This window comes from Hemitrygon akajei, chromosome 20 (assembly GCF_048418815.1).
Source record: "Hemitrygon akajei chromosome 20, sHemAka1.3, whole genome shotgun sequence".
Lineage (NCBI taxonomy): Eukaryota > Metazoa > Chordata > Chondrichthyes > Myliobatiformes > Dasyatidae > Hemitrygon > Hemitrygon akajei.
Window position 1 is genome coordinate 16,891,152 of NC_133143.1, and position 121,797 is coordinate 17,012,948.

At 41.2% G+C, this 121,797-nt stretch overlaps 1 protein-coding gene across 3 annotated transcripts; it reads right to left on the bottom strand.

Moving 5' to 3' along the window:
• Nucleotides 1–1,969: 1,969 nt before the first annotated feature.
• On the bottom strand, nt 1,970–90,816 carry ranbp9 (RAN binding protein 9). 3 transcript variants are annotated; one of them, XM_073023920.1, is made up of 15 exons: nt 90,408–90,816; nt 80,034–80,145; nt 75,988–76,040; nt 54,375–54,542; nt 38,092–38,114; nt 35,221–35,405; nt 33,861–33,973; nt 27,571–27,679; nt 26,261–26,457; nt 25,850–25,888; nt 18,241–18,394; nt 13,536–13,657; nt 8,217–8,368; nt 7,048–7,159; nt 1,970–3,953 (listed from the first exon to the last, which is right to left on the bottom strand). In XM_073023920.1, exons 1-15 carry the CDS (start codon nt 90,601–90,603, stop codon nt 3,823–3,825), a joined length of 1,866 nt encoding a protein of 621 aa, XP_072880021.1. In that variant the 5' UTR covers nt 90,604–90,816; the 3' UTR covers nt 1,970–3,822. The 3 variants fall into 3 exon arrangements, with proteins under 3 accessions (XP_072880021.1, XP_072880022.1, XP_072880024.1); XM_073023921.1 differs by lacking the exon at nt 25,850–25,888; XM_073023923.1 differs by lacking the exons at nt 1,970–3,953; nt 7,048–7,159 and having other exon boundaries at nt 8,268–8,368; nt 13,476–13,657.
• Nucleotides 90,817–121,797: the final 30,981 nt, after the last annotated feature.

The following is a 121,797-nucleotide window of genomic DNA, read 5'->3' on the forward strand; positions in this document are numbered from 1 at the left end:
TGGATGTGAAAATCTGGCATTCCAAGTTGCAGTTCATTGACCTCCTTTGTGTGATCAAGCCTCCGAAATTACAGTCTTGAACCAATAATATTGACTTAAGTTGCTTTTTAGGGCTAAGCAGTTATAAAAATATTGGTACCTTTGAGTACTTTTTCAGTGTTTAATGAAATGACATCGTCAGTGCCAGTTTTTATCTTGAATCTAAAAATTGCCTTTTCAAAAATAGTTTTGTTGGCCTATTTAAATATTAAATTAGAATAGGAATGAGCCATACATGATCTTTGTCTCAACTAATTTTCCTGTCTGGTTTTCATAACCCACCACTTCCTCTCATCTAAATTGAGAAGAATGTAATCAATAAAACTGCCTATTCAATTTAGAGAATCCACAAAAACATGTATGATCAACTGTCAAGATTCAAAACTGACCAAGCTTAGAGAAATAGCAAATTAGGATACAATGGTCACCTATTAATATTGTTTTCCAAATATCTCAAACTACAGAAGCAGTATCCATTTGTGTAGTGTTTCAGTGAAATAGGAAAGATTATCAACAGTAAACACAGATAATCTTCATGCATGAGTTTAAGCCATTTACACTAAAACCAACATTAAACCAGGAGCATAGTCCCATGCCCAACTGTGTGGCAGCAGTACCATTAAAGAACCTGAACAAAACAAACTTGTGACCAAATATGGCTAATAAATGATACCCATTAAAGATTTACCAAAGGCAGACATTTGAGGTAGGATAGGTGGATCATATACTTAACTGCCAGTGCAAAAGTTTGTCTACAGATGCAAGGAAGGGGAAGTGACAGCTCAGATATAAAACTGGTCAGAAATATAATGGTGAACAGTTATTTTCAGACTAAAAGCAACAGTACAACCAGTGCTGTATGAAGGCATCATTTCAGTGTAACTTTTGTAAAGGTCACCAAGGGATTTTTAACTTCATAAATATATAATGCTGAGTTAATCCTATATCTGGACACCATAGTGAGACAAGAGAAACTAAGATTCTTGGTGTGTTGATAATGGTTCACAATTAATAAGGGATTAGATTTGGAGAAATGGGTTATAATTAAAATCGATTAACCTATTACTAATGTTTCTCCACAGCTGCTGCCTGATCTGACACACAGCCATTTGCAACAAGAAATTATAGCTACTTCAATGCAGATCGTTATTAATTGGAAATTGCCAATACTAATAGAAACAAATAAAACATTAAGGAATTATTATATAACCAAGAAAGGAAACATGCAAAAGTACAGGGAAGATGGTAGCGAATAATTACAATTCTTTGAAAGGCATTACAGATTGAATTGTTTCCTTGTGTTATAGGGGTCATTACCTTTTTAAAAAGATGAGTAATGATTATGAATTGTTCAAGTCAATTTAATTTTACTTCAAATATTTTTCTAAAATGAAGAGATAAGCATCAAAGTTTTTTCAATTAAACAGTATTGTATCATGACAGCATACACTAGGGATTGAACCTTATTGCAACCAAACTGATATTGTAAAGTATGACTGAATATGAGATCTGCCTTCAATAAACTGGAATTAAATTTAGAATACTGATCCTCAAATATTGAGGCTGTTATCTTGAAATACTACATCAGGAAGGTCAGATTTCATTTTTCCAATTCAGCAAAGTTTTTAAATTACATAGGAAATTTAATCTAATGGTAAACACTTCATAGCAAGGGAGCTGTAAAAGTGCTTGGCTCCTGAACCTCACAAGAAAGAACCCAGTTAGTTATTTTGCCCAGAAGCCAGCATTGCCGTTTGGTGCCCTACACTCCAGTACCTTTATGTATAGGATTCTTCTTTCCATGAAGTATCAATGCCAGAACATAATTAATATAAAATCTATTTGTCAATCTGTATAATCCAGCTTTGTTACATGAACTGTAGAGTTCCAAGACCATCCTGTGTGTACTTCAACCCAACATCCAAATTGCTTTAATCATTTAAATAGTTTATTCATTATTCTCACTATTGTCAAATTGAATGTACAAAATTGTAGTACCCCAAATATTGTCAAGCAAAACATGCACACATAATTGTCCTGCCACCAATTGACTGAATAATCATCCTTTGAAACGTGTTGCTTGTTTTCATCTTTCCAAAGCACAATTGCAAAAAGCCATTAAGGAGCAGTATGATATTGCTCTTGTACTGATACTTTGCATAATCTCTTGACCTCCTAAAGCACATTATTAGGCAATTAAATAGTTTTATATGAAGCTAGTTATCTGAACAGGCAACCCAAAATTTGCACACACAAGGTCACACCTTAAAAATGTTTCTCAATCAATAGATATTGGTCAATGTTAAAATCAGAATTCTTTACTCAGTATAAGAAACATCAAAATTTAATGCTTGATTAGCAAGGTCAAAAATAAATGGAATTTTCTCAGATTAAGTTAACTGTACAGTGTTCACTACAGGCACCATAATTTATTCACTTGGTCTCAATTGTCATAGCTATAAACAAGATGACTTAAAATATACAAGAACAAGGTTGTGCATTATTTTAAATATTGGCTGTAGAGCTGTTGGGACATCACTACTTTGTAAACCTAACCATATTAAGGGTATAAATCAAGCAGTGAATGAAAAATTTAATCAACTGAAGATAAATATGGTAAACCATTTCAAAAACTTGCCCATTTTTGTTTGCAAATAATGCAAAGGCTAGCAAAGAACCACTACTCGATTCAATAGATTTAAATCTTTAATAGCTGATTAATTATGGTTTACACATTTTATTGCAGTAAAGTACTCACTCAAGCACTGCTTAAAATGCAGAGTGTATGAAATTTAAATTAAGACATTGCAGATTTTGACAAAGTATTTGGTTTAATATAAATAAAGTCATTACCACACAATGTCTTGACAAGTACTTAAGTTATTTTACAATGGTTAAAATGATGGATGTGGAATGGATTTCTCTGCATTTGAACAGTGTTCTGGGGGAAATGGAGAAGAAAACATATGATTGGGAGCATATGCAGACAAAGACAACCTGGAGGAAAAATAGACCAGCAGACTACAGCCAGCCATTCACTTGTTGACACTGCCTTTCAGCTCCTGAGGAATGGAAATTTACAATACTTAGAAGTGGAAAGTCTTCATTTCCCCTCCATACATTATACTTAAAAAGATCCACCAGATTACTCAAGCATGTAATTTTTGATGTGGATTGATGTAAAATGTTGTTTTAATCCATTTTGCATTAGACATGCTCACTGTTGAAGATCCACTCACACAACAGCATTTGCAAATTTTGGTTTATCACAAAAAGTTACATCTCAATAAAGTACAAAAAAAACTTATTTTGGTTTTAATCTGTACCTAAATATTTTATTTAGACATTCTCACTTCAATTAAAGCACTTTTTTGACATTTTAGCCAATTAATTCATCTTCCAAATATTTATGAATGAGCAACATTGTCCTGAATGGACCTTGATTTCATCCAGAGCTTGAATCCGCCCACGCAAGATGAAAATGTTTTGACATGTTTGAGGATTAAAAAGGAAGCATAGTAATGTTCCACTGAAACATACATACTACACTGTTACAATTCCTCCAGACATTGATATAAAAATGCAAAAACATGTCAATGAACTGTGCATATTAGAAAACAGCTGGACCATGCTGTAAAGTAGGAAGCAGAAGTAGAGTGACGTGTAGGATCTGTCCCAAAAGATCACTGGAAATTAAAAGTCAGTTTCCCTTCAGCAGACATGGTGCTGCGTAAGGTCACTAAATGTTAAGGTAGCTCTAGGATGAGCTGTACAAACACATAGCTAGTGCAAATATTCTTCCACAGTGGCAAATGCACACGAACCAATACCCAAATGGGCCATCAACTCTAGACATTTTGAAGCCTGACCAATAGCGAGAGCCAGTGGCGGCTGCTTTGGCAGATTGTGAGATTCTGTAAGAGCAAAACGAAACAATAAATTAGTTGCAAGTTCAGAGTCAATGGAAATTACCAAATAATCTGCAAATTAACATAACAGCACCAGTAATGAGGTATAGAGAAGTCTCAATTTGCCATCTTAACAGCTAAAGAGATGTTGTGTTAATTAAAAATCAATAGAAAATACTAGACTATGGTTACAATACTACATCAAGTTGTCATGGTGATGCTCAGATAATTCCAGTCAATTTGGTAAGCTCCTGCTGTAAGCAAAAGATAAATTTTACGCACATCTATAATAATTCTGCTCTTATTAAATTCTTTAGTATGTAATAGACAGCTTACTTTGATGAATGTACTGTACATTCTTTAAACAGATCTGTACTCAAATGAAAACCTGAAGTCTGGTGGTAAGTTCAAAGTTTCAAATTCAAAGCAAGGGATTTCAAATAAACCAACTTTCAGTCAAAAATTTGATCCTAGAAATTCAAAATAAAAACACAAGTTCTACACTCTACAGGACAGGCAGCATCAGTGGAAGGAGAAATAGAAGAATTGAGAAAAATCAAACTGGCAAAGGATGCACAACCTAAAATACTAACTTTCTCTTTGAACATAGGATTTCTAAACTGCTGATTGTTTCCAGCATCATTTTAAGCTATGTTAAATTAAGACGACAATACAAACTGTAAAACCTAGAGAGAGAATTAACACTTATCTCTTGCAGAGAATTCTTACTGAAATACTTAAAAGGAATAAAAACAGTATAACTAGTCAAACCTTTGAACATCCAAAGCCTGTACTGTCGATGTATACTTCATATTTGGCCTGGTTAAACTCCATCTGCCATTCCTTCACCCATATCTGCAACTGATCTATATCCCAGTACATCCTTTAGCAATCTTCGTTGCTACCCACAGGACCACCAATCTTTACATCATCTGCAAACTTACTAACTCATCTACATTTACACATCTATGCCAGTAACAGCAATGCTATTACCATAAAACACTACAGCACAGAAAACAGGCCATTCAGCCCTTCTAATCTGTGCCGAAACATTCCGCTAATCCCATTGGCCTGCACCCAGTCCATAACCCTCCAGACCTCTCCCATTCATGTGTCTACCCAATTTATTCTTAAAACTTAAGAGTGAGCCCGCATTTACCATGTCAGATGGCAGGTCATTCCACACTCCCACCACTCTGAGTGAAGAAGTTCCCCCTAAACCTTTCCCCTTTCACCCTAAAACCATGTCCTCTCGTATTTATCTCCTACTCTAAGTGGAAAGAGTCTACTTGCATTTACTCTGTCTATACCCCTCAATTTTGTAAACCTCTATCAAATCTCCCCTCATTCTTCTACGCTCCAAGGAATAAAGTCCTAACCTGTTCAATCTTTCCCTGTAACTCAACTCCTGAAGACGGATGGGAGATAAAGCAAGATGCTTAATATTATTTTAGTTATATACTCATTAAATATTTTGAAAGGTTAATTTGGCCCAGATTGAAATGAACCATTAAGAATCCTACGAACACATTATAGCAATCACAACAGATTGCATATTAATGAAGCTTCTATGCTGATCTGACAATTCCTTGTGGGGATTGAGTCTCTGAGGGAGGTTCAAGTTATGCAGGGTAATTGTAGTATGCACAGGGCCTGACCTGCAGTGACTGCCTTTCAGATATATTAACAGCTAAAAACAGAAGTAAGAACTTTAACTTTTGTATTCTTCCTTAATATCTCCCTTGAGTCAGTCAGGAGTTGCAATATAGAAGAGATGGATGCAATGAACCTTACAGATCCAGAACACTAAATGTGAATTGCAGATTTAAAAATTTGTTTCTATATCAAAAGATGCAACTTGCAGCTCAATAACAGCTGCATCTTACAGAGCTGCTTTCTCAGTTCCAGAGATGCAGATTCAGTCCTGTCCTCCAGTGATGTCTATGCAGAGTCTGCACATTCTCTGTTTTAGTTTCCTTCCACACAAAGATTTACAGATTAGTAAGTTAACTGCAAAATCTAAAATTTCTCCCACAATAGATGGCTGGTGGTACTGACGGGAATGTGAAAAGAATTGATTACAGGTAAAATTAGTGAAGGAAATTGCATTGCTTTGTAAACCAGCATGGGCTGAATAAATTTCTTAAGGGTGAGCAGTGGCAGTAAAGCTCCACTGACCTCTGGCGATGTCTGTATGAAGTTTCACATTCTGTGACTACATGGGTTTCATATAGGTACTCTTAGCATGTACACGTAGTAGATACTGGGGGAGTTGATGGGAATGTGGGGGGAATGAAAGGTGGTTGGGAAGGTGGGTCCTTCATAGTCAGTATGTACTCAGTGCGCTGAGGACCAGTAAGACTAACCTCCAGTTGGTCAAGGTAGGAAGAGAAGACAAAATTCAAAAATTCAAAAGAAAAATTAAGTTAGAATTTCAAAGCAGCACTCAAAATACTGGAGGAACTCAACTATTCAGATGCCTGAATTAAATGGTGGGGGGGAGGGGGAAGAGGCTGGCTGGAAGGTGATAGGTGAAACCAGGTGGGTGGGAAAGGTCAAGGGATGAAGAAGGAAGAATCTGATAGGAGAGGAGAGTGGACCACAGGAGAAAGGGAAAGAGGAGGGGGAGCCGGGGGAAGTAATAGGCAGGTGAAAAGTAGTAAAAGATCAGAATGGGGGGTGGGGAGAATTTGTTGCTCAGTAAAAAATTAGAGAAATGATAAGTTAGTGTTGGATGCTAAAAAGGGAACTGAAAATTCAGTTTAATCTAGTCATCTGTACAAAGAGACAGCCAGAAAAAGGGGCCATGGCACTAGGACTGGGCCTTTGGAGGTTGATGGACGTGATCAAGTACTATTGTGTTCAACAGTTAAGGTAGGGTTACATACCGAGTCTAGTACCATCAACTTCAATGAATTACAAATTTTGTCCAGACGTAACCTTGACAGGGAATATACAAGTAATGTTTGAGTATTCAAGGCCTGGAGGATATGTTATTGAATTAAACAATCTCCCACTGTAGAGTCAGATTAAAAATACATTCTTAGATTTATTAGTCACATTGAACAACGACTTTAACAAGTGACTACAACATACTCACCTAATATAGCACTATTTAATGCTGAACACACAGGCTCTCTTTGCACCACATCAAGCTGATATCCTACTGGGCTGTTCCATGGATCAGAATAAGCAAGCAAACTAAATGCATCCTGAATGGGGTAAAGAAATCACAAATGTAATCAGTGTGTGTGTGTGTGGGGGGGGGGGGAAGGGGGAGAAACAGCCATCTACAACACTTAAATGAAAACACAAAATGCTGGCAGAACTCAGCAGGCCAGACAGCATCAATGGGAGGAGGTAGTGACAACGTTTCGAAACCCCATAGATGGTGTCTGGCCTGCCGAGTTCTGCCAGCATTTTGTGTTGTTATTTATTTCCAGCACTTAAATGATCATGTACACTTAAATGAAAGTTGTTTGATTATACCTTTGAAACAATATCAGTTGAAGCTGTGTCTCAATTTCAATACCTTGATAATCATATTTTTGAGAACCATAACAAAACTGTACTTAGCTTTGCATTCTATGTTGAAGTCCCTTACACAAAAGTTATGGAAGGGGATAGGGGACGTGAATGCAAGAAGAAGACGTAAGTGGAAATCAAAGTAACAGCGGATGGTAAAATCTGAAAACAGAAAAGCTGGAAACACTCAACTGATGAGGCAGCATCTGTGGAATGAGAAACAGAGCTAACATTTCATTCTTTCCACAGGTTCTGGCTCACCCACAGAAAATGCTGGATGAATTTAGTTTATATTTCGGATTTCAAACATCTGCAATTACTTAGGATTTCATTTCAAGTTCTGATGAAGGGTCTCTGATCTGACAGTATTAACTTTCTCTTTTCACATATTCTCTCTGACCTAATGAAGAGTTACAGCACTGTTTATATTAAGGAAGGTTTTGATGAGAAGTCACAGCTCCGAAACATTAATGTTGCTTGTCTCCACACATATCAGCAGACATGCTGATCTCATTCCCATTGAGGCTACGACATTCTCATCAACACAATGTGTTTTAAATGCACAATTTACATGATGCCTTCGATCACTCGCTCAACCCTGAGGTCAAGGAGACAGATCCACCAATGGAGGCAAGCCATTAAAAAATTCTTCCTCCCTAAAGTTAAAGTCCCTAAATTGTTAATTGATCATTTCCAGGAAACATACTAGTTCCAAATCATACACAAACTTCACAACTTTAGTACCTGAAGCATTTTCTTATTAGCTGTATTTTTGCCACATTCTCTTCTCAGCTGCTCACTCACTGTTTGCAGTTCCCGCCCAAAATGAATCATGCGTTCAATCGCTGCCTGGCTGCCTCCACAAAGTTGGCGTCGTGACTGAGTCAAGTCTATTTCTGTTGAAAATCCACGAGAAAACAAAACCAAACTAAGTTCTCCATTACATAAGACGGTCAGATTTTAAACAAAATACAGAAGTAGACAGCGACTCTAAGTAACATATTTAGCAGGGTCAGCACTTCAGAATCACTGGCTGAAAATACAATACAAATTAAAATTTGACCCAAAATCTTACAGGAAAGATCGGAATGAATTGTTCAGAATAAAGACTAAAATCTTAGTCCATTTAAAGTATACAAAGAAAACACTAAAACACCTGACCCCTTAAGCCTGCCCAATCATTCAGTCCCAGGTCTCACTTCTTCTGTGACCTTGAGAAAATTTAAATGATAATTGAAAGTGTTATCTATAACACCCAAAATCATACCTATCAACCATTCAAATAACTTGCAGTTAATTAATTACAAACTGATTTTTCACACTCATACTTACAAACTTTGTTTAGTCTTCAGAGCATCATCTGTTTACATCTTGAACACCACATAGGTAAGTGTACGGTGCCAGGTTTTGCACAATGGACACTACCTTGGTACATCACAGGAAAGCACTTGCTTTGAGTCTGAGCATCTTTTCTTGTAACCAAACTACTTTTAACCTGACCAATTAAAAATTATTGCACAAAAACTGATTTACTTGAGTTTCTTTTAATACAAAACCTATTGCTATGTATTTAACATTCCAGTAATGTTTGGGAAACATTATTTGTTGTTTAAATAATTTGTTTAAATTATTCATTACAGGTAATAGGTAAAAGTCTGAATGGCATACATGGTGCCCTATTATACATGCACATCTTGCTAAAGTAAAACAAAAATAAGACATGCATCCCCAGCTCAGTGTTTCCTTTCAATTAGTTTTGTTTCAGAGCTACAAAACATAACAGTGGTGACGAGGAGGTTTTAAGCAAATCCAAGACGACTACTTACCTGTTCAAGTGCAGTGAGATGATCATTTATAAAAAGACTGCAGCACATGTTCTTGAAGAGAAAGATGGTAGAGCTTTTTTTTTAAAAAAGCAGAAATGGACGAATTCATGGGTCCATAAACAGTGACCACCAGGTGATAATCATAAATTAAAGCATAAATGGCTAGCTACAACATAAAGATAGAAGTGTTCGATTGCACAAGAGAAAACTGGATATTGTATACATAGCAAATTGAGCAGTATTTTGAAGCATATGAAAAGCAAGTGCCACTTTTGTTGAGTGCATTGCATTTAAGGCATATAGTTTGTTTAGAAGTTTGACTGCTCCAACCAAACCAGCTGAAATGAGTTTTGCTGATATCATGAAGGTAATGCAGGAACATTTAGAACTAAGCCATTGTTGATTGCAGAGCACTTTATGTTTCATAAGTAGAATCAAAAGGAAGAGGAGTACATTTCAACATACGTGGCTGAACTGAAGAGACTGTCTAAACTTTGTCAGTTCAGTGATGGGCTTAATGATGCACTGAAAAATTATTTCGTTAGTGGAATCTTACAAGAAAACATTAAAAAATGGCTCCTAACTGAAGCAAAACTCTCTTTTAAAAGAACATTTGAAACTGCTATATTAATGGAAACAGCAGACAGAGCTGCAATGAAGTTGCAGTCAGGAATTGAAATGTACAAAGTTGCAATGTCTAAACAGACACCTGCCTGGCCGAACAAATTATGTTACCATTGTGGAAAAGACTGACCAATGCAGGTTTAAAGGCAAAACTTGCAGGAAAAAACGACAAAGGAGGACACAATCAAAGAGCATGTTGGGCAGACAAAAATAAATGGACTCCACTGTGAAGAAAAAAAAAAGTGAAGTTGCTGTTTCAAAAAAGCACCAACTTGAATGCTGTTGATAAAAATCTGATAATGCTAAGAGCGATACAGCAATGGATATCCTTGAGAGATTTACAATCTGAAAAGAAACAATAGACAAACAATATGGATTACACTAGAAGTGAACGGCAAATTAATTAAAATGGAATTGGGCACTGGCTCAGCTGTTACAGTCATTCCCCAAAATGAGTTTGTGGCATTTCACAGGTACTGAACTGAAGCCCGCAGATATCCAACTAAGAACTAATACTGGAGGAAAGATCATTCCTGTGGGAAAGCCCCACACTGGGCTTGTATGTTATAAAAACAGGAAGACCAGCACTGTTGGGCTGTGATTGGCTGAGACAACTACAAGTTGATTGGAGATTCATCCACTATTTACATGTCACATCTCCTGCAATAGAGTCAATTGAAAGCAAATTAAGAAAGATGCCAAATTAAAAATAATAAGATGATGCTACAGCAGTGTTTAAGGATGGCATTGGAAACTCAAACATATCAAGAGTAAAACAGTGTTAAATTAAAATGCCAGACCCAAGTTTTACAAAGCCCACTGAGTTCCTTATATCATCCGTAATAAAGTAGCCAGTAAGATAGATCACATGGAGGCTGAGGGAATTATTTCCAAGGTTGATTGGAGCCCATGGGAAACTCCAGTGGTCCCAGTAACCCAGAAGAATGGGTCTGTCAGGATTGTGGTGATTTTAAGGTCACCATCAACCCAGTATTGAAAGCAGATCAATATCCTTTCTGCCCAGGACAAAGGATATCTTTGCAAACCTTTCTGAAGAAAAACATTTCAGCAAAGTTGACTTCGTTGAGGCCTACCATAGATGGAAATGGAAGAAGAGTCTGAAGTGTTTCTCACCATAAACACTCAAAGGGCTTTTAACACTACACTATCGTTATTTTTGATGTAGCGTCTAGACCTGCACTCCGGCAGAAAGCTATGGACCATGTTACCTGGATGACATATTGTTACCAGTAAGGATGACAAGGAACATCTCCAAAATCTCACGACAGTGTTAAAAAGATTAGAAGATTATGGGCTCAGAGTGCAATCCATCAAGTGTGAATTCTTTAACTCAAGAATCACTTACTGTGGTTACACCACTGCCGCACAAGAATTACACAAGTGTGCTGAGAAAATTCAAGCAGTGGTGGATGCTCCAAGGCCAAAGGATATGTCACAGCTGCTGTCCTTTTTAGTGTTTGTCAAATACTATAACACGTTCCTGCCAAACTTGGCTACTGTATACCACACCTCTTGAATTCAAAAGAAAATTAAGATCGGGAAGAAATGGCAATGGACAAAGTGAGAGATGACTTTCCAAAAGGCAAAGGAAATGGTGACGTCACTGTACTCACACATTATGATCCATGTCATCCAGTGAAGCTTGCCTGTCACACCTCGCCTTATGGTTAGGTGCAGTCATGTCACATGTTTTGAGTGACGGAAGTGAATTCCCCATAGCCTTTGCATCATGTTCCCTTATCGCTGCAGAGAAAAATCATGCATAGATTGACAGAGAAGCCTTGAGCCTGGCTTGGGGTATAAAACCTTTCAACCAACATTTGTCTGGGAGAGAGTTTATCCTCTTTACTGACCATCAACCACTAGTGTCCATTTTTAATCTACAGAAGGGTGCTCCACTAACAGCAGCAGCACAAATGTAGAGATGGACTCTGTTTCTTGAAGACACAATTACAAGATCAATTCGTAGAAACACAGAAAACCTACAGCACTATACAGGCCCTTCGGCCCACAATACTGTACCAAACATGTACTTACTTTAGAAATTACCTAGGGTTACCCATAACCCTCTGTTTTTCTCAGCTCCATGTACCTGTACAGGAGTCTCTTAAAAGACCCTATTGTATCCGCCTCTACCACCGTCACCGGCAGCCCATTCCACGCACTCACCACACTCTGCGTAAAAAGCGTGCCCTTGGCAGGTGTTGCCGTGTGTGGGGATTGAGAGTGGTTGTACCATTAAAGCTGAAAGCTCAAGTATTGGAGGAACTACATGTCAGTCATCTTGTTGTTCCTTTTCGCACCTTTTCGCCACTCAGGTGGCATTTTTGCTGTTCCTGTAAAATTTTAACTTTTTTTTTATATAAGGCTGAGTTGCTATCTCAAGGCTCAATCCAGCACAGATGGAAAGTAAGCAAGGAGCTGGCTAGATTCGAACTCTGGACCATTCGCCTCAAAGTCCGGTGCTGATGCCACTACACCACTGGCTGGCTATGCCAGTCGTCTAGGCGTGGTCAAAATGAAAGCATTGGCTTGAAACTTCGTCTGGTGGCCTGGGATAGATCAGCAGATCAAGCAACTTGCCATGCACTGTTTGGGACACCAACACGTCCGGAAGAAAGGTGGCAAGAGCTGTCAGAAACACTTCTTGTTGTCCCAGGGCCAACTCCTACAACCACCACAAAGGAGGCCCCAGAAACTGAGATTGTTTCACAACACAAGTCTCACCTGCCAAGCAGAGTGACCCACCCCCCTTTCAGCAAATACATTGTCCCAAAAGAGTAAATCTTCCATAGCGATTAAATCATAGTGATTGGGACTATTTAAAATTTACTATGCTGTGGACATCTATATAGTAATTGCATTATATAGTATTTTTTAAATTTATATAAATATAAAATAGAGAGCAATACATTACATATGCAAATTAAGATGTATTCTACATTGAGTTGGAGTTCATAGCTAAGCAGGAAGGTGTGTTGTGTATTTAATACTTTGAGCAATATTGTAAATATTGATAGCGGAGTCAAGGGATATGGGGAGAAGGCAGGAACAGGGTATTGATTGTGGATGATCAGCCATAATCACACTGAATGGTGGTGCTGGCTCGAAGGGCTGAATGGCCTACTCCTGCACCTATTATCTATAAATATACAATTATATATGATTAAACATTTGTTCATTTAAATAATTCATTACAGGTTATATGTAAAAGTATGTGAATGGCATACATCATCACGCCACATCACCTGTGTGCATCTCACTAAATTAAAAGCAAAACTAAGATGCTCATTTCCAGCTCTGTGCTTCCTTTCAATTTGTTTTAAGTAATGCAGTTATAAAACAAATCCAATGCTCACTTTTATCCTCATAAGCACACAAATATTTAGTAAAAGTTTAATGTTAAAACAGCTCATTAATGTCATAAAAAGTGAAAGCCCACACTGAAACAAAAGATGCTGAAATCTGGTGGATTTATGTAAATCAGTTAATCTTAAAAAGGAGAAAAATAAAAAATATTTTGAGCACTGACCTTTATCAGAACAAATTTCTCACTGCCCGCCTTTACCCAGTAAAACTTAGATGTTCATACCCATTTCTGCATCATTTTCATCCATATCATGATCAAGTTTTGAACTGCCATTAAGGAAACCATTTGATGAAGACTCTGCCACCCCATTGCTGTAGTGTTCAGTCTCCATATCTATATCATTACTGGAGAATAAAAAGCATGCACATATTTTAAAAATATGCACCACTGCCTTTAAAAATCTAATACATTTGAAGAAATAACAATAAGACCAAATTCAGTTACTTTTCATCGTTCTACCATCTTGCCCATTGCTTGCAGACAACTGACTACATTTCCACTTATATTAATGTAATCTGATTATGCTAGAACAACTAGTTTAAAGTTCCTTAATCAGGTGCTCCACAGACAGGAGACACCGCCAGGCCTGATGACTCAATAGCAGATTATGAAAAGTTGAACAACCCCATTTCCAACAAAGAGGCCTAGGGAAAATGAAAGGGGGAGGGAGTACCAGAGGGAGATGGAGAACAGGCGGAGTGATGGGCAGAAAGAGAGAAAAACTAAATATATCAGGAAAGGGGTAAGAAGGGGAGAAGGGACATTAACGGAAGTTAGAGAAGTCAATGTTCATGCCATCAGGTTGGAGGCTACCCAGCCGGTATATAAGGTGTTGTTCCTCCAACCTGAGTGTGGCTTCATCTTGATAGTAGAGGAAGCCATGGATAGACATATCAGAATGGGAATGGGACATAGAATTAAAATGTGTGGCCACTGGGAGATCCTGCTTTCTCTGGCAGACCGAGCGTAGGTGTTCAGCGAAACGGTCTCCCAGTCTGCGTCAGGTCTCACCAATATATAAAAGACCACACCAGGAGCACCGGACGCAGTATACACTAGTCGACTCACAGGTGAAGTGTCGCCTCACCTGGAAGAACTGTCTGGGGCCCTGAATGGTGGTGAGGGAGGAAGTGTAATGGCAGGCGTAGCATTTGTTCCGCTTACAAGGATAAGTGCCAGGAGGGAGATCGGTGGGAAGGGATGGGGGAGATGAGTGGACAAGGGAGTTGCGTAGGGAGTGATCCCTGCGGAAAGGAGAAAGAGGGGGGAGGGAAAGATGTGTTTGGTAGTGGGATCCCGTTGGAGGTGGCGGAGGTTACGGAGAATTATACGTTGGACCTGGAGGCTGATGGGGTGGTAGGTGAGGACAAGGGGAACCCTATCTCGAGTGGCGTGGCGGGTGGATGGGATGAGGACAGATGTACGAGAAATGGGAGAGATGCATTTGAGAGCAGAGTTGATGGTGGAAGAAAGGAAACCCCTTTGTTTAAAAAAAGACAGACATCTCCTTCGTCCTGGAATGAAAAGCCTCATCCTGAGAGCAGATGTGGCGGAGACGGAGGAATTGTGAGAAGGGGATATCATTTTTGCAAGAGAAAGGGTGGGAGGAGGAATAGTCCAGGTAGCTGTGAGAGTCTGTAGGTTTATAGTAGATATCAGTAGATAAGCCGTCTCCAGAGATGGAAACAGAAAGATCAAGAAAGGGGAGGGAGGTGTCAGAAATGGACCAGGTATAATGAAATACATAGTTGTATTCCACTTGAAAAAATTACGTATAATCTAAGAAATGAATATGATATATTTTTGAAAATTTGGTCCTCATACTTACAAAAGATAGGATTAGATACATAGGTCCTTTGAAGATAAAATTATAGTAACTGGGGAAAGTGAAAATAAATATCAAAATTATTTTGAACTCCATGGAGCATGTGGGGATCCTCTGATATCCAGGCAATCTTTCTTTTCTTTCTTTTTTTTTCTTTCTTTAGGTTAACCTTAAGGGTTAAGGGGGGGGAGAGTTAAGGGGAGGGGGGGGGAAAATAAAAAAAAAAATGGACCAGGTAAATTTTGAGGGCAGGGTGAAAGCTGGAGGCAAAGTTAATGAAGTCAACGAGCTGAGCATGCGTGCAAGAGGCAGCGCCAATGCAGTTGTCGATGTAGCGAAGGAAAAGAGGGGGACGGATACCCGTATAGACTTGGAACATGGACTGTTCCACAAAGCCAACAAAAATGCAGGCATAACTGGGACCCATGCAGGTGCCCATGGCTACACCCTTGGTTTGGAGGAAGTGGGAGGAGCCAAAGGAGAAATTATTGAGAGTAAGAACTAATTCCGCTAGACAGAGGAGAGTGGTGGTAGAGGGGAATTGGTTAGGTCTGGAATCCAAAAAGAAGTGAAGAGCTTCGAGACCGTCCGGGTGGGGGATGGAGGTATATAGGGACTGGACGTCCATGGTGAAAATAAGGCGGTGGAGGCCAGGGAACTTAAAAGCATTGAAAAAATTCAAAGCATGAGAAGTGTCACGAACATAGGTGGGAAGAGATTGAACAAGGGGGGATAAAACAGTGTCCAGGTATGCAGAAATGAGTTCGGTGGGGCAGGAGCAAGCTGAGACAATAGGTTTACCTGGACAGGCAGGTTTGTGGATCTTGGGTAGGAGGTAGAAACGGGAAGTGCAGGGTATGGGAACTATGAGGTTGGTGGCAGTGGATGGGAGATCTCCAGAGCTGATAAAGTTGGTGATGGTATAGGAAACAATGGCCTGGTGCTCCTTAGTGGGGTCATGATCAAGGGGTAAATAAGAGGTGGTATCAGAGAGTTGTCGCTGTGCCTTGGCCAGGTAGAGGTCAGTACGCCAGACAACAACAGCTCCCTCCTTATCAGCAGGTTTTATAGTGAGGTTGGGATTGGTGCGGAGGGAGCGGAGAGCAGAGCGTTTGGAAGGAGTGAGGTTGGAATTGGAACAGGGTGTGGTGAAGTCAAGACGGTTGATGTCCCATCGGCAATTAGCAATAAAGAGATCCAGAGCAGGCAGAAGACCAGAGCGGGGTGTCCATGAAGAGGAGGAGGGTTGAAGATGGGGGGGAAGGGGTCATCGGTGGGGGTAGGAGAGTCCTTGCCAAAGAAATAAGCTCGGAGACGGAACCGGCGGAAGAAGAGTTCAGCATCATGGCGTACGCGGAACTCGCTGAGGTGTGGGCGAAGGGGGACAAAGCTGAGGCCTTTACTGAGGACAGAGCGCTCTGCCTCAGAGAGTTGAAGGTCGGAGGGAATGGTAAAGGCCCGGCACAGATAAGAGTTGGGATCAGAGGGGGGAGGCAGGCTGGTAGTGTCAGTGGAGAGGGAAGGGTTGGGGTGAGAGGAAGATGGAGCCTCTGAGGGCCCAGGAGCTGATGATGGGATCTGAGGGAGAGGGGATGGCAGAGTGGTGGTGGGGGAAGGGGAGACGGGAGTCACAATCGCAGCATGTGAAGACCCGGCCTGGAGTTCAAGGCTGGAGTCGCAGTCGGTGGCTGCGCCAGGGCCAATCCATGGCCGTTGGAACATGTGGTGATGGTGCTGGAGTCCGGGTTTTCAATATGCCCTGGGTTGCTGTTGATGGTGCTGTAGTCCGGGTTTTGAATATGCCCAGGGTTGCCGGGGCAGCTGAAATCGACGGCCGGGGCCAATCCATGGTCGTTGGAACCCGCGTTGATAGTGCTGGAGTCTGGATTTTCAATATGCCCAGCGTTGCTGGGGCAGCTGAGATCGACGGCCAGGCACGGGGCCGCGATATGAAGTCCATGCTTTGGGGTCTGCTGATGGAAGATCTTGCGATCCTTGCAGGACGTGATAAAGTCAAAGAAACCGCGATTGCACGCATGGATCCGACGAAGGATGAAATAATGGACAAGTCCATTGCAAACTGAGAAAAAGGTGTCCCGGAGTCGTGGAAGGGATTGTGAAAGGGACGCCAGGTACCTTCTCATGGCGGAGAGCATCGCCCTCAGAGCTCAACGGGAGACAGAGTCAATTAAATGTGAGTACCTGGGATCCACAGAAGGTCCAAATTGAGAAGCTCGAAAACGGATCCTGAAACCAACTGGAGTCAGTTGGCGGCGGAGACACGTTCCAAGGAAGTATATATGGCTGTAATAGTGGGTCTGGGTCAAAATATGATCGAAAAGTTGAAGGGCCAAGGGAATTATATATGGGGAGCAGCGAGAGAGGGTTTCACTGAACTCCCATCGAAGAGAAGATTTAAACTTCTTCAGTGTAGGCTGAAAAAAAGATGAAACTGGTTCTTTTTTGTTTGAGTCATTCAGTACATTTGTCTATTTGGGCGTTTAGTAGTGTTTTTCTCCTGTTGGTATAGTATAGTAGCTGCCCCACTGCAGTGACCCAGGTTCAATCCTGAAGCACCTCCCTCCACTGTCCCAGTGATGTTTGTGTGGAGTCGGCATGTTCTCTTCTGTGCTCCTATTGATTTCCCTTAGGTGCTCTAGTTTCTTCCCACATCCCAACGTGTGATGACTGGTCAAGTAAACTGGCTACTCGGGGTAAGAAAATCAGTGCGGGAGAAAGTCATTTGACCTACTAAGAGAGAATATGCGACGGGGATATGAGGGGATGGCATGGGATGGAATGAAACCGAAGGGATTGTCCCAAGAACTAATGATTTGATGGTCTAAATGGTTTCTTACAGCACAAAATAAACAAATGGGAAAATCTCTAGTTCACAATTCTCAAAACCTTCAGTAAATTACATTTGTAGTTAAATTCACAATTTGACAAATGTTACTGTAAGTTAGGAAATAGGTTGCACTGATTCCGCCCTTGAATTGGTCTAATAATTGTAGTACATTAACCAGGAGAAAAATGTTTGAAGTAATCTCCAAATCAGTAATCACTTTAAAAACAGAACTAAAATTAAACTAAAACACTTACTTGTCTCTGATACAACTGTTTGATTGCTGAGATCTTGCAGCATTTATGCTGTTTAATTCTGAAGTATTTAAACATGAGGTTGGATGCTTATTGTGACTACTGGATTGATGGCCTTTATTGGATATTATACCATTGCTACAATTATTTTCATAACCTATCAAAAGATAGAACACAAAATTATTATACTTTCTCTACCAATTACTTCAACACAGACTGTGCACAGTTTGTAAGAGAGATTAAGTAGAACTACAAGGAAAGTATGATTGAAAACAATGATCTCATAGGAAAACCATCAATGCAGATTTTATCAAATTGGATAGGATCACAAATCACACCATTATCAATCTTCACTCAATCTTCAAGGTTTTTGTGCAGTATAATTTTCAGTTAAAGGTAGACACTAAACCGAGTGAAAGCGAGGAACATGGTAGATAAAAAGTAAAAGTGCCAACCTTTCACCTAATAAAAATGTAGGATAAAAACATTAATACTGATTGCTAGGTGAAAGCTTGAAGTTAAAAACTGAAAATACAGAACAAATTACTTCAACGATCTTTAATGAACCAAACTGTAACCAGGTAAGGCAGTTGCCGTGCACTTGTAGCAAGGCTTTTTCCCTGTAATTCAGTATGGGGAAGAACATTAGAGGTTCTTTGGTCACATGTGAGTTAAAAATCAATGTTGTCATATATACAACAGTTTAAACTACAATTTACTGGTAGGTCAGAACAGGAATACCTAATGTTCGTGTGACAATGGTATTTGAAGGACTAAGTTTAAATACAATCTCTCATTAATTTCAAATTTTCTCATGTTACTGGACAGATGATGGATTGAGCTTTAGTGTTGGTGCACATGTTGGATCCCCAGAAGGATTGAAACAGGTATGTCACAGCCATGCCAGTAAAGAAAATTATCACTTGAACAGAAGGAGCTATCCCTCCTACCTACCAGACCAATCTGCCCAAAGGAACTAGATGCCTATTGTAATTAAACAGCACAGTAATATTAAGTAACCAGGCAAGACTTGCTTAATAATACAGCACAATTTATCAAATGCAACCAAGCCTGGAGATGTTTGCCCCTGCAGAACAAGTGAAATAAGATCAAATCAGTCAAATGCAATGTAAATCCAAATATCAGCTATCCTCTGGGTTCAAAGGATCATTGACACAATTAATCAATTTGTTGCCTGCACAACTGTTTTTACTGTTAGCTCCAATTACTTTGTAAGTGGGAGTTTCTACAATTTATGGGAGTAAGAACAATGGATGGAACTAGATGAAGAGCTTGATGAATGGTGGTGGGGTTAAGAATGGATGAAAACCATGCCTTTCAACTGAGATTTTAGGCAAAAAGTAGTATTTCCCATAAGGAGCAAGTTCATTAGGGGAACATTGCAGACAACTGAACTACTGTAAGGTTGTGAACTCAAGTTTGTAAAGAGAAAGAGCCTATGAGAGATGGACATGGATAACACACCAATTCACAGGATATGACCAGCATAAATGGACACACTCAAATACTTCAAAATCACAAGAAATGACATTAACTACTGGGTTCAAAGTCTGTTCCATCTTTCAAGACCTTGCTTAATTTCCTATCTTAAAACCATTTTCTTACCCTGTCCCCATATCGAACAATTTCTTAAATATTGAGAATTCATCTACCCCGGCTCGGAACACAAACAATTCCTGTGCCTCCAACTACCCTCTGGGGTGGAGAATAATAAAGATTCACCAACCTCCAAAGAAAATCTCATCAGTCTATAGTCTATACCTCTTACTTTGAGATTGTGATCCCTAGTAAACAACTCCTCAGCCAAGAGAAATAACTTGCCTAAATCAAACCTGTTCCACCCTTTAAAATTCAATCCCGAGTCTATCATTGTACAACAAATCCAACAAATGAAGAAACTAGTCTGGTGAATGCTTACTGCACTTCCTCTATGGCAAGAATGGTCTTGCAGCACAGTTATTCATTGAAATACATTTTGAATCTTTGGGATAGGATCCACACAACAACTCTAATCACAGGCTGCCAACCTAAGGACTTGTTTTTTCCTCTATCTTGTTTTGAATCCATTAAACAATTCTCACCTATATTCACCAAATAAACTAATGTCAAACCCATGAAAAATCCCAGGGGAATCTTGCCAAGATCTGACATATGGCAGAGACATTGCTTTCAGCATGGAATTTGTAAAGTGGGTCATTTGAATAAAAGTCTGAATCAAACGTAATCAAGATTGCTTTCAAACTGCAATACAGCTAATCATGTCATTTTTCAGATGAGTTGGATCAAAACCTCAACATCAGTAACAAGAGAAAATCTGCAGATGTTGAAAATCAAAGTAATACCTACAAAATGCTGAGGGAGCTCAGCAGACCAAGCAGCATCTATGGTAAAGAGTAAACAGCTGACGTTTCGGGCGTTTTGTGTATCATCTCATGATCAGTCCTCAGCAAGCATGAAAAATCGCATGACATGAACAGACATGTTGCAGTGGCATTAATATGACAGTAAAAATATGGAAATTATAATTGTTATACATCTACATAATATTTCTAACATTAGAACTGCATCATTACCCCGCGACTCTTAACAACACTACACCAATTACTTCATTAATAAAACATTTGATTTCCAGAAGAAAGAAAATACTCTGGAAAGGGATGAGAACCTTGCCTCTACTTGTTGAGCTGTTGGGAAATCATGTTTGAAATTCTTGCAGGGAAAGAATACTAATTTCTTCTCACAGGAGTGGTAGCAAGCAATAAAGATCTTTCCAGGTAACTAAAAGGTGGTGGTGGGGGGGGGGGGGGGGGGGGGGGGAGTTGGCACATCCTGGATCTGCTGTGCTTGTGTCTGGACGTGTCAACATTCAGGAGTAACTATTAGACACCATCACTATGGATTAATCTCAATTACAATCTCCAAAATTGTCAAAATCCTTCAGGATATTGTCTGGGCAATATCTGAACCAGATGAAATCTACAAGGATGATTTTAACTTGCCCAGTATTTATAAGTATAATCACTACCTCAGTATAATAGTAACACTATGGTCACTTTGATCAATTTGCATTACATTGGACTTTTTTTGTTCTAATTGCATTCTTTATTAAATTAACATAAATTACACAAAATAATGTTTTGCTTGTGAATGCTGTGTCCAGTGGTATGTACCTGGAATACTGCAGCAAGTTTTTCATTTCACCTTCTGCATGTGACAATAAACTTGACTTTTGTATGCTTCATGTGCTGCTGCTGTCTTAGGATATACATCTGGAGATCACACGAGTACCAGCCTTAACCTTGGGAACTCTCAAACTAGTTTCATTGGACAATCTTACTACAGGTAACATTAATGTATCTGCAATATTTGTGAGAAAAAATATTTGGAATAAAAGAGAACTTTCTTAAATTTATATTTTATTTATTTAGATAGTGCAGAAATTGCCCTTCCAGCCATTTGAGCTGTGCCGCCCAGCAACCCATTGATTTAACCCCGGCGTAATCACTGGAGAATTTACAACCTACATTGTACATTGTATGTTTGATTGTGGGATCAAAAAAGTGCACCCAGAGGAAACCCACACATTCCAAAGGGAGGACATAAAACCTCCTCAGAGGACACCAGGACTGATCTCGAAACTCTGACACCCTGAGCTTTACTAACATTATGCTAACTGCTATCATACCATGGTACCCAAACCAACCTAGATGCAAAGCTAAGAATTGCTCCAAAAAAATAAGAAAACACCTATTCGAGGAGGTAGCAAACTTTATGAACTGTTCGGAGAACAATTCATGAACAGTTCACAGAGTGAACCAAAGGGTTCACTCGAAAGGTAGAACAGAGAAGCTTAGTTGATAAAATGGCAAAGGGTCTGTTTGGTCCCCGACAGTAACAGAGTTCACAATTGTTATTATTTGGTTGAGAGAGAAATAAGTAGTCTCATCTGTGTATACAGCTGCATTGCAATCACGATTGTGCATGCACTTGGTGATTAACAGCATTGGAGCCTGTTCAGTAAACTCCTCTTTGTATTTGGTTCAAATGTACTTTCGTCTCTCCCCTGGAAAGCACAGCCATTTCATTAGCCATGTGGTTTGAAAATCAGAATGAGTATCTAACAACATGTGGGACAAAGTTCAAAGTAAATTACAGAAGTACATAAATGTTACCAGATACTACCCTGGAGATTCATTCTTTTGCAGATATTTACAGGAAAACAATAAAATTTACAAAATACACAGACTGAAACAATCAATGTGGAAAAGAAATTGCACAAATAATACTGAGAACATGACTTGTAAAGATTCCTTGAAAGTGAATCTGTAGGTTGTAGAAACAGTTCAAAACTTAAGAGTGAAGTTATCCCTGCCAGCTCATGATCCTGACACTTGTAGGGTAATAACTGTTCCTGAATCTGGTGCCATGGGTCCTATAACCCCTGTCTGATGGTAGTGGCGAGAAGAGTGCATGGCCTGGATGGTAGGGGTCCTTGATAATGGATGCTGATTTTTGTGACAATGCTCCATGTAAATACACAGTAGTGGGGAGGGTTTTGCCCAAGATGGTATCCACCACTTTTTGTCTTTTCCATTCTTAGACATTAGTGTTTCTATACTAGGCTGTGATGCAACCAGTTAGGATACTCTCCTCTGTGAACCTGTAAGCTTGTCAACAGTTTTGGTGACATGTTGAATCTACGCAAACTTATAACAAAGTAGAGACACTGCCGTGCTTTTTTCGCTTTGGCGCTTTAAGTGCTGTCCAAGGACAGATCCTCTGATATGGTAACAAGAAGGAATTTTAAGCTGCTGGTCCTGTCCACCTTCCAATCCCTTAATGAGGACTGTTTCATGGAGCTCCAGCTTCTTCCTCCTGTAGTCAGGTCTCATGAGTGAAAGGCTTCAGTTGGGGCACCATTCAATCAGATTTTCAATCTCCCTCCTATATGTCCATTAGTTACCACAACTGATTTGGCCAACAACAGTGTTGTTGTCAGCAAATTTAAATACAACATAAATACACAATCATAGGTATGAGAGAACAGGAGACAAAGCACACAGCCTGGTAGTGCACCTGTGCTGATGGTGAGTGTGCAGACGTTGCCAATCATAATACTGGGTTCTGCCAGTGACGAAATAGAGGATCTAGTTGCACAGATAGGCAGGGCCCAGGTCTTGGAGCTAGTGATGAATTGAGGGGATGATAGTGTTGAATGCAGAGCTGTAGTCAATGAAGAGGTATGCATACATCTTTATTGTCCAGATGTTCCAGAGTTGAATGAAGGACCTATGAAATGGCATCTACTGTTGACCTGTTGAGATGATGGGCAAATCGGAGTGGATTCAAGTCACTTCTCAGTCAGGAGTTATGTTTTATCACCACTCCATCAAAGCATTCCATCACAGTGGATCAAAGCACCACTGGATGATAGTTATTGAGGTACGTTACCACATCATTCTTGGGTACCGGTATGATTGAAGCCCGTTTGAAGCAAGTGGGTACCTCAGACTGCCGAAAGAGAAAGATTGAAGATGTCTACAATCACTCCAGCCAGCCGATTAGCATAGGTCTTCAGTACTTGGCAGGCACACCACCTGGGCCAGATGCACTCCATGGATTCACCCTCCTGAAAGATGCTCTCATGTCAGTCTCAGACAGGGTAGCCGGGGTTAACAGGGTTCGTGAGGGGGCCTCTACGTCAGTCAGAGCATAAAAGGTATTCAGCTTATCTGGGAGCAAAACCTTGTTGTCACTTATGTTGCTTGGGTTTTGCTTTGCAGGAGGTGATGACATTCAAGCCCTGCCAGGGTTGTCAAGCATCCTTCAGTGGTTCAAATTTAGTCTAGAAATGCCACTTTGCATGTGAGAGGCCATACCTGGACCTCTTGCACTTTCCTGGATCACCAGTCCTGAAATCTACCAATCCAGCCCTCAGCAGATTTGAATTTCTTGGTTTAGTTAGTGCTTCTGCTGGAGAAGATACTGAATGATCTTGTGGGGACACACTCATCCATGAATGTCTCTATCAAGACCATGACAATGCTGTTATATTCACTCCTTGAACATGGCCCAGTCCATCGACTTGAAGCAATCCCATAACCACTTCTCTGCCTCCCATGACCATCTATTCCTCGTCTTTACTTAGTGTCTTGCTCTTCAGACTCTGCCTATATACCGGTAGGAAGATAGACAGATTTCCCAAAACACGGCAGACATTCTTGATGGGAGTTATCAGTGGTCGAGTGTTGGGTCCTCTGCTGCTGCAGGTGATGTGCTGATGGGAGTTTGGCTGAGATTTCATCCGGCTTTGAAGTCCCCAGTAGGGATGTGAAATACATCAGGGTAAGCAGTTTCTTGTCTATTAATCATGGCATTTAATCCATTGAGTGCTAGCATGATGTCTGCTTTTAAGCTGCAGTCAGCATTATGGCAGAGAACTCTTTCGATAAGCAGAATGGTCAACGCTTAATCATTACATCTCCAGGTCAGAAGAACAAGACTGCTACATTCGAGCACCACGAGTTTATAATGCAGCAGACCTCACCACCTCTGTCCTTTCTGGATACCACCGTCCAGCCCCTCGAGTTGGAGCACGGGGACAAGCCATGTCTCCATGAAACAGAGTGCAGCAATCTCTTATTTCCCCTTGACACAGTAAACTTGTCCTAAAGTCCTCTATTTTGCTCTCCAATGACTGTACATTGGTTAGGAGGATGCTAGGGAGCAGCGGTCATGTTCCCTGTTGCTTTAGTCTGGACTGAAATCTCCTTGACCCCACCACCCTTCCGATGACGTCGCTTTCAAGGGCATTACTAAGTGTCAAGTTCACCCAAGTTCTTCAGCCTCATCAGGAGATCATACGATTGCTAATGCATTTAGATGAACTGAAAGTACATTTCTTAAAGGGGAACTACAGGCTGCAAATTGCAGCAATATCAGAATCCATTAGTATTGTGAGCTGCCCGCAAAGTGTCATTGTATGCTGCCAGCGCCATCTTGGTGAATGTCAAAACATCACTCTCAGTTAAAGGTAAATGTACGTCAGCTTTTTTCTAGGGCATTAACTCGCCGTATCGTCTCAGTGTAAATACTGTAAAATATTAATCAACTAATGGATGCCACAAGTTTAAAATAGAGAACCTAAATTTATTCTAACACCCACACCTTAAATTAATTTGATGACCAAACAATTTTTAAAGCACTCAATGTTCTAATTATCACAGTTATGCACAACTTTCCTCATACGGATTGCCCACATCAAAATAGTATACTTAAGAGAATTGGAAATTCAGAATCCATGCACTGCAATTCTCCAAGATGATTAACCCTTTGCTTTTTATGACTAAATATATAAGCATAGTTAAATGCTTCCTGCTGCAGAACTGAACTGAAATGACTTTCGATACTCTGCAAAGTTAGCTTTTAAGCTCATTCTCGAAAAACAAGAAATATATTGAGTGCCTATTGCTTTTGAACTTAAAGGAAAACAAACATTAGCCAATGTGAAGTTTTGTAAGAGATCAGAAATTGATCACCATTTCTCTCTAAGCCAGGGGTTCCCAACCTCCTCCTTGCCAATGAGGCTTACCATTACTCGAGGGGTCCATGGATCCCAGGTTGAGAATCCCTGCCAAAGCAAACAAAGTAACCACATTCATATCTTCAATTGAGTTCAATAGCAGGATGGCATAGATTTCAAGTGATCAAAACGTTTATCAGGAATGATGTAAGGAACCCATGAATCTAAATGGTACAGGACAAGTCCAAATTATTTGCAGTGTCATGGAGAAGTCAGTTCTACTTGTGTACTGAGTGCATAGGTTGCAGTTTCTTCTATACAAGCTGAGCTTTTATCTTCAACGTTCTCATATTTAGCCATAACAGATTCAATAAAGTATACTCCAGTCATCAATCAAGCAAACGCTGCATTTTTTACTTGTAAGAGCATCTACTACAGAAGTTAACATTTCCTGCAAATTCTATCATTCTAAGCTTGTACCTGTAAAGTGACTATGTGAACCATTCCCTCTGCATGCTGCTAGGATGTGGATATTGCTTCCATGGCTGGGACTCATGCTGGGACTGTTGAAGGTTCTAGGGCTACCCGGGTAGCTGTCTTGAGACTTTGGACTTCGGCCTCCTAAACACCGTACTTCACTATCGGTTCCATTTACCATTTCTATAAACTGGCGGACTCTGGTATAAATACAAATTTAAAAAAGCCACTCAAAACAATTCTCAAATTCAAAACACATCTGTATCTTCATAGCTCGTTAACGAAATTGCCTTTTGCTTAAACAGTTTTAATTTGGGTCCATGCCCATAAATCAGTACGATAAGCCAGGGGTTCCCAACCTTTATGTCAATGAGCCTTACCATTAACCACAGGATCCATGGACCCCAGGTTGGGAATTCCTGCCTAAGCACTAAAGATTCACATCTTCAATTACTTTTACTCCAATGAAGTTCTAATTTAAACAGTACCAAATTGCTTAGAACATTTGACAGAAGACAAAGTAATTTTGGTACAAAGAGCCTTCAAGGATACCACACAATTCAGAAACAAGAGATTGTAAATGCTGAAATCTGGAGCAACCCAGCAGCATCGGTGAGAGGAAAGGAGCTCATGTTTGCAGTTGAAACCTTGCATCAGGACTGAGAGTGGGAAAATGAGGAGTGGCAAGAATTCTGAGGTAATTCGTGGATTGAAAAGGGGTACAAGATGTAAGGCAGGTAGTGTAAGAGTGGAGGTGGAGCAAGAAGACTGGCAGCTGACTGATAGCTGGAGACAGAGGGAAAACAAATGGGGCTGTGGGGGGAGGGGGGCAGAGGGAGGAGGGTTTTTTCTCCTTTTGTCTGCCTCCATCTATCTGCCAGTCATCCAATTCAACACAGCTCACCTCCCATACCTGGCATGAGAAGCCTGTCATCTTACACCTGTCAATCCAGCAATCACATCAGAATCCTTTCCTGCCACTCCTATTCTCTGTGCTGGCCACCTCAACTCTCCACTCAGTCCTGACGCAGGATTCCAGTCTGAAGTGTCAATTTCTTTCCTCCAACCTATGCTGTTTGACTTGCTGAGTTCCACCAGCAGGTTGCTTGTTATAAAGCACAATTCCTTTGTATTCCTAGCTTTAATGCACTCCATCATGGATGTGCGTGTTTTTTTAAGCCCAGTACCAATCATCAATGGCCACAAATTATTTCAGAAAATATCAAGCAAGTTGATAGGAATGAAATGAAAAAAATCATGTAACTGGAACGGTCACACAACACTGCTAACAAACAGAATATACAGCAACTTACTTTAACATAAAAAGGAGGTTGGACTTTCTTTCAAGAAGACCTGGATATAGCTGTTGCGTTGTTTCAATTGCTTCTCCCATTCTTCCAGCCAGTACCAATTTCTGAATTCCTGAAAAAAAATTTACAAGTTCAATGTGCCTACTTTTAATATCACCAATTAAGATTGTGGTTATTTTGGCATTAACATACAATTGTTGAGTTATTAAAAGCAAATACGATGCTGACTAAAGGTCAAACTTACGCTAACCCTCACCTTTGTTAGGATTGCACAGTTTAACTTGCCTTCTCTGCTTCAAATTTATCACAAATAGAAAGCAACAATAAATGCTGTTGCAAGAATAAGATCACTTTGAACACTATACATACCGCAATTTTTAACATTTCTAAAGTATTTTTTTAAACAGCAATGCCAACTCCTCTCTCTGAACATTATTCAGTTCCATATCTTGAAGTTTGAATTTACATTTTATGCTAACTATGCTAATGATGACTATGAGTGTATACAACATGTTTTTGGACAGAATTAGTTATTATGCCAAAATAAATGCCAAACTATTACACATTCCACTGCAGGTAACCCAAGTATGGACAAGCATTTTAGTAATCTGCTTCAACATTAACAGAAATGTCTTGAACTTTGTCCAGAAACAAAGTGTTGAATGAAAAGTTTCAAGTAAACAGGACAACCCTCAATTTTTCCACCTCAATTGTCAAAGTTCAAAGTTTCAAAGGAACATCTATTCATTCTTTAACAGATATGCTTTACAGGTTAAGGTCTCTCTGAATGCCATTATTCTCATGAGCTCATCCAGGGCCATAACGTTTGACATACTGATTTTTTAAAAATAGAGTCAGAATTCTAGATCACAGAAACAATCCCTTTGGCCCAACTCATCCATGTCGACCAAAATGTGTATCTGAGCTTATCCCATTCCCATAAGACCTGAATTAAGCCATCTGGCCCATCAAGTCTGCCCTGCCATTCAATCATGGCTGATCCAATTTTTTTTTCTCTATCTCCTCAACCCCAGCTCCCAGCCTTCTCCCTGTAACTTTTGATGTCATGTCCAATCAAAAACCTATCAACCTCTGCCTTAAACACACCCAACGACCTGGCATCCACAGCTGCATGTGGCAACCAATTCCACAAATTCACCACCCTTTGGCTAAAAATGTTCTCCGCATTTGTTTTGAAAGGGCACCCCTACCATGGGAAACATCTTTTCCACATCTACTCTGTCTAGGCCTTTCAACATTTCAAAGGTTTCAATGAGATTCACCCCCCATACTTCTTAATTCCAGTGAGTACAGACCCAGAGTCATCAAATGTTCCTCATATGTAACTCTTTTCAGTCCTGGAATAATTCTTGTGAACCTTCCCCTGGACCCTCTCCAATGCCAGTACATCTTTTCCAAGATGAGGAGCCCAGAACTGTTCACAATACTCAAGTGAGGCCTCACCAGTGCCTTAAAAAGCCTCAGCATCACATCCTTGCTCTTGTTTTCTAGACCTCTTGAAACAAATGCTAACATGGCATTTGCCTTCTCACCACTGACTCAACCTGCAAGCTAAACTTCAGGGTGTTCTGCACAAGGACTCCTAAGTCCCTCTGCATCTCAGATTCCTGGATTTTCTCCCCATTTAGAAAATAGTCTACATATTACCTCAAAGTGTATGACCATGCATTTTCCAACATTGTATTTCATTTGCCACTTTTTCCTAATCTGTCCAAGTCCTTCTGCATCCTACCTGTTTCCTCAACACTACCTGCCCCTCCACAAATCTTTGTATCATCTGCAACAAAGCCATCTTTCCATCATCTACTAAATCATTTATTTATAGCATAAAATGTGGTCCCAACACCGACCCCTGTGGAATAACACAAGTCATTGGCAGCCAACCAGAAAAGGATCCTATTATTCCCACTCGCTGTCTTTTCCCAATCAGCCAATGCTCTAACCATGTTAGTAACTTTCCTGTAATACAGTAGCATGCAAAAGTTTGGGCACCCTGCGTGGTCAGTACTTAGTAACACCCCCTCTGGCAAGTATCACAGCTTGTAAACACTTTCTGCAGCCAGCTAAGAATCTTTCGATTCTTGTTTAGGGGATTTTCGCCCGTTCTTCCTTGCAAAAGGCTCCTAGCTCTGAGAGATTCTTGGGTCGTCTTGCATGCACTGCTCTTTTGAGGTCTAACAATAGATTTTCGATGATGTTTAGGTCAGGGGACTGTGAGGGCCATGGGCAAAACCTTTAGCTTGCACCTCTTGAGGTAGTCCATTGTGGATTTTGAGGTGTGTTTAGGATCATTATCTTGTAGAAGCTATCCTCTTTTCATCTTCAGCTTGCTTGTTTTTTTTTTATTTTATTTTTTTTTCCCAGACGGTGTGATGTTTGCTTCCAGAATTTGCTGGTATTTAATTGAATTCATTCTTCCCTCTACCAGTGAAATGTTCCCTGTGCCACTGACTGTAGCACAAGCCCAAAGCATGATTGATCCACCCCCATGCTTAACAGTTGGGGAGGTGTTCTTTTCATGAAATTCTGCACCTTTATTCTCCAAACATACCTTGCTCATTGCGGCCAAAAAGTTCTATCTTAACTTCATCGGTCCTGTGCAACAGGTTTGTTTAGATGTTCCTTTGCAAACTTGTGACGCTGAACTTTGTGGTGAGGACACAGGAAAAGTTTTTTTCTGATGACTCTTCCATGAAGGTCATACTTGTGTAGGTGTCGTTGCACAGTAAAACAGTGCACCACCACTCCAGAGTCTGCTAAATCTTCCTGAAGGTCTTTTGCAGTCAAACGGGGGTTCTGATTTACTTTTCTAACAATCCTACAAGAAGTTCTCTCGGAAAGTTTTCTTGGTCTTCCAGACCTCAACTTGACCTCCACCGTTCCTGTTAACTGCCATTTCTTTATGACATTATGAACTGAGGAAATGACTACCTGAAGAAACTTTGCTATCTTCTTATAGCCTTCTCCTGCTTTGTGGGCATCATTTATTTTAATTTTCAGAGTGCTTGGCAGCTGCTTAGAGGAGCCCATTGTTGAGACAAGGTTTGAGGAGCCAGGGTATTTATAAAGCTTTGAAATTTGTATCACCTGGCCTTTCTTAACAATGACTGTGATCAAGCCATAGCCCTAACAAGCTAACAGAGGTCTGAAAATGTGGTATAAATGCTCTGAGCGCTCAAATCTCTTGGGGTGCCCAAACTTTTGCATGGTGCTCCTTTCTTTTGTTTCACTAAAATTGTACAAAACAAAAATAATTCATTAATCTTGCTTAAAATGTTGAAAAGAATGTTTCATCTTTAACTTTATGACTTTTGGAGATCAGTTCATCTTCTACTCACATAACTATTCACAGTAAAAGAAATTTTGACCAGGGGTGCCCAAACTTTTGCATGCCACTGTAACATGGGCTCTTAACTTGGTAAGCAGTTTTATGTGTGGCACCTGTCAAAGACCTTCTGAAAGTCCAAATATACAACATCCACTGCATCCCCTTTATCTACCCTACTTGTAATCTCCTCAAATTCCAACAGGAATGTCAGGCAAGATTTTCCCTGAAGGAAACCATGCTCACTTTGTCCTACCTTCTCCTGTGTCACCAAGTACTCCATCACCTCATCCTTAACAACTGACTCCAACATCTTCCCAATCACTGAGGTCAGGCTAACTAGTCTATAATTTCCTTTCTGCTGCCTTCCTCATTTTTTTTTAAAAGAGTGGAGTAACATTTGCAATTTTCCAGTCCTCTGGCACCATGACAGAGTCCAATGATTTTTTGAAAGATCATTTCTAATGCCACCACAATCTCCAACACTACCTCTTTCAGGACCTTAGGATGTAGTTCCTCTGGTCCAGGTGACTTGTGTACCTTTAGGTCTTTCAGCTTTTTGAGCACCTTCTCTTTTGTAACAGTAACTACACTCACTTTTCTTCCTTCACACATATCAGGCATACTGCTATTGTCTTCCACAGTGAAGTCTGATACAAAATACTCATTTAGTTAATCAGCCATCTCCTTGTCCCCCATTATTATTTCTCTTGCTTCATTTTCTAGCAGTCCTTCATCCACTCTCATTTCTTATTTTTAACATACTTGCAAAAGCTTTTACTATCCACTGATATTGTTTGCTAGCTTGCTTTCATATTTCATCTTTTCCCTTCTCATGATTTTTAGTTGCTCTCTGTAGATTTCTAAAAAACTTCCCAATCCTCTATCTTCTCGATAATTTTTGCTTTGTTGTATGCCCTTTCTTTCGTTTTTACAATAGCTTTGACTTCCCTTGTCAGCCACAGTTGTACTATTTTACCATTTAAGTCTTTCATTTTTGGAATATACATGTCCTGCACCCTCCTCATTTTTCGCAGAAACACACGCCATTGCTGCTCTGCTGACATCCCTGCCAGCAGTTCCTTCCAATTTACTTTGGCCAACTCCTCTCTCATATCACTGTAATTTCCCTTACTCCACTGGAATACTGCTACGTCAGACTTACTTTCTCCCTATCAAATTTCAAGTTGAACACAATCACCGGCTCCAAAGGGTTCTTTTACCTTAAGCTCCCTAATAGCCTCTAGTTCATTACAAAACACCCAATTCAGTATAGCTGATCCCCTAGTAAGCTCAACGACAAGCTGCTCTAAAAAGTTATCTCTTAGGCATTGAACAAACTCACTCTCTTGAGATCCATTACCAACCCAATTTTCCCAATCGATCTGCATGTTAAAATCTCCCATGACTACAATAACATTGCCCTTTTGACTCGCCTTTTCTAATTCCTGTTGTAACCTGTGGTCCACTTCCCAGCCACTGTTGGGAGGCCTGTGTATAACCACCATCAATGTCCTTTTACCCTTGCAGTTTCTTAACTCAACCCACAAAGATTCAACATCTTCCAATCCTATGTCACATCTTTCTACTGATCTGATATTCTTTACCAGTCGAGCCACACCACCCACTCTGCCTACCTTCCTATCCCTCCGACATAATGTGTAACCTTGGATATTTAGCTCCCAACTACAACCAGCCTTCAGCCACGATTCAGTGATGGCCACAACATCATATCTGGCAACATTGCAACAAGATCATCTACCTTATTTCTTATACTCTGCACATTGAGATACAATACATTGAGTATTGTATTTGCTACGCTTTCTGACTCTGAAATCCTAATGACTTGATACTCAGCCTGTTGGCTGCAACTAAGTCCCATCACATGCCTGCCCTTCCCGACAATCTGACTGCACACTACCTTTATTTTTTTACCATCCATCCTTTCCCGAGTCCCTTCACTCTGGTTACCACCTACCTGCCAAGTTAGTTTAAACCCTGCTCAACAGCTCTAACAAACCTGCCTGTGAGAATGTTGGCCCCCCTTGGGTTCAGGTGCAACCCATCACTTTTGAACAGGTCATACCTGCCCAAAATGAGATCCCAATTATCCAGGAACCTGAAGCCCTGGCTCCTGCACCAGCTTCTCAGCCACACATTTATCTACCAAATCATCCTGTGTTTACCCTCACTGGCACATGGCACAGGCAGCAATCCAGAAATTACTACCCAGGAGGTCCTGCTTCTCAGCTTTCTGTCTAGCTCTCTAAATTCTCTTTTCAGGACCTCTTTTGCTTCTCCTTCCTATGTCATTGGTACCAATATGTACCAAGACATTTGGCTGCTCCCCCTCCCTATCCAAAATGTTGTGGATGCAATCTGAGACATCCCTGACCTGGCACCTGAGAGGCAATATACCTCTAACAAACCTGCCCTGTTCAATGTGTACTGTTCACATTCACAGCATCTCGTCGGTTACCCTCACTATCAAGTCCCCTATCACTACCGCTCTCTTCCCCTCTTTCCGTTCTGCACCATGGACCCATGCTCAGTGCCTGTAACCCAGTCACCATGGCATTCTTCCGGGAGGTCATCCCCCACAAAAGTAGCCACAGCAGTATACTTGTTTTTGAGGGGAATGGCCACGGGGTGCTCTGCTCTAACTGCCTATTTCCATTTCTCCTGACGATCACCTAGGTACTCACCTCCTGCAACTTCAGGGTGACTACTTTCCTGTAACTTTGATCAATTATATCCTCGTTCTCCCCTACAAGCCAAAGGTCATCCAGTTGCTGCTCCAGACCCCCAAAAGCAGATTTCACCTGCCTTTGACACATAGCTCTAAATCTACTCGATCCATGTACCTATCTACATGTCACACCCTCATCAGGCTATTTACATGAAACACTACAGAATACAATCAAAACCCAATTGATTTTACACTCACTTTGTCTATTTTTAATTGACGCTAGCTCTTCTTGGAAAGCTTGTCCTGTGGATCTGGCAAACACTTCAGCTGTAGCACAATAGCCATGATGCACTAAGTAAGATGAAACCATTCTAGGAATTGAATGAAAGGAAAGGTTAAATAGCCCAAAATTAGCAGTATTACAGTAGTCACATGCAATGCAACTTCGTAACATTCTGGTAAATAGGATTACACCAGGCTATAAATGTGCAATAACAGGAAACCCTTACCAAACTCAATAAAAATTCTTTCAAACATTTTTTTTCTGCACAGTTCAACATGCAGGTAACAAAGCTGGGACTTTTGCAAATACATCTGCCGAAGCAGGATCCATATGCCACAAATACACATATGTATGCATACATACAAACTCAATCGGTCAAATTTTCAGGGGAATAAATGAAAAGCTGATCATGTTATCAAACTTAGAATAATTTATAACAAAAATACATCTGCTTTTTGTTCCTTCTGTTAATGTGATTTTATTACCAAGATCATTATCAATTAAATCAGAAAACCTTGGTTACTTAGATAATAAATGACTATTTTAATGAAAAAGGCTGACCTTACACAAGGGCACATACAAAACACAGGCATCATATACATGAGTGCAAGCATGCATAAGAGACAAACAAGTGGAAACATATGCGAGAAACAAAGGTTCTCTCACATGGAAGAGGTGGATAAATGGAACATGTGAACAAGTGAAACAAGAGGAGGAAAAATTACTATTTTAAGCAATAAGAAATGCATATAAACTGAACTGGATAATTAATACATAACCCAAAGCACAAGATCATCCTTTAATTAAACTTACACTCCAATCTCTGAGCTAATGCATCGGCAGAGCACTGAGCTATTCTTAGCTGCAACCAAAACAACTTTTTTTGTAGCTTTGTAAACCTTAGGAAGGGAAAAAAAGAAAGAAAACAAGAGAAAAGAAAGATTCCTTTGGATAGGAGAGGAGGGTTATTACAATTTCAAATTGCCTGCCCTTGAACTAGATCGAGATGTGTGGGATTTTAATTGCTATGATCCCTGGCCTGGTCAGTTAATCTCTCCTACTGGGATTTATTAAAAAGGATACCATCAAATAAGGCAGAGAGGTTTGAAAATGCAACTTATGGTTGATCATTTTTCAAGTGACCAGATTTATTATAAGTAGTAAAATTACTGAAATATTGTGCAGCATTTAACATCAAGAAATACAACTTATATTTAGCTGAAGCAAGACAACATGCAATCTTTGAAATCTAGATCAAATTGAGTCACAGGAAAGAAAAACTGAATATTTGAAATTGAAAATGCTACTGTAGATAACAGACAATGTGTCACCTACTTCTGAATCATTGTCTGCCATTCCCCTTCCCGATCTCCTACTGGGAACCTTTCAATCTGGCTCTGAATTTTAGATCTCCATTCTCGCATGTAGTCCTCTATATCAAAAACAAATGGATGCTGTCCAAAATTAGCATCTATCACCTCCCCTGGTGTCTGCAGTCCGACCGTAGGATATAAATTTGGCTGAATAAGAGAGAAAATAAAATGTCATTTTGCAAACTTTCAACTCTTCAAATGGTCCAGTTATCCCTTTGCAGGCCATGATCATGTACTAATAAAATGACAAAGTTTGACAGCTGAAAATGGTCTTAAAGTAGAGGGGATTTTATTTCTGCAAATATTTACCGATGAATAAAGTTGCAAACTTCTGAGATTAAATAACTAGGCGAGTGACCATGATCTGGAATTCCCCCCTCCCCTCCATTGCTTTCCTTTTGACAATTTTTTTTTTCCAAACTCTGTGAAAGATCCAGATTATCACAATCATAGTACTCGTGCTCTTTTGACAGAATTAAGGCTCAGGATTTTGCAAATCATCAGTACAGAGCTATGCAAAACGTGAGCTCAGAACTTAGGCAGTCGTGAAGCTTTCAGGTTATTTGGCAAAATGGAGAGCTTTGAAACAGCAGTGACCTGGAGTCCACTCGGGTCATGTCACCAGAATCCAGATGCCAGCAATCTGACTCGGGCAAGTATGGGCATGGGCAGATTCAGGCACAAATTGTCACCTGTACTAAAAAAAAACTGGCCAATCAACCCCTATTACAAATACAGCCTCATTCACCTAGTATTTCCAGCAATTTCTGTTAGGCTCCATTCCACGACAAAACTGAGCAAAATAGAGATGTTCACACAATTCCTCATCAATCTCACCAAGGAGAATGACAGGTTACTTTGATGCACATAACTTAGACACAATCTTCCACTTCCTGCATTTTCCTAGAGAGAAAAAAAATCACCTTGCTTTTTAGAGTTGCTGCAACAGTTTCCATCTTCTCTGCCTTTTGACTATTTTGAGTACACAGAATAGATCATTATACAGTTTGCTAACGCAAAGGAGCAGTAGTTGTTACTTTCTGCGCCTTGCGGCACATCAGGCAGCAACCTTACCATTTCTTTAGTGTCTATTTTTACAAGGCCAAGTTGCTAGTTCAATACAGCCCAGCACAGACAAAAGTGTCAGGATGCTGGCCAGATTCAAATCCAGGACCACTCGCCTCGAAGTCCGGTGCAGATGCCACTACACCACCGGCCGGCTATTGCTAATGCTTACCATACCCTAATTAAAACCAAATGGCCAAGAAGTTGGTGAACAAACAGTTCTGGATTTTACACCTTGTGTATCCAATACACATCTCCAGTACACCCCTCAGAAGCTACACATCACATTTTGAACCCTGGATTGTGTAAGTCACAGGGTGACCAAATGATAAACAAGACAATATAAAGTAAGGTCCAGTCATTTTTGTGAATAGCATTTGTTCTTGCCCAGCTGTACAACTGCTTCATTATACAAGACATTGTATTAATACACAGGGACTTGTGCTCAGCCTCCAGAATCTGAAAGTGAAGTTAATAGGAATTCAGGAGAAAGGAACATGCAGGGATGTAGAGAAACATTTTTCTCATCTCTGTCAATCATGCTTAAAGGTAACTGTATTCATTCATCCACATTTCAGCAGGCGCACATCACTACATGGCTAGCACATATCGCCCTTGAAGTGTGGAGAGTCACAACCTTAAACCACTGAGGTCTTTTTAATGAAGATACACCGCTAAAGTTGCGAATAAGAAATTCCAGGATTCAAACCAAGTTTTCATGAAGTAACAAAAATAAATTCCAAGTATTACAAGTCAAATGAATGCATTCCTATCCACTGGCTGCCCTTGTTGGTTGTGGACGTACACAAATTTGGAAACTGCTAGTTGATTAGCCAGACTAATAACTGTGGTCTTTGGATGGCATGCTCTACAGACAGTGTGACTGTGGCAAAAGGAATGTGAATATTTTGGTGTATACAGTGCCAATCAAGTAGGCCTGAAAGATGTGAAGCTTCCTAAGCATTTACAGAGTTGAAAGCAATTCAATGATGACCCCAATTATTGAATGTAGAGTGGCCTTGGGGTGGAAGGAGGCGGAGGAGGAAATATGCCAAAGGATACCCAAACTCTGAACTGTTTTTTTTAAAGTCAAGTATGTGGCTGGTAAATGAAGACATCACCCTCCTCTCAGGATGTTGGGTTACTATCTGTGTTAAGACTGTCATTGAACTGCTTAATTCGGTTGATGTGAGATAAGGAGCTTAGTTCTAAAATCAGTAATTGTCCAATTACAAATGGATAAAGACTCCTGAAAACTCAACTATTTAAAAACAATCAAATGTATGTCCTGAAAGGGCAGTTAAGCACTCAAATGATAAGCAACTAAGTCCCAGTGCAATTTGTGTTCCCCTCTGCTTTATTCCACAAGACATCCGATCCATCGATCAGAACTATTCACTTGATGTCAGAACAATTGTGCCTAAAGAATAGACAAAGGTCTCATGATTAAACTTAAGCTGTGAAGAATTAATTCTGAAGAATTAATTTGATCGATTGTCAGGATGAAACTGGGTCTGTGGTTTCCTGAGTGTTGTAATGCTTGACATTTGGTGCATTATTCTCAACAAGATGGAGTAGCTGACCACAAATGACAGTCATTTTTGTCCATGGGGAACCCCAAAATTGAAATGAGCCAACTTAAACATGGAAAGCATTTGAAACAATTTAAGCTGTAACACCCCTACACCACCACATGACCACCACCCCCCCCCCCCCCCCCCCCACACACACAGTTCAGGAAAATAATTATTAAAAGTAATTGCCTTACCGGTAGATCTGTGAAAGCAATACCTGTGGTAAAGAGAAAATATCAAATGAAAACATAGCTAGCTTTTCTGTATGTTAATACTTTTCTTGTAACTTGAAGTATATCTGCATGGTGACTACATGCAGCTTTGTATATGATCAGATATGAAACTAAACAAAACTAATTTTACAGACACATTTGGCAAAAAAATAAGTGAAGACAAAAGGAATAGCCTTTCTCAATCCTGACGAGAAAAGACTGATGAAGGAATTTTATTTTTCTCCAACAATCTTTGGAATTCTCTATTCTGTGCAAAACTAGCTAAAGTATTCAATACTGAGAGTTCTTGAACTGTCTAGAGAGCTGAGGGTTATTAATAACAGTTAAAGCAGACTAACTATCAAAATCAGATCATGACCTTATTGGATGGGAGAAATTACTTGGGGTGGACTAGAGAACCTACCTTCTGCTCTATTTCATACGGCGCTGCCATCAAGAGAGATTTGGACAAACTTCAGATACTACTTAAAAATTATTACTTTAGATCATTGCAAGTTAAAAAATATGCAGCCCAGGATCTCATTTCTCACTAAATTGAACCCATTTGAAGTGTTCCGAAATTTCAACCCACCTTAAACAAGTCAGAAAGACTAACAAGTCTGCAGATGCTGGAAATCAAAACAACACACACAAAATGCTTGAAGAACTGAGCAGGTCAAATAGCATCTACAGAAGTGAATAAACAGTCGACACTTCAGGCCAAGATCCTTCTTCAGGACTGGAAAGGAAGGGGGAAAATGCCAGAATAAAAAGGTGGGAGGGGGGCGAAGGTAGCTTGAAGATTAGCTCTGAGAATAGAAAAACAAATCAGGATGGTTCCAGTGACGTCATCGTCGAGAATGGCAGCTTAAGTCACAAGCTCCTCCGGAAATACGCGTATTAAGCCCCGTTATCCCATCAAATATAATATTTTTCAAAAAATATTTGAACTGAAAAGAGGAGCAAGAATGGGGAAAAGGACACTGCTGGGAGAGTCACTGTGGAGCCTGCGGCCGAGAGGAGTGCAGCAAACGGCTCTCCTACCCGACCACATGCTAGCGAGGCGGCTGCTGGGCCTCGTTCAGACGAAGCGGTGAATATCTTTGAAATCCTGAAAGAAATAATGGAGGTCCAGAAAGAAATAAAGCAGCAGCTCTGTGATATTAAGGCAGAGCTCACCAGCGTTAATCAAAAAATAGCGGTGGCAGAGACTCGAATTGAGAAGGTGGAAGATCGTGTTCAGAACGTGGAACAGATACTGAGTAAGACAATAAAAATATTACATCACCAAGAAGGTAAACTGCTTGACCTGGAGGGAAGATCATGGCAGAAAAATATCAGAATCTACAACGTTCCCGAAGGAGCAGAAGGCTCGTCTATGACGGAGTTTGTCGGAAAGTTACTGCGGGACACGCTGGATATTCCCTCGGTTATGAAGCTGGAAGTCGAAAGAGCCCACTGCGCGTTAGTTCCAAAACCTACCCAGGATAGAAAGCCACGCTCAATAATAATTAAATTCCTTCGGTACAGCACCAAGGCGGAGATTCTACGAAGGGCCTGGGGTAAGAAGAGAGTGTTTTCCGACAATAAATTAATATATTTCAACCAAGATTACCCCCCCCCCCGCGGTCCTGCAGAAACGCAAAGAATACTCTGAAGTAAAACGAGTACTAAAGCAAAAAATGATTAAATTTCAAACTCCATACCCTGCTAAACTTCGAGTGTTTTATGACAACAGGATGCGGTTGTACCAGACAGTGGAAGAGGCAACTACAGACATGAAGGCCAGAGGGTTGCGTGACCAAAACGAAGGAAAGCCTGACTGAGGAATTATCCCGCTCTGCTTGGGAAATAATGCGAGAATCGAGAAGGCAGAAGACGGGAGGAGGCCGAAAGAAATATATCAGGAAGAGACTGGGAGTTTCCCAAAGACAGTCCTCATCCCCTTCAGAAGAGCCATAAGGTTTGGCTAACTTTAAAAATGTTGAGAAGCTAAACGGAAGCAAAAGTACACGGTGATATACCTATCTCCAGAAATACTTATTATAATGTGGATTTTATATTACTTAGTTGTTATTCTTTATTTGTTCACTTACTCCTTTTTCCCCACCAAAATGAGAATATATATATGTAATGTGTGTGTGTATACATAGATAGATAGATAGGAGGAGTACACGGAAATCTTTTCTGTGTAATGGATTTGTTCACTGACTTTTTTGAATACTGCAATGGGGGCCCTCAACTCACAAGTAGGATGGATTATCCCCCACAGCTAGACATTTCCTCAGCTCAATGCAGGGTCATTTACTAGAGACCTCAGCCTTGGAATCACACGTTCGTTGCCATTTTTGTTATTATTTGCATTTCTTGGTTCTTATTTGTTCAGGGAGTAGATCGATTAAGTTTTATTCTAATTTCAATGATACATTGACAGATAAATACAGATGGCTAAGGACAAGGTAAAATTCATTTCTTTTAATGTCAATGGGCTATTAAATCCAATCAAACATAAGAGAATTTTATTCAATTTGGAACAATTTGATTCATACTGGGAAAAATTGTTTAAACTACATAATGCCTCATAGGCCTGATTTTATTCTCACAAATCAACGAATCTGTTGTAAAAAAAAAATCACTCCCTACTTGTACATAGTTCTTTCCTTTTGCTTGTTTTTTCTTTCTACTCTTTTCTATAAGTGTGTACCTCAGATAAGTACTTTGTGGAGATTTGTGATATATTATTATATGATATATAGGTACAATGTCTGAAATACATCTTATGGAAATGTCTGATGATGAATTTCAATAAAAAAAATTATTTAAAATAACATCAGATTTTTTGTGTTTTTAGATACTCAAGAACATTCTCATAACACCAGGACTCCAGGTCTCCATTCTTAAGATAATTTTCAGTGATTGGACATGGCTCCTCAAACAGATTAATAAAGATCATGCTTAATAACATCCAATATTTTCCATTAAAAGTATGGGTGACTTAACAGGGTCATGGCCACATCTTTAATTTCTGGACCTTCTGAGAAGTAAATCTTGGACTAGGTGAGAGCATGTGCCCAAATTGGCAATATTCTTCAAAATTGTTCTCATGTGGCAGGGTAATTTTTAGCAGAGATTATCATTGATTAATGAATTAGTAACAATAATTATGCGCTTTAAGGAAAAGAGATAAGCCCTTTTTCTTATTATGGAAAAACAGTGAACACTCATAAAAGTATAACAGATTGAACTAAATGAAGCACTTTAGAAAGCCTGTTCAAAAATTAATCTTTTGAAAAGACAAGTGACAAATATTCATGGAGGCACTAAACTACATACAGCTTTACTATCATCATCACTGAATGCCCAGGTGTTCACCTACAAATGACAAGAATAAATAAGCTGAACGATGCCACTGCCAACGAGCCCAACCATTTACTATCCAATACTCACGTATACACCAAGTCTGCGAGGATTTCAAAATACATCATCTAACATCATGTATTCTTGCAACCATCTAGCTGGTGCCAAGCTAGTGTAAGATGCTTCCTATGTAAACATCTCACTGCCTGAGATGCAAAAAAAAATTCACCGCTTCATTTGACAGTAAGGATAATAATGTACCTTTTTATTCTGAGTGGGGTGTAAGAATGGAGGGGCAGCACTGCATGCCATGTGCCCACAAACGTTTTTAGTGTGCCATCTGGATTCAGCCAATGTGCACAGTAAATAAATTTCTCAAGCAGCTGAAGTATTTGGTGTGCTGCAAGGGATGATTAACATTCAGCAAAGGCAAATGCTGGAAGGATTAATGAAAGGAAATGAGCAATAAAGAGGTTCACTGAAAATTCTGCTCCCAAACCAAAATTGAGGCATAAGTGATTCTTGTCCCAAGACCGGAAAGCAACCATCATCCTCTAACACTTTGTAGCAAACCATGCCCCCACAAAGATTTCAGACATTGTTTTCCTCTAGTCTAGTGAGATACAAAGTGAATATAAATCGAATCAACTGGACGGGCCACTTCCTCCATGGATCAATGTGCATTCCACCAGTATTTTCAAGAAATAATGCATGAGCAATTAGAAATAAAGGAAGAAAATAATATTTAAACCAATAGATCAAGGCTATGAGTCATAGTTAGAGGACATAGAGCAACGCTTATCAGATCTTGCATTTCTTGCAACCGCATCAGGCAAGTGCATTGCCAATAGAGCAAATGATCAAAACTATTTCCTTTCTTTGAGTCAAGAAGACAGTTACTAGACCCAAGATCAAAGAAATTACACCATTATTTAAAGCACAAAGACTAAAGTCCCTTACGAAACCAGGCATGAAGGAGAGCCTGCTTCCACCCTGTATAATAATACTTCTCAGCAATATGAATGAAAACAGCCTATAAGATTAATCTCAGTTTCAAATCAAGGTTGTTCAGCACAATTTGACACTCTACAAGATATTGAGTAGATGCCCAAAATCTTAAATTTTAACAAGCATCTTGAAATGAAGCTTGAAATGATTAGATTTGAAGGAAATTCCAGAATTTAGGATCTTAACACCTGGAGACAGCAACCTACATTCAATACATTCAGAAATACTCAAGTGGACAGATCTACAGAATCTAAAGGTTTATAACTGGAAGTAATTAGAGATGAGAAGATGACAAAACAATGGATGGAGTGATAATAAGGATGAGGATATCTGTGTTGTCTTTAAGGCATTTGTTTAGTTTATTATATTTTCGCTTTAATAATTCGTTTGTAATCATTTTCTAGATAAAGTTAAGGTTGTTTAAAGTAAATTTGTTGTCTGTGATATATCGCGGTATGCGATGACGTCACACCCGGTTTCACCGCGTCTTGTGGGAAGATACCGGTTTGGAGAAACGGGAAGGAGGGGGCTTATGTGTGTGCAGGATCAGCGCGAGAAAAGTTTTCTTTCTACGCACTAGAAACATCAGAGAAGCAACGCCGTAAGTTCATAAGATAATCGATATGTTGAATTAAAAATGTTAATGCTGATTCTGTTAAAAGTAATGACGGTTGTTAAGTTTATGTTTTTTGTTATTTAAAGAGTTGCGGATAGTTTGTGTTGAAGTGTATTTAAAGCCAGTCGATGGCGTAGGTAGATTCTGACTGTATGTTGCACTTTAATGTAATATACCGTAGATGTCGGATTATAAGCCGCTACTTTTTTCCCATGCTTTGAACAGCATTGAACATAGCGGCTTATAATAAGGTGCGGCTAATAGAAGGTTTTTTCCCATGCCGCCAAAACATTTTGCCTCGTAACAGTAGACCAATAAAATTGATGAGTAGTTCACAGAGGTCCAATGAAATTGTACGATAAATCAAGCGCACTTCACAAATTATTGTAAATCAGCCATTTGTACTCACCCTCATCAACATGGAAAACACTCGAAGAAAAGCATATGATGCAGCTTTTAAGTTAAAGGCAATCAATCTGGCGGTTGAACAAGGAAATCGAGCTGCTGCGCGTAATCTTGGCATACATGAATCGATGGTGAGACGGTGGAGATTTAATTTGGGACTGCCGCTTCAGGTCAGGAATGGCTCACGTGATATTAGACAGCAGTACAAGGGAGGGAGGGAGCGAAACTGAGGATTCCGCTGCACCGAAACTGCTAGCGATTCAGTAAACAAAAAAACAGTAAAACTCGTGTGTGAATGGTATCGGGCCAATAAGGACACAAGTGTCCGATGTTACCAAATACCGGTAGGTATAACAAAGTTTAGCCTTACCAAATATGTGTAGCGAGGGTTTGGTTTGGGGGAAAAAGGAGTATAAATAAGAGCAGAATGTAAGGGGAAGGCAAAACGCGTTCTGCAATAAAGCCACGCTGCACTGTAATCCGGTGTTGGTTGTCTCTCTTCCAAAACGAACACAGGGCAGAATTTGAAGCCCAACACGTGTAATATCTTTCTGTGTAAATATCTCATATTACAAGCGGCCGAAAATCCGGTGCGCCGAAAATCCGGTCCGCCGGAAATCCAGTGCGCCGAAAATCCGGTCCGCCGGAAATCCAGTGCGCCGAAAATCCGTTCCGCCGGAAATTCGGTGCGGCCTAAAATCCGATGCGGCCTGTATAATTAAAAAATTGATTTTATTTCTAAAATTAGAGCCAGCGGCTTTTAATCAGGTGCGCTCTGTAGTCCGGAATCTACGGTAGTTGTTGTAGTTTTACTTTTGCAAGTATTTATGATGTAAATGTGATGTCAAGAAGGAAACAAATACTGTATATATTTTGTATTGTTTTATCAACAGTTTTCACCATACGTTAATGTAGAAGAGTGAACAGTAAATGGTTAATCTTACTGAGACCGCCTCATTGTCTGGTTTATGCTTGGTGTTTAGTTCAGAGTTCTTTTACACCTGTGCGAGAACACTACAGTGAAAAGGCGGCATTACCAGGTGTTTCAAGTGCTACGATGGCATCACGATCCAGCATCAAGTCGTTGCCATCCAGCGCCAGGAGCAGTAGGGCATCAACAAGTAAGAGCTAAAGCAGAAGCCGCCAAGGTGCGAGCGTTGTACGCCGAACAAGAAGCAAAATTGAAAATGGAAAAGGCTGCCAGAGAAGCCGAAAACCAGTTGGAAAAGGTAAGTATAGAGTCAGAGTTAGAAGTGCTGACGCTACACCGAGAAGCAGAAGCTGCCAGGGTGGAAGCAGAGATAATAGAAAGTGCTGAAGAAATGCATGTTCTGGATGACGTAAGATCTACTTCAGAAAGGACCAGATTGGAACGCACAAGCGACTATGTCCAATCTCAAATAGACTTGAAGATTCGTTCTTCCTTTCCATACTTATATGCTAACATCCCACCTCATGAGGAGTCTCAGAGAGGCCCAATTGCATCACATCCATCTGAGGAAGACAATTTACCCTTGCAACTCCGCGACGAATTCAAGAATGAAAGGGCTGATGACAAATACTTCTCGACACCAAACTTACCAGATTTGGCGAGAGGAGAGGCAAAGGCTGAATTCAGAACAGCAAATTCCATAACAAATGTACACCCTCAGTCATATACCCGCCGACATATCCCCCCAGCCAGCATGCCACTTGCAGTTGAACCCATGGCACAGTGTTTAGCACGACGAGATCTCGTCACTTCAGGACTATACCAGTTTGACGATAAACCTGAAAATTACCATGCATGGTACTCCTCATTCACCAACGCTATCCACGGAGTCCAGCTCGGAGCAACCCAAGAGTTGGATCTTATGACGAAATGGCTGGGAAAAGAATCATGCGAACAGGTGAGACGCATACGTTCAGTGTACATTAACAACCCCAAGCTAGCCTTACGCAAAGCATGGGAGAGACTTCCTGAAATTATTGAAACGGCACTATTTCGACGTCTGGAAAATTTTCCTAAGGTGTCAGCCAAGGACCACACTAAGTTAAGAGAGCTCGGAGATTTACTCATGGAGATTCAAGGCGCCAAAGAAGATGGCTATTTAGCTGGTCTGTCATACCTAGATACTTCATACGGGATTAGACCAATCGTAGACAAACTTCCATTTGGGCTGCAGGAAAGGTGGGCGTCTGTTGGCTCAGAGTACAAGGAAGAGAACAATGGTCGATTTCACTAGATTTGTGTGCAAGGAGGCGAAGAAGCGAAACGACCCTAGCTTCATGAGTCCAGGTAGCAGTACAATTTACACCAAGCCAGTTAAATCCACTTTGAATAATTTCAACATCAATAAACCTGTCTCAGTGCGTAAATCTGAAGCCTTTACAACTAACAATGACCCTAGCAAGAATTGTCCATTGCACAACAAACTCCACCCCCTCAAAAAATGCAGAAAAAAGGAAAAAACCCCTTTAAGAGAGAATGGCCCTTCTCAAGGAGAAAAAAATGTTTTAAATGCTGTTCCTCTACCTCTCACCTTGCTAGAGTGTACAAACTCCGTGAAGTGCCCGGAATGTAATAGTACTAATCACGATGGGGCCACGCATCCCAGCTCGTTACCACAAACCGACAAAGCTCCTTCACCCTCACAACAGGACGGCGGGGAGGGAGAGGCTCACTCCAGGACAACTGTTGTCAGCTCGAGCTGCACAGAAGTTTGCGGTCAAGCTCAGTCAAGCCATTCTTGTTCAAAGATCTGCCTCACCAAGGTGTACCCTAAGGGAGCCAAAGACAAGGCCATCAAAGCCTATATAATTCTGGACGACCAGAGCAATCGTTCACTAGTCAGACCAGAGTTCTTTGACTTGTTCAACATTGAGAGTAATCAGTTCCCATACTACCTTAGAACTTGCTCAGGCAGTGTGGAAACTTATGGAAGGAAGGCAGAAGGCTTCCAGCTCGAGTCCCTGGATGGTAAAGTTGTCATCTGTCTCCCTCCACTCTTAGAGTGCAATAAAATTTTGAATAACTGCACTGAGATCCCAACGCCAAGTGCAGTGCTACACCAGCCACATCTCCACCACATTGCCAAGCACATCCCAGAACTGGATCCAAAAGCAGAAATACTCCTGCTATTAGGAAGAGATGTTCTCCAGGTGCACAAGGTTAGGCAGCAGGTCAATGGACCACACAACGTCCCCTTTGCCCAACGCCTGGATCTGGGCTGGGTGGTGATAGGAGAGATGTGCCTTGGCAATGTACACAAACCGACAGTTAACACACTCAAGACCAATGTGCTAGAGAGTGGCCGCCATTCAATTTTTCAACCCTGCACAAGTTTCATGTGCATCAAGGAAGCACGACAAGGCTTTAACAAATGTAAAGTAACCGACAAGACGCTGGGTCAGTCAGTCTTCGTTCAAACTGAGCATGATAATAAACTTGCTCCATCAGCACAAGACGCCATTTTCTTAAAAATAATGGACACCAAGGTCTTCAGAGACAAAGCAAATAATTGGGTCACCCCACTACCTTTCAGAGAACCACGCCAGCACTTGCCAAACAACAAAGAGCAGGCAGTCAAGCGGTTCACGTCCTTGCAAAAAACCCTGAAAAGGAAACCTGAGATGCAGCAACAATATGTAGCATTTATGGAGAAGATCTTCACCAATGGACATGCTAAAGTAGCACCGCCACTGAGAGAAGGCGAGGAGTACTGGTACCTTCCAACGTTTGAGGTTTACCACCCACAAAAGCCCAATCAGATCAGGGTGGTCTTTGACTCCAGTGCTCAGTGCGCTGGTATCTCCCTTAATGATGTGCTTCTTACAGGCCCTGACCTTAACAATACCCTTCTCGGGGTCCTGATGCACTTCCGGAAAGAGAAGGTCACAATCTTAGTGGACATCCAGCAGATGTTCCATTGCTTCTTAGTACAGGAGGACCATCGCAATTTCCTCCATTTCTTATGGCACAAGGACAATGACATTAACAAGGAAGTCATTGAGTACCGGCAATAGTCCATCACCTGCCGTGGCCATCTATGGGCTGCGAACAGCCAGCACAGGAGCACGGCGATGACACCGTTAAGTTTGTAGAAAGACACTTCTATGTCGACGACGGCTTGATATCGCTACAGAAAGAAGACGAAGCAATCGATCTGCTCCGATGTACACAAGCCTCACTCGCTGAGTCAAACCTCCGCTTGCATAAGTTTGCATCAAACTGTCAGGCAGTAATGGAGGCCTTTCCACACGATGACTGTGCTCCGGCAATCAAAGACCTAGACTTAGATGGAGAAACCATACCCACACAAAGGAGTTGTGTCTCCTTTGGGAGATTACGACTGACACATTCACGTTCTCCGTGCCGACTGTGATCAAGCCATTTACCCACCATGGAGTTCTCTCCACTGTCAACAGTGTTTTCGATCCCTTGGGTCTATTGGCACCAGTTACGATCCAGGGAAGAGTCCTTCTCAGAGAACTTACCTTTGAGCTCTCCGACTGGGATACTCCCCTACCAGAAGACAAGTTAAGCAAATGGGAGGCTTGGAGAGATTCCTTCAAGATCTAAAACAGTTTCATATCCGACGTAGGTACACTGCGACCTCACCCACCGAGGCAGCGCACAGAGGATTGTGTGTTTTTTCGGATGCGTCTACCAAGGCCATCGGTGCTGTGGCTTACTTGAAAGTAGTCGGGAAGGATGGTCAAGTTGAAGTAGGATTTGTAACTGGTAAGGCGAAGCTCACTCCTCAGTCCGAGCTGACAATTCCAAAGCTTGAACTGTCTGGCTGTGGAAATGGCAGACCTCCCACCAGAACGCCTTGAAGCCTGCCCTCCTTTTACATATGTGGGGCTCGATGTATTTGGTCCCTGGACTATCACTACTAGACGCACCAGAGGAGGACAAGCAGAGAGCAAGCGGTGGACCATCATGTTCAGTTGCATGAGTTCAAAAGCGGTCGGTACACATTGAGGTCATCGAATCTTTGGATACATCCAGCTGCATTAACGCTCTCAGGTGCTTCTTTGCGCTAAGAGGCCCTGCAAAACAGTTAAGGTCTGATTGCGGCACAAACTTTGATGGAGCGTCCAAGGAGCTGGGGATGGACAAAACGGTGCAAAGGTACCTCAGTCAGCAGGGATGCAACTGGGAGTTTAACACACCACACGCCTCTCACGTGGGAGGCCCATGGGAGCGGATGATTGGTATCACCGGAAGAATTCTTGATTCAATGTTTCTGCAGCAACGCACCCGACTGACCCGCGAGGTACTGTGCACACTAATGGCAGAGGTCACAACCATTATAAATGCACGACCACTCCTACCTGTGTCTTCTGACCCGGAAAACCCTTTCATACTCTCGCCATCAATGCTCCTTACGCAGAAGGCAGGAGCTCCCCCTCCACCTGGGGACTTCTCTGATAAGGATTTGTACACAAAGCAATGGAGACAGGTTCAGGCTCTGGCAAATCGGTTCTGGTCTCGTTGGAGACATGAATATCTACCTTTGTTGCAACACAGACAAAAGTGGAGAGAACCCTACAGGAATCTTCAAGTTGGAGATTTAGTCCTGCTCAGGGACAAGCAAATCGCCCGCAACTGCTGGCCAATGGCTAGAATTACTGCCACATTCCCTAGTAGGGATGGACATGTCAGGAAGGTTGAGTTGAAAACTTCTGATCAAGGTGCTGTGAAAACTTACCAAAGGCCAGTTGCAGAAGTCATTCTACTTCTTCCTAAGGACTGATTTAGAGACTGAAGTTTTGTATTATGTTCATTGTGACCTTACGAAGGTCAGGCAGGGAGTGTGTTGCCTTTAAGGCATTTGTTTAGTTTATTATATTTTCGCTTTAGTAATTTGTTTGTAATCGTTTTCTAGTTAAAGTTAAGATTGTTTAAAGTAAATTCGTTGTCTGTGATATATCGCGGCATGTGATGACGTCACACCCGGTTTCACCGCATCTTGTGGGAAGATACCGGTTTGGAGAAACGGGAAGGAGGGGGCTTATGTGTGTGCAGGATCAGCGCGAGAAAAGTTTTCTTTCTACGCACTAGAAACATCAGAGAAGTTCATAAGATAATCGATATGTTGAATTAAAAATGTTAATGCTGATTCTGTTAAAAGTAATGACGGTTGTTAAGTTTATGTTTTTTGTTATTTAAAGAGTTGCGGATAGTTTGCGTTGAAGTGTATTTAAAGCCAGTCGATGGCGTAGGTAGATTCTGACTGTATGTTGCACTTTAATGTGATATAGTTGCTGTAGTTTTACTTTTGCAAGTATTTATGATGTAAATGTGATGTCAAGAAGGAAACAAATACTGTTGTTTTATCAACAGTTTTCACCATACGTTAATGTGGAAGAGTGAACAGTAAATGGTTAATCTTACTGGGACTGCCTCATTGACTGGTTTATACTTGGTGTTTAGTTCAGAGTTCTTTTACACCTGTGCGAGAACACTACAATATCATATGAAGATTGCTTAATTTAGAGCTAACGTAAGCACGGTCAGTACACACTGGGATGATGGCTGAATGGGACTCATTAAGAGTTATGTCACAGCCAAGCAACCTTCAAATTCAGTGGATTCTGATTAATTGGATCATCGGTTAATAAGGCAAATGCTTATTTGGGACAACTCTTAAAGAACACACACTAATCGGGGAAAATAGCCAGGACTCTCTTTATTTGGGACACCATGTCACTTAATAAGGACAGGAGATTGTTGCCAAAGTTTTTAACTCGTGCCAGTCGCATGTACCTGTGTGGCTGTTAGACACTGCATTATGCTTAGAGCAAAGAGTTTTCAAATAGCATTAGATGTGTGTGCTTGTGTTATGTTATCCATTTGGACCAACAGACATCAATTCAAAAAGCAGTGATTTTTGATCATTTTGGGGGTTTTTTGGACTTAAAATACTTCAGGCAGGAAGGTGTTGGCACTGATTTTCATTTACAGTCAAATACTGCAGCTTACACTGGATGAATTCCTCTGTTGATGACTATTAGAAACTAATACTGTTTTATAGTACTGTAGTAGTATTGGCAGCATTCCAATATATAAATAATTTGGTACTCAGTGAAACAGTATTTTATTCTATTGTCTATTTTATGCCTTTTTAAGTACTTCCATGAAACTTCAGCTGAGGCAGCCATTTATTTGAGCTAAAATGTATTGGTCCTGATGTGTCCCAATTAACCAGAATCCTTTTTCTATGGAAGGCAGAGCAAGGAGGAGAGTACAGATTTGATCAAGAGGTTTAGAAGTAACGAAGGTTTGAGTTTCAAAAGCTGGGCCAGATGCTGTATTGACCTGCTGCAAAGTGGAAATAGTTTGTTGTGGCAAAGTAGTCAAAACCTCATTATCAAAGCCAAATCAAAGGTGAACAGCTTCCAATATCAGGAATGGAATCTGACTAGCAAATGGAGACTGTATCTAATAACAACTACATCGTTTTCCCTACGTATAAATGAAGGAAATTTCTAATCAGTCTCCACAGGATGCCAAAGTCAAATTAAAATCGTAAGCACAGATTCTAAGCAGTTTGAGATTAATCTCCAAGATACAATCTATTGCAGTTGTTGACTCCTGTAATACAATAGCCTTAAGTTTATCACAGCAACAGCCTGGCTGCTCAGCACAAACCCAGCCATAAACATAAGGTTCAGAACTGGTATTAAAAGCATTTATAAGCTTCTAGGGTTGCCTTGAACTAGTTTTTAAACAAAGATTAAGGAGAAACCTGTCATTGCTCAGTCTAACAGTGTAAACTGTATCCAGATCAGTTTACAAGGCCTCAAAGCAAAGTAAGTGATAGATGTGTCACTGCAGCTGAAAAGCAATTCCAGGCCTAGAAGAGGAGGCAGAGCCCAAGCTTGGCACAGAAGCCATTGCAGGAGAGCTCTCAGATGCAAAAAGAAAGAAAATTGGGAATAAATTGATCTGAGGCTGGCAGGCTACACCTGGTAAGGTATGACAGAGTTGATGTATAACAGTACAGTGAAAAGGACTAAATTTTCTATTTCCAAGTCCACTGATAACAATAAGCAATAGGGATTGTGACAAGGCAGGAAGATACAGAGGCTTCTTTGTGATACACACAAGTTGAATGGTTAAGAACAAAACAGGTGCTCTATAAGTGCACAATAATAAATTTATCCACAGCTTTTCTATCTTTTTTGGAAAATGTTTTTCCTTTTATTGAGAGATTGGACAATGCTACTATAAAAATGATGTAGATGCCCTTGGACAGAAATTACTCAAAGCTAATACACGATTAAAGAAGAATGCCATTTGGCCTTCGTTGTGAGGGGAACTGAGTAAAAGAGTAAACATAACATGTCATAATATCAGCCTTGACAAGACCACACACGAGTAGAGTGTACAGTTTTGGTTCATCTACAAACATTTGCCAGAGGAAATGCAGTTAAGATTCACAAGATTAATTCTGAGGATGACATGTCTTCCATGGAGGAGAAATTGCATAGTGCAGGCTCATGAAATAACGAAAGGAGATCCCACTGAAACTTCAAATGTTTCCAGGTATCAACAGGTTTGACAATCAGTAGGAGTTGAGCCATTTGGGACCAAGTTAAGGGGAAATTCCTTCATACAACTGGTAAATTTTTGGAACCCTCTACTCCCAAAGAGCCATAGGGGGAGAGGCAATCATTGGGCTCATTCAAAGCAGTGATTGATAAGACTTATGGATAATAAGGGGAGCAAGGTTTCAGAGATAGTTCAAGAAACTATCATCGAAGCAGATCAGCCACAATCATGGTGAATAGCAGAGCACAATCAGAGATATATACTGCAGCAAACTGGTGTGAATCCCTAAACTCTGGACATGAATCTCCCCTTGACTGTGTGGAGGGACTGATGTTGGTCAGGCAGTGGTGAGAAACGGGATTCAAGGCTCAAACTCCATCCAAGCCAACAAGGTGAGTGTGCGGTCACTTGCTGGTGGAAATTCCGTATCTTAACACGCCACCTGGAACTAAAGATTTCCTGCATTATTCCCTGGAACAACAACAGCTGCCAATCTCCCTTTTCTCCACCTCAGCCTGTAGCCATGGACACATTTCAGAGCTGGGGAAAAGGAACAGCAGTTTCCATTGCATCCTACAGGGGCCAATGAAAAAGAATTACCGTAGATTTCGCACTACAGAGCGCACCTGATTAAAAGCCGCTGGCTCTAATTTTAGAAAGAAAATCAATTTTGTACTTGTACAAGCCGCACCGGATTTTAGGCCGCAGGTGTCCCACGTTGTAATATGAGATATTTACACAGAAAGATATTACACGTGAGGATTTTTTAACTTTTAATTAAATCCGTATGGTAACATAAACAAATACATATTGCAAATGCTTTTTTTCGAACCGTGCCTGTAGCGCGGCTACTTTTAAATATACATACGTATCGGTAACACACAAATTACGTTGCGTATACTTTTTTACTGAACAGTGCACGAACAACATTCCAATATCTCCTAACGACTGGTAAAAAATATATATACTGCAGCCTACCAGGAAAAGTTATTGATCGCCTTTAACTTAAAAGCTGCGTTTCGCTCGGGTCTAATGCCGCTCGCCCCCCACCTTCCTGTTTATCGCAAACCGGTATTTCCCACAAGACGCGGCGAAACCGGATGTGACGTCATAGCATCCCAGGATGTAGTACAGAAAACAAATATACTGGGTACTTAAAACACTTCTAACTTTAACTAGAAAATACTAACAAATGAATTACTAAGCGAAAATATTATAAACTAAATAACTGCCATAAAGGCAGCACAATGCTTTTCTTCGAGTGTTTTCCATGTTGATGAGGGTGAGTACAAATGACTGATTTACAATAATTTAATTGTGAAAGTGCGCTTGATTTATCGTACAATTTCATTGGACCTCTGTGAACTACTCATCAATTTTATTGGTCTACTGTTACGAGGCAAAATGTTTTTGGCGGCATGAAAAAAAATCATGCATTAGCCGCACCGTAGTAAAGGCCGCAGTGTTCAAAGCTGTTCAAAATGTGGGAAAAAAGTAGCGGCTTATAATCCGACATCTACGGTAAGCATCTGGGCAATCTGTAAACGCTGCAACAAAATTCCCAGTCACTGATGATGGCTTGCATTGGCTCTACATCTTAGCCAATCAACAGCTGCACAGCTCATCCCAACTTTAAAAGGGAATCTTTGTGGGCTTCTGGGCACTGCATTGCACAGCTATGGGTAGGGCAGGAGTTTGTGCCAGGTTTCTGGTATACTGCATTACACCTCTCAATCAAAGCAACACATCCAAAGCATGAAGCAAGGTAGCTCAAGTAGCAAACTCATCTTTCAGCAGACAATCCCTAACTGATTGAAGGTGCTTCTCCAAACTCAGTTGAATAATTAAAGACATTCAAGTAATCAGCATTCAAAGAAGTGCCACTGACAGCCAGATATGATGTTCAATATCACAAGACAACTGCTTCCACTGTTTGAGGAAAAAATATTTACAAAGTTCTTAACTATCAAGAGCCTTAGTTTCTCACAAAAGAAAGTGAATATTAAAATCAATCTGACTAAAAGTGGAGCTACAGCAATTGGAAAGTAAATGTCAACTCACATTAGGCAGCAGTGATATTATCAAATAATAAAGTTATATCATACACAAATGAATCAAATCTGCTTAATCCAGAATTGACTTGTAGAAAGATAGCCAAAAGATTCCAACTAAGGAACCTCTCTAGTCAGATTTGTGTCATTAGACTAAATTTTCTTCTCTAGCTCGTCACTTAAAACATTATTGTCACTGCTCACTGAATAAAAATAATTTCAACTCCAAGTACAATACAAATATTTATCATATGCCATTGGTCAGTTCAGTCCTGTCAAGTCTTACCTAAACTGTGACCATTCTTTGTGTAGAAACATGTATTATTGATCATGTTTACACAACATCCAATTACATCCCCAGTTGTAAAGGTTGGTCCATAGGGCTGTCCTGTCCCAGAAGAACAGAATGAATGGCCATCATCTCCATGATATCCATATGAATGTTTATCCCAGCCTAAAATAGGAAAAAAAATCATTAATAAAAAAATATTTCCTCTATATTATTGAGCAAGAATATTCACAAAACATTTTAGAACAGTTCTATAAGATTTGAAATTAATAAAATAACTAGTGGTACATTGGTTATACAACCCACTAAATGTGCTGCTAGTTCTGTTAATTTTTTTTGAAGACCTTTCCATTTTTCTCTCTCCTCATCCTAAACTGATAATCTTGCTAGCACACAACTGCTATAAAACTGATAACACAGATGCCTTGTGCAGGAAGGCACAGAGTCGACTGTACTTCCTTAGAAGGTTGGCGTCATTCAATGTCTGTAGTGAGATGCTGAAGCTGTTCTATAGGTCAGTTGTGGAGAGCGCCCTCTTCTTTGTGGTGGCGTGTTGGGGAGGAAGCATTAAGAAGAGGGACGCCTCACGTCTTAATAAGCTGGTAAGGAAGGCGGGCTCTGTCGTGGGCAAAGTACTGGAGAGTTTAACATCGGTAGCTGAGCGAAGGGTGCTGAGTAGGCTACGGTCAATTATGGAAAACTCTGAACATCCTCTACATAGCACCATCCAGAGACAGAGAAGCAGTTTCAGTGACAGGTTACTATCAATGCAATGCTCCTCAGACAGGATGAAGAGGTCAATACTCCCCAATGCCATTAGGCTTTACAATTCAACCGCCAGGACTTAAGAACCTTTTAAAAGCTATTATTAATGTTTTTTGAGATAGTGATTTAGATGCATATCATATTTTTTACTGAGTTAAGTATTGTATGTAATTAGTTTTGCTACAAGTGTATGGGACATTGGAAAAAAAGTTGAATTTCCCCATGGGGATGAATAAAGTATCTATCTATCTATCTATCATTCATTGTACATGAAGATCAGAACAGAGAGTAAAATCAATAAGCATTGAAAACCAACCATTTTCTTGTCAACCAAATTCTCCTATTCACTTGAATGGGGCTGCTATGCTGTACAAAGTTTAATTTAATACTTAACTTTGCTAATCTGGTAGCCTGGAAGCCCGTGCATGACTGGGTCACCCCACTGCACAGCCAACAATAATAGATTGGAAGGTCCCTGTCAGGTACTCAACTTGTTTCTCTTTGTGACCTCCTCCTCAGATCTTCCAAAATGTTCTTATTTTCTTCGTGTTTCACTGTACATAGGTTCGGTCAGTTTGGTGTAGTGTGTGTTGCTTAACTGTCTGTGTGCCTCAAACATGTAATACTGCCTGTCCATGACCAGCTTACACTAACACCACCACTTGATTCAAAGACAGCCAAACTAGACCCAAGGCCAGCACTAACACAGAAGGTCAGTCCCAATGCTCACAATGCAACTCAAAGTGCATGAATCTCATAACAAAATTCTCGACAAGCTTAGCCTGTACCCCTGAAGAGGAATGCATTTTAGAGGATGCTTTGGCATTAGCATTAGATAGATACTTCATTGATCCCAAAGGAAATTACAGTATCCCAGTAGCATTACAAGTGCACAGATATACAAATATTAAAAGAGAATAAAATATAAGTTACCTTTAAAGTAAGATGTACAAGCTTTACAAGTCAAAGATTACAAGGTTTCCAAGTTTACACAGAAGATGATAGAGCAATTACCATATTATACAGTAATGGGTGCACATTCACACAATCCAGATAAGATATGATGGTGGTATTGCACAGGGTGTCCACAAGCAGGATGTGGTAAACAGAGCTCTAGTAAACAAAGGTTAATAACAGTCCAACAGGAAGGGGTCATCACTTCACTAGCTACAGGTTGTCTCATAGAGCCTAATGGTCGAGCATAGTTGCTTTAGTTTACAGAATGAGCAAGGACTAAAGTTACTTCTCAAAGGGTCATACAAACAGATATTGAGGGTGATAAAAGCAGCAGAAAGATCACACCAATAAACAGATCATTAACTTCAGAGGGTTTCAAAAATACTGGAGATACTAATTTCCTTTTGGCAGCTTCAGGCAAGTAAAGCACTTTGTTTAAATGCACTTTGTCTTATCACAGATCAACACAGTAAGGCGTTCAATGTTCCATTCATAGGCTCTTCTATGAATCAGTATCAATTTTATAATTGATTTATGATTTCTTCTATATTCTAACAAATCTACTGATTTCTTCTACAAATCAGTTTATTTTACCAACAATATCAACTGCAAAAATAAAATTCAGACTCAGTCAACTCAACTCCTCACATCCTCAGTCAATTTTACAGAAAAGTTAACTAAAATGAAAAACAAAGTCATCCCCTTAAATACAAGGCATGTTACAAGGTCCTTCATGGTAGACTGATTAGGATGCATGAGATCCACAGTGACTTGGTAGTTTGGATTTAGAATTGACCTGCTCAATGGCATTGGCATTACCAGTGATAGTCCACAGGAATTAGTATTGAGCCCTGTTTGTGATATATGAACATATAAATTACTTGGATCAATAAAGTAGATGAGTGGGTTAGTAAGTTTGTAGATGACAAAGATTAGAGTTGTGGACAGTGAAGAAAGCTGTGAAAGAATACAGCAGAACAAACCAATTAAAGATATAGGTGGGAAAATGGGAGATGGAGATTATTGTGAGCAAGTGTGAGGTGCTGCACTTTGGGAAATTAAATGCAAGGGAAAGCACAGTTCAAAGTCCATAATATAATCAATGAAAGACCTCACCAACCAGAGTGCAAGAGACAACAAACTGCAAATACAAAAATAAATACATAATAATAAATAAGCAAAAAATATCAAAAGCATGAGATAAAGAGTCCTTGAAAGCAAGTCCATTGATTAGTGGTGTTACGTACCCCGTAACTGGGTCACTTACCAGCAAAGATAGAGAGGTCCGTTGAAGTCTGATGGTACTATTTTTTTAACAGTATTTATTGATAAAACGACACAAAATAATATCAATACAAACATACAGATAATATACTTCGTCAATACTAACTCTAAAAGCGCGGGTATAATAATAATCAATAAGAAATAGCTCTATCGTTGTCTGGGGATAATGTATTGTCCGATGGAAATATAAAAGTCACTGTCATTCAAGCTGCAGCTCTTTGGATTTAAGAGAGACGGTTTTAAACTTGCCCAGGTCTTTTATGATGCCAGTCCTTTTTGTCGGGGGAGTTGATTTCCCCGTAGCTAGCTAAAAGCCGTTTTCCGTGGTTCCAGCCACCAGTCCCAAGCAACGGAACTGAACGCACGTGGCCTCCTTCAAATGGCTTCCCGCTATTACGGGATCACTAGCATTTCTTCTGGTGCGTCTGAGGGGCTGTTCCTACAGACCCTCTTTTATCCTGACTGGCAGGGTTGTAGATGTCAATCAGGTTGGGGTGATGCAATCTCTTTCTCACCCAGCCCACTTTTGCCTGAGGGCGTTCACGTAGCATAGCATCTCAATCCACAAATGTGTCTCCAAGAGACAATGGCCATGTCCCGTGGCTTTGAATCGCCAGGGAACGAGGCATTCTGCACGTCTCTCTCTCATTTCCTGGGTCCCCTGACCCAACCCAATAGTGATCTTGCGATTCTCACAAAGGAGGGGGCTGCAGGCATAACAGTGGTAACAGTTCAAAAATGGGGCAAGTGAAGTTATCCTGTTTAGTCCAAGAGTCTGATGGTTGAGGGGTAATAACTGCTCTTTAATCTGGTGGTGTAAGTGCTGAGGTTCCTGTACCTTCTTCCTGATGTCAGTAGTAAGACAGCATGACCTGGGCAGTGGGGATCCCTGATGATGGATGCAGCCTTCCTGCAACAACACTCCATGCAGATGAGCTCAATGGTGGGGAGGACTTTACCAGTGATGGACTGGGCTGTATCCATTATTTTTTGTAGAATTTTCCGTTCAAGGGCTTTGGTGTTTCCATACCAGGCTATGTTGCTGCCAGTCCCCACTACACATCCATAGAACTTCGTCAAAGTTTTAATTGTCATATTGACTCTTTGCAACCTCTTTAGGAAGCAGAAGTGTTTCCAAGCTTTCTCTGTAATTGACATTTAGTGCTTGGTTCAAAACAGTTCCTCCAAAATGATAATACTGAGGAAGTTGCTGACCCTCTCCACTTGATTCCCCTAATGAGATCTGGCTCATGGACTTCTGGTTTCCTCCTCTGAAATCAATAATCAACTCCTTGGTCTTGCTGACAGTGAGTAAGAGGTTGTTGTTGTGGCACCAGACAGCCAGATTTTCAGTCTCTCTCCTGTAAGCTGATTTCTCACAACCTTTCTCTTTCAAACTTTTTATTAATATTAATAACATGTACAAAATACAATTGATATATTAATAAAGGGATTACAAACATACAAATTCTCATTGCACATGAAAGAATACATAAGCAATGATTACAGTATAAATGAGTTTTCCCAAAACATGAACCATACAGTTATGTATGAACAAGGTAAATCTAGGTATTTCATAATATATGATATAAAAAAAGAAAAAAGAGAAAAAAAGTTTGCAAAATTAGCTAAACTACTAATCTAATAGCTAATAAAGAAGAAAAAAGAAGCAAAAAAGAAAAAAAAGAAAAACTAGAAAAAGAAAAAGGGCTGTTTATAATATCTCACAAAAATACATAATCATCAATGTCGTCAACTCCGATCCTCTCAACATAAATAAGATTAAAGCTGGAAAATCAAATAAGTTTGGAACCGGGTCATATTACATCATATGAAAATATTGAATAAATGGTCTCCATATCTTTTCAAATTTAATAGAAGTATCGAATACACCACTTCTAATTTTTTCTAAATTTAAACATAACATAGTTTGAGACAACCAATGAAATACAGTGGGAGGATTAATTTCCTTCCAATTCAACAAAATAGATCTTCTAGCCATCAAAGTGAGAAATGCAATCATTCGACAGGCGGAAGAAGATAAATGAAGTGAGTCCATCATTGGTAAACCAAAAATTGCGGTAATAGGATGGGGTTGTAAATCGATGTTCAATACCGCAGAGATAATATCAAAAATATCTTTCCAATATTTTTTCAAAAGCGGACATGACCAAAACATATGAGTTAAAGACGCGGTTTCAAACTGACATCTACCACAAATAGGATTTATACAAGAATAAAACTGAGCTAATTTGTCCTTGGACATATTACGACCTTAAATTGTATTAATGAATGTTTGGCACATATAGATGATGTATTAACTAAATGAAGAATTCTATCCCAATTCTCAATAGGAATAATAAGATTAAGCTCTCTTTTCCAATCATTTTTTGTCTTATAAAGGGGCTCCGAACGTATCTTCATAATTATATTATAAAGTTTTGATATAAGCCCTTTTTGAAAAGGGTTTAATTCAAACAAACTCTCCAAAATATCTGAAGACACAAAATTTGGAAAGGTAGGAAGTACCGTACTTAAAAAATGCCTAATCTGTAAATATCTAAAAAAATGAAATCTAGGCAAATTATATTTATTAGATAATTGCTCAAAAGACATAAAACAATTGTCCAAAAATAAATCAGAAAATCTTAGTAATCCCTTAGTTTTCCAAGCCGAAAAAGCTTGGTCTATAATTGAAGGGTGGAAAAAGCAATTAGATACAATAGGCATATTTAAAACGAAATGAGTCAACCGGAAAAATTTCCAAAATTGAAACCATATACGTAAAGTATGTTTAACTATCGGGTTGTCAATTCGTTTCAGCAATTTAGAAAGAGCAAAAGGGAGAGAAGTCCCTAAAATAGAACCCAGAGCATAACCTGGTACCGATTTAATTTCCAAACTCACCCAATGAGGGCCAAAAGATCCATCCCAGTCTTTCAACCAACATAACAAATATCTAATATTAACTGCCCAATAATAAAATCTGAAATTAGGTAATGCCAACCCACCTTCCTTCTTAGTCTTCTGTAAGTATATTTTACCTAACCTGGGATTTTTATTCTGCCAAATATATGAGGAAATTTTTGAATCAACATTAGTAAAAAAAGATTTCGGAATAAAGGTCGGTACCACTTGAAAAATATATAAAAACTGAGGTAAAATAACCATCTTAATAGCATTAATCCTACCTATCAGAGATAAAGATAATGGTGACCACTTAGTAAACAAGCATTTAATCTGATCAATTAAGGGTAAAAAATTAAACCTAAATAATTCTTTATGGTTTTTTGTGATTGTAATCCCTAAGTAAATAAAAGAGTCATTAACTAATTTAAAAGGTAAGTTTCCATAAATTGGGACCTATCTATTCAAAGGAAACAATTCACTCTTATTAAGATTTCACTTATACCCAGAAAACTCACTAAATTGAGCCAACAATGATAGAACTGCTGGAATAGATTTCTCAGGGTTAGAAATGAATAATAATAAATCATCTGCGTACAAAGATAACTTATGAATATCTGTCCCACGATTAATACCCGAAATATCCTGTGATTCTCTGATTGCAATTGCCAAAGGTTCTAAAGCAATGTTAAATAGTAATGGGCTAAGAGGACAGCCTTGTCTAGTGCCCCGAAATAAACGAAAAAAGGGAGAGATTTCTCACAACCTTTGATTCGACCTACAACAGTGCCGTCAGCAAGCTTGAATATGGCATTGGAGCAGTGCTTAGCCACACTGTCATAAATGCAAAGCAAGACGACCAGGGGACTAAGCACACAGCCTTATGGTGCACCTGTACTGTGGAGATGTTGCTGCCAATCTGAACAGACTGGAGGAAATGGTGGATCCAATTGCACAAGGAGGTATTGAGGATAAGGTCTTGAAGCTTTGGATTAATTCTTGAGGAGATGACAGCACTAAATACCAAGCTGTAGTCAATAAAGGGCATCTTGATGTATGCATCTTTGCTATCCAGGTGTTCCATGTTTGAGTGAATAGCCAATAAGATGGCATCTGCTGTGGACTTGCTGCTCCGGTGGGCAAATTGAGCAGATCCAAGTTGTTTCTCAGGCAGGAATTGATACGTTTCATCATTAACCTCTCAAAACACTTAATCACTGTGGATGTAAGTGCTACTGGACGATGGGTTACTACGCTCTTAGAAGACTAAGAAGCCTGTTCGAAGTGAGTAGCTTAGACTGCCAAAGTGAAAGATTAAAGGTCTCAGTGAATATTCCAGACAGTTGATCAACAAAGTCTTTAGTACTTAACTAGGTACCCCATCTGGGCCAGATGCTTTTCATGGATTAAACCTCCAAGGGATCATCAGGGGCTGTGGGAATTCATGATGGTTCCTCCATTTTAGATGGTCAAAGTGAGCACAGAAGGCATTGAGTTCATTTGGAAGCAAAGAACTGTTATCATCTATGTTGCTTGATTTCACGAGAAGTGATAGCAGTCAAGTCCTGCCACAACTGTCAAGAATCCTTCATTGATTTGTTTAGTTTGAAATTTACACTTGTCCCATGAGATGGCCTGCCAGAGATGTTGCACTTTGGGAAATCAAATGAAAGGGAAAATATACAATTAATAGCAAGAGCTTAACAGCATGATGTACAGTGATCTTAGAATCCAAGTTCATAGCCTCCTGAAAGTGGCAATGCAAATAGATGTGGTAAAGACAGACTATAAATTGCTGTACTTCACACGTGATAGCAATAAATAAAACAAAACTTGTCTTGCATACCATTCATACTAACCAGTTCACAGCAACAGTGCTTTGAGACAGAACAAGGTAAAACGGTAAAGAACACAGAATTAAGTGCTACAGGTAGAGAGAAAGTGCACTTCAGGTAGACAATAAGGTGCAAGGTGTTATGACCTCAGCCCCCTCCTTTGTGAGAATCGCAAGAGAGAGAGAGAGAGAGCCTTACGGTTTGGAATGTGGGCTGGTCGCTCAACAAGACAAAAGCCTTGGACATAGCCATTGTCTTGGGAGACACCTTTGTGGAATAAGGAACTGGCCTACGTGCAGACCCTCAGGGCAAGGTGAGATGGGTGATGGGGGAAAAATTGCTTCGCCCCCCGACCCTGATGGACATCGACAACCCTGCCAGTCCAGATAAAAGGTGGGCTGCCGAGGCGGGGCCTCAGACGCACCAAGGAGACACACGAAGAAGACACGATAGTGCTTCCCGTCGGAGCGGGAAGCCATTTTGAAGGAAGCCACGTGTGTTAGATTCCGGATCGGGAGTCTGTGGCGGGAACCAAAGGACAAACCGTTTTAGCTAACAACAGGGATTTGCTTCGCAAAGACGACGGGCAAGTGTTCCTTCTCTCTCTATCCAACATGTGAAATGTCAGCGGTTCCCGAAACGGGGAAGCCTGCAGACTTTGAGTGACTCTTATACCCAATTGGACTCAGTATCCCCTAGACAACGATAGAGCTCATTTTTGATTGATTATTACTACACCTGTGCTTTAGATTGAGTTTTGACAATGTATATGATCTGAATGTTTTGTAGTAACCATACGTTTGTGCCCCTTTATAAATAAAAACGTTTGAAAATAGTAGCACCAGGCTTCAGCGGACCTATCTATCTTTGCTGGTAAGTCACCCGGTTACTGGGGAACGTAACAAGTGGGGCCTCGTCCCGGATTTGAAACCAAAGGGGAGGGTCAGTGAATCGGGCTGTAAGTCCAAACTTAAATCTGGTTACGCAGGTAGCCAGACAGGAAACCAGCAAAGATGGATGTGGGTGAATTTATGAGAAACCCGACTGTAGAGGTGCTAGGCACGGCTACCAAATCAGACTTGGTAAATCTGGCAAAGGGGTTAGACCTTGCAGAAGTGAGGTCATCAATGAAAAAGCAGGAAGTGCGAAGGGTCATAAATCAGTATTACATTGGGAAGGAGGTGTTTGCAGCTGAGGATTTGGAAAATATCCCCGAAAAGAGATTAGCGAGTGGGACAGATCAGGTAGAGTTGGAGAAAGTAAGGTTAGAACATGATCTTAAAGTAAAGCAGCTAAAAAGGCTGAGGAACGGGCTGCAAAGGAAAAGGAAAAGGCTGAGGAACGGGCTGCAAAGGAAAAGGCTGAGGAACGGGCTGCAAAGGAAAAGGCTGAGGAATGAGCTGAAAAGGAAAAGGAAAGGGAGCAGGTGTTCAAACTAAAGGAATTAGAGATGAAACGGGGTCATGAGCTCCAGCTAAAGCAGCTAGAAGCAGAAGCAGAAGAGAAAGAGAAACAAAGGAGCCATGAATTGGAGCTGGACAGGCGAAAGCAAGAGAGAGAGGAGGGGTTTAATGTTAGTCGGGCATTGAGGTTGGTCCCCCCTTCGAGGAGACGGATGTTGATAGTTATTTCTTGCTTTTTGAAAAGGTGGCAGTGAATCAGAAGTGGCCCAGAGAGCAGTGGGTGGCGTTGTTACAAAGTGTGTTACGAGGGAAAGCACAGCGGGCATATGCCACGTTGCCCCCAGAAGGGGAAGGGAATTATGACCAAGTAAAGGAGGCCATTCTCCGAGGTTACGAGTTAGTACCTGAGGCGTATAGACAAAGGTTCCGAAATTTAAGGAAAGGGTTGAATCAAACATATACCGAGCTAGCCCATGAGAAGGGTGTGCTCTTGGACCGTTGGTGCACCGCGGAAAAGGTGGCCGAGAATTATGGGCGTCTCAGGGAGTTATTTTTGATTGAGGAATTTAAAGGTTGTGTTCCGGAAGAGATCCGAATGTATTTAAATGAGAGGACGAATCAGTCCATCTCAGAAATTGCTAGGTTCGCAGATGAATATGCCCTAACCCACAAGACAAAGTTTTCCTCGCCAAAAAGTTACCCGAGAGACCGTCGGAATGGTAGGGAAAGCCCGCTGGCTGAGGCGGAGATCCCTTTATAAATAAAAACGTTTGAAAATAGTAGCACCAGGCTTCAGCGGACCTATCTATCTTTGCTGGTAAGTCACCCGGTTACTGGGCAACGTAACAAAGGTCATAATCATAACAATGCAGATCGAGGTCCTGAGTCCATTTCAAAGCACCAGGGAACCATTCAATAGTCTTATAACAGCAGGACAGAAGCTGTCCTTGAGCCTGGTGGTGCATGCTTTCAGGCCTTTATCTTGGGATGGGGTCTTTGATTATGCTGCTTGTTTTACCAAGGCAGTGAGCAGTGTTGACAGAGTTCGTGGAGGAAGGCTGGTTTCTATTATGTGCTGTGTCCACAACTCTCCACTTTCTTGCAGTCACAGGTAGATCAGTTGCTATACCAAGCCGCAATGATCTGGATAGGATGCATTCTATGGTGCACTGATAAAAATTGGTGAGGGTCAAATGATACATGCCAAATTCCTTCTGCCTCCTGAGGAAGTAGAGGCTTTGGTGAGTTTTCTTGGGCATAGTGCCAGCATAGTTGGACTAGAACAAGCCATTAGTGATGTTCCATTCCTTGGATTATTGGAACTTGAAGCTCTAAAACTTCTCAACCTCATTGTTGATGTAAATAGGACTATGTGCACGGCCACCCATCCTGAAGCCAATGACCAGCTCTCGTTTTGCTAACATTGAGAGAAAATCTGTTGTCTTGATGCCATGAGATACAGTACACTTTGCTGTAACCTTGTAGATGGAGTTAGAGCAGAATCTAGCCACACAGTCACAAGTGTATTGGGGAGTAGTCAGGTGGGACGCAACCTAGCGGGGCACCAGTGATCAGGATAACCGTGACAGAGGTATTGCTACCTAGATTTACTAATGGTAGTCTGTTGATGAGGAAGGCAAGGATCCAGTTGCAAATGGAATTGAGTCCAAAGGTGTTTGCTTGGAATTATAGTACTGAAGACAGAGCTGTAATCAATGAAAAATAATCTAACATAGGCACCTGTACTGTCCAGATGCTCCAGATGTAGTGTAGGGCTAGAGAAATGGCATGTGCCATAGACCTGTTTCAGCAGTAGGCAAATTGCAGTGGGGTTGAGGGTATCTGGGATTCCAGAGTTAATGAGTACCATGACCACCCTCTAAGCACTTCAGAATGGCAGATGTCAGAGCCACCGTGCTGTTATCATTAAGGCATGTTAACTTGCTTTTCTCATATTCAGATGATATTGGCCTCCTTAAGAGATTTGTTAATGTTGAGTATTTTTTTTCTAATTTAATTAGTTCAGAACAACATTACTGGCCAAAGGGCCTGTTCCTCCATGATTGCAGTCCATATTCTACAGCACTAGGCAACAGTCATTATATAAACAGTGATAAAAGTTGGCCAGCAACTTCTGGGGCAGATTAGTTCTCCTTTAGCACCTCAGATAGTATTGTTGCTGCTATGCCTTCTTTACTGTCAAGGTTGCGTTGAAGGACCAAGAGAGCTTCTCCGTGATGTTCATCCACAAAAACCTGAAACTGAAGACCCACTACTGCACCATTTAACAAATAGTGGGGCTTGCTTGGGACCTCTTGCCTTCCTGAAGTAGATTATTTCTTTTTTCTTCATGTTCAGAGATCAGTGCAGGAACTGCAACCTATCAGACAGTTCCAGCACTTCCTCTCTATATGCAGATTCATTATTGTTTGCGATTAGGCCAATCACAGTCATGTCATCTGTAAATTTGATGATTAATTTGTAGCATGAGCAGGAGTGCAGCCATAGGTGAAGAGGGAGCACAGAAGTGAGCTCAGTGTTCAGGGCTGTGTGGGGGTGGAGGTGGAGGTGCGCACTTACCTAGTTTCACTGTCTGGTGAATCCGATTACAGGTTGATGTGCCGAGACCTAGATTGTGGAATTGACAGTCAGATTGTTCAGTAGTATAGTGTTGAAGGCCTAGTTATAATCAATGAAAAGCATCCTGAAGTATATGCCTTTTTGCTCCAAGTATTCCAAGATATGTGAAGGGCAATAGAAATAGCATTTTGCAATTAATCTACTGACCTTGTAGGCAAACTGGTGCTGGTCAAGAGGGCACAACTTCAAGGACTGAAGGACGTCCATTTGGAACAGACATGGAGAAATTACCTTAGTCAAGAGGTTGGTAAATCTATGGAATTTGTTGCCATGAGCAGCTGTGGATGCCAAGTCATTGGGTGTATTTAAGGCAGAGATAGTTCTTGATTAGCCAGGGCATCAAAGGGTATGGAGAGAGGAGTGGGATGACTGGAAGAATTGGATCAGCCCATGATTGAATGATGGAGCAGACTCAATGGGGTGAATGACCTACTTCTGCTTCTATATCTTATGGTCTTACAGTAGACAATTGCCTTTCAATTTGCACATTTCCAGGATGTGGAAGAAAATCCACAAGGTTACAGAAATAACATGCAAAGATCACATCCAAGGCAAGTTTTTATATATCAATTGTAAACATCTCAAATGACACATAGATTTAAACCTAAATAATTAATATAGTGAAATTGAGTTAATTAGGCCATTGGTTCATTGAGAAAGCCACTTATTTGAGACAACTCTTAAAGAAAAAACAATTGAGAAAATAGCAGGGATTCCCTTTGTTTATTTTCGACACTGTCACTTAATTGAGACAGGAGAATAGTTGCTGAATAGTTTCAAAACAATACACCGTGCTTAAGCAAACAGTTTTTAAAGTAGCATCACTTGCCTGTGCTTGTGTTAAGTTGTCCATTTGGGCCAATAGATGCTGATTCAAAAAGCAATGACTTTTGATTTTTTTTTTAAAACTTGACTTTTAAAAAAAGCAGACCAAGATGACATGAAAAGAGTTGACACTAGCCAAAATTAAAAACCATCTGCCTAATACTTATTTATTGTTGGATTATGACACTACTGCACAGAGGAAGGCAGTGAAAGCAGTCCATTATCTGATTTTGTTCATTTAGAGTCAAAAGAACACATTAGTGTACATTAGTTGACTTCCTCTGATCTATTAAGAATTACAGTTTTATAGTACTGTAGTAGTATTTGTGATGTTCTAACTTGTTCTGTACTTCATTTAAATACACTGTTACTTCATTAAACTGCAGGTTTATCTTTTTAACTATTTCCATAAAACTTCAGCTAATTGGGTTAATTGCTTTATTTGGGCCAAAATGTACTGGTCTCAATGCACCCTAGTTAACCAGAATAAAAGCTGAAAGGAATAATTACCAGGTAAACACAAAGTATACTGCAAATGCTGTGGGCAAATCAACACATACAAACAAGCTGGATGAACTCAGCAGGTCAGGCAGCATCCGTTGAAATGAGCAGTCAATGTTTCGGGTTGAGACCCTTCATCAGGATTGATGGAGGGGGCAGGGGCCCCATAAAGAAGGTGAGGGGAGGATGGAAAACCAATCAGAGGAAAGATCAAGGGGTGGGGGAGGGAATAGACAGGAGAGGTGAAGAAGGAATCTAAGGGGAAAGCACTATGGATAGTAGAAGGAGGCAGAATCATGAGAGAGGTGATAGGCAGCTAGAAGAGTGAAAGTGGGATGGGGAAAGGGAGAGGGAGGGAATTACCAGAAGTTAGAGAATTCGATGTTCATACCAAGGGGCTGGAGACTACCCAGACGGTATATGAGGTGTTGCTCCTCCAACCTGAGTTTGGCCTCATCATGGCAGTAGAGGAGGCCATGTATGGAGATATCCAAATGGGAATGTGAAGCAGAGTTGAAGTGGGTGGCAACCGGGAGATCCTGTCTGTTGTTGCGGATGGAGAGGAGGTGCTCGACGAAGCGGTCCCCCAATCTGCGTTGGGTCTCACCGGTGTAGAGCACCGGATGCAATAGATTACCCTCGGACTCACAAGTGAAGTGTTGCCTCACCTGGAAGGACTGTTTGGGGCCCTGAATGGTGGTAAGAGAGGAGGTGTAGGGACAGGTGTAGCACTTGCACTTACAGGGATAAGTACCAGGTGGGACATCTGTGGGGAGGGACGTATGGACCAAGCAGTCGCGGAGGAAACAATCCCTGCGAAAAGCAGAGAGGGATAGACAGGGAAAGATGTCATTAGTGGTGGGGTCCTGTTGAAGGTGGCGGAAGTTGCAGAGCATAATATGCTGGATCCGGAGGCTGGTGGGGTGTTCCCCTTGTTCCTGACAAGGGGAACACGGTCCCTGTTGTGGTGACGGGAGGATGGGGCAAAGTCGATGAAATTGACGAGCTCAGCATGGCTGCAGAAACGAGCACCAATGTAGTCATCAATGTAGCAAAGGAAAAGTTGGGGAGCAGTACCAGTATAGATTTGGAGCATAGACTGTCCCACATAACCAACGAAGAAGCAGGCATAGCTGGGGCCCATGCAAATGCCCATGGCTACAGCCTTGGTCTGAAGAAAGTGGGAAGAGCCAAAAGAGAAGTTATTAAGTGTGAGTACCAGTTCCGCCAGCCAGAGGAGTGTGGTGGTGTTGGGGAACTGGTGAGGTCTATTGTCAAGAAAGTAGCGGAGGGCTTTGAGGCCTTCATGATGGGGAATTGAAGCGTATAAGGATTGGACATCCATTGTGAAAATGAAACAGTCGGGACCGGGGAACTGGAAGTTATTGAAGAGGTGGAGGGCATGGGATGTATCCCGGATGTAGGTAGGGAGCGACTGAACTATGGGTGACAAAATGGAGTCCAGGTAGGCAGATACAAGTTCAGTGGGGCAGGAGCAGGCCGGAACTATGGGCCTACCAGGACAGTCAGGCTTATGAATCCTGGGGAGGAAGTAAAACCGAGCAGTGCGGGGTGTGGGAATTATGAGTTTTTTGGCCGAGGATGGGAGATCTCCGGAGTTGATAAGGGCAGTGATGGTACAGGAGACAATGGTTTGATGTTTTTTGGTGGGGTCATGTTCCATGGGTAAGTAAGAGGAGGTTTCAGAGAGCTGCCGTTTGGCCTCAGTGAGGTAATTAATTAATTAATAATTACCAGGTACTTCAGAACCGCACTACACACAGCCTACTATATCTACAACAGCCACTTTAGTTCCAGTTCCCAATTCAAATTGTATACAACCTGCCACTTTTGTGGACCTGAACTCTTCCCACCAGCCAAACAAACAAACTTGTCAGTGGGAAAAATTATTTCTGAAGTCCATTGATATGTTACACTCAACCAGACTGTAATTACTAAAAGAATATTGCACACTGCATATGACAATAAACTCGACTTTGTCTTTGTATGGGAGTGTAGCAATGTACTACATAGAGCTAGAGACGACACGCAGTGGGTAAGTCGTTTTGAGACTAGTTGATTCAAACTTCGCGGTGCTGGCATTTAATCCCTCGTGCCCACCCTCTCCGGGTGGAAATGATGTCAGAGGTGCATTACCAAAGTCTCCCCCCGCGCGCTGGCTATTTGAGCTGGTTCGCCTGCGCAGAAAGTGGGTCACCACATAACCCCCCACCAGAACCAGCGATACACCCCCCAATGTCCACAATCTGGATCAGCCTCTGTTTGGGAGGTCTGCCTCTGCGCCACGGTGCCTGAACCTCGACCGGCTGCGCCAAGTCCACATGGGCTGGTTTGAGTCGGTCCACCGTGAAAACCTCCGCTTTCCCCCCAATGTCCAGAACGTACGTGGACCCATTGTTGTTGATCACTTTGAACGGCCCCTCATACAGCCACTGTAGTGGTGCCCGGTGTCCGTCCCTTCGTACAAACACCAACTTACAGTTCTGCAGGTCTTTGGGTACATGGGTCGGGGTCCGTCCATGCTGTGAAGTCGGTATGGGGGCCAGGTTGCCAAGCCTCTCATGTACTCTGTCCAGGACTGCTGCAGGTTCTTCCTCTTGCCCCCTTGGGGCTGGTATGAACTCTCCTGGGACAGCCAGGGGTGTGCCGTACACCAACTCGGCCGACGAGGCGTGCAGATCCTCTTTGGGCGCTGTGCGAATTCCAAGCAGGACCCAGTGAAACTCGTCCACCCAGTTAGGTCCTCTCAGGCGGGCCATGAGAGCCGACTTCAAGTGATGGTGGAAGTGTTCCACCAGTCCGTTCCACTGTGGGTAGTAGGCAGTTGTGTGGTGCAGCTGCGTTCCCAACAGGCTGGCCACAGCCGACCACAGGCTGGAGGTGAACTGGGTGCCTCTGTCGGAGGTAATGTGGGCCGGTACCCCAAAGCATGCTACCCAGGCTGCAATCAGTGCTCGGGCACAGGAATCGGCAGATGTGTCGGTGAGCGGGACTGCCTCTGGCCACCTTGTGAACCGGTCTACCATATTTAGGAGGCACCGCGCTCCTCGAGACACTGGTAGGGGGCCCACGATATCCACATGAATGTGGTTGAACCTCCGGTGGGTGGGTTCGAACTGCTGCGGCGGGGCTTTAGTGTGCCGCTGCACCTTGGCTGTTTGGCACTGCGCGCATGTTCTGGCCCATTCACTGACCTGCTTGCAAAATCCGTGCCACGCGAACTTGCTGGAGACCAGCCGGACAGTTGTCCTGATAGATGGGTGTGCCAAACCGTGTATAGAGTCAAAAACTCGCCGCCTCCAGGCTGCCGGGACGATGGGGCGAGGTTGGCCGGTAGCCACGTCGCACAGGAGAGTCCTCTCATCTGGGCCTACAAGAAAGTCCTGCAGCTGCAAACCCAAGACTGCGGTCCTGTAGCTGGGCATCTCGTCGTCTGCTTGCTGCGCCTCCGCCAGTGTTACATAGTCCACCCCCAGGGACAGGGCCTGGACAGCTGGTCTGGAGAGTGCGTCCGCCACGATGTTGTCCCTTCCCGAGACATGCTGGATGTCCGTCATGTACTCGGAGATGTAGGACAGATGTCGCTGCTGGCGAGCCAACCAGGGATCGGACACCTTCGTGAACGCGAAGGTCAACGGTTTGTGGTCCGTGAACGCGGTGAACGGCCTGCCTTCTAAGAAGTACCTAAAATGCCGGAGTGCCAGATACAATGCCAATAGCTCCCGGTCGAAAGCACTGTACTTGAGTTCAGGTGGTCGTAGGTGCTTGCAGAAGAACGCCAAGGGTTGCCAGCGCCCCTTGATGAGCTGCTCCAGCACCCCACCGACTGCTGTGTCGGTTGCGTCCACCGTGAGTGCGGTCGGATCGACCGTTTTGGGGTGCACCAGCATCACGGCATCTGCCAAGGCTTCCTTGGCTTCAACGAAAGCGGCCGCGGCCTCCTCGACCCAAGTATTGTCCTTGCCTTTATCCAACATCAGGGTATGCAAAGGGCGCATGATACTGGCTGCTGAGGGGAGGAAACGGTGGTAGAAGCTCACCATACCAACGAACACCTGTAGGCCTTTGACCGTGTTGGGCCGCGCAAAGTGGCGGATCGCGTCTACTTTGGCGGGCAGAGGTGTTGCCCCTTCTTTGGTAATCCTGTGGCCCAGGAAGTTGATGGTATCGAGACCAAACTGGCATTTGGCCGGGTTGATCGTGAGGCCGAAATCACTCAGGCGGGAGTAGAGCTGGCGGAGGTGGGACAGATGCTCCTGGCAACTACTGCTGGCTATAAGGATGTCGTCCAAATAGATGAATGCAAAGTCCAGGTCGCGTCCCACCGCATCCATTAGCCACTGGAACATCTGTGTGGCATTCTTCAGGCCGAACGGCATTCGGAGGAATTCGAACAGGCCGAACGGGGCGATATGTGCTGTTTTAGGGATGCCTTCAGGGTGCACCGGGATTTGATGGTATCCCCGGATGAGGTCTACTTTGGAAAATATTCTTGCCCCGTGCAGGTTTGCTGCAAAGTCCTGTATGTGCGGCACGGGGTAGCGGTCTGGAGTTGTAGCCTCGTTCAGTCTGCGGTAGTCGCCGCATGGTCTCCAACCCCCAGCTGCTTTGGGCACCATGTGCAGGGGGAGGCCCATGGGCTGTCGGACCTCCATACGATCCCCAATTCCCCCATCCTCCTGAACTCCTCCTTCGCCAGGCGGAGCTTTTCTGGCGGGAGCCTTCGTGCGCGGGCGTGGAGGGGTGGTCCTTTGGTCGGGATGTGGTGCTGAACCCCATGTCTGGGCATGGCTGCCGTGAACTGCGGTGCCAGAATCGATGGAAAGTCCGCCAGGATTCTGGTGAATTCGTTGTCCGACAGCGTGATGGAGTCCAGGTGTGGGGCCGACAACTTGGCTTCACCCAGGGAGAACGTCTGGGAAGTCTCGGCATGTACCAGTCTTTTCCCTTGCAAGTCGACCAGCAGGCTGTGAGCTCGCAAGAAGTCCGCCGCCAGGAGTGGTTGGGCCACTGCGGCCAGCGTGAAGTCCCACGTGAACCAGCTGGTGCCGAACTGTAGCTGCACTGTGCAGGTGCCGTAGCTCCGTATTGTGCTGCCGTTTGCGGCCCTCAGGGTGGGTCCTGACTTCCTGTTGCGGGTGTTGTACCCCGTCGGGGGCAAGACGCTGATTTCCACTCCGGTGTCGACCAAGAAGCGGCATCCTGACTGTTTTTCCCAGATGTACAAGAGGCTGTCCAAGTGACCAGCCATAGTGACTATAGTCATTAGCGGCAGCTGGCCCTGGCCCTTGCAGGGCAGGCGACAATGGCGGGCTTTTGTGCCCCACCGCTGGTGGTAGAAACACCACTGTTCACTGGCCTCCTCACTCCTGCCTCTGTGTTGTGTGTGCCCCCCTGCCAGGCCTGGTCCGGTCCGCTGTTGGGCGCGTGGCCTGGTAATCTGACCTGACGGTTGCCACGCTCTCCCTCTTGGCTTTCCACTGCACGTCTGCCCGGGCTGCCACCTTCCGGGGGTCGCTGAAATCTGCGTCAGTCAGCAGCAGATGTATGTCCTCGGGCAGTTGTTCTAGGAACGCTTGCTCGAACATGAGGCAGGGCTTGTGTCCGTCAGCCAGGGCCAGCATCTCGTTCATCAATGTTGATGGCAGTCTGTCTCCCAAACCATCCAGGTGAAGCAGGCGGGCACCCCGCTCACGCCGTGAGAGGCCAAAGGTCCCAATGAGCAGTGCTTTGAATGCTTCATATTTGCCTTCTTCCGGGGGCAACTGTATGAAATCCACAAGCTGGGCGGCCGTCTCCTGGTCAAGGGCGCTCACCATGTGATAATAACGCGTGGAATCAGAAGATATTTGCCGAATCTGGAACTGGGCTTCTGCTTGGCTAAACCACACGCGTGGTCGCAGCCTCCAGAAAGTCGGCAGTTTTAGCGCAACTGCATGAACAGATGAAGAGTTGGTCATCTTTGGTCCAAATCCCGTTTGTATGTACTACAAATGTAGCGATGTACTACATACAGAGTTAGAGACGATACGCAGTCGGTAAGTCGTTTCAAGACTAGTTTATTCAAACTTCGCAGCGCTGGCATTTAATCCCTAGCGCCCGCCCTCTCCAGGTGGAAATGACATCAGAGGTGCATTACCAAAGTCTCCCCCCGCGCACTGGCTATTTGTGAGCCGGTTCGCCTGCGCAGAAAGTGGGTCGCCACAGTACCTCAAATAATCTAGTCTTCGCTAAATGAAAAAGCAAACTCCCAGAAGAACTCAGCAGCTCAGAAGGAAATGGACAGTCAATGTTTCACATCAAGACCCTTCATCAGTCCAGATGAAAGACGTCAACCATCTATTTCCTTCCTCTAGCAGTCATTTATTTTTTGCTCCCTTCCAGCATCTTCATTCTCTCTGCTCTAAATATTGATTAATAATTTCTCAGTATGGTTTCTAATAATGTGCTCATTTCTAGTGATGGCTTTACTGGCTTGTAATCAGTCAATTTATCCCCTTCTACCAATTTAAACACAATAGCAGTTCTTCAATATTATTCTTGTAGCCAGAGGTTTTCAAAATGATAAGAGTCTCTGCTGTTTCTTCCCTTGCCCAAGAGTGATACCTATTTCGTTCAGAGGCAGCCTAATTAGAGAAATGTTGCACCCCTTGATATTTTCTTATCAAGTTTCCCTCACCCAATTTCTTGCATTCTCAGCATCTGTACCATGCCCTTTAGTTTTGTAAAAGCAGACACACAATATCATTAACAATCATACATTCATATTTGGCCTTTCAAGATCACGTGCTTTCAAAGTCCCTACTTTTTATTCTTTTGCTCTGTATGTATTGAGTTCCTCAATTTATTCAGCTTGGCAATACCTTTTCAACACTATTTGCAGTCCTACCTTCTTGTTCTTACTTCCGTCCCTTAACTTTCTATACACATTTTTGGCTTTTGCAGTAATCAACTGGAAATATTTATTGAAAAATTATTGCATTTTAGCCTACCATGGTATCAACCCAACACTAGATTCGGGAGGCCCTTAGTAAACTATATGTTATGGGCTCCTCAAATCTTTTTTGGTGTTAAGCATATATACAAGTGTAGCCTAACATGCAGCAATTGCTTTCCAGTTTAAGATGGTGCTGATGAAGCACAGTGATGATTTGCTGGCAGCAAACAAAACTATTTCTTTATTAATCACACTTTCTCTCAAAAACTATCACCGTAATCAATAGCCTGCAACTTCCTTTTCAGAGTTAAGCGTTTGAACCGCCTGTATGACCTGGCATTTTTGTGGTGAACTGAAGTCAAGAAGGCAGAGGACAGTTGCAGCTTGGAGTTCATAAGCCAATGTTTGGCTGTTGCTGGAGCAATTCAAAGTGGCAGGGCCCAAGCCAATGTTTGACCAATTTAAGCACTGGACCAGATTGAAAAGGTCAGGGTGTCAGGGCTGGAATAGGGGGATGGCCGGTATTCAGCTCACTGCTCTGGGGTTTACTTATCTCTGTGCTGAAACGTGGCTGGGGACTGCATCTAACTATCCTGGCTCCTGCATCAGCTGTGACTGGCTTTGTACATTTTCATGATACTTCAGCTCTAAATGTTATTTGCTTACTTTTATTGTTTGCTGATTTAGTTTTCCCTGCACATTGGATGTTTGATTGTCTTTTTTAAAAATGGGTTCTACTAGGTTTCTTTGTTTTGTGGCTGCTAGTAAATAGACAAATCTCAAGGCTATATACAGTATAAATAATTAGATTATAAATGTACTTTGAATGTCAAATAGTGTAAACAAGCATTTCAATAATAATATGAAAAATTAAAAATTGTTAAACTGGAACATTATCCATAAGATCAACAACAGATTTTACTTGAAAGTTTGATAAAATTGAAAAGAGCTTAACCAAAAATTGTTGCATAGAGAAAGTACTCCAGTTCTCCTGGTGCACAGAAGGCACTAAAATATCCACTCGCACGTGGAGAGCCAGATATTAACATGGACCTAACCATAGGAATGGCTTTTGCCTAATGATGTTAACTACCTATGACTAATTTAAGCCAGGGACACAAGACTGTAGATGTAGGGACACAAGAGACCAATGTAAGCCACTTTTCACAGGGGCTTCATCCTTGGTCAAGTTTCTACACTTCAAAATTTAGAGAGGAATGGGATTGTCTGTTCTCTTATTTTAATTCCATTGTACTCACCCCTGTTAACAAGGAATTAAAATCAAAGTCTAACGTAACGGAAGCCTGAATTGAACATGTTAGAACAAAATTAAATTAATATTCAAAGCTCAGAGCAAGGAGAGAAACTAATGTCTGAAGGCTGAAGGACATTAGACAGCCTCCTAGTTATCTTTTTTATAAGTGACTTTTTCAGCACCATCTGAAGTACCATGTATACAAGTTCCAATTTTGCATTCCCCCTTAACTTTTTAATGTTGTGATCCTTCAAGATACAAATTAAAGTGACACACTTACCTGGTAATCTATTCATGTTGACACCTTGAGCAGAAAGTCCAATGCCCATATACCTGTAACAAGATCATTCTTAAGTTTGTTTTCATTTAAAAATGTTTAGTTTGAGATCAGCTTTATACACAAGCAATCTCAGACATTAAGAAACCAATCACAAAATGAGTGACTGCCTTGTGCAGTAACTGCATTCAGTCTACAGAGGCAATCTTATGCTTCTGTTGCCTGACACTAACTCCCTCCTTTGACATATCCATCTATGGACTCCTGCAAACTTTTCCATTAAAAGCTTAAGCAATGTATCTCATCTCCCATTTGGGCAGATTGCAGCTGTCTGGATACAATACCAAACTCTACAACTTCAGCTAACTTGCATTAGTCAGATGTCTGTAATATTGGCTCAGCTCACTTATTTCTCATTTCCCACCCCCCACGGCAGAGGACATTCCCAAACTGGTATGCTGAGGATGCCTTCTGTTTCAATTTTGCAACTCCCGCATTTTGTTTTGTCTATGTTCTCACTCTGACTGCTCCCATTCACTCATTGACCAAATAATCCTATTACTGCTTATCCCCATGGCCAAGCTGCTTTTACCCCAGAGACACCACTGCAAATTAACTATTCTTCTCTCTCTTTTCTAGTCTTCAACCCAAAATGTTAACTGTTTCTCATCCCACAGATACAGCCTGACTTGTTGAGTACTTCCAGCTTTCTTGTATAAATTTTCAGCATCTGCAGTTTTTATTTGCTTGACTTCCAAGCTTGGCTTCCTTGCACACAACTGTGCTTTTTGAAGGTAACATCCATCTGTGGTGTTCACGCCCAAGCTTTCACAAAAGTGGGTGCAATGGCCTTTCTCAACTACTAGGGTAGAAAATGACTTGCAGTCCCAAAGCTAAACTTACAACTGCAAACACACTAGAGTTGATATTCATATCATTATTTCAGATAGTGATAACATTTGATATTTTTCCAGATTTAGCATTCGCAAATAATCAGACCTTTAATTTCTTAAAATTGCTCTGGCTCCTTAATATTGTTATAGCCAGGGGTAATAATGGGGATAAGCTCCTACTACCTATTAAATACTCCCAATGGCGAGCGCCTCAAATAGCCTCTGACAACCAAGTCCAGTTCTTTGCTTTCACGTGTGGCTTAACTACTAAGGTCTCTGTCGTTCCTTTGGGTTCGGATGCGTGGAGGAGGGAGCTTGCCGTCCATATCATACTACCCAGGCTTGCATATCTAGATAGCTAGGACACAATATCCATGGTGAACTCTGACCAACGGAGGCCCTCACTTCACTCATTGCTCTGATGTGGTTACTTAGTGAGCTTGGATTACTAATTAGACCAAAGCTCACAGCCATTCTGAGCCGAAATTAAATTATTTCATTCTATTCAGGAATGAGGCTGTGACTTATTTTCTAAATAGCTTACACTTCTCTAGAGGTTCTCACCCACTGATTTAGAATATTTGGGAAGACTGGAGTTGAATAAAAGATAACAGTACAACAGTCTAAAGTGTTAAAATTCTGAACAACATGTTCATCTAAAACGTTTCTAGACAACTAAATCAGAAAGGCAGGCGTCTATTTCTCCCTTTTCATGTTTACTCTTATCTTTTTTTCCTTTGAGGTAGAGTGGTGTCAAAGGTCTGACAACCAATGCAATTTTCATTGGTGAGTAAAGTGCAATAGATCAAAATCTAGGTCAAAATGTACTACTCACTTAGAAAAACATGAATTATAACAAACACCGAGTTGAAACAATTGGATAATCTTGATTAACTCATGACCAGATTCTGTGAAGGTAAAATAATTGTATTGCTAATTATTTGCTTTTTGATAATTCATGCTCAAAACAATGACCCTATTCAAATCTCATCCATTGAAGCAAGAGCAACATGCAGGAGCAAAAAGATCACTATTTCTGTCACTTGTAATCTTGCCACATTCCCTGGAGGGAAGGAGGGAGAGATATGAAACCAAGTCTGCCAATGAATGTGATCACATTTGAAGACAATCAAGATCCTGGAAATGAAGATTTACAAAAAAGGAGTGGGCATGAGGGTTTGGAAAACAAGTGTAAGAATTTAAAACCAAAGCTTTGCATAACTGGAAGCCAAGTTATCAGGGTCCCACATTCAGGGCAGATGGATGAAATGAACATGGTGCAAGTCAAGGCCAGGGCAACAGATTTTTGGACTGCCAGTCTATGCAAAATAGAATATGGGCTGCCATGAATGCAATGAAACAGTCAACTCTCAATGAGTGCCTCAGCAGACAAACAGAATCATGGGCAGAACTGAGCAAAGAACAAGAGATAGAATTATAGGATGGATGTGGTTTGAAGCTAATTTTCAGAGTCATACAAGGTAGTGAGGTTACAAACACTTCGGTTCAGTTTCAACAAATGTCATGAAGGGGGAAGGAGAGGAGGAACAAAATCTGAGATAGAGAAAAATAGCATCAGCTTTTCCAAAATTTGGTTGGACAGAATTTCTGCTCTTCTAAAATGTTGTATTTAATACATAGTCCAATTTAGAATCAGTGATGGGACAGATTGGGTTAAAAATTATAGTGAAGTAGAGGCAAATGTCACCAGTATATGTTTAAGCTTACAATGTTTTCAATATCTTAATGCCAAGAGGCAGTATGTTTTGGAATTCAGTAGCAAATCATGGATTTCCTGATGACATCAATGAACACCAATAATGCAAGACAAAGTGCAGTGAAAATGGTTAACTTCAGGTGGGATTTAAATATATTTTGGTGTCTCCTAGGGTAGGTACTGTCACAGTGTTTTTTTAATACAGGTGGCCCGTTTTTCAAACGTTCACTGTTACGAAAGACCTACATTAGTACCTGTTTTCACTAACCAAAGAGGATTTTCGCTTTTACGATAAAAAGACGCCCGCTTTATACATGTGTTTACCCCAAGAAAGACTACAATGACCGTGAAGCCTTGTGCAGGCAGTTGTTTGTGCATGCATGATCTTTTTCTCCGAATCGATTTTGGCTCTCTGTCTTCCCGAGTTTGATAAGTGAAACTACACCGTACATACAATATTTCTACTTTATTTAGGCTGTATATTTATCACATCATTCCTATTTTTACTATATGTTAGTGTTATTTTAGGTTTTGTGTGTTATTTGGTTTGATTTGGTAGGTTATTTTTTCGGTCAGGGAATGCTCAAAAATTTTTCCCATATAAATTAATGGTAATTGCTTCTTCGCTTTATGACATTTCGACTTACAAATGGTTTCATAGGAACGCTCTACCTTTGGATAGCGGGGGAAACCTGTGCTTGTTGTTTGAACCATTACCGAACTACACCTGTTCCTCTTCCCCACTGCTGTGAACCCCTTTTACACTAATTTATCCCACAGCACCAGATACTGGGTGAATGCTTTTAATTTATTAATCCCAAGATTGTCTAATAGATTTTGAATTGTAAATTCAGTTGTTAAAGCTACTTTGTAATCAATCTGTTATGTGGTCAAGGACCATGGCTCACTGTAGCCCAGTGAAGTTTTTACTCTTCAGTAAATTGAATATTTTAGCCGAGAACTCTGCCACTCAATGAACCATCATATCTGGCTCAGACTTTCAAGGTTTAAAATCAAATAACACTGCATTTAGTGTTTCGTTACATTCTGGCAAAAGAGAAAGCTGAATATGGACAGGTCAGTGTGGGAGTGGAATGGGAGTGAAATGGTCTGCAATTGGCAGCTTGGGATGATAATTGCCATGCATGACTGAGCATAGATATTCTGAAAAATGGTCAGTGTATTAATGCTTGCAACACAGAGGAATAAATAAGGTTGGAAAGATTCACATGAACCTTTGTCTCAGATTAAATGTGCAGATTCTGTTGAGGCACAACACTGATCACTAATATCCTGCCAAATGACAACTTTCAGGCATCAAGTGTATTCACCTTTTACAAACTAAATATTTACCCAACTAAGTCACCATATTTCAAAATGTAGATGCACACTGAATGACCGCAATACTATAAGCAAGGCTGAGGTTAGTTAATTCTCACCCATCTCTTCCTTTACTGACTATCTTTGCCTCGAAGTAATAAATCCCACACGCAGCAGGAATGGGAAAAGTTGCTCGGACTGAAGCTGCATCTTTTGGCGTTTTGCCATGACCTGAAGGTACAAAAGCAGAGGGAAAATCTGAATTAGTAACATTTTATTAAAATTACTAAGAGACGTAACAAAAGATCTAGCAACAGTTCACAGCAAGTTAACAGATGAAACCTTGATGAAACATGCTTCAAGGGGATAAAACATTATGGGCAATTGTCTTATTTAATGCTTCATTTCCAGATTGTTCAAAAATGAACTCAGATCCAAAAAGGCATTTTTAAAAAATTCAAATACATTCTATTTCCAAAATGAGAAATCAGAAATTAAAAGGATGGTAACTAAGAAATTCCACAGGACATCTCCTGAAGCAAATTTGTCCCAGTAAGGCAGCATACAGTATTATTAGAAGTCTACTGCCTGTCTTTAATTGCATCTATATACAATCTGAGATTTATAATTAAAATTACACTTTTCAAAATAGTTATCAAATGTAAACAAGAAATTAGGAGATACTATGTTGTTCAAGATAGAAAGTAATTGTTACTAAAGAATCAAATTTTCAAAACATAGCAGCTATGACCCATTGCAGACAAAGATAAAGCTATCATTTCAGATAAATAGTTATTTTCCCCAATGAAGCTGCTTTCACTCCAGCTGTGAAATCTGTTTATAGGCCCCACAATTGAAATCAGGTCCAACTCCATCTGAGGAAAGGTCCCAAATACGAATTATACAGAAAACCAACAGCAAGCAAATTACAAGATTAGCTTCAGCTCACAGTTCAGCATTTCACAATTAATATGAAAGCTTAAGCATTTAGAGTTTATAACTCAGCTACAAGTTTGTCTACTCAACTATATCATGGGCTAATAAATAGTCCCAGTGAACAGAAGGTTCCAGTAAAACTTAATTTTAATAACTGAACCAATACTTTACTCAATATTTTTCCAATAAAAGTTAAAAACAAAGAGTTAATATGCACAAATAATGTGTAAAGTCATTCCTGAACACATCAATACAACACTAACATGTAATAAAGACATTTTGGAAAAGGAAGTAAAACAACCAGCATCACACCAGGAATTCCTTTAAGGAATTCTCAGTAGCAGCTATTGGTTCCTGATAATGCTGCTTGCTGTTCAAATTCAGAACAGTTATAATAAATGTTCAACCCTTGGAATTCAAAGCTTGCATAAGCATTTGTCTCGATATGGTCCGGTACGTTTAATAACATTTCACTGGCAACAATAATGAAGCCTGATAAAGCGGGATCCCGCTTGCATTGTGCACTTCAGTACTGTTTGATGACAGAAAGACATTTTGGGCAAGAAAGAAATCCCTCCCCTAATCATCAACAAAATGAGCAATTTGGTTCTTTGGTAAATATGCTAGGATTTGCTTTTACATGGTACCAACAGCATCTTAAACTACCTTGAAATGTTTTCTGTCAAAAATGTATTCAGCCAAAGTTAATATCTGAAAAAGTATTATGAGAGTATTACACAAGTTCTTTCCTTCAGTAGTTTGTTTCTCACTTCCATAAAAAAATTCCCTCTGATTACTTTTTATTCCATATGTAATGCATGGAAGAATAACGACTTCATTAAACTTCACTGGCTACTTCAAAAACCACAAAAATTGGTCTGGATAGCAACATATAGCCAGGCCCACAGTGTATTATTTGCATGAATTCATTCTCTCCAAATATTTTTAAGAAAAACAAAAGAGAACAAGGTAATGAAAAGAAATTAAGCAAAGCAGAACAATTAGATTGCAATTTGAATCAATGTATTTTTAAAGATAGCAGGGCAGGTCAATACACTGGTTCAAAATTCTACAAAATGTAGTGGACACGGCCCAAAGACAAGAGCATCTGCAGATGCTAGAAATCCAAATGACACACAAAATGCTGGAGGAACTCAGCAGGCCAGGCAGCGCCTGTGGAAAAGAGTAACAGTTGAAGTTTCAAGCCAAGAACCTTCATCAGGACTAGAAACAAAGCTAAATTAAAACAAAAAGGCGGGGGGAGGGGAGGAAGTAGTACACGGTGGTAGATTGTAGGTGAAACTGGGAGAGGAGAGGGATGAAGTAAGAGCTGGGAATGAAGAAAGAAATAAAGGACAGAAGGGGGAATCTGATAGGAGAGGCAGAAAACCATGGAGGAAAGGGAAAGGTGAGGAGCAACAGAGGGTGGCAATGGCAGGTAAAGAAATGTGAGGGGTAAATGGGAATGGGGGCATGGTGAGGGGGGTCAATTATAAGTTTGAAAAGCTAATGTTCATGCCATCTGGTTGGAGGCTACTCAGACTGAATCCAAGGTGTTACTCCTCCAGCATGAGTACAGCCTCATCGCATCAACAGAGAGGGCCTTGGACAGACATGTCAGAATGGGAATAGGAAGTAGAATTGAAATGGCCACCAGAAGATCCCACTTTTTCTGGTGGACTTGGTGAAGCGGTGTCCCCATCAATGTTGAATCTTACTGATATACATTCCCATTCCAATATGCCAGTCCAGAGGTAAAGCCCTCCCAAACATTGAGCACATCTACCTGAAAAGCTGTTGCACAAACCACCATCATCAGGGACTTGCACTACTCAGGACATGCTCTCTTCTCACTGTTGCCATCAGGAAGAAGATACAAGAGCCTTAAGTCTCACACCACCAGGTTTAGAAACAGTTACTATCCCTTAACCATCAGGGTTCTTGAACAAAGGGAATAATTTCACTCAAATTCACTTGCATCATCACTGAAATGTTCCCATAACCCATGGACTCACTTTCAAGTACTCTTCACCTCATGTTCTCAATATTTATTGGTTACTTATTAGTATTTTTTTTCCTTTTTGTACTGGCCAGTTTGTTGTCTTCTGGACTCTGAACACCCCAGTTTATTGGTTGCTCATTGATTCTGTTATGGTTACTATTCTATAGATTTGTTGAGTATGCCCACAAGAAAATAAATTTCAGGGTTGTAAATAGTGACATATATGTACTTTGACAATAAAATTTACTTTGAAAAAGCCAAAAGGATATTATCCTTTATTGGCCAAGGCATGAACAATACAGTTGGAAGGTAGTGTTAGAACTCTGTCCAACATTAGGTAAACTACACCTTAACCATGCCACAGGGAAGAGACAAGTACACTTGACAGGACACAAGAGAAATTTATAAAGATAGTGACAGGAATGGAAAAATATAGCTTTGAGGAAACACTGAATAAGCTAGCATTGCTTTCTTTGTAATAGAAGAACTTAAGGGGAAAATTAATTCAGGTGTATAAAATTATGAAGGACTGTTTTCTTAGCAAAGAGCTCAATATTCAGAGAATACAGGTTTAAAGTGATCAGTGAAAATACTGAAAAGAGTTAAGATTTTCTTTTAGTGACCCAATAGTTCACTGGGTACTGTGACACAATACCTAAAAGGGTGATAGAGACAAAATTATTGCTGATGGTACAATCAATATTAATTTGAATGACTCAAATACAATGGATTGTGCATTGGTTAATCAGGGAAACCACTTATTTGGGACAACTATTAAGGAACAAAAAATTAAGAGAATCGTCAGGATTCTCTTCATTTATTTGGAATAAATGAAGAGATTAATTGGGGCAGAAGACTGCCAATTAAGACTGCTTAATTAGCGCAGAAGACTGTTGTCGAACAGTTAGAAACTATGAAGAATTTGAAGGTATCGACAATCATCTTGAATGTTACAATGAAAACGATTTGGAGGATGCAGTCTCGAAGGTATTGTATGAAGGCAGTCCATTATCCGCACTAGGTGGCTGTGCAGATTTTATTCATTTATAGTCAATCAAAAGAACACGGCAGTGTACACTGGATGAATTCCTCCATCAATAACTATTAGAAACTACTAGTTTTATATCCTGTAGTGGTAGTGTTCTAATTGGTTCTATATTTTATTTAAACACAATTTGTTACTCAGTTAAATGGTAGCTTGCTTTTTTATATATTTTTAATTATTTCCATGACACTTCAGCTAATTAGGACAGCCAGTTAACTGGGCCAAGATGTAGTGGTCCTGGTATGTCCCAATTAACTTGAATCCATTGTGGTACACATTTTACAGGCAGCAAGTTAAACTAGAGCAGTAGCAAGATACATTCACACAACTATGTCATTCTAATAGGACAGAAGCTGCCTCACAGCTCCAGCTAGGAATTAATCCTGACATTTTGCTGCTGTTTGTGTAGAGTTTACATGCTCTCACTGATTACACTGGTTTCCTTAGTACTCCAGTTTTATTCCATCTCCCAAAATCATACAGTTGCAGGTTAATTGACTTCTATAAGTCATCCCAGCATGGGTTTCTGTATAATCAAAGCATTGCTAATGGGCATGTGAAAGTGATTAGATTAGCAGCAAATACACAAGGGAATGGAATTAAGGGGTTCCACCTCCTGTGGAAAAAGGAGATATGAGAAAGAGGATTGGGACACAAGTACAGTACAATAAAAAATGTAATAACTGATGAATTATGACAACCTGAACAATAGGTGCTTCTCTTCATATTCACCCAGCTGACTTGTTCCAGAATTTTCTCCTATGATTTCCCATCCCATCTGAATTGTGGGGTCCTAAAACTATCTCCCAAAATTAGTAATTACTGTAAAATCACTGGTTACTTTAAGAGTTGATAGTATTTTCATTGAAGACACTACCCATTCTGCAAATCGCCTTTTCCAAAAGCTCCCTTCAGGAAAGGCTTTAGGCCTATTAAAACAAAAACTTAATGCCGTCTTAAAAGTTTGTTCCACCAGGATCAACCATTCAATTTAGCCCCCAACACCCTCTAGTATCCCATCAATACACAGCATACATTTTAAACCTCATTTTATAATGTTCTTTATGTTGTAAATACATGCTGGTATGAATGCATTTATTCACATTTTATTTCATTTCTCTGCATTCTAACTTTATATTTTACCTACTTCTTTATTATTTATAATTGATGAATGTTGTTTTTTGTTGAATGTTGCCCCAACACACCACAGCAAATTTCTAATACAGTGGATTCCAGTTAATTGGGACACATCAGGACCAGTACATTTCGGCCCAGTTCAGCGACCCCAAATAGCCGAAGTGTCATGGAAATAATTAAGGTATTAAAAAGGCAAACTACTATTTAACTGAGTAACAAATTATACATTTAAATGAAATACAGATCAAATTAGAACACTACCAAAACTACTATACCACTATAAAACTGCATATTAGTTCCTAATAGTTGTTGATGGAGGAATTCATCTAGTCCTGAAGAAAGCTCTCAGCCTGAAACAGTGACTATTTATTCATTTTCATGGAAGATGTCTGACCTGCTTAGTTCCTCCAGCATCTTGAGCATTTCCAGTATCCACAGAATCTTGTGTTTATGGAATTCATCCATTGCACAGTGAATGAATCTTTTGATTGACTGTAAATGAATAAAATCAGCGCAGCCACAGGATGCAGATAATGGACTGCTTCTAACAATGTTTTTAATGATTGCATCCTCCAAGTCTTCATTTTCACTGTAACATTCACAAGACTGGCAATACCTTCAATTCTTCATAGTTCCTAACTTGTTAAGTAGTGAAGTAGTCTCAGCTGTTTCTGATCTCATGCCTAAATGTTTGAAACCACAGTGAGCAAAACAGTACTGAGTTGTTTTACTGCTTATCACTCAACTATCAATGACAAAAATTATTGCACTTTAAACACAAACACACAAGTGATGGTATTTAAAAACTGTTCGCCCCAAGCACAGTATACATGACCACATGACGTGCATGCATGTGACTCGGGTTACAAACTGTTCAGCAATAGTCTCCTGTCCTAATTAAGCAGCATAGTGTCCCAAATAAACAAAGAGAATCTCAGCAATTTTCTAGATTAACTTTTGTCCTTTAAGAGTTGTTCTAAATAAGTGGCTGCCCCAATTAACCAGTATATGTAAATGTTTATGGCAAATTAAGCTGATCCCTTGAGCAAAGTTGAATGCAGTTCCTAAACTGCCACCAAAAGACGAACTGGTCATTTTTATTGGCAATTACGTGAACCACTTCAGTTACTGACTTTCCCTTGCACTGGACCACTGAAAACAAACCCATGTTCAATTAGCACTTATAGAAATTCCCAATGCTGAGTGATATTGTTTACCTCAAAAAAAGGATTGGATGTGTAGTACAGTATAGAATCAATGTGGAAAAGCTATTTGCTGTGGCATCACTGAAATAACCTCCATGTGTACAAAATGTACATTCTAATTGTTTGCAAGGCCCATTATTGTTGCAAGATGTGCATATTTTAATCTCCTTGCTTAACACACTGTGGTTTCAAGAGTCGGTGCAGTCTCTCAAGGTTGCCACAATGGAAAATACTAGTATGCTCACATTTAACATTATGTTAAAAGACATTTAAATGCTATGTATTTATCAGATTTTAAATCACCACAATATTACCAAGCAATACTTTGTTACCCCAATAAAGGTTTGCAGATTATGCCTCAATTCTTTAGTACAATAAATTGCAGTTTAAAGGTTTGTATGAGTTCATTCCTGCTAACTCCAAGCTGGCCCATATCAGTTGTCAGTGATCCTGAGCTCAGTTCAGCTTTCAACTCAACTAAATGGGGAAATTCAAAGCAACCTAATGCATGCAAATATTGCCCAACTCTGATGAGGTTACAGCACTTCTTCCTTACCCAAAATGCAAGGAATCTAACCTTGGAGGAAATATGGTTGGAACTGGGAAAGGAAGAGTCATCATAAAATACATAATTTAGGCAATGATCATAACAGCAGGATTTAAGATAATGATTATAAAAAACAGAAAAAAACAAGTCAATTTTATTGAAAGGAGAATAGATTTGGAGTTGGCAAGCTGAAAAAAAAATCACAATACCCAACATGAAACTGAATCTGGAAAAAGGTAGCAAATGCATAGATATCAAATGAGAACGGAGAAAGATCAAACTAAATCTGTCAAGTTGGGAAAGCAAGCCATTGCACTAACGCTAACTTATCAGCTACAAAAATGTGATACACAAATACAAAAATACAGGACAGTGCCGCAAAGATAGAAATCACAGGAAGATGGAAGTTTCAAAAAGTTATTTTGTATGTGTAGGAGAAAGATAATTAATTGCTCACTGTTTGAGCAATCTTATTGAATCAATAAAGTATACTTAAATGTAGATAAGACTAAAAAGGTAGATGTCTTCATTTCAAAGCCCTACAATGCTAATGTCATACTTGTGAAAGAGACAAGTAGCATAATAGAACATAACAGCGTGGATAAGGATAGCAATGAAAAAAGTTGGAAGTTTTGCCACATGCAATATGAGTGAATAACCAGATTATTGGATAGCGGAGGGGGAAAAAAAAGTTCATTCCAACCTTGAAATTATCCTTCATTCAACCAATCACCATTTATAGCAAAATATGATCTTCCAAAATTTATAAAATGCCAGAACAAAATGTACTGTACTTCAATAAATACATTATGCAGAAAGACACATTCACATCTGAAGTAAAAACCCAATCAGTAACTTGCTAGAAACTTGGTGGATTTCTCACAATGTCAGCTACTTTGCTTCTGAATTACTGAATTAGTTGCCAATGCAAGCTTAAACAGATAAAACCTTATCTATATGTGGAACCCCATCTGGGCCCTTTTCTTTCAACCCTGTCATAAAATTTAACTCAGCAATATGCTCCTGACTGTGTAAACAATCACAACTAAGAAATGAAATAACTCATTCAGTCTCCACTTCCATGCCCTGGAGTCAGAGAGATGAAGCAATGGAAAAGGCCTTTCAGCCCATACCAACCAATTTCTCAGCAAATCCACCCAGGTTACACTGCACTTGGGATCAATTGTAGTGGCCAATTAACCAACCAATTCATACGTTTTAGATTGTGGGAGAAACCCATATGGTCTCAGAGATAACATGCAAACTTTACACAGACACCACCCAAGGTCAGAATTGAACCCGGGTCTCTGGGACTGTGGGGCAACAGCAGTACTGCCCATGTTTCTGAGGTGTCCAAATATCAAACTGGCTCAGTTGAGGAATATCTTACAAGAGATTTATGACTCATTCCAAATAGGCTGATACATTAGTATGCAAATAAGGCATTAGCAGAAGTCATCAAATGAAATGTTACTATCTTTTGCCAATGGTTTCAACCAAAGTTGAAGATTTCATGGTTTTGCTGTGCAGTGTCTGATTGAACCAAAAACAGTTCCTCTCCAGAAACATTCAGCATCACTAAGTGACAAATATTAATAAGGACACAAAGCACCTTCAATACTGGCCTCAGAAGCTACAGATAACTTATTCTATTCACTAAATAATTTTATTGGCAAACATACTTGTGCTTTGGTATCATTCTGCAGAATCAAAAATTTTGCACTCAAGTGACATCACTGAGCAGTGATACCTCAAATAAAGACAGATAATATTACACTGACATCTGAGAACACAGGAAAGACAACCATGAGAAATATTTGTAAAGAATTTGAATCCTTATATTTGTGCAGGATAGATGAATCAGTCACTTGATCTGATAACAAGACAGAAAACTGCAAGTCATACACATCCACCAATAAAGTCAGTCATTACCTATTTTGATCCAGTTTTTCCTCCATCGAGTCATTTTTCATCTGCATATCTTACAATGCAGTGAAATGGAATTCAAGAAAATGACCCACACATAAAACATAACACAAAAACTGGTCAAAATCTAAAACTGTGATTAGAACAACTAAAGTCACTAAATAAAAAGGTGGTCATCCACTACAAAAGGGATCATTGAAAAAAAATCAAGCAGGAGAAAAAATATCCAGACTAACTGTGACTCTTGGTACTAAGCCACTTTATCCCTTTGGGGCATGACTGTTAAAACATTCAGATTCTAAAACCCCAAAGAAGAAAAACACAAAATTGATCACAGCTAACTTCGATATTACAATTTTTTTTGCAAAATTTGAATACATATAGCTAACTCTGAAATGAGTATACAAAACTTTGATTGGGAAACAATCTACTTTTGTCCTTTTCTCCATTCTTTAACCATTCAAGTTATTTAATGGTAAACATGTACACTGCCAAATGAGACAATGTTCAGCCGGAACAAGGTGCACAATTCACACACACGAAACAAAAGTACCACAACTAATACAAAGTGTATATATATGTTAAAAAATTAACAGTAAAACTGTCTCTTCATATATGATGTTTCCTGGATGGTGGCAGAGAGTTCAGTGGTCTTCTGGCCTGTGGGAAGAAGCTGTTTCTCATCCTAATAGTTCTTGTCCTAATGCTGCCTGATGGTAGGGGGTCAAAGCAAATGTTGCATGGATGGGAGAGATCAGTGACAATGCTAAGGGTCCTGTGTATACAGTACACCTGATAAATATGTCTTTAATGGGTGGAAGAGGCCCCAGGATCTTTTCAGCAGTCCTAACAAAACTTAGTAGGGGGCTTTCATTTTTAATTCACCTACCCATTACTGCAAAATGAGAGAATCTCATTGCTTTTGGTATTATATTGCTCTTCAAAACTCATATACTAAGCAATAATTATGCCACCTCCTCTTACTCAATGACAGCTACCAAGTCATTCTTTCTAATTTTAAACTCCTTTCCAGCCCCTAGAGATTGCTGCTATAACTCAGCACAGCACATGATTGGTAATCATTATTGATCCTCTCACATTCACAAGTTTATCTGGAATTAAATACCTTCTTTTGATCATGTATTCAAATTCAGTTGTTAACAACAAAATTGTACCTATTACCTCATTGCCACGACCTAAATTTACAGTAAAAATCGAGTGTTGTTCTTTAAAAAAAGTTTATCTTAATTACCAATATGAACACAGGTGCCTCCAAGCTCAATCGGTTAGTCAGTTCTCAACTCTAAATGACCTTTAGTGTGATTAACTTTTGTTTAAAATTGCTGCTGATGCAAGGCAGATTTTAGGTGCTTATCTGGTTCACATCTTATCCCGAAAGCCCAATGCCCAACATAGTTCACAACAAATTCAGGTGAATCTAACTCTCCGCACAGGCCCTGGGCCCAGATGATATGTCATGAAAGGCCCTGTTCCTTCCTCTCTTCCACCCGTCCTGGAGTACGGAAGTCCGGCTGGCCGGCCGGCCGTTTACCGGACCGATGCAGGGGGAGGGGAGCAGGATGTCCCAGACCAAGGCCCCTGATCTCACTGGGCTTTTTCTACGTGGGGCCAAGGGCCTGTCACCCTGCTTGGGGTAGGAGGTGGGGCGGGGGCGTCGTTCGTCGCCCCGCTTACCTTTGTAGTGCACCCGTAGGTTGTTCTGAGACAGGCCGATATAGCTGTACTTGTCCTTCGGGCTCCAGCACCTCGGCAGCGGCGTCTCCTGCTCGTCGACGGCCGGATACAGGCGCTTGAAGCGCTCTGCCAGCTCCTTTTCCTGGGGGTTGAAGGCCGACTCCCCGTGCGCTGCCGCCGCCGACAGCCCGGCCATCTGACTTCGGGGCTGTGAGGGCTGGGAAAGGCCGAGGGCAAAGCCCAAGTGCCGGGTTTGACTGGGAAGAGGTTCGGAAGGAAGAGGAGGACTAAGACCGAGTGGTGATTGCCGCTCCCTGCTGCTGCTGCTGCTGTTCTCCGCCGCTGAAGCCCAGCTGCTGCTGCATCCAACCCCCACCCGCTCACTGACAGGCCGCCGCTGCCCAGCGCTCTCCTCATTGGCTGCCCGCCTTCCCCGCAGCCAGCGCGGCCGCACAGCGGAGTTAGGGGCGGGGCCCGGGCGGCGGGAAGGCGTGGCCAGAGGCGGTGGGGGCGGGGCTCCGAGCTTCAGATAGCGTGTGGAGCTGGAGCCGGAGATCGCGGTCACAATTAGGGTCAGGTTTAAAATCACCGGCATATGTCATGAAATTTGTTGTCTTTGTGGAAGCTGTACAATGCCATACATAATAATAGAAATAAAATAATAGGAAAACACCGTGAATTACAGTATATATATATTAAATAGTTAAATTCGTAGTGCAAAAATAGAAATAAAAAAGTAATGAGGTTGTGTTCGTGGGTTCAGAAAACGGAAGGCAGAGGGGAAGAAGCTATTCCTGAACAGATGACTGTGTGCCTTCAGGCTTTTGTACCTCCTTCCTGATGGTAGCAATGAGAACAAGGCAAGACTTGGGTGGCAGACGCCGCCGTTTTGAGGTATCTCTCCTTGAAAGACAGCCGGAAGTCATCAACTTCTCGTAACAAGGATTGGATCGGACCTACCTGCGCTCGCCGCTCTCCTGTAAGAGTATATTCTGCATTGTTATTGTTTTCCATTTGTACCACCGCGACGAACTTCTGTATGGAAAATGATCTGAATGGCATCCATACAAAAGCTTATTATCTTGGGCACAAGAAGTACATGTGTAAGGCACAGGTGTAATGAAAAACTCCAGCAGCATCACAGAAAAATAGCTTCAGAGACACAACATTCCTGTTCCATTTCCAATAAAACATAAAGGACAAAATTAGCATAATAAAAAACATAGTGTAATGTGTTCATAGTGAGGAAGTGACTAAGAGTAATGACCATAAGAGCAGAATTAGGCCATTCAGCCCATCGAGCATGCTCCACCATTCCATTGATGATATCTCTCTACCACATTCTCCCTGACTGATCAAGAATCTATCAACCTCCACTTTAAATATACTAACTTGGCCCCCACAGCTATTTGCAGCAGTGAATTCCACAGATTCATCACCCTCTGGCTTAAGAAATTCCTTTTCATCTTTGTTCTAAATGGACATCCCTCTATTCTGAGCCTGTGCCCTCTGGTCATAGACTCATCCACTACAGGAAACATTCTCTCCAAATCCACTCTATCTAGGCCTTTCAATATTCGATACATTTCAATGAGATCCCCTCATTCTTCTAAACTCCAGAGTGTACAGACCCATAACCATCAAATGCTCTTCATTTGTTAACCCTTTTATTCATGGAATCATCCTCATGAATCTCCACTGGACTCTCTCCAATACTAGCATGTTTCCTTAGATAAGTGGCCTAAAGCTGCTCACAATACTCTAAGTGCGGTCTGACCAATGCTTGATAAAGCCTCAGCATTACATCCTTGCACTTATATCGTAGTCCTCATGAAATCAATGCTTACCGTTGCATTTGCCTCCTTGCCATTGACTCAACCTGCAAGTTAACCTTCAGGGAACCTTGCAAGAGGATTCCCAAGTCCCTTTGCACCTCATACTTTTGTATTTTCTCCCCACTTAGAGATTAGTCTTTGCCTTTATCCCTTCTAATGAAGTCCATGACCATAAACTTCCCTACGCTGTATTTCATCTGCACTTCTTGCCCATTTTCTAATCTGTCTAAGTCCTTCTGCAGACTCCCTTCTTCCTCAGCACCACCTGCCTCTACACCTATCTTCATAACATCTGCAAACTTGGCCAGAAAGTTATCAATTTCATCATCCAAATCATTGACATATAACATGAAAAGAGGTGGCCCCAATACCAACTCCTGCAGAGCATCACTAGTCACCAGCAGTCAACCAAAAAAGACCCCTTTTATTCCCACTCTTTGCCTCCTGCCAGTTAGCCAATCTTTCCTGTAAAACCATGGGCTGTTTTCTTGACGAGCTGCCTTATGTGTGCCTTCTGAAAATCAAATAAACAACATCCACTGACTCAGCTTTGTCTATCCTGTCTGTTACTTCACCAAATATTTCCAAAAGGTCTGTCAGGCAACATTTCCCTTTAAGGAAGCTATGCTAACTTTGGCTTATTTTATCATGTGCCTCCAAGTACCCAAAGCCTCATCCTTAATAACGGACTCCAGCATCTTCCCAGCCACTGAAGTCAGGCTCGCTGGCCTATTATTTCCTTACTTTTGCCTCTCTCTCTACTTAAAGAGTGGAGTGTGACATTTGCAATTTTCCAGTCCTCCAGAACCATTCCAGAATCTAGTGATTAGTGAAAGATCATTACTGATATCCGCACAATCTCTACAGCTATCCCTTTCAGAACCCTTGGATATAGTCCATCAGGTTCAGGTGATTTATCTACCTTCAAACCTCTCCGTTTCCCAAGCACCATCTCCCTAGTAATAGCAACGGCATCTTGACATTCTCCAATTCATGGCATACTGCTAGTGTCTTCCACAGTGAAAACCGATGCAAAATTCTTATTAAGTTCATGCTCCATTACTTTGTCCCCCATTACTACCTTTCCAGCAGTTCACTATCCACACTTGCCTCTCTTTTATTCTTTATATAAAAAAAACTTTTGGTATGCTCTTTTATATTATTGGCTAGCTTAACTTCATATTTAATATTTTCTTTTCTTATGAGTTTTCTTATTTGCCCTTTGGTTTTTAAAAGTTCCCAATACTCTATCTTCCCGCTAATTTTTGCTATTTTATATTATATGCCCTCATTTTTGCCTTTATGCTGCCTTTGACTTCCTTTGTCAGCCACATTTTCCTCAACCTCCCTTTAGAATATTTCTTCATCTTTGGAATGTATCTTTCCTGCACCTTCCCTGCTGCTGCTCAGCCTCAGAGCTGGCCATACTGGTAGGTGCTGTGGCCTGATAGGTCGCTACCCTCCCCCCACCAGTATCCAAAGGAGTATACTTGTTACATCTGGCAGTAAACTATATTGGATACTGTAGGCTGCACAGCCTAACTTGGTGCACCAGGTTGTGGTGACAAATCACCATTGGACAGAGTTTGATTGGCCAGAGAAGTCCTGAGGCAAATTCAGTCTGAATGTGGACAAGACGGTTACCCAGAAAGTAGTGGAGAATCTGGGGAGAGTAGCAGTTCATTTTGTACAAGCATCACTTCCTGATCATGAACTTTCTCTGCATGGGTTACATGAGGAAATCTGCAGATGCTGGAAATTCAAGCAACACACACAAAATGCTGGTGGAACGCAGCAGGCCAGGCAGCATCTATAGGAAGAAGTACAGTCGACATTTTGGGCTGAGACCCTTTGTCAGGACTAACTGAAAGAAGAGATAGTAAGAGATTTGAAAGTGGGGGGGGGGGAAGATCCAAAATGATAGGGGAAGACAGGAGGGGGAGGGATGAAGCTAAGAGCTGGAAAGTTGATTGGCAAAAGGGATACAAGGATAGAGACGAGGGAGGATCATGGGACGGGAGGCCTAGCGAGAAGGAAAGGGGGAGGGGAGCACCAGAGGGACATGGAGAGCAGGCAAGGAGTGATCGTGAGAGGGACAGAGAGAGAGAAAAAGGGGGAATGAATGAATGAATAAATAAGGGATTGGGTCAGTCCCATTTCCTTTTAAACCTTTTCTATCCAGGTACCTGCCTTTACAGCTTCTTTTGTCCTTTGGCCAAAAATTTATCAGAGGTATGAAGGGAAGCAGAAACCATTTGGGGTGAACCGTGTAATAAAGACTGACAGAAATCCCATCAGAGAAAAGAAGAGAGATTCCTTCAAGGTAGGCTACTCAGAAGAGAAGTTGCAGTAAATTCCACAGTTAAGGTAAACACATGGAACTGCAGATGCTGGAATCTGGAAGAACTCAGCAGTCTGTGGAAGGAGACAGCAGTTCGTGTTTCAGGGCTGAGCTTGTTTCAGGCTCTGGCATCTGCAGGTTTGTTTTGCTTTCTCTGTTTTGGACAGCAATTTTTTGATCGAGAGACATAAGTTTGCAAATGCTTGAATTGGTACTACAACGAATCTACTGGAGGCACTCAGTAGGTCAAGCAGCATCTGTGGGAAGAAAGAAATTGTTGGCATTTTGGGTTGAAACCCTGCATCAGGTCTGAGAGTGGAGAGGGGAGTGGTAAATCCTCTGATCTAATCATGTAACAGACCTAAGTTATTGAGTTAAAACACACAATTGTCTGCCTAAATAAAACATCAATATTATCAGAACTACAGTTATCAACTTTAATGGGTACTTTGACTTCTTGCCTTATGGCAACTCCAAATTCCTTTGGGTAGCTTTCTGTGATTAACGGAACAAAAGCAATTGTAACACAATAACAATGTGGTTTGTGAATTAATCACAGGTATCATGGTAATCATCAATCTGTTTATTAGTAATAAACGAGTTTCCACTTCCTACACAGATTACTTAGAAAGGTGCAAATTGCATTATTTATAACCTATATTTCATTATAAATAAAACAAGTAACAAAAAGTTATGACCAACTTTGCTGCTGATAATTTATACTTGTACCATAAATTATAAGGATATTTTATTATAAATGTAATATTAAAATTTCTTTAATGCCGTCAGTGTCTAATATAGATCGATATTATGTTTATACTTGCAATCAGTCATGAATCTATTTGCCAGTGTTTCAATTTTACCCTCTTGCATTATGAATTTTTTTCAGTAATTTATTCATTCTCACAGACTCCAGGAAATAACTTTGCTTTATTATGAATAAAATTGCTTCTTGTTAGTTTTTCTTGCAGCAGGAATCATTCAACAAAGGGTCATCAGATTTTGCCACATAAACCCTCAAGTAGTTTGCTCTGGTTTGCTGTTCCAGTTACCAGATTAGACACATTTTTGAAAATAAAGTTATGGTTGTCAGAAACAGATCAATAGGGGCCTGACTTTGCTATTGACTAGCTGCCAGACTGTAAACTGTGAATAGGCAAAAACTGGCCAAACAATTCCACAGATTCACTACTCTCTGGGTAAAGCATCTCCATTCTACACCCTTCTACCCAAATCTTGAGCCTATGTTCCATAGTTATAATGTCACCAACCAGTGGAAACAACATTTTTGCCTCTATCGCATCTATCCCCTTCACAATTTTATGTTTCTATAGATCCCCTTTTCCTGGGAGTATAGTCTCAGGTAACTGGATCTCTCCTCGTGGGCTATCCCCTCATCTCTGGAAGCATCCATGTGAACCTTCTCCAAAGACAGCATACCTATTCTCTGGTCAGGGGACCAGAATGGCACACAGTACTTTTGGTGTAGTCTCATCAGTACCTTGTACAGTTGCAGCATAACCTCCTGTTCTTAAATCCAGTCCGCCTAGCAATGAAGCCTAGCATTTGCCTTCTTGGCAGTCAGTTGCATCTGCAAACTAATTATGTATCAGTTCTCCCAAGTCCCTCTCCACAAGACCATGCTGCAGTCTTTCACCATTTAAATAATAATCTAATCTTCTATTTTACTTTCCTTGCAATTCCTGACACTATACTGTCTGCCAGATCCTTGTTCCCTCACTTAACCCATTAAAAACTCTCCACAAGCTCTCTGCATGCTCTGCACAATTTGCTTTTCCACTTATCTGTGAACTTAATTATGCTACACCTGATCCATCCTGTACCTAATAAAGTGGCCACTGAGTGTGTGTGTTCGTGATCCTCTGCTGCTGTAGTCCATCCATTTCAAGGTACAACATGTTGCACATTCAGAGATGCTCTTCTGCACACCACCTTTGTATTGCGTGGTTATTTGAGTTACTGTCACCTTCCTGTCAGCTTGAACCAGTCTGACCATTCTCCTCTGACCTCTTTCATTAACAAGGCATTTTTCCCACAGAACTGTTACTGGCTGTGTGTTTTTTTTTGTTTCTCGCACCATTTCCTGTAAACTCGAGAGATTGTTGTGTGTGAAAGTCCCAGGAGATCATCAATTTCTCAAATACTCAATCCGTCCTGTCTGGCAGTAACAAACATTCCACAATCAAAATCACTTAGATCAAATTTCTTCCCCATTCTGATGTTTTGTCTGAATAACTAATGATGTTTGCATGCTTTTCTGCATCGAGTTGCTGCCATATGCTTGGCTGATTAGATATTTGACTAAACGTGCAAGTGTACAGGTTTACTAAACATGAACAGTTGAAGACCCTGCACTGACCCCTGTGGCATTCCACTCACTGCCAACCAGAGAAACACCCATTTATCCCAACCCTCGGCTTTCTATCTGTTAACCAGTCGCCTATCCATGCTAATTCATTAGCACCCCACCCCACCCCCCCCCCCCAACTCAATGCATCCTTATCTTATGGGTAAGTCTTTTATGCAGCACTTCATCCAATGCCTTCTGGAAATCCAAGTGTACATTTAGCTTTATCCACTGTGCTCTTTATATCCTCAAAGAATTCCAGTAAGCTTTTCAAACAGGACCAGCCATTCCTGAATCCATGCCTTGCCTGTCTGAGGATCCACAAATATCCAGATGACTTGTTATTTCGCCATCAATAATGAATTGAAGCATTCTTCTGACTGCAGGCATTAAGCTAATCAGTTTAGTAGCTACTTGCCTTTTGCCTATATCCTTTTAAATAATGGTCTTCCAATCAGGGCCTACACAGAATCCAGAAAATATTGGTAAATTATCACAAACTTGTCTACTATAACTTTAGTTCCATTAGGACCAGGGGTATTATCTACCATTAGGCCCACTAGTTTGTACTTCTTTAGTGACAGTGAGGTCACTGTCATTGAGGTCCTCACCGCCCATTGCATCCATATTTCTCTTCAGCATGTTACAAGTGCCCTCCACTAACACTAACTAACAAAAATGGTCATTCAAACTAGTGGCCGTTTCTACATTATCCAATATTAATTCCTTCTTCCAAGCGACCTATGTATATTCACTTTAGCCACCCTTTTCTGCTTTATATACAGTAGTTATAAAAGCTTTTACAATCTGTTTTTATATGTTGTGCTAATTTACATCGATAATCTAAACTCCTTTCCTTTATTGTTGGTTTAAAGTCTCCAGCATATGTACTTTATGACTTAATTTAACTTTGTTTTTCTTTGCACAGGGACTACCTGCCCTACTGTGTATTTCCACCACTCACACTTCCCTGCTTACTTGATGTTTAACATACTCTCAACTTTCACCCACCATTCTAAATCCCGCTGCACACATCTCAAATCAGGTCCCATTCATCTATCACCCTTGTAGAGTCATAGTCATAATAGCACTGAAACCGACCTTTCTGTCCAACTTGGATATATACAAGAGAAGAAAGCCCTTAACTCTGAGTGGAGTCATCGGGATGCCACATGATGGCGTCTTTTTAGCAGGCTTTCTTGTTTTTACAAGGCTGAGTTGCTAGTTCAACACCCAACCCAGCATGGAAGGAAAGCGTGTAAGAGAGCCGGCTGGATTTGAACTCGGGAGCCTTCACTCCAAAGTCCGGCACTGATGCCACTACCACCAGCTGGCACCCAACTTGGACATGTTGAACGCAAAATAAGCTTGTTCCATTTGCCTACATTTGGACCCATATCCCTCTCAACTTTTCTTATCCATTTATCTGTCCAAATATCTTCCAAATGTTATTGTACCTCAAAATGCTGGCAAATGTGAGTAGTGTGGCAGGCCATCTTGCACTTGTTGGCCATAGGACCTGTTTCTATGCTGTATAATTCTATGCCTCTATGATCACCTCTAGCAGCTTGTTCCATATACACACCATCCTCTTTGTGAAGAAGTTGCCCCCTGGGTCCCTTTTAATTTTTTCTCCTGTCTTCTTAAACCTATACTGTCTAGTTTATGGTAAATTGGTTTATTATTGTCACATGTACTGAGGGACAGTGGAAAAAACTGTCTCCTTAAACCTATACTGTCTAGTGTATGGTTCCATTTCTCTGGGATAAATTGGTAAATTGGTTTATTATTGTCACGTGTACTGAGGGACAGTGGAAAAAGTTGTCTGGCATTTTTAATTATTTATTGAGATACAATGCAGAATTGGCCCTTTGACCCACACTGCCCTGCAGAACTCGATTTAATCCTAGCCTAATCACGGGACAATTTACAATGACCAACTAACCTACCAAACCATATGTCTTTGGACTGTGGGAAAAAACTGGAGCACCCAGAGGAAACCCACAAAGTCACAGGGAGAACATACAAACTCAATGTAGGGAGTGGTGGAAACTGAACCCGGGTTGTTAGTACTGTAAAGCATTGTGCTAACCACTACACTATCATGCCATTGTTGCATACTGTCCATGCTAATCAAACCATTACAAGAGTGCATTGAGATAGAACAAAGTCAAATAAGAGAATGCAGAATAAAGTGTTACAGTTACAGAGAAAGTGCAGTTCAGGCATACAGTAAAACGCAAGGTCACAAGAAGGTCAAGAGTCCATCTTATCATATTAGGGAACCTCTCAATGATTTTATAATGGCGGGATTGAAGATGTCATTGAGCCTGTTGGATGTGCTTTCAGACATTTTGTATCTTCTGTTACACACACGCAACCCTGTAAAGGTATCAGCAACAATAGAACACACCTGGAGTCTGGTTTTGCTGTTAACAAAACACTACTTTATTAGTAACTACGTCATATCGTAACTTAAACTATATCAAACTATAAGTCATATAGTAACTTAAATCAAGAGTTAACTGTGTTATGCGTATATAGGTGTTAAAAAAAAATAAAGTTCCCAAACTTATTCAACTTAGGTGGTAAGTGATACAGTCTTAAGATGGTATGTAAGAAAAGTTCAGTTCAAATGCACAGGTTAATTAACGCGAGATGTTTGTAATCCAAAGGCGAATGTTGTGAGAAGGTAATTACATTGACATTCCACAGATTCCACAACAGCAATACAAAATAACAATAGCAGTAGGTTTTATCTCCGAAGTTGTTCCACTCCACACACGAAGTACCACCGACAGTGATCTTCAATGAATATCCTTTCAACTCAAGTGGTACCACACACGAATTCAGCTACAGGACATCTCAAAGTGGTGGCCACAGGATACTCAAACAGAATCCACGTAAGGATTATCACCAACAGTAGCTTATCACAAAGGGGACCATCTTCAAGGGAACCAACACACATGTGGTATTCATAAAGGTTTTCTCCTCACCAGAAAACCCACTCCTGTGGATTAACTAAGTGACAATCACATTTTTGTATTTGAATGGAAACAACCTCACCCTCATGGGCTACTTAGAGTCATTTATCAATATTCAGGATTGATCTCAACTCACCCCTTTTGGGCTACTGGAAATTTAAACCAGCAACCAACTCACTGACCGAGTCCATCTTGACTCTGAGCAAGTGTCTTTCTGTGCATCTGTGACTGTCCTTGTAAAAAGTAAACAAGCTGCAGAGAAACCATAACATCGATTGTCCATCAAATAACTCCACCTCTCTCTCTCTGGAGCAGCTCAAACAGTGTCCAAAAGTCAGTCTCATTCTCCCGGCATTTTAAAATGACAGTCCACAGAAAAAATAAACCCAAGGGATGCATAACACTTCCGCCAGATGGTAGGGAGGAAAACAGAGAATGTCCAGGGTGGCTGGGATCTTTGATTATGCTAGCTGCTTTACTGAAGCACCAAGAGGTGTAGACAGACTCAATAGAATGGGGTTTGGTTTAAATGATGTGCTGATTATGAGCACATCTCATAATGTGTTGAGAGTGCCCACAACTCTCCGTACTCTCTTCCTTGCGGTCAAGGACAGATTAATCACATACCAAAGGATCCTTTTGTACCAGTGGGTATAAAAGGATCCTTTTCTGGTTGGCTGCCAGTGACTATTGGTGTTCTGCAAGGGTCGGCATTGAGACAGCTTCTTTTTATGCTGTAGATGAATACTTTGTTGTCAATTTGCAGATGACACGAAGATTGGTGGAACGGCAGGTAGTGTTGAGGAAACAGGTAGGATGCAGAAGGACTTAGATTAGGAGAATATTGTTACGTTCCCCAGTAACCGGGTAATTTACCAGCAAAGATAGATGGGTCCGCTGAAGCCTGATGCTACTATTTTCAAACGTTTTTATTTATAAAGGGGCACAAACGTATGGTTAATACAAAACATTCAGATCATATACGTCGTTATAACTCAATCTAAAGCACAGGTATAGTAATAATCAATCAGAAATAAGCTCTATCATTGTCTAGGGGTAATGTAGATATATATTGTTTACTGGATATCTAAAAGTCTTTTGCGGTCACTGCAGTTCCACCAGCTGCCGTCGTTGTGGTGTCGCGTTGGTGCACTTTTGTTAGAAAGAGAGAGAGAGAATTGAATGAAACAGTTACTCGACAGGTTTTCCAACCTGCAGGAGTTCGGTTTGTCGGAGCCTCGTTGGGGGAATGAACACTCATCGGTGGCCTCCCTGTAGCTAAGCCGTTCTTCCGTTGTGGGGTCACCAATCCCAGGCAAGGAAAAGACGCACACGAACCCCACCACCGGCTGTTGCTATCAAAACGCTGTCACAGGATCTCTAGCATGTCTTCTGGTGCGTCTGAAGGGGTCCTCCCCCCCCCAGACCCTCCTTTATACTTCCTCACGGGATCGCCGGTGCCAATCTCTCTCTCAACCAGCCCACTTTGCCCGAGGGCTTTACACGTGGTCTTCATGAGACAATAGTCAAAGAGTCGCTTTATTCTGCTTCCCGGGGGAACGTGGTCTTCAGCACGTCTCCCGCTCTCTCTCCCATTTTCCTGTGTCTATTCAGCACGTCTCTCCCCCTCTTGGGTCATTTGACCCCCCCCCCTTGACTAGGGCTCTTGCGAATCTCACAAAGGAGGGGGCTGGGGTCATAACAATATGCAAGAAAATAGCAAATGAAATACAATGTTAGAAAATGCATGGTCTTGCATTTTGGTAGTAGAAATAAAAATGCGGACTATTTTTCTAAACAGGGAGAAAATCCAGGAATCTGAGATGCAGAGGGACTTGGGAATTTTTGTGCAGTACACCCTGAAGGTTAACTTGCAGGTTGAGTCACTGGTGATGAAGGCAAATGCCATGTTAGCAGGGGTCTAGAATACAAAAGCAAGGATGTGATGCTGAGGCTTTATAAGGCACTGGTTGGCCTCACCTTGAGTATTGTGAACAGTTTTGGGCTCCTCATCTTAAAAAGATGTGTTGGCATTGAAGAAGATTCACAAGGATGATTCCAGGAAAGAAAGAGTCATCATACGAGGAATGTTTGATGGCTCTGAGTCTGTACTCGCTCGACTTCAGAAGGATTGGGGGGGGGGGGGTGAAGAGAGAGTCTCATTAAAACTTTTCAAATGTTGAAGGGCCTAGTCAGAGATGTTGAAAGGATGTTTCCCATGGTGGGAGAGTCTAGAACAAGAGGGCAAAGCCTTTCAAAACAGGGCACCCTTTCAAAACAGATAAAGAGAAATTTCTTTAGCCAAAGGGTGGTGAATTTGTGAAATTTGTTGCCACATGCAGCTGTGGAGGCCAGGTCGTTGGGTGTATTTAAGGCAGAGATTGATAGATTCTTGATTGGACATGGCATCAAAGGTTACGGGGAGAAGACCAGGAACTGGAGTTGAGGAGGAGAAAGAGAAGGATCAGCTAAGATTGAATGGCGGAGCAGACTTGATCAGCCAGATGGCCTAATTCTGCTCCTGTGTCTTATGGTCTTAAGCCATGATGCATTTGGATAGGATGCTTTCTGTGGTGCATTGATAAAGATTGGTGTGGATTTTTTTAGTCTCCTTAGGAAGTACAGGAGGTAATCTTTCTTGGTATTAGCATGGGTGGACCAGTTCAGGCTATTAGTGATGTTCACTTGAAACTTAAACCTCTCAATCCTCCTGTTATAGAAACAGAAATCTGAATGCAGTGACATTCTGGAATACCGGGACTTACATGACAGACAATAGTCAAAACCAAGGGGAAGCTACTGACATGATGAAGGAAGCATGAACATTGCCAGAGATGGAGGACCTTCATTACTGTCCTAATTACAGTGGCATAATGGGCTGTAAGTAAGTAACCTATGTGTCTTTACTGTCCAGATACCAAGTGTAGAGTAAGTGAGATGGAGTCTGTCATGCATCTTTTTTGTTGTAGGTGAATTGCAGTGGGTTGAGGCTGGAGTTAATACATGTCACGATTAGCCTTTCTAAGCACTTCATGATGGTAGATGTCAGAGGTACTGGCATTAGTAATTAAGGCACCTCACCTTTTTTTGGATATACTTTGCAGAGTCGAATAACATGGGTAAGGACATTATCGAGGCCAATTGCGTTCTAGGAGTTCATTCTCTCGAAGAGTGGTTTTATGTCAAGTCCAGATGATCTGGAGGCTGTTGAGGTGCATGATGACATTCCAGTTCCCTGATGTTCAAAACATGGACAGGATGTGTTAAGTTCATCAGAAAGGGTTGTGCTGTTGTCAGCAATGTAGTCCGACTTATTTTTGTTGTATATTATAGCATGTAAGCCCTGCCACAACTGACAATAGGATTGAGACTCTATTTTGGACTGCTGTTGTCTCTTGGCATCCCTAGTAGCTTTTGGGTGGTTGTATGTTGATTTCTTGTGAAGGTCAGAGTCAGCTCAATAGACATTGCAGTTCTAGACTTCAGAGGAGATTAGGTCTCCTGGTTCATCAATGGTTTCAAATTTTGCAACACCCAGATTGTCCTCTTTGGTACACAGTCCTCAACACACTTGCTGATAAAGTACTGTACATGATGCTGGTGGTACACTCATCTAGGCTAAGTGCTAAGACTTATCTACTGACTCAAAGCATTCGTGTAGAAGCTCATCTGTTGTTTCAGCCCAGCATTATACAACACTTTGTACTGCATCCTGTAATTTCACTTTATCTGCATTGAAGAGGAGCATAGCCTGCTGCTCTGATTTACCAAAGTGTGGCTCAGTGGGCATTTTTGATAGTTGTGTAGCAATGGTCATGGGTCAGGAGAGATGCTGGTAAGATTTTCATGTATGCAAACACCCTATCTATTTTCTGATCCATAGGGCTTCCAGTCCAATTCTGCTACTATAAAAAGCTCATTCTTGTATTCAAATCTCTTATGGTTTTCTTACAGTGGATGCAAACTTCACCTGATCTAAAACTTCTTTCAAGATCTCCTTTTCTACATCAATTGTCAGCAAAAATGTCAATTGCATCTTGTATGTTGTTGCAAAGGAATTAAAATCCTTGTTACTTGTAAGACTGTGCAGTCATGTCTTTCTTCTACTCTAATCCAAATTGCAATACGCCTGAATTATGTTAGTCATGATTCCAGCTCAAAACTGTGAGATTTTACTATGTGGACTACTTTGTAAAAGTCAAACTCTAATCATTGCCAGATGTGATTTAATTTTTTTTCATTTTAAAATTAATTATATTAAGGAACTGACTACATCACTAAACACAATGAAATTAAAGACTTACCTTCATGTTAAATTGTAGTACCCATAGGTGGCCCTAGTGAAATCTTTATTTTGGTGGACAATTGATTTTTAGCTGTTACTAATAAATTAACCCCATTGTCAAATACATTTAAAAGGAAAGGGATCTGCTTCAAGTGCGATATGCCAGCTGATAGCTCTGTTCATGAAAAAATGGATTTATGATCATCCACATGAACTTTAACAGGAACTTGAAGTATAACCAATCAATGCAATGTCAGGCATATTTTGGGCCCTAATTGCCCAACATGAAAGGCTTGGAAGAAATGCAAGTCTGTTCTTTATACAGAGTAACATCAGTCCTTGCACCTCTTGTAGTGGTAATTAATTGTGTTAATCCTATGTCCCTCAATTAGCCACTCCCACATAGGAGTTAACATACTATACAAGCAAGATTATCAATAAAGTTCAGTTGAGTATCCTGCACGCTGGCATACTGGTATGCTCTGCACCATCCCTCAATAATGAACACAACATGGTGTCAGGAGTAATTAACTGCTGATGAATTGGCGCTACAAACCAAGTGAGATCCCGAACAAGTAAGAATTTACAGCAAGACTGATTTTGGTTTTTTTTGACAGACAGACATACTTTATTGATCACGAGGGACATTGGGTTTCGTTACAGTCGCACTAACCGAGAATAATGAAGAAATATAGCAATATAAAACCATAAATAATTAAATAAAAATAAGTTAATTATGCCAAGTGGAAATAAGTCCAAGACCAGCCTATTGGCTCAGGGTGTCTGACACTCCGAGGGAGGAGTTATAAAATTTGATGGCCACAGGTAGGAATGATTTCCTATGACGCTCAGTGTTACATCTCGGTAGAATGAGTCTCTGGCTGAATGTACTCCTGAGCCTAACCAGTACATTATGGAGTGGATGGGAGTCATTGTCCAAGATGGCATGCAACTTGGACAGCATCCTCTTTTCAGACACCACCGTCAGAGAGTCCAGTTCCACCCCCACAACATCACTGGCCTTACAAATAAGTTTGTTGATTCTGTTGGTGTCTGCTACCCTCAGCCTGCTGCCCCAGCACACAACAGCAAACATGATAGCACTGGCCACCATAGACTCGTAGAACATCCTCAGCATCGTCCGGCAGATGTTAAAGGACCTCAGTCTCCTCAGGAAATAGAGATGGCTCTGCCCCTTCTTGTAGACAGCCTCAGTGTTCTTTGACCAGTCCAGTTTATTGTCCATTCGTATCCCCAGGTATTTGTAATCCTCCACTATGTCCACACTGACCCCTTGGATGGAAACAGGAGTCACTGGTGCCTTAGCCTTCCTCAGGTCCACCACCAGCTCCTTAGATTTTTTCACATTAAGCTGCAGATCGTTCTGCTCGCACCATGTGACAAAGTAGCCCTGTATTCAGCCTCATCTCCCTTGCTGATGCATCCTACTATGGCAGAGTCATCAGAAAACTCCTGAAGATGGCAAGACTCTGTGTTGTAGTTGAAGTCCGAGGTGTAGATGGTGAAGAGAAAGTGAGACAGGACAGTCCCCTGTGGAGCCCCAGTGCTGCTGACCACTCTGTCTGACACATAGTGTTGCAAACGCACATACTGTGGTCTGCCAGTCAGGTAATCAATAATCCATGACACCAGGGAAGCATCCACCTGCATCACTGTCAGCTTCTCACCCAGCAGAGCATATATCTATGCAAAATATACAGAGACTTATCAACTTAAACTGCCTATGGTAGTTTGCTAAGTGTATGCACCATGAGAGACACAAGCTGAGAAAGGGCTAGGGTGAATAGGCAACACCTTCAAGCTACACCCAAAAGTGAATACTCTGTGTGCCACTAGACTAGGGAAGAGCACAGAAATACTGACAAAGCACAGAAGTCAGCAAAGTCAAACTCTCAGAGAGAGAAGACATTAATAGTCCAAATAATTAAAATAATAAACCAATAAATATTTGCTGCACCTACCTCTACCTACTTAATAAAGGACCCTGAGACATTTGATTTTTCTAAACCAGGGGACTCAGAAGAGCATCAAGTAAGCACACTGATAAACTGCATGGGTGACAAAGCAGATGGCATTATGAGTAGAACTGACTCAGATGCTCAGAAAAAGGAGTACAAAACAGTGCAGGTCAAATTCAATGAATACGTAACTCATGGGAAAGCGAAATGTGATACATGAGAGGGCAAAGTTCAACTCCAGAAACCAGGAGTCCAATGGAAGTGTAAATGACTTCATCTCAGCATTGTATGCCCTGTCAGACAACTGTGCTTGTGAAACCTGAGAGATGAGCTCATTAGAGACAAAATTGTTGTCAGGCTACTAGACACCAAATTGTCAGACTTCAGTTGTGGACAAATCTCACACTAGAGAAAGCTATTACTAAGGTCAGGCAGAGTAAGAAAGTTCATCAGCAATAGGCAGAACTTTTGTAAGAAAATGACGCTGAGTTAAAGCTAGAAGCTGTATAAAAAGGGTACAAACAAGGTTCAGCCAGAAAGGGGTGACGGTAGAGCACAGCTCAAACAAAACAGACAGGTGTTATGAATGTACCACAGCTCTGAGGGGCCGAAGGGTGCGGGGTAGCCCCCTCCTTTGTGAGTATCGCAAGATCACTATTGAGTCAATTCAGGAGACCCAGGAAATGAGAGAAAGACATGCCGAATCCACAAGGCCTTGGCCTCCGAGAGGCGGACCCATTGATGCCGGCTATTGTCTCTTGGAGACGGGCTTGTGTATTGCATCCTGGACGATGCATCAACGTTCCAGGCAATGAACCGGGGGGGAGGCTGGTGGAGGGATTGCATCATCATCTCAACCTGATTGACATCTGAGACCCTGTGAGTCAGGATAAAAGAGGGTCTGTGGTGACAGCCCCTCAGACGCACCAGAAGAAACGCTAGCGATCCCGTAATAGCGAAAGCCGGTGGAAGGCCACTTGCGTCCACTTCCATTTGCCCAGAATCGGTGACCTTTGCCACGGAAAGACGGTTTTTAGCTAACAACGGGGAACTCAACTCCCAACGACTCTTGAAGGATTGACATCATAAAAGGAACGGGCAAGTTTTAACCCATCTTTCTCTCCAACCAAAGAGCTGCTGCTTGAATGACAGTGACTTTTATATTTCCATCGGACAATACATTATCCCCTAGACAACGATAGAGCTATTTCTTATTGATTATTATTATACCCGCGCTTTTAGATTTAGTATTGACGAAGTATATTATCTGTATGTTTGTATTGATATTATTTTGTGTCTTTTTATCAATAAATACTGTTAAAAAATAGTACCATCAGACTTCAACGGACCGCTCTATCTTTGCTGGTAAGTGACCCAGTTACGGGGTACATAACAATTGGGGGCTCGTCTGGGATTTGATACCAAATTGGGGAGCCAGTGAATCGGGCTTGTAAGTCCAAACTTGGATCTGGTTACGTGGGTAGCCAGACGGGAAACCAGCAAAGATGGACGTGGGTGAATTTATAGAAAACCCGACTCTGGAGGCGCTAGAGGCGGCCACCAAATCAGACTTGATAAATTTGGCGAAGGGGTTAAACCTCGTAGAGGTGAGGTTGTCAATGAAAAAGCGGGAGGTGCGAAGGGCAATAACTCAGTATTATATTGGGAAGAATGTGTTTACAGCTGAGGTATTGGAAAATATCCCTGAAAAGGTACCAGCTAGTGGGACGGCTCAGTTAGAGTTGGAGAAATTAAGGTTGGAACATGCAATTAAGTTAAGGCAGCTGGAAGCAGCTGAGAAGGAGAATGAAAGAGCCGACAAACAAAGGGAGCATGAGCTCCAGCTAAAGGAGAAAGAAAGGGAGCATGTGCTCCAGCTAAAGGAGTTAGAGGTGAAACGGGAGCAGGAAAGAGCTGAGAAACAAAGAGAGCACAAAATTCAGTTAAAACAGCTGGAAGCAGCTGAAAAAGAGAAGGAAAGGGCCGAGAAGGAGAGGGAGGCAGAGAAACAGAGGAAACATGACTTGGAGATGGAGAAGTTAAGGCAAGAGCAACGAGTTCAGGGGTCAGACCCAGAGGAGCGGTTCAATGTTAGTCGGGAGTTGAGGTTAGTACCTCCGTTCGAGGAGACAGATGTTGATAGTTATTTCTTGCTTTTTGAAAAGGTGGCAGTGAATCAGAAGTGGCCCAGAGAACAGTGGGTGGCATTGTTACAAAGTGTGTTAAAAGGGAAGGCACAGCGGGCATATACGGCATTGTCCATGGAGGAGGAAGAGGAGGAGAGTTATGACAAAGTAAAGGCAGCCATTCTCCGGAGTTATGAGCTAGTACCTGAAGCGTATAGACAAAAGTTCAGAAATTTAAAGAAAGGGTGGAATCAGACGTATACCGAGTTTGCCTATGAGAAGGGTGTGCTCTTGGACCGTTGGTGCACCGCAGAAATAGTGGACGAGGATTATTGGCATCTCAGGGAGTTAATTCTGATTGAGGAATTTAAAGGTTGTGTTTTGGAGGATATCCGGATGTATTTGAATGAGAAGCCGAATAAATCCATCTCAGAATTTGCTAGGTTCGCCGATGAATATGCCCTAACCCACAAGACAAAGTTTTCCTCGAATAAAAGTTCCCAGAGAGACCGTGGAAACGATTGAGAAAGCCCGCCGGCTGAGGCAGAGGTCCCACCGGGAGCTAGTGGTAAGATTGAGGGGGAAAGGCAAGACGGCCAGAGATTTCCGGGCTTGACCTGTTTTAATTGTGGAAAGGGGGGGCATATTGCACCTAGGTGCTTTGCTCCGAGGAAAGAGACAGGAAAAGGGAAAGCAGCAGTCCCTATCGGATGTGCCGTGGTAATCAGTAAATCGACAAGACAGCCCCGGGTAGACAGAGTACGAGAAGGGTCTGAGACTTGTATGTCAACCGGAACTGTGTCTGTGAGGGAGGGAGGCACCCCAGTTCCAGTTCGGATCTGGAGAGACACGGGGGCAGAACTATCATTGATCAGCAGTAAGGTACTAGATTTTGGTCGCAAGACGGGAGTGGTAGCTGTGAAAGGAATAGGCAAAGGGATGGAAATGGTGCCCTTGCATAAGATTATTATGAATTGTGAGCTAGTCTCTGGACCAGTTGAAATGGGGGTGCGATCAGAATTCCCGAGAACTGACGCGGACGTCCTTCTGGGTAACAATTTAGCCGGTGGTAAGGTTTGGTCGGCAATGACGCTGACAAAACAGCCTGTGAGTGTTGAGGCTCTGCCCCTAGATTCCAAGATCTATCCCGCATGCACGGTCACTCGCAGCATGTCGAGAAAGGCAGCTGAGAACGAGAGCAGTTTAAATCTGGCCAGTATCGATTTGGCCGAGACGTTTTTACCGACTCTGTACCACGAGGGTTTGGAGGGTGGTAAAACAGAGGGTAGTAAAGTGAAAGAGAGTAAGGGAGAGGAGATAGACCCTCCCTTAGCGAGGAATGAAGTGCTAGAGGCACGAAATGGAGATGAGAAACAGGTAAAGCTGTTAAAAGGTCCAGAGGTAGACATGGATGATCTGTCTGGTTTGGCAGAACTGTTTGAAGAAGTTGAAAATTCTAAAGGTGTTCCCGATAATGAAATGAGGGCAGTCCTAGATGAAAAGGATGCCCTTACCTTGAAGAAGTCTGCTGGGTTGGCAGATGAGGTTGTTGCAGCCCGCGGGGTTGAATTTTCTCCGGAAGGGAGTTGCCCAGAGAGCAGCTGGGAGAATCAGGGGAATTTAGAATTTGGACCGGGTACGGGTATTGAAAGCCTGGAAGAGGCAGATGTCCCATTTGAGAGTGTCCAAGATGTGGATGCACGTGGTACTGAACCTAGTAATGGAGCTCAGAAAAAGTCTGAGGTATTTGATTCAGTTGAAAAGGAATGCAGTCCTTGTGGGTCAGATAGACTTGGTTCAGTGAAGAAAGGGTTAACCTTGGTAATAGTGGGAAGTGAGAGTTCCCAGGTGTTTGTGCTCAAAGGTGTGTTAAAAGTTAATGCGGAGATCAAACGTGGGGAGATGAATATTATCATTGAAGAAAACGGGAAATATGTAGTTCCCAAATCGAATGAAGAAAATTAAAAACCTGCGGATCACTTACAGGTTGAGTTGGAAGATGATGGGGCCCCCCATGCTATTGTTATTCCAGAGTGTGGTGTGAAAAGGCAGAATTTGAAATGCTGCTTGAACAAAGAGTTCAAACTGAAAACTAATAACCTGAAGGGTCCTGAAGAGAAAGCTAGCAACTTGCGTACAATTAAAGAATTGGGTGGAAATTCAGAAGATGGTCTAAGTTTGGGACACAGTGTTGATAAAATAACTCCTATGAAAGAAGCGGGCAAAAGCCTATTTTGCCAGGTTACCCGAACTCCCCACATGGGAACTAACCGGAAAAGAGACGAGGGTTAATGGGGACGCCATTTTTAAATAGCAGAAACCGGTTTTAAGGGATTTCGACAAAGCCTGTGAATAAAAGACAAACCCCATGGAAGCCTGCCTGTTAAGTTTGAAAGCAACATAAAGATTAGTATTTGCATGGACTGTTGTAGTATACCCGTAAGCTAAGATCACAACTCTTTAGTTTTGTTGGCTAAAGAAAAATAAGACCTAAAAATAGGTGGCTATTCATTTGGAGTCTGATGCTACAAGACTTTAGTAGGGTACAAGATGTTAAGATATTAAAGGAAGTGACAATTGTAATCGGTAACCATCTAGATACTGAATTGAATGTACAACTATTACTCTGTAAAAGAAAAAACTTTTGTATTGTGTTAGATTCTACAATCCTGTAAGACTCTGTACTACTCCGTTTTCACCGCTGGTGAAAACGCTTTGAAGAAAGGGGGTGTTATGAATGTAATGGAGTGAGGGGCCTGAGGGGCCGAAGGGTGCGGGGTAGCCCCCTCCTTTGTGAGTATCGCAAGATCACTATTGAGTCAATTCAGGAGACCCAGGAAATGAGAGAAAGACATGCCGAATCCACAAGGCCTTGGCCTCCGAGAGGCGGACCCATTGATGCCGGCTATTGTCTCTTGGAGACGGGCTTGTGTATTGCATCCTGGACGATGCATCAACGTTCCAAGCAATGAACCGGGGGGGAGGCTGGTGGAGGGATTGCATCATCATCTCAACCTGACTGACATCTGAGACCCTGTGTCAGGATAAAAGAGGGTCTGTGGTGACAGCCCCTCAGACGCACCAGAAGAAACGCTAGCGATCCCGTAATAGCGAAAGCCGGTTGAAGGCCACGTGCGTCCGCTTCCATTTGCCCAGAATCGGTGACCTTTGCCACGGAAAGACGGTTTTTAGCTAACAACGGGGAACTCAACTCCCAACGACTCTCGAAGGATTGACATCATAAAAGGAACGGGCAAGTTTTAACCTGTCTTTCTCTCCAACCGAAGAGCTGCAGCTTGAATGACAGTGACTTTTATATTTCCATCGGACAATACATTATCCCCAGACAACGATAGAGCTATTTCTTATTGATTATTATTATACCCGCGCTTTTAGATTTAGTATTGATGAAGTATATTATCTGTATGTTTGCATTGATATTATTTTGTGTCTTTTTATCAATAAATACTGTTAAAAAAATAGTACCATCAGACTTCAACAGACCTCTCTATCTTTGCTGGTAAGTGACCCAGTTACGGGGTACGTAACACAGGCAAAACAAGGAGCAAGAAAATTGTCCAGCTGCAGGAGATGCAGCAAGTCTCCATTCCACATCAAAGGGCTCTGTTCAGCAAAAGAAGTGAAATGCCACCAGTGCAATAGAGTTGGCCATTATATAAGACTGCATCACTCAAAAAGTTCCTTAGGAGATCAAAGAAGACTATGATTTAGATGAAGAGAGAGCTTTCCTTGGATCTCTAGATTCAAATTGACAAGGCTAGTTTACTATGGTTCAGTTGCATAATGAGACAGTGACATTCAAAAAGGACACTGAGGCAGATGTCACAGCCATCCCCAAATGTCTGTTCACAAAACTGATGAAAAAAGCAGGATTTATACCAAACCCAACAAAGTAAGTGCTTATGGAGCCAGGTAAACATAAGCTTAATGTGAAAGGAAGGTTTACGTAAAAATGAGAAACATTTAAGTGGATATCTGTTCAGAATCTCTTCGCCTCACTGCTGGGACAACAAGCCAATTGAGAAGCTGAACCTCATTGCAAGGTTGGATTTGCTAAACTACGGTCAGGGGCAGGAGAAGTACCCAGAGTTGTTCACAGGCCTGGGGGTACAGTATCTTACATAATGAGGTCAGGAGTAATGCCCTACTCTCTCACCACAGTGTGGTATATATCAGTCCCATTGCTGAACAAAGTCAAAGCTGAACTCGAGACAATGGAGGCACTTGACATAACTAGAGTAAATGGACCTAGTGACTGGTGTGCGGGCAGTTTCTGTTCCCAAGCCAGGTTGTACAGTGAAGATCTGTGTTGATCTAACAAAATTGAATAATGCAATGAGGCAGGAGAAGTTTATTCTGCCCTCTGTTGAGCACACATTGGGTATGCAGAGCGGAGCAAGTTCTTCACCAAACTAGATGCAAACTCAGTGCTCTGGTAGATCTGTTTAGCTCCTGAGTCACAGAAGCTCACAACCTTTATCACACCATATGGACGCTTTGCCTTCAAGCATCTTCCTTTTGGCATTTCATCAGCCCTGAACTCTTTCTGATGAGAATGAACCAAATTTTTGAGGGACTAGAAGGAGTAGTCTACCACAAGGATGATACACTCATCTTCAGAGACTCGAGTGAGGAAAATGACAAGAGTGGAAGCTGCCTTGGAGAAAATGAAACAGGCTGGAATCATACTGAACATAAAGAAATGCAAATTTGCAAAGATGGAGATGAAGTTCTGAGACTGTCCTCAGAGGGAGTGCAACCATATTCAGACAAATTGGCAGGCATTCGGAGCTCAGAACAACCTACAAATGTATCAGAGATCCACTATTTCCTTGGCATGGTAAACCAGCTGGGAAAGTTCATTCCAGATTTGCCAAAGAAAACAAAGCCATTTCGTGACCTCCTCTCTCAGAAAAGTGTGTGGACCTGGGACACACCACAGGAGAAGTCATTCTCATCATTTAAAGCAGAGCTCATCTCTCCACCAACATTGACATTCTTTGATGCAAAGAAAGCATCCAGGTCTCAGCAGATGCCTCTTCCTTAGGCCTAGGGAGTGTACTCATGCAATACTGCAGTGGCGTATGGAAACCGATGGTATATGCATCAGGAGCACTGACTCCCACTGAACAGCGTTATGCTCAAATCGAAAAGGAGGCACCGGCAACTTGATAGGCACTAAATTCCCACTTTGAACAGATCTAAAGCCACTTGATAGCATTCTCAGCTTGAAACACTTGCACACCCCACATCTGCAAAGATTCAGAATGAGGCTCATGTGATACTGTTATGACATTGAACATGTCGTCAGCAAATCTTACACAACAGCAGACACTGACAAAGATGTTGTGCAAAAGTGAGTGGATGGAAGCACACTCCGCCCTCATGGAAGCTATCACCATCTACTTAGCTCAGGTATATGAAAGCTTTCCTGCATCACAGGGTAAATTGGATTCACACCTTTGAAAAAGGACCAAATCTGCAACAAGGTCATGCAATACTGACTAGCTGTTCCAAGGGAGCTCATTAATTCAGATCTTACTGGCTTGAAAGAGACACACTCACCATTCTTGATGATTTGCTATTAAAGGGCTCCGGACTCATAATTTCTACATCCATTCACAGCAAAATCGTCAAATCCACCAAGGACAACAAGGGATTGAAAAATGTCACCTAAGAGCAAGGCAATCCGTGTGGTGACCTGGTCTGAGCTACAGCAGGGAGATCATGCTGAAACAGTCCCACAGAATTTCCAAACTTTCCATTACAAATTGCAGGCACAGCCATTTTCAAGCTGAAAAGAGGCAAATATCTTCTCATGTAATGTTCAGCTGTCGAAGCTGTCCTCTACATCCTCAGCAGCAGTTATGAAGCACAAGAAAGTTGTATTCGTTCACCATAGAACACTAAAGACACTTGTGACAGACAATGGTCCATAATTCAGCTGCTCAGAATTCAAAGCCTTTGCCAGTGACTATGAGTTCAAACACTAGACAAGCAGTCCACAGGCAAATGGAGAAGTGGAAAGTACAATGCAAACTTTTAAGGTCTCCCACTGAAGGCTTAAGACCCTTAGAAAGCACAGCGAGCTTATTTCTCCACACCTTTTGTGAATGGGTACAGTCCATCAGAGCTGTCAATGGGCCGGAGACTGAGAACAAACCTGTCCAATCTTCCTTTCCATTCTCCAACCTCACTCACTGGACTTAAAGTGAGAAATTTTAAGACAACAGTGTAAGGAAATGCATGATCCCAGACACAGAGCAAAATCTTTGTCGCTGCTCAGGAGTGATGAGTCTTTTTGGGTTTCAGACCAATTCACCAAAGGAACAATAGGTTGACAGCATGCACCACATTCATTTGTGATCAGAACATCACAAGGTGAAATAAGGCGGAACAGGTATATGCTCATGCACCTTTAAAGTCCACCAAAGGTAGGGAAAGAAGTAGAGTATCCTGATCCTTATGACGAGGACCACATACCTGAGGTGGACATACCATCTATCCACTCCAGCACTTTCAGGACCCTATACCAGCTCAGGTCATTTATCTGTCCCACCTCAGAGATATACTCCATAGCTGAATGGCTTGGGGCAAGTGACTAAAGAGGCAGAATAATCCAGTCACCATTTTGGGCCAAAACATCAACAGTACTTTTTTCCATAGATGCTACCTGGCCTGCTGAGTTCCTCAAGAATTTTGTGCATGTTGCTCGGATTTCCAGCATCTGCAGATTTTCTCTTGTTTGAGGCAGAATAATCCTCTCACTTGCCAGAGTTTCCAGGTACTGTACCTTGACCTCTGTTAGATTGTGTTTTATTTTTTAAAAGTTTGAAAGTTGAAATCATTTCACAAAGTGAGTCTTTTAAAAATAAAAAGGAATTGGTGAAAAAAGAACAACAGAGAGAGACAATTAAAAACAAAGAGAAAGACAGTTAAAATGGTGGCTATTATTTTTTATGTTTACATAAGGAGTACAAGTTTCATGCTATGGGTAGTGAACTGATCTCTTAATTTCAATGTAGCGGTAGTTAAGTTAGCCACTCCCACATGAGAGTTCACATACAGTGTAATCAGGGTTATTAATAAAGTTCAGTTGAGTATCTTGCAAACTGGCATCCTGGTGTGCTCTGCACTATCCCTCAATAACAAACACAACAGCTGATATTTCATTTTGGGTAGAACTTGCAAATCAGGAGTTGGAGTCCAAGCAAGGAGCAAGAATTGAACTGTGAATAATATTTTGATATAGTTAAAAAAATTTAACTTTTGTATTTTAGAAATAGCACAGGTAAAGTGGCCATTCATAGACTAGATGGGGAGGGGGGGGGGGAGCTAAAAGCACCAATACATTATAATGAATATTCAAGTCTCAACATGCCTTTGGATTTACGGCAGATAAAACGATGGCATGAATTATATAAACTAAAGTGGTGCTATTTATAACAGATGTACGCTTTCATTTCCATATTAACTTGGAGCTCAGCTACCTTGCATGCTTCATCAGTATGCTGGCATCAACCAGCAATTGCTTAATGTCTTGGTATAACTTACAGTGAAAAATGTTCCACTATCCTAACTTGCCGACAAAGCTCTCAAACCAACCACTGTATAATCCTCAGGGCAGAATAACTGTCAGGTCAATATGAAACAAACGTAATTAAAATATTTTTTTGCAATTTCCTCAAGTACAGGGAGTAGTTTTAAGAGCTGATCTATATCTAAAATTTGTCTACCACTTCAGTAACCATTAATAAACCATTCACCATTAATAAAAATCTACCATTTTCTTCATTGGAAACCTAGGGCTGATTTAGTCTCAACAGCTTTCCGGTGAGACTTCCACTATCAACGTGTGAAATAATCGGTCCTAGGATCACAGCAATTTTGAATCTAGTTATTTAAACTCTGAAATGTATTTTAAGAATCTCAGTGAAGTCATCAATCCTTTAAAGGGAGGATAAGACTAACATGTGCAACCCACCCTCATACATTGTTCCATTCAACTCCAATATCATTCTAGTGAACCTGCACTCAATGCCAATTATACATACTGAGTTACTACACCAAGACATTTAAATGCAATCTAATCAGAGCTCCATATTGCACTCAGGGTTCACTTCAGCTCTCATCAGTTGAAAGATTATTGACTTGAAACATTATCTTTGATTCACTTACTACAGATGCTTCTTGACCTGGTGGCAATTTCCATCATTTCCCATTTTCAATACATCCGACATATGTTGTACCATCTTTGGAAGTAGAATTAAACCTGACCCCACTTCTCTATTATCTTCAAAAATACAAACTTCTTGATTTAAATATTAACTACATTTGCTGTAAAACAAATGTCTTCACCTCAATTATAACTGGAACTGAAATAATGAATTTCACTATAATTTCAATTTCCCAGTACATTTTTGTCCGTGGTCTTTTAAAATTGAAGGCAGCTTGTCACTTAAGACTTTATAATCTTAACCTATTCATATTAAAACACCTAAGAAAAAATGCTACAGTAGACAGTCCTGGATATCGAGTTACTGACATCACGAATTGTTTCTGTATTCTTTCAGTGATCAGGTGCTCAAACTGCATACAGTGTCCTGTGAGCTGACCAATGTATAAGTTATTTACATTTACCACGTATAAGTTATGTATTTACTTTACATTTCAACTACATTTACCCACGTCATATTATTTTTCTTTATTCCAATACAGACTAACTGCTGAACCTCCTGTAACCTTTGCAGCACACACTAAATGCTGGAGGAACTCAGAAGACCAGAGTTATGGAAAAGAGTAGTTGACGTTTCAGGCTGAGACCTTTCATTGTCCAAAACATCAACTATTTGGTCTTTTGCTGGCCAGCTGAGTTCCTCCAGTAGTTTGTGTGTATTGCTTTGGATTTCCAGTATTTGCAGAATTTCCTGTAACCTTTACCTCCTTTTCTGTAAAGTTGTGTCTTAAAAGCTATCCCTTCAAATAAACCTTTATTTTTTGGTGTGTTATTGTTCCTGTGAACTGCCTTTGCAACTACATTTGAGGCAGATTATTAATTTTCTCATGTTATTGCTTCTTCTTAAAGCTTCACTTGCCTCGTGGCATGTTTCCAATCACTTTGTTTCCCTGGGTTTAAGCATTTAAGGTCATCAAAAAATCTTGTAGCTGCAAGCATTTTAGATTCAATCATTGCTGAAGACATGGATATCAGTAATAGATTACAACTTGCAGCCTAAAAGGCAGGTCACATAGTAGTTTTGAAGTAGAAATGAGTGTAGGATTTGGAGCCAGACTCCTGTGTAACAGCCCCTCAAACTCAAGAGGTGTATAGTTCAAAAAGGCTGCAACTGGTACTGACATTTTTATAGAAAGAACCTACTAACTTCATGACATTATGAAGATAAAGGCAAGAAAACTTACTGCATTCTATGCATGTGTATATTTGTGAACAAGTTTCAAAAGGTACTTATAAATATTAAAATATGGTTAATAAATTGGTTCAAATACATTTAAAACTATAGTATTTTAATAGTTTAAAATCTCAGACAAAACCTTTTACAAAACTTCACATTTGACATGTCAAGGTCCTGCTTCCAGTTTTATCTTCTGTCAGTTGTTGGTGTTGAATGGATGAGCATCAATGGTGCATCAGCAACTGCAGTCACACACCAGATCTAGTTTGGGAGGCACTAGATAATGAAATCATTGACTCAGTGGTCAATTTACCTTCTGTAACAAACACTGAGTGGTCTTCAGCTGCTGTAGCCAATCCACTGCAAGGTTCGACCTGTTGTGCATTCAGAGATGTTCTTCTGCACACCACTACTGCAACAGACGGTTAGTTGAGTTACTGTTGCCTTCCTGTCAGCTTGAACCTGCCTGGCCAGTCTCTTCTGACCTTTCTCATTAAAAGGCATTTTGCCCACAGAACTGCCTCTCACTGGATGTTTTATTTGTTTTACAAACCATTCTCTATAAATTCCAGAGACTTGTGCGTGATAATGCCAGATCAGGAGTTTCTGAGATACTCAAACCACCAGCACCAACAATCATTCTGCAGTCAAAGTCATTTAGATCATATTCTTCTCCGTTCTGATGTTTGGCCTGAACAACTGAACCTCTTGGCCATGATGCATTAAAGCATACTGACTCAATGTTTAATGCAATCAGTTGCTGCCAGATGATTGGCTGATTAGATATTTGCATTAATGAACAGATATACACCCTACCCTCGTTATATGCAGGGGTACGTTCTTTGCAGTTGACGCATAATGTGAAATTATTTAAATGGAGAAAATAGGGATGCGTTCCAGAGGGCTTCCTAAATATGTTTTAATCTGTAATTTACTCACATTTTCATACCAATACAACACAAAAGCAGTATCACAAGGCAACATTTTGTATTATATTTCATCAATTTAAGGTAATATTCAATGTAATAAATGATAGAAAGTTAACATACTAGGGTATACCATACTCACCAATAGCGGCAGGTGTGTTCGCTCCGGGAGATGAGTGGTTGTTGTGGTGTCGGGCAGCTTTACATGGATAAGGTGAATGGTTGTGGCAGCAAGGAGTGAAGGAAGACTCACAGCACTCTTAGAACTGCCGGCGGCAGGAGATGACACCGGTTTGAATAAAGTGGTGAGGGTTGTTTGCTTGGCAGCATTTTGTTTTTCAGCATAAATTTGCTTGTGGGGAGAAGGGTTGACGGCAGGCACCAACTGAAATGCTGACTCCGTTCTAAACTTGGGTCCGTGTCCATCGCCATTTGTGCCAAGTGTTCTGACTTTCATCATTCCCTCACCGTTGGTAAACTCCCGGGATTTTCAAAATCATCTGTTGCTTGCAGCATCTGAGAGATAGATCGCCGTAAAAAAAACGCCTTGAATGTGGATCACACCTTGGTCGTGGTTGAATCAGCAATGTTGTGTGAGGCGGCAGGAAACACGCTGTTATATAACGATGAATGCTGTCCAAATATTTAGGATGGGCTTTACCTGATGCCGCTGTTTATAATTTCCAACTTTTAAAAAAAATGTTAAAGCGGTTCTCTGTCGCTCGGCTGATGGCCCAGGACATGACATCGGACGCTTAGGAGGTATAGTTAAATATTTCAAGCACAAAATTACTGCACCGTAGGTAAAACCAACAAAAGTTTAAGAGCACAAGATCGCACATCCACACCTTACCAAAACCAATAGAAGACTGGCGGGAGTAAGACTGTGAGGCGTACGCGCATGACTTGTATTAGTGGGAAAGCAGGGCCATTGCATAACTGTGAGTTTTGGACGCATATAAGGAGACGTTGGTAGAAACAGGTTCCTTGCATTAACTGTGAATCCATATAGTCTGAAGACGCATATAACGAGCATAGGGTGTACCAAAAAATGCCTTTGAGTGTACTTTTGTAAATGATGGATTTTATTTCAAACTCTACACTAGTTCAGTTTGTTAAAAAAATTTGACAAATCTTCCACAATGTTTGCATCTTTAGATTATATAATTTGGAATAAACAGTGGCTTGTTTATTATGAGAACAAGCTACTAACAGCTTAAATGGTCATAATCACAACCATTTACACAACATAAACCCGGAAGATACCAGAGCAGAATTAGACCATTTGGCTCATTAAATCTTCTCTGCCATTTCATCATGGCTGGACCATTTCCCTCTCAACTCCATTCTCTTGCCTTGTCCCTATAACTTTTCCTGCACTGACTGATCAAAAACCTATCAATCTCTGCCTTAAATGTACCCCATTACATGGCCTTCACAGCTGCCCATAGCAATGAATTCCACAGATTCATCACCCTCTGGTTAAAGAAATTCCTCATCTGTTCTATTTAGAAGTTCCTCTATTTTGAGGGTGTCCCCTCGTCCTAGACTCCCCCAGCCAAAGGAAACATCCTCTTCACATCCATTCTACCTCGGTCTTTCAATTTTCAATGAGATTCTAAATTCCACTGCGTACAAGCCCAGAACCTTCAAATCGCTGCTCTCATGAAAACCCTTCTCATGGACCTCCTCTGAACTACTCTCATGTTATCACATCTTTTCTTAAATAAGGGTCCCAAAGCTGTATTGAATACTCCAAGTGAGGCTTCATCAGTGAACCAGCCTCTGCATTATATCTTTGCTTTTTTAATCTCCTTGAAATGAATGCTAACATTGCATTTACCTTCCTCACCACCAATTCAACCTGCAAATTAACCTTTAGGGAATCCTGCAGGACTCCCAAATCCCTTTACACCTCAGATTTTTGAATGTTCTCCGTTTAGAAAATAGTCTATTCCATCTATCAAAGTGCATGACCATACACTTCCCGACACTGTATTCCATCTGCCACCTCTTTGCCCATTCTGCTAATCTGTCGAAGTCCTTCTATAGCCTCTGTGCTTCCTTAATTCTACCAACCCCTGCACCTATCTTTGTATTATCACAAACTTGGCCACAAAGCCATCAATTTCATCATCCAAAGCATGGATATATGATGTAAAAGGAAGCAGTTCCAACACAGACTCCCATGGAACACCATTAGTCACCAGCAGCCAATCCAAAAAGGATCCCTTTATCCTCACTCTTTATCCATACTAGTATATTTACTGTAATACTATGGGCTCTTATCTTGTTTAGCAGCATCATGTGCAGCACCTTGTCAAAAGTCTTCTGAAAATCCAAGTACGCAATGTCCACCGATTCTTTGTCTGCCATGTTTGTATTTCTTCAAAGAATTCCAACATATCTGTCAGGTAAAATTTTCCCTTAAGGAAACTATGTTGACTTCCCTATTTTATCATGTGCCTCAAAATACCGTGAAACCACATCCTTAATGATTGACTCCCAACATCTTCCCAACCACTGAGGTCAGGCTAACTGGCCTATAATTTCCTTTCTTCTCTCTCTCTCCTTTCTTAAAGAATGGAGTGACATTTACAATTTTCCAGTCCTCCGGAACTGTGTCAGAATCTATTGATTCTTGAAAGATCATTACTAATGCCTCTACATTCTCTCAAGTATCCCTTTCAGAACCCTCAGGTCTAGGCAACTTACCTACCTTCAGACTTTTCAATTTTCCAGCATCATCTCCCTACTAATAGCAATTGCAGTCACTTCTGCCCCTTTACACTCCGGCAAACTACGAGAATTTTCCACCATGAAGACTGATGCAAAATAATTATTCAGTCCGTTCACCATTTCCTTGTCCCTATTACTACCTCTCCATCATCATTTTCCAGCGATCCAACATCTACTCTTGCTTCTCTTTTACTTTTCTTATCTGTAAACTTTCAGTATAATTTTTGATATTATTGGCTAACCTACCTTCATATTTCATCTTTACCAAACCTCCCCATGGTTTTTAGCTGCCTTGTGTTGGTTTTAAAAGTTCCCCAATCCTCGATCTCCCCACTAATTGTTACTCTATTATATGCTCTCTCTTTTTGCTTTT

What these genes read in the sequence shown, in the direction of transcription:
- ranbp9 (XM_073023920.1), bottom strand. Translation starts at nt 90,603, where the DNA reads ATGGCCGGGCTGTCGGCGGCGGCAGCGCACGGGGAGTCGGCCTTCAAC. An exon ending in AACCTCCTTTTTATGTTAAA is followed by an intron (nt 26,458 to 27,570) that starts GTAAGTTGCTGT and finishes TATTTATACCAG; the next exon opens with AGTCCGCCAGTTTATAGAAA. An exon ending in ATTAAATAGTGCTATATTAG is followed by an intron (nt 3,954 to 7,047) that starts GTGAGTATGTTG and finishes TTGCTCTTACAG; the next exon opens with AATCTCACAATCTGCCAAAG.